This window comes from Macaca mulatta, chromosome 6 (genome assembly GCF_049350105.2).
Source record: "Macaca mulatta isolate MMU2019108-1 chromosome 6, T2T-MMU8v2.0, whole genome shotgun sequence".
NCBI classification, from domain to species: domain Eukaryota; kingdom Metazoa; phylum Chordata; class Mammalia; order Primates; family Cercopithecidae; genus Macaca; species Macaca mulatta.
The window spans coordinates 44,028,304-44,148,289 of record NC_133411.1 but is presented as its reverse complement, the minus strand read 5'-3'; the positions used below and the strand labels follow the sequence as shown (position 1 = coordinate 44,148,289).

At 42.3% G+C, this 119,986-nt stretch overlaps 3 long non-coding RNA genes and 2 pseudogenes across 4 annotated transcripts; 1 reads left to right on the top strand and 4 right to left on the bottom strand.

The window, feature by feature from the left end:
* Positions 1-33,486: 33,486 nt before the first annotated feature.
* LOC100429174 (PRELI domain containing protein 3B pseudogene) lies at positions 33,487-36,102 on the bottom strand (annotated as a pseudogene).
* A 5,224-nt stretch (positions 36,103-41,326) lies between these two features.
* Positions 41,327-52,346, bottom strand: LOC106998735 (uncharacterized). Its single transcript, XR_001445272.3, has 3 exons — positions 49,006-52,346; positions 47,757-47,820; positions 41,327-42,977 (listed from the first exon to the last, which is right to left on the bottom strand). It is a non-coding gene; the product is annotated as an uncharacterized LOC106998735 (long non-coding RNA).
* A 2,139-nt stretch (positions 52,347-54,485) lies between these two features.
* LOC144341398 (uncharacterized) lies at positions 54,486-62,147 on the top strand. Of its 2 annotated transcripts, none has more exons than XR_013418315.1 (3): positions 54,486-54,667; positions 61,732-61,926; positions 62,013-62,147. It is a non-coding gene; the product is annotated as an uncharacterized LOC144341398 (long non-coding RNA). The 2 variants fall into 2 exon arrangements; XR_013418314.1 differs by lacking the exon at positions 54,486-54,667 and adding an exon at positions 55,056-55,179.
* On the bottom strand, positions 59,967-78,557 carry LOC144341399 (uncharacterized). Its single transcript, XR_013418316.1, has 2 exons — positions 67,303-78,557; positions 59,967-63,125 (listed from the first exon to the last, which is right to left on the bottom strand). It is a non-coding gene; the product is annotated as an uncharacterized LOC144341399 (long non-coding RNA).
* A 20,690-nt stretch (positions 78,558-99,247) lies between these two features.
* Positions 99,248-101,450, bottom strand: LOC144341269 (PRELI domain containing protein 3B pseudogene; annotated as a pseudogene).
* Positions 101,451-119,986: the final 18,536 nt, after the last annotated feature.

The window sequence follows — 119,986 nt, the reverse complement described above, 5'->3', positions numbered from 1 at the left end:
CCTGCCCCTACTGCACCCAGGAGGAAAGTGCTGCTTCATGGCATCCATCTCACAACTGGTGACAGAGTATCTGGAACTTTGAAATCTACAGTGTTTGTGTTTTTATACTCTTCTGCTCTCTTGGGTGGTTCTAACCAGATAAGAAGAAACCGGATGATGACTTTAGTCTTAGGAGCAAATTTCCTTAGGAGATAGAATTAAAGATATTAACATAAAACCCTATCATCTGGGGTGAAATTATCTAGATTAGGACAGATTGGATTTGCAGATGAAAGGAAAAAGTACTACCATGTCTGTGGAGGAAAAGCTGTTTTTACGGTGCCTGGCTTTAGAAAGCTCATTATTGCCCCAAATCACATTGCTAGTCCTAGAGCAGAGACTAGAACCCTTTATACCAGAAGAGAAAAGCTTGGGGGTAATGTACAAAGCAGAGATGGGGTGTTATTGAGGAGCTGGGTAAGCATAGTTGCCCAATTGTTAATGTGGTCTTTCACTCTCCCAGTTTTGTCTTCTGCTGAATTGCTATGTTGAAAAGATTTTGGCCGGGTGCAGTGGCTCACAGTTGTAATCCCAACACTTTATGAGGTGAGGCAGGCGGATCACTTGAGCCCAGGAGTTTAAGACCATCCTGGGCAACATGGCAAAAACAAAACAAAACAAAAACAAAAAACTACAACAATTAACTGGGCAAGATGGTACACGCCGATAGTCCCAGCTACTTGAAAGACTGAGCCAGAGAGCCACCTGAGCTTGGGAAGTTGAGGCTGCAGTGAGCTGAGATTGAGCTTACTGTACTCCAGCTTGAGCATGGAGTGAGACCCTGTCTCTAAAAACAAAAAGGAAAAAGATTTAGGCTGGGCACGGTGACTCATGTCTGTAATCTCAGCACTTTGGGAGGCTGAGGAGGGCAGATCACCTGAGGTCAGGAGTTTGAGACCAGCCTGACCAACATGGAGAAACCCTGTCTTTACTAAAAATATAAAATTAGCCAGGCATGGTGGCACATGCCTGTAATCCCAGCTACTAGGGAGGCTGAGGCAGGAGAATTGCTTGAACCCAGGGGGCTGAGGTTACGGTGAGCCGAGATCGCCCCATTGCACTCCAACCTGGGCAACAAGATCAAAATGCCATCTAAAAAAAAAAAAGAAAGAAAGAAAGAAAAAAGATTTCAACACTTTTAATTGTGTGTAACAGCAAGAAGCCTCAGGCCCCAGTGGCTAAGTTATAGAGAGGTTACATGCCATTCTAGATGTGTGAACCTCTGTAAGTTATCTAACCCGGTAGCCTTTATTTTAACCACCTCCGAAATGGAAGCCAAATGTGCTCTCATTTTACAAAGTATCTATCAGGGATACTTTTGATGGAAAAAGTTAATGTGTGGACAGTATCTGGTTGAAAGTAATTAGTTCAGTTTTTAACAATATTATCATTATTGCTTTTATCGTAAACTGAAAGATAACCTTAATCGGAATGAATGTAAAATGAATCCTTCTTTGTTGTATTCTTTCTGTGGATTTTTTTTTTCCTTCTCATATCCTCTGTGAAACTGGAATTTATCTGAGCTAAACATGCTATTTGCAAAGCATCCACGGATACGATTATAGAATTACCTAATTAAACATTATTGCTTAGTATTGTAAAATCTGATTGATCCCAACATTTAGCAAGCATGCTTTGATACCCTACCATGTTCCTGGGGCTATAAAGGGAGCCACAAATACAAAGAGGAGGAACTGGCTGCAGTTTTCACAACTCTTACTGATGAGAGAGTAAAGAGTCTGTCAGGAGATCATTCAGAACACAGCTAACTCTGTGTTTATTCCAGGAGCTGATTTGAAGACCAGAAATAAAAGGTCTGAATTGATGATTCCCTTCAAAGCCATGCTTCTTTTTACTAGAAAAAAGGAAAATATACAACTATAGAACAGGAAATGAAAAAAATGAAACAGAATGAGAATGACAGAATAGATACAGAAGGCAGAAGATTGAAAGCTCTTGTTAGGTGAAAGGTTTATGGACTCTAGGTGTCTGGAAAATGGATCCTGAGAGCAGGAGCAACTCCTACCTGCCAGTATTACTTGAGAAGTACCAGTGGTGATCCCAGAAAAGCTAAAGCTAAGAAGCTTTAGGATTTCTTTCTTTTTCTTTTTCTTTTTCTTTTTTTTTTTTAGGAAGAGTCTCGCTCTGTCGCCCAGGCTAGAGTGCAGTGGCGCGGTCTCTGCTCACTGCAGACTCCGCCTCCAGAGTTCACGCCATTCTCCTGCCTCAGCCTCCCGAGTAGCTGGCACTACAGGCACCCACCACCGCACCTGGCTAATTTTTTGTATTTTTAGTAGAGACGAAGTTTCAATGTGTTAGCCAGGATGGTCTCGATCGCCTGACCTCGTGATCCGCCCACCCCAGCCTCCCAAAGTTCTGGGATTACAGGCGTGAGCCACCGCACCCGGCCGCTTTAGCATTTCTTTGCGCATGCAGCCTGGATGTGTCTCTCCAGGTCTGAACAGTGAACGGAATCTTGCATTGCAGAGAGTTGGCAGTGCCCTGCATGGGTATAACACACAGAGTAGTGACCATTCCCAAAGGAGACCTATGTCACACAGGGGGAGACCTGCTGTCCAGTCTCTTATGCCGACATGCTTCTTATTCCAAAGTGTGCAAAGGATTGTACTATTTCTTTTCAACTTCCCCAGACAAAAACTGTTAAGTCAGGTGAAGTTTCTTAGGGAATGTTGATTTACACAAACTGCAATTATAATATTATCTGAAAAAAAGAAAACTGCAAATGATCTGAGGGTAAATGCTGCAGCTGCAAGCCCCACTTGCAAGTGTTCTCGGGATAAATGAGAAATGGGTGAAATGATTGCCTATAGTATTTTGCTTTTACACTTTATTTATATTATGTTACATTCTGGAAGAATTAGCATGTCATAACTTAGAGAATAAATAACTCAGCTGATATAGGGGTCAAGTAATCTGATAAACTTAGGAAGAAAATCTAGAAATACTCCATTAAGCATGATCAGTTACAGCTTTCTTACAAATGCCTTCACTACATCTTTGGCCAGCCTCATAATTTATGAAGTCAATATCATATACGTGTGCACTGATCATTGGTAGTTTAACAATTCAATCAGAACGAAATCAAAACTTCCATCTTTATCTAATCATGTATCATGCTTGCCTAGAGGCCAGCAGGCCATCTTGTGCAGAAGACTACAAGATTTTAGTCTAGATACCTCCCACTTGGTTCACTGAAAGCCATTAATTGCTTCTCTTTGTCCATGGCTGTAACAAACTTTTATTTTTAATTTGGAGGCAAGGTCTCACTCTATAGCTCAGGCTAGAATGCAGTGGTATCATCACAGCTCACTTCAGCCTTGAACTCCTGGGCTCAAGCAATTCTGTTGCCTCAGCCTCCTGAGTGGCTGGGACTACAAGCAGACACCAATACATCCAGCTAATTAAAAACTTTTTTTTTTTTTAAAACTAGAGATGGTATTTTCCTATGTTGCCTGGGCTGGTTTTGAGCTTTTGTCCTCAAGTGATCCTCCTGCCGCAGCCTCCCAAAGTGCTGGAATTGCAGGCATGAGCCACTATGCCCGGTCCATAATAAAGTTGTTCTTGTCTTAAAATCTTTGTACTTTATATTCTCTTATCATGGTAACTCCACCTTTTTTTATTTTAAATTTTTGAGACAGAGTCTTGCTCTGTTGCCCAGCCTGGAGTACAGTGGTGTGATCTCAGCTCACTGCAAGCTCTGCCTCCTGGGTTCAAACGATTCTCCCGCCTCAGCCTACTGAGTAGCGTGAGATTACAGGTGTGGGCCACCATGCCCAGCTAATTTTTTTTGTATTTTGAGTAGAGATGGCGTTTCACCATGTTGGCCAGGATGGTCTTGAACTCTTTGCCTCAAGTGATCCGCCTGCCTTGGCCTCCCAAAGTGCTAGGAGTACAGGTGTGAGCCACTGCACCCGGCCTAGATTTGTTTGTTTGTTTTTTTTTTGGTGTTGTTCATTGCATTGCATATCGAAGTGGAATTATCTGTGATAATTCTATCCTTACTGTACTAGCCAATGTAGCATCCACCTAGTTACCTTTTCAGCTAAGTTGCATTAAGTTTCTTGATAACATTTATCATATAAAAACTGTTTTATTTATTTATTTGTTGTCATGCTATTTTTTTTTCAACCCATGAAGGTGTCAAACACTTTATGGCCAAGTCCATGTCTGCTTGTTGATTACTTATCTCTGGCACCTTGTTCACTATGTAGTACAATATAGACACCTGGTATTTGTTAATGAAGACATGATAAATGTATTAAAAGGTTGTGTGCGGTGGCTCATGCCTGTAATTCCAGCACTTTGGGAGGCTGCGGTAGGAGGTTTGCTTGAGGCCAAGAGTTTGAGATTAGCCTGGTCAGCATAGGGAGACTCTATCTCTACAAAATTTTAAAAATTAGCTGAGTGTGTCGTGCGTCCCTGTAGCCACAGCTACTTGGTAGCCTTAGGTGGGTGGAAGGATTGCTTGAGTCTAGAAGATTAAGGCTGAAGTGGGCAGTGATTGTGCCGCTGCACTGCAATGTAGGTGACAGATTGAGACCCTGTCTCAAAAAACAAACAAACAACAACAACAACAACAAACAAAGTGTAGTCTCAGAGCTCTATAACTGATTATAAACCACTCTACAAAAGGATCAAAGTAAAACAGTAATTGTAGATGACAAGGGTCTTACAACAGCCATGGTTTAAAACACAATTAACAAGGAAATGTGGTTGTATCTATGATACACAACATTTGAACATATTAATCATAATTAGTTCTGAAAACATATACTAAGACATATCAGAATCATAAGAATCTCATACAATTTTAAAACACTAATAACACTAATAACACATTTATGTGAATACCATGCAAAGATGGTTACATATCATTTTATATTTGATAATACTTCTTGTGTGATTATACCAATGAAGCCAAATATGTCTCTTTGGATTTCAGGGGACTCAATGTCAAAAAAATTAATGACATTAAAATGACTGAATTTAGAATTGGATTTTGTAAAGTTTGTCAGACATCAAAGACTTAAAACACTTGATATCACAAAACAGGATCACAGGTCATTGTAAAATAAGTCATTCATTTAATTAAGCACTAACTCAAAGTTTTCAAAAACTAAAAGGCAAAACGTTTTACTCTTTGAGACTTGCTTTCCCAAACAATAGGAGCTAATAAAGAGAGCATGAAGCCAATTAAATCTGTTTCTCAAATATTATAGACAAATCTAATACATTTTAATCATCTTGACCATAAGATATAACTTTTATAAACCTTTTCATAACCTTTCATAATTTTTAAATAAAAATGGGTTAATGATCCATGAAAACATTGTTAATCTGACACAGGGTCTCACATGCTGGTCTTGCATCAGTGTTCCTTTGATATTAACATTTACTTTATAGGCTGGCTGTGGTGGCTTGGGCCTGTAAACTCAGCACTTTGGGTGGTCTAGGCAGGCAGATGCTTGAGCTCAGGAGTTCGAGACCAGCCTGGGCAACACGGTGAAACACTGTGTCTACAAAAGATACAAAAATTAGCCATGTATAGTGGTGCACATCTATAATCCCAGCTACTTAAGAGGCTGAGGTGGCAGGATCGCTTGAGCCTGGGAGGTGGAGGTTGCAGTGAGCTAGGACTATGCCACTGTACTCCCGCCTGGGGGACAGAGCTAGACCTTATCTGGAAAAAAAAAACTGTTTAAATTAAATTATCTACAAATTATAGACAAACAGAAATAATTTTATCTGTTGAAATGGGTCCTTATGAGCTTACACACCCGCTTCTTCAATAATCCCTGGGATTGGAGGGTTTGAATAGTCTTAATTTCTGGTCCCACGTCTCATGACTGCAGCTTATTCTGATTTTCATCTTCTCCTAGATCTGAAGATGAGACTTCAATTGCTCTCAATTTAGCGGGAATCGGTGACCTTTTTAGACTCAGGAGTCAAAGCACTGAAAATTAGTAGCACAAGAACTTTAAAAGAAATACAGAAAGTTACATGGATATAATAACCTTAATTTTTTTAAATCTCAGTTTTCTTTTCTTTTTTTTTTTGAGACAGAGTCTCACACTGTCACCCAGGCTGGTATGCAGTGGCTCGATCTTGGCTTACAGCAACCTCCACCTCCTAGGGTCAAGTGATTCTCCTGCCTCAGCCTCCTAAGTAGCTAGGATGACAGGCACCCGCCACCACTTCCAGCTAAGTTTTTGTATTTTTAGTAGAGATGGGTTTCACTATGCTGACCAGGCTGGTTTTGAACTCCTGACCTTGTGATCTGCCCACCTCAGCCTCCTTAAATCTCAGTTTTTCTGAGCAAAAATAAAAACCTAGTAATGATGTAGGAATTAGTCTGATGAAATGTAAAATATGTTATTCTCAGGCTGGCTACCAAAAGGCAAAAAAGGATGTGCTTTTCCATATGGGGATTCCATTTAGATAACCTTCGAGTCAAAACTAATGAAAAGGGCACTTGAATTAATTAGACATAGGAAAAGTGTGTCCCAGGACATAAGTGAAGTTTTTTGGTTGCATAGAACAATTTAGATATTTTAAAAAGTCAAGAGCATAGAATGTTATATTAGAAGAAAACATTTCATTTTCATCCTAAATATGAAGTATTTTTTAGCATCAGACCACAAACAACAGTTAAAACCTAAGGAAAAAAGTTACAGGAGCTGAAAAAAAGTTGAAGGAGAGAGTTATCATCTCAGGCCTTAAAAAGGAGAGAGGCCTGGTGCAGTGGCTTAAGCCTGTAATCCCAGCACTGTGGGAGGCTGAGGTGGGCAGATCAAAGGTCAAGAGATCAAGACTACCCTGACCAACATGGTGAAACCCCATCTTTACTAAAAATACAAAAATTAGCTGGGTGTGGTGGCGTGCACCTGTAGTCCCAGCTACTTGGGAGGCTGAGGCAGGAGAATCGCTTGAACTTGGGAGGTGGAGTTTGCAGTGAGCCGAGATCTCTCCACTGCACTCTAGCCTGGTGACAGAGGGAGACTGCATCTTAAAAAAAAGAGAGAGATAGAGAAAATAATAATAAATAAATAAATAAATAAAGAGAGAGAAAGCTGAAAACATTGAAATGCAATAAAAGTTGAAAATTAGGGTAAATTATCTTACAATTTATTAAGAGTAAATAATATTTTACAAAAATGTTGTTCTAACCAAGTCTTTTGAGTATTGATGTATTTTTATATCAAAGCCCAGTCTCTAGAAAGACTATTATAATTTCCTTTTATTTATAGCCAACTTGATAACATAATTTTTTTTTTTTTTTTTGAGATGGAGTCTTGCCCTGTCACCCAGGCTGGAGTGCAATGGTGTGCTCTTGGCTCACTGCAAGCTTCGCCTCCCAGGTTCACACCATTCTCCTGCCTCAGCCTCCTGAGTAGCTGGGACTACAGGCATCTGCCACCACGCCTGGCTAATTTTTGTATTTTTAGTAGAGACGGGGTTTCACCGTGTTAGCCAGGATGGTCTCGATCTCCTGACCTCGTGATCCACCCGTCTTGGCCTCCCAAAGTGTTGGGATTACAGGCGTGAACCACTGTGCCCAGCCTAATTTTTGTATTTTTATTAGAGATGGGGTTTCACCCTATTGGCCAGGCTGGTCTTGAACTCCTGATCTCAAGTGATTCGCCCGCCTTAGCCTCCCAAAATTCTGAGATTACAGACTGCCACACCTGGCCTATCTCTCTCTTTTCTGTTTCCTTTTATCTTGTTTCACAAATAATCTGTGAATTAGACACAATTATTTTCCTTTTAATAAGAACACTTTTTTTTGGAAAAATGTTTTCCTAAAATTTTTAAAAAATTGGACATGACCTGGACATTTAATGAGTATAATTCAATATAACTTTAAGATTCTAAATTGTATGTTTACTTATAAGCACAAGAAAATTAGTAGCACAAGAACTTTAAAAGAAATACAGAAAGTTACATGGATATAATAACCTTAATTTTTTAAAATCTCAGTTTTCTTTTCTTTTCTTTTCTTTTTTTTTTTTTTTTGAGACAGGGTCTCACACTGTCACCCAGGCTGGTATGCAGTGGCTCGATCTTGGCTTACAGCAACCTTTGCCTCCCAGGATGGAAGGTTTATTTCATTACGTTTATTCCATTATGTTTACCTAATTAATTAATTTTTTCAATAGTTTACCTAGATTACTTATAAAATCTGTGATATTAGACAAAGCTAGTCATCATTTAAAATCATGACACCAGCTTTGCAAAATTTTAACAGTGAGAAAATACTGACAGTGACAGAGACCTGACCTAATCAACTCCATCTTGCCTTTAACCTCCAAACAGCCCTTGATCACTCCTTGGCATGGATCAACCTAACTTAGGGAGAAATTTAGTTTATAGTTTATAGTTTATATGATAATAGCCCTACCCAAAACTAAACCATCTTTATAAAACTGATGAAAGCCCACCAGTTTAGGAGGATGAGAGGGGCCTGATTTCTGCTAAGATGTAGGTATAGTTAAAGGATTACCAGCCTTTATTCCAAAGGTCACAAGATTTGCAACTTCCCTAATTACTAGAGCCTAAGTTTGGCTTTTTGAGATGACTTTTCAGACTTTGATGGCCCCAACAGCATCAGCCACTCCTCTGTGGCCCCCACTCAAGAAATGGACTGAGTGCAGGAGGACTGTTTTCCACACCCCTGTAATTGTTCCCCAGCTGAGCAGCAGCACCCTTCTCCCAAACTATCCTTGAAAAACCTTGGCTTCTGAATTTTCTGGGAGCCTGATTTGAGTAATAAAAAAATTCAGGTCTCCAATTTAGCCAGCTCTATATGTATTAAATTCTTTATTGCAATTTGCTGTCTTGACAAATCAACTCTATCTGGGCAACAGGGAAAATGAACATATGGGCCGGTTACAGTTACGTCCCTGTTGACCATTATTATAGACTGTGAATATCAGATGTTTACCTAAGTAAGAACCTTAAGGTTAAATAAATGTTTTTTTCTCTTCTGTCAGTAATCCAAGATTTAGCTGTTTTCTTTAAACCAATGATATTAAATGCCTTATTTACCAAAATTACATGAACAAAGATAATTCTGTTTGGGGTTGCATTTATAGATTTATAACTTTCAAGCCAAATTTTCACGCCTTATAATACCTAGCAGAGATAAATCAAAAACCGCTGACCAATAGATCTCAACAATAATGTGTTTTGACAATTCTGAAGACATTTCTAATTTTATTTTACTAATAATTTTAAATACTTTATTTGTTAAAGATTTACTTAAATCAGGTGAAGCTGAAAAATCATTTGGGCTTAAAGTTTCTATTTTTCTGATAAAGTATTTAATTGAAGCCGCCAACAAGGGCTGGAAAGCAGTCGCAAATCACAACCGTCCAATGAGTACCCTCCTAGTACTGGATAAAAAGGGAGAGGCTACCTCCCACAATCTTCTGAACCCAGAGCAGGTGGAGGCCAGGGCGCTGGTGTCACCTCTGCGGAATCCCAAGTCCACTTCGCACAGCCAGGAAAACTTTGCTCCATTGCTTAAACCTTAGAGCAGAACACAAAACGTTTGTGCTGATTAATGAGACAGAGCCTTCAGCACTCTCATCAGCTTGGGTATTTATGCTTTCCGGAGGCCGTGGGCGGAGGCAAGCCAGGTATTATGAAACTCAATAGTAATGAATGCATGAAAATTAGTAGACAAATGAAAAACGGTAACATTTTAGAGATTACATAGAACCAAAACAAACTGTAATTCCGACAGAAAACCATAGCGAGAAAAGAAACTGAAATAAAACGGACACTAAGCAAACCTTGCAGAGAACTAGCGTTACAGATCGCAGAGCTTCAAGGACTAAGAACCATCTGTTTCCAGGAAATGAGCATTACTGCCACCTGAAAACTGTCCGCTAGGGCTCTGAGCTACTTAGGACCTAAAGAGAAACTGGCGGCGCTGGGACTCAGCAAGCGCCGGCACCTAGCGGATAGCGCTGGTGTTGCCAAACAAATACCTGTTTTGGTGCCATAAACGGTGCTGCTAGAGACAAACCGTGCTCTTGGGAAAGACCGGTGCTTCCACGCCTAAACAGCCTGTTTGGAGGAATGAACCCACTCTTTTTAAATGTGTTATGTCAGAAAAAATGTGTTGAGACATTTTAATGTGTTTTAATCCTTTTAATGTGTTTAATCCGCTTAAAGTATTTTAACCCGTTTTAATGTGTTGTGGCAGAAAAAGCGCCAGCTAACGGTTCTATGAAATTACTAGGCGTACAGCGGCTCGGTGCAATCACAGTTCTGCACAGTAAAACGTGGTTTAGGAAGTTCTTAGCAGATACTAGCGGTGCGAGAACCAATAAAATGACAGCACCGAGAACATAAGGACCCCGCGAATGGGAAACGTCACATTGGGCGCTAAGAACCGTGCCTCAACGGAAAAAAAGCTAGTCGGCGCTACTGGCAAAAGCGCTGATGCAAAACCATCAGCTCTGCGTACCAAGCAGAGCCACCAGACACAACCGGGGACCTGACAGCAACGAGACTGAGACCGAGCTCGACTGCCTGGATCCTGAGAGAATGTAAGTAAAGAAGCAGGAAGCGGAGACGCTCAAAATTAGTATTAAAAAATACATAACATTTAAATAAAAATAAAATTAAAAAATAACGAAAGGCTAAAATGCAAGTAAACATGGAAAGCAAACACATAGGTAACATCGTTCCCAGAGCAAAAGACACAAAGAGAAAATTTAAAAATAAGCAAAAATTACAGAGAAGCAACCCTACAAAGAATAAATTACAAACCTTGCTAAAAGATGCAATTCTACCATTAGGCTATCTCTGTCAGATCTAAACCGGTACATGTTACACCTAAGTCTACATTTCCTACGAAAAACACAAAAACAAACAACAGCACCACCACCAACCACAAAAAACCCGTCAGGGCTAAACCTTTTTGATTTCGACTGAAAAATCCCTGTAGTTGATATATTCAGACTTGGTCCACAAGAAGAAAAAGTCGCGTTCGGCCAGACTTGTTATTGTAAACGGAGCTTGATAACCAGAAATCGCGTTTGCCGACATTTCCTGACTTCCATGGCAGTTTAAAAAACACACAAGCTTAGCTAAGGCAGGACTCGATACTGCGAAAACAAACTTAGTATAAGAGCTCCCAGACACTGGTAACCTGATCATCGGTAAACCCAAAAAAATCACATTCACTGGTACACAGATTTATGTTTCTTTTTTCTTTCTTCTTCTTTTTTTTTTTTTTTTGAGATGGAGTCTTGCTCTGTCACCCAGGCTGGAGTGCAGTAGCGCGATCTCGGCTCACTGCAAGCTCCGCCTCCAGGGTTTCCACCATTCTCCTGCCTCAGCCTCCCGAGTAGCTGGGACTACAGGCGCCCGCCACCACATCCGGCTAATTTTTTTGTATTTTTAGTAGAGACAGGGTTTCACCTTGTTAGCCAGGATGGTCTCGATCTCCTGACCTCGTGATCCGCCCGCCTCGGCCTCCCAAAGTGCTGGGATTACAGGCGTGAGCCACCGCGCCTGGCCGGTACTCCGAAGCCCTCAGATCGACGACCTGAGCGCTGTAGCCACCGAGAAAATGCAGGCACCGAGCCAGGAGCAGTGCCGCAACCAAGAGATCTCAGCTTGGCGACATGGCTGCGTCTGGAGCCTGCGAGGGACGCCAGCCTGTGGGGTTGTCAAGGAGAACATTCGTTACGTCTCAGCCAACGGCACTGTCACCAAGAAACCGTCGTCTCTGAGGAAAAAAGAGACGTTCGGCAGCCGAGAAAGTCTGTACAAGTGCTGTGACAGAAAGACTGCCGGCTCCACGCAGCTGGCAAAAGAGTCAACATGAACGCCGGGTGCTGCGACCATGACCCCGGCACTGGAGGACGTGGGATGGAGAATGGGACACACGGAGAGAGAAGGGAAACGTTTCATTCAGACCAACTAGCGTCGCCGCCACCAGAAAACTGACCGCTCAGTGCTGCCAATGAAGTGAGTATGAGAAACCGATGATTGGTGGGAGGAGCAGCGCTGGGCGCTGGACCCGCTAGTGTGAGAATCTGGCGGCGCTAGGACCTCTCAAGCGCGGGCACGAGGCGAAAGCCAGCGCTGTTGCCAAAGACAAATGCCCGTTCTTTTTGGCGCCATCAACGGTGCAGCCAGCGATCACTCCCAGGCTCTGAGAAACTGGAGATGTCAGCCACAAACCCTCCGTTCAGGGAAAGGTGGGGCGCCGTGACAGATCGACTGGCACTGGGTGGAACATTCTCTTGTGGCCTAGTGACTAGAACATAAAAACGAAAACGGAACACAAAACTACTGCTGGCATTACTCCTACTCTCTCCGCTCAAGTCAGTGGCTTCAGGCTTACGAAAACCTGTATTTTTCTTGGCTGTGCCATGATCCGTAATTACCGAGGGCCCCAGCGACCTACCCAGTGTGATTCGCAGAGGGAAATGAGCTGGAATAAAGACCGTGAATGGGGCGGATGTGGTTCGTCCTGGCAGAGAGTCAAGTTGTGCAGGTGGCAAACAGCTTTACACTGCAGAAAACTGCTCTTCCAATGGCCGTGGCTGGGTCCTTCCACACCATCCCTCTGCCCTAGACCTTTGTCCCCCTTCAGAGCCATCAGAGATTCTAGGAGAGCCGTCGACAATCGCATCTCTTCGAAACTTGGAAACTCCAGGTCCAAGATCTCCGTGGGGAATGAAAGGCGCAGTGTCGCCTGACCCAGGCATCAGGCTTGCCCCGCTCAAGTCCCTCCCCTACTGGATGGAACTCTGTGGCAATCGCTCCTTATTCTGATGGTTCACTCTGTCAGATATCCTTGATATTTGGGGATAGTAGTTCAAAAACAGCCAGGGAGAAAAATGGGCTGAAAGACTCCAGCGTTGGATGTAGAATTGACAGCGAGACATACACCTCCTCTCTAAGCCCAGAGAAAAGCTCAAGTTGTGGTTCTCTGTCTCTAGGAGCATGATCTTCGAAATGCATCATTGATTTCTTTCTGTCTTCTGGGAAATGCAATGCAGATGTACTTGTAAGTGCTCAAATCCTCCATCTCTTCATTTTCAATCAGATTGAGGCCTATTTTTTTTTTTTTATCTGAGAAGAAATATGGAACTGCCACTGCTCAGTAGGAAAATGTCCTTTTCCACAAGCATTTATATTTTAATAAAAATCTGCACTTTGTGAGTTGAGCCCTCTCAAAGAGACCTACAGACGCTGCCACGAGCATCTCCATCCACACTCATCATTGCCCATTTTCACCACTGCTGCTCCTGTGCAAACCAAACTATCCTTTCCCTGGGGGATCCTAGGTAGAGACCATGCCAGGACAAAGGAAGAGATATGCCCTGCCTGGTAAGAAAATCCATTTTGGCCTTGTAATTCTCACCCTCTCTCAAGATATTTGCCTCAATATCTCCTTACCCCATCTTCAGCTAGCCAAAACATTCCCTGGTGTTTGAGGCCCTTCCAATTCCCTCCTGGTTTTGTGAATGGGAGAATAAAGAAAAAACTGCACTGTTCCCACCTACATAGTTACAGCTACTTTATCAAATAGAATAGCAGTCTGGAGCCATTGCAAAGCAAAATACCTGCCATAACTCCTCTCTTCTCATTGATTCCAGCTTTTCATCTTAGCAAAAAAGTTGCAATCAGCACCCCCTAGATGGAAGGAATAACCTGTCTTAATGGGAGTCCATAGGAGGCTGCAGGCTGCTCCCCTACAGAGACTGACATCAAGGTAGTTGCAGAATTCAGATTCTAATTCCAGTGTGGTTGGAGGCGGGGTGGATTCCAGGGAGGTCAGGAAGAGGTGAAGTACAGAATTGAGCCCCTTCAGAGGAGGTCATAGGAACTTTGCAGTATGACAATGGCTAGATATTGGGTAGAATTGGAGCAGGCTGGCAATGGCAGTTTCGTGTGGGTGGTAGGACCTAGGATTCAAACTTGAGGGCAAATTGTGGAGCACATACGACAAATGATGTAGAGCCTTTCCTATTTCCCTTCCTGATGTGTCATCCAAAACAATAAAGAATTAAGAATTAAGAAAGACTGATATTTTTGTTCAATTTAATGAAGAAAAATCTCATCAAACTAAGAGAACTATAATGACAAATCTTGTTAGAATATCATTAACCATATGAAAGTGACACAAAACAGAAAAATGGTGGGGGGTGGGAGGGATGAAAGAAAGAAAAAGTCTCCAACACTCAGGTGGTGTGTACAGGTGAATCTTCTGGTCAGTTGGTATGTTGCAGAAAGCTGGGCAACTAATAAATTAGGAGGCAGGAATTCATATTAATACTTTCCTGATAGAGAAACTCTTGGTTTTAACAATCTACTTCTTTGTCAGGTATTGGTTCTTGATTTTAGACTCATGGAGCAGTCTAGACAGAAAGTGAAAGGTAAAAATGTCCCAGGGTAAGTAATCTAGAGAAGAAAGTGAAGAATTCTGCTTGGTGCCAATGGAGGGCTCCACCATGCCTCTGGTTCACCTAAAAAAATGAACCATTTGCCATTGGTCTCTGGGATTGAAGATTCACCCTCCCAATTTCCTGCCTGTCCTAAGCTTACCTGTAACTTACAGGGTTTTGTGGAGTTTTTTGTTTGTTTGTTTTGTGGAACACTCTACAAATGTTTGATAGATTTAAACCTCAGGATCCACTAGACCCTGCAGGGTACAGTGGAGCCGTGTGACTACCACTCCAATGCACCTCCACACATGTTCTTCCTCACAGTTCCTCCACAGAATTTCTTCTTCCTGGTTCCATTTGCTGCAGTAATTTGGGGCTGTATTCACTGACAAGTTCCAAGAGTTTACCCAATTTTGGTGACCGATAAACTCTTGACTAACAATTATGTGTGTGTGTCTATCTTTCCTGTAAGAGGAAATCAGTGGTGCTTCAGGATATTGTGAATTTGGGCTTCTGAAAGCAGAATTCTGATTTAACAGTATAATGGAATTCATGAATGTCATGGTGCTCATTTGAACCAACAAGCAGACTTGTGAGAGGAATCTGCTTTTCCTCAAATCTGAAGAACACCAGGAGAATCTTTCTGGATGGAGTTACCAGGAATCCTTTGCTGAGAAAAGTGAAAGGGAAGATGCAATTTCTCCTGGGAAGGGGGGATGCTGATGTAGAGGGTGATAAGTATATGCCATGAAGCATTCAGTCACCTGGTTAGATTTAGAGTTAGAGAGGAAGCAAGGATGCAAGGAAGCAAGAAACGATAAAGTTTATTCTAAGATAAAATTTGTGAATTTTGCGTGTGTGTGTGTGTGTGTATATATATGTAATGACAAACATACATATATGTTTGTCATTAACCAAGATCAGGAATCTTCAGGTTGAGTAAGACTGGATTTAGAATTGTCTGGGGGCTTTCAAAAGAGTCATTTAGTAAATAAGAAAGAATCCAGGTCTGCAGCATCAGAGTCTGAGCTGGGGGTATAGGTTTGTGTGAATTTGGGCATGGTGGCTCAGGTCTGTAATCCCAGCTCTTTGGGAGGCTGAAGTTGAGGATTGCTTGAGCTCAGGAGTCTGAGACCACTCTGGGAAACATGGGCAGACCCCATCTCTACAGTAAATAAAAAAATTAACCCAAGGTGGTGGCATGCACCTTGCTGCCAGCTACTGTGGAGGTTGAGGTGAGAGGATTGTTTAAGTCTAGGAGGTCGAGACTGCAGTGAGCCCTGTTTGTGGCACTGCACTCCTGCCTGGTCCACAGAGGGAGACTCTGTCTGAAGGTGGGGAAATAAAAGATTTGTGTAAATTTGGTGCTGCTTTGTATTTCAAAATAGGAAAGTAGATATATGAATATATGGCATAAAAGGTCCAGATACTGGACCCCAGTGAACTCAATTGTTTCCAAGGTCTGACTTTAACCTTGCTAGGCTGAAGAATCTGGAATGGCTCAGATGTTTCCAGTGCAACTATAACTTTTGCCTCCTTTCGAGTAAGACTACAGAGGACTTGAGTATACTCAGAGTGTATCTGAGAGGTATCTGCTTCCAGAATGAATTAGAATTCCTGGATTTGAGTTATAATCATATGGCTGTTAAGGGATTATTGAAGACATATGGTTCTTAAGTTCACAATATTGAATTCAGGTGAATATTATAAATATTTGTACGTTGGATTATATTATGGAAGCACTTGGTAAAAATTGCCATGCAGAGATAAATGTAGGAAGGGGATTGCAGAGTCTGATATCTAAAAAATAAGTGGAGCAGCATTTGGAAACCCCTGTTCATATTTCCGATCTCTTTTTTCTCATTAGAACCTAACCGCTATCCTGTAATCCCTATTTTTGAAAAAATGTATTTAAAAACTCAGCAAACATTAATGGAGATATTCCAAGAGCCAGGCTTCTGGTTCCAAGACCCCACTCAGAGGACTAAGCTCAAATCTAATAAGATGTGTAGGCTTGGGGCCAATGGGGTGAGGGGATATCCACAGGAGGGCCAATCAAACAAGGCCTCAGACTCATGAACCTCAAATGTAGATGTTAGATTTTTTTCCTCCAATTGAGATTGTAAGTACAGCCACAGAGCTTCATGGATGCGATGAAAATGGTCATGTCTCAACTTTTAACCTGTGCTCAATTAGAGGAACTCATTGCCTATGGCATAGTGTCATCCAATAAAATGGTTTTTTTGTTGTCTACTCTTGTAGTTAGTACAGTGATAGTACATTGGACTTTTGTGTTAAAAGAAGTCATTTGTTATCCCAGCACTTTGGGAGGCCGAGGTGGGCAGATTACCTGAGGTCAGGAGTCCAAGACCAGCCTTACCAACATGATGAAAACCCATCTCTACTAAATTAGCCAGGCACGGTGGTGCATACCTGTAATCTCAGCTACTGGGGAGGCTGAGGCAGGAGAATCGCTGGAATTGGGAGGCAGTGATTGCAGTGAGCCGAAATTGTGCCACTGCAGTCCAGCCTGGGCAACAAGAGCAAAACTGTGTCTCAAAAAAAAAAAAAAAAAAATAGACCGGGTGTGGTGGCTCACGCCTGTTATCTCAGCACTTTGGGAGGCCGAGGTGGGCAGATCACGAGGTCAGGAGATCCAGACCATCCTGGCTAACAGTGTGAAACTCCGTCTCTACTAAAAAGACAAAAAAATTAGCCGGGCGTGTTGGCAGGCGCCTGCAGTCCCAGCTACTCGGGAGGCTGAGGCAGGAGAAAAGTGTGAACCTGGGAGGTAGAGGTTGCAGTGAGCTGAGATCCCACCACTGAACTCCAGCCTGGGCAACAGAGGAAGGCTCCGTTCCAAAAAAAAAAAAAAAAAAAAAAAAAAAAAATTTGTTTTAAATGTAGCTTTTAAAACACATTTAATTTTTATTTTACTGTGTTTATTCTTCGTGGTCAGGCACATTTATGCCCTTTCGTTTCCTCCCTTGAGTTGTGGGCCTGGACTCCTAAAACCCCCATTTCTAAATTTGCCTTACAAACAGGGTCACAATGGTAGGCAGACTTGGTGGGACATGAGGCAATAAAAAGATGAACAGTCATTCTGGTTATGGTTTTACAGTGGGGTGGCAGCACATTAGCTTGGCTTTCACAGTGTGGGCTGCTTTTCCTAAGTGAACTCTGACAGGTAGAGTCCTCATATCCATGAATAATTCCAGAAAACAATATAAAGAGGAAACAAATTGATTTTCAGGCCAGGATATAAACATAACCATAGTGGATGAAGGCTCATTAATTTACTAAACTTCAATGTGGTTATTACTTCATTGCCATTGTAAATCAAAAATAAAATTTGAAGCCCCCCTGCCACCAAGAGGTTCTCAGCCAAGGGCATTCCAAAGTTATGCTGAAAAAGCAGTTTCAAGCCATGCTGTAAAGGGGGAGTCAGGCATGCCTCATTTTATTTTCCTCTCTTTTAAAATTAATGATAGAACAGACTCTTGAAGTCTGGGTAGAAACATTTACAATCTGTCTGTCTGAAGTCTTCCACCTGGAGGCTTCATCTGTGACACCTTTGTCTCTGGAACACCTTATGGCAACCCAGACGTTCCTTTCTAGAGATAATAGTTATTGCAACATATTATTTTTGAACCTCTCCAACTTGAAAGGTCATGCTTCCAGTTATGCTGCCTTTCTGGACTGAACCAATATACACCTTAAATGTATTGATCTCATGACTTCCTAAAATATTATAAACCAGGTTGTGCACTGACTACCTGAAGCACATGTTCTCAGGATCTCCTGAGGGCTGTTTTATGGGCTAATGGTCACTCACATTTGGTTCATAATAAACATCATCAACTATTTTACAGGATTTGACCCTGTGTCTGCTGGACCTTCCAGAGGAGCAGCACATGTGCTGATTTCTTTGGGTTTCAAATTGACAACAGTCAATGGAAAACTGGATTCCAAATTCTACCAGGGAATACTGTGCCAGATGCTTTCAGTGGGACCCGCGCTGTCTCTGGGATTTCAAGTGCTATTACAATGGTCTCCCCCAGGGCACATTAAATGACTGGTGAGATCCCTAACTGGCATGGCTCCAGAAGTGATGTGGAAGTTAGGAAACTCAGGTAGTCATTGATTTCCCAGCGCTATTGACGCTCTTCCTCTATCTCCTGGCTGAGAAAAGAAGACCAGGAAGAGCTGTGAGGGACTTCCAGGGTGGCGTGTGGCTGTCTCCAGCACTCATAGATAACCTGGATTCTATCTGTAATAGGCTATGCTGATGGATCAGCAGGTTAACCCAAGCTGAAAAGAGCAGTCAAGCACATTGTTTGGTGTGTGAGGCAGAAACCAGGACAGCTGCTAATCCACCAGAGGACAAAAATCAATCCCATTTCACCAATTTGTCTCCTCTGTGTGGGGAGCCTAGGACACTGAAGGTGGATGATGATCAACATCCACCTTCTGCTGCACAGGAAAGACAAGGGAAGACAGAGGAGGGAAACATCGAGCAGCCCCAGGGGTGTGTGTGTGTGTGTGTGTGTGTCTGTGTGTGTGTGTACCTCGACAGTGGATAGAGGAAGGGAGAGGAGGGTTGAGGTCTTCCCACTAGAGGAGTGAAATGAGCAGAACTGAGAAAAGAGGTCCCAGAAAAGAAAGAGGAACCTATAAGCCACCACAGAACTTTCTTTCCTCAGGGAATGGTCTCTTGCTCAATTAGGGGCTGGGTATCCTTGTGAAGTCACTGGAGGTTTTCAAGGGGTGGGTTTCCTGGCTTCAGTAGACTCAGGGTCTCTAGGGTCCAGTTAGGAGAGACGCCTGTGAGGGCTCCCGAATTGGAATAAGAGCCGGAAGAACTGACAGCGCTGGGGGCGCACTAAGCACACTCTACGCCTGAGAGTTGGGGGTGGGGAGGTTGGAGGAAAAAGGGGCTGCTTTTTCCTGCGTGCAGGCTTCAGATTCACAGGGGGTGTGAGGAGAGGGCGGCGGCGGAGGAGGCAGCGGCTATTTATGCTGGGAAGATGGCTCAAGTGAGAAGTGAGGCAGCTGTGGCCTCAGAGGGTCTGGCGGGTGGCTGCCGGGATCACCAGGGGCTGGACTTTGAGACGTCCAGGACGAAGTGTTGCCCTTTCAGTGCTGCCCTCCCTGTGTCTGCTGGACCTGTTGGAGCCGCAGCGCAGCGTATCTTTGACTTCAGGTAAAATAATTCAATACACTGAGGCCCAGGGGGAACAAAGCAAGTCTACTCCATATCTCTGAAGAGCTGGTGTTTTTCAGAGCCTAAACTCAATCAGAAGCCTGGTGGCAAAAGTAGCTCTCCAGTGCAGTCCATACAGGTTACTTCTTGCAACATAGAGGCGACTGAAGCATGGTAAGCAGATCTAGAAAGGCAACATCTCTAGCAGATCTAGAGATGCTAGCCAATGTTAGCTAGCAGTGTCTTTATGTTGATAAACCTATTCAGAATGTTAACTTTGTTTGTTGGTTTGTTTGTCCGTTTTTGTCTCCCAGGCTGGAGTACAGTGGTGCGATCTCGGCTCGCTGCAACCTCCAGTATTTCTCCCGCCTCAGTCTTTCAGGCAGCTGGAATTACAAGCTCCCCACCGCCACACCCAGAATCTTTTCAGAGACAGGGTTTCGCCATGTTGCCCGGGCTGCTTTCAAACTCCCTATTTCTTAGTCTGACCAAGTCAGAATTTAGCTATTTCTTAGCGTAGCAAGTTGAGATTTATTCCAGTTTCGATTTCTAATTGTAATAACAATGCTGGCTGGCTTTAACCGTGCCTACGTATTTGCAGTCGTTGCAAGTTCCTGTTTTGTAATAGGAACCCCCATTACAGCCGTGAGAGCGGTTTTTAAGTCCTGTACAAATCTGGGTACTGGAGAATGTAATTTAAAAAGTTTTTAGCAGTGCCTGAAATCTTTTAGTCATACCAAGTTTGATTTCATAGTAGAGATTCTCGCCCTGGCTATGCTTGTGATTTTTCACTCATGTAGAAGTTGAGGTGTTTAGTCTACAGTAACTTTTTGGTGTCGCAAATACCGGTTTAGCCGCGGCTGTTTCTTCTTAATCCGAGGAAATTTCGGATAGGCGCAAGAGGCACAGAGTTAGTGCTAATACAAATATAGCCGTAGGATAGCGTCGTTCAACACTGCACTTTCTTTGTAGGGTTATTTGTATGTTTTGTATACTCAAAACAATTTTTTTTTATGTGTCTTGTTCTGGGAGCGAGGCTACTGGTGTATTTTATTTTCATTTCTGTTTGCTTTAAAAATTTAATTATTTTATTTTTTATTTAAATGTTATGTATTTTATTTTTTCTTACCCACTGCCCTCCCCAGGAGAGTAAATGTGGCATAATTTCTTCTACTGATTTTGAGTATCATGTCTCAGCTTCCTACTAACTAGCCCTCTCCGGTGAGCCGGGGAGCAGAGCTGGTGGCTGGTCTCTAGGATTCTCTTCCGCGGCTCTTCTCTCAAGTCGAGCCAGCAGTTCCGCATCAGCACTTTCGCCAATAGCGGAGACTCGGTGTTTTCTGCGCTGCTGCACGATTGGAAGCGTTGAACAAAACAGAACGTTTCGGCCGGGCGCTGTGGCTCACGCTTGTAATACTAGCACTTTGGGAGGCCGAGGAGGGTGGATCACTCGAGATCAGGAATTCGAGACCAGCCCCGCCAACGGGTGAAACCCCGTCTGTACTAAAAATACAATAATTAGCTGGGCGTGGTGGCGGGTGCCTGTAATCCCAGTTACTCGGGAGGCTGAGGCAGTATTCTTGAACCCAGGTGGCGGAGGTTGTAACGAGCCGAGACTGCGCCACTGAACTCCAGCCTGGGCGACAAAGCGAGACTCCTTCTCAAAAACAAAACAAAAAAACCCAGAACGCTTCTCGTTCACAAGACTCAGAAGTGCTTTGTAGTAACGCTTCCTCTCTCCTAGCACGGCCAGTTTCCCCGAGCTGGCTGGCTCACGGTCTCAGCCGGTGATTGGCCAAGGAGGAGCTCTTTCAACACTTTCGCTGGAAGGGCTTGGGCTCGGTTTTTCTGCCACAGGTGTGTTTCACTGGGTAGGTGCTTTCTCGGTGGAAGCACCGTACAACCTTCCAACCCCCGATATTTCTCAGAGACTGCGATTTCTTAGTGGCAATACCTAACTGCGCCAAAAATAAAGTTTGCCGCTGGATACGCCGCTAGTTGTTCAGAGTCGGCATTTGCTATTGATGCAGGATTGCTGCTTCTAAGCTCAGCTATATCCCGGTCCTTGTCCCACAATCAGGAGGAAATGGGCACGCGGATATCGAAGAGAGAGTGGAGTAGAATTTATTAAGCGTAAACGAAAGGTCTCATCAAAAACAGGGGTCCTCAAATCAGGTTGCCGGTTGCTACTTTCACAGTTGAATACAAAGACTTTTATATGAAAGCTGATGGGGCTAGGTTCCTTGATTGTATAAGGCGAGAATTTCGGGTGGCCCTTGTCTGTTCCCCCAGTGCGCATGCGCGCTGTTAGTCCGCAGCAGGCAAATTTAGGCAAGTCCCCAGTGCAAGTTCCCTTATCTGCACAAAACACCAGTCGGAGGTTCTCTGGGGACCCTTCCCTTACAGTCTCCCTAAAGCTGGCTAATTCCTTTCACTATGTCCCAGTACCCCTGGTTCCTCGGACTGGCACTTTCTCAGTCATAGCGCCGCTCATTCGTCCAAGCAGGATTGATATCGGTGGCAGCACCGCTGGTGGGTCGAGCTTGTCGCTTCTCCTGAGCAGTTTCGTTAGTTTTTGGGTCCTAGCACCGCTAGTGGTACCATCGCGGCTCTTCATGGGTCATGGAGTTGCAGGACGTTTGCCAACTCCACCCCACGCTGCCTGCTTAGGTTCGACTACGGGGCAAAAAGAACAGACTCCTGCAAAGGAAGAACCCCGAGGGTTGGATATTTAGGAATGACGTCCTTTGCAGTGCCACGTTCGCAGATGCTGCACTTGGCTTTCTCCTCCCTCCTGGGGAAGAATTGATGTTTACTTCTGCCCACTCTCCGGGCTGCATTATCCAGAGATTTCAGGGACTAGGCTACCTGAGATTTTAGAGCTTCTACTGGATCATCCTTTTGGAAAAAATTATCAGTTACAATAACGTCTATCCGGTCCGGGTGCGGTGGCTCACACCTGTAATCCCAGCCCTTTGGGAGGCCGAGGAGGGTGGATCACGAGGTCAGGAGATCAAGACCATCCTGGCCAACATGATGAAACCTCGTATCCACTAAAAGTACAAAAATTAGCCGGGCGTGGTGGTGCGCGTCTGCAGTCCCAGCTACTCGGGAGGTTAAGGCAGGAGAATCGCTTGACGGGGAGGACTAGCTTGCAGTGAGCCGAGATCCTGCCACTGCACTCCAGCCTGGCAACAGAGCGAGACTCCGTGTCAACAACAACAACAACAACAACAATAATAATAACAATAATGTCTATCCATGTTCTTTAAAAAAGTTTGCCTTCACGATTCTTTGTCAATTTGGCTGGCTTTCTCAATAAAATAACAGAGAAACATCAAATACCTTTTGTTTCTTTTGTTTTGTTCGTTGTTCTTGTTTTAGGATTAAGACTAAGTCAGAGGTCTGTGGCTGGGTAAGGAGTGCGGGTAGGAAAGAAGCCAGTACTCCTCCCGCTTACATTCCTTGATTCCTCAACCCAAGCACATACTTGGTAGGACTGTCTTTGGCCAAAAGCTGTTATCTTTCCAAGTTCTTCCTGGGCTCTGACAAGTGCCTGGGAAGTGGTGTTGTAGTTCCCAACTCTACAAATTGTTGTTCTGGAGGGTGGGTTGGCAGAACCAAGTTGACTAGTTGAAATGTGAGTGGGGCAGCTTAGATAGGCAATGATTACCTAAAGGCTGTAAAGCCAAGCGACTAGACCTGTATACCTTGGTGGTGAAGACCTAGGAAACCAGGTCTCCATCACTTATACACTATAAAGTGTAACATTTAAGAAGTAAACTGAAATCTTATGCTTCATATTCCTTTTCAGAAAACTGAATGGCATATTACACTAATCATGGTGTCCACTTTTTTTTTCCTGAGTTATATACTATTAAAAGATCTTAGAACACTCTAGCACAATGTAAATGTTCATTATATATTAATTACAATTACTTTATGTAATTGTTCTTTTTCAGTGATTTTTTTATATACCTCAAATCACCAAACACAAGCCTGAATCCACTAAAATGTCCCTTTTAACACCCTCATTTTGAGACAGCTCATGGTTCTCCCTGATAAGTTCTTGGGTGAGGAGTAATAAACCCAGTTTCTTCAACTTCTAATTCAGTTTCTGATGGTCTTTGGCTAAAGCATATTCACACATATGAGGAATTGATGAAAATGACATCTAGCATGGACGTTAATGGTTCTTAAATACTTCAGGTTCATTTCTGATTGGCCTTTATTTCTAATAAAGGTATCCGAGGCTGGGCGCAGTGGCTCACGCCTGTAATCCCAGCACTTTGGGAGGCCGAGGTGGGTGGATCACTTGAGGTCAGGAGTTCAAGAGCAGCCTGGCCAACATGGTGAAACCTCGTCTTTACTAAAAATACAAAAAATTATCTGGGAGCGGTGGCGGGCGCCTGTAGTCCCAGCTACTCAGGAGGCGGACGCAGGAGAATGGCATGACACCGCGAGGGGGAGCTCGCCGTGAGCCGAGATCACGGCACTGCACTCCAGCCTGGGCGACAGAGTGAGACTCAGTCTCAAAAAAATAAATACATAAATAAAATAAAATAAATAAAAAATAAAAATTAGCCAGGTGTGGTGGCGTGTGCCTGTAATCCCAGCTACTCGGGAGGCTGAGTCAGGAGAATCACTTGAACCTGGGAGGTGGAGGTAGGTTGCCGTGAGCTGAGATTGCACCACTGCACTCCAGTCTGGGTGACAGAGTGAGGCCCTGTCTAAAAAGAAAAAAAAAAAAAAGTGTATCTGAGAAAGGCAAGAAAGAAGAAAGTTTAGAGGGTGCCAAGAATTTTTAAAAAATCTTTACTTCCCCCAAATTTGGAGAGTAATACTTCATCATTGGCAAGGGGAAGTAGTTTCAAATATGTCTGTAATTATTTGAAAGTGGAAGTATCAAATAGAGTCCCATAATAAGTTTCCTTATTAACAACTTGGAAGTTCCTAGAGTTTTGAAAGGTAATGTTTTGGATTTTTTTTTTTTATAGAGTATAAATTTTGTATCTATAGTCATTTGCAAGGAGATCCTGCCCTGAATCATGATAAGGCTATGTATTGTGATTATTGTTTTCTTATTGTTAGAAAGTCTTCACTCTTTAAGTTTTGTCTGTAACCATTCTTTCCATGTGGGAAAGCCTTTAAAGGATACAGTCCTCAAAGAAAAAAAAAAAACCCTCTGATTATGATTATGTATGATAAATTTAATTGATACTCCTATATTGTTCTTGAAAATATAGTACTTAATTCATAAAATGCTTGTCAAAACTAGAGTGTATTTTGCCCCACACCTTCAGTAACATTGCGTATAATAATTTAAAAGATCTTTGTAGTTGCTGAGGCAAAATTGTATAAATACTTGTGTAAAAATAGAGTGCATTTTGCGCACATCCCTAGTAATATTGGCTATAATTAAATGATCTTTGTAGTTTCTCAGGGAAAATATACATGTTGGTTTTAACTTTCACTCATTTGATTTTGGAAGCATCACATTTCTACAGGCATGAGCCACCTCACCAGGCCTTTTCTTCTTCATTTTTTTAGTAAAGAAAGATAAAAATAATGTCCATTCTTTGTAAGATACTGGAAAATAACTTGGTTTCCGAAGAGTTTCCATCCAGTCCCAAATTCGGAAAAATGAACCTGCACACTCCAGTGCAATGTCAAATCAAGACAAACAAGAGGCAAATGTTACTAACATTAGAAAACGTATAGTCTTCATTAAAAGCAAGAATGGGAATTCCTTGGGACCAGAAGTGCAAAGAATTCCTGGAAGTGGACTCTAGGTGTCTGCAGAATGAACCCTGAGAGAAGCAGCAGCAGCGCCAGTTGGTGAGTGCTTATTGGGGGAATTCTCCTGGTGACCCCAGGAAGCTGGTTTCAGCTTCTTGCAAACTCCAGTTCTTGCAAATCGTCATTCTACTTTGTCGCTATAAATTTGTCTACTCTACGTACCTCACACAAGTGAACCATGCAGAATTTGTCTTGTTTGACTGGTTTGTTTCACTTAACATGTTGTTTTCCAGGTAAATCCATATTGCAGCATGTATCAGAATTTTCTTTCTTTTTGAAGCTGAATAATGTTCCATTGCATGTACATACTCCATTTTGTTTATTTATTCATCCATTGATGGACACTTGGGTTGCCTTCATTTTTTTGGCTTTTGTGAATAGTGCTTCTATGAACACAGGTTTATAAATACCTTCAACTGCCTGCTTTCAAATGTTTGTGTATATCCCCCGCAAGAGAATTGCCGAATCTCATGCTAATTCTATTTTGAATTTTTGGAGGAAATGTTATGCTGTTTTCCATCATGGCTGCATCATTTTATATTCCTACCAGCAGTGTACAAAGGTTCCAAGTGCTCCACATTCTTCTGGTTTTTTTCAATAGTCATCCTAGTGGGTGTGAGGTAGTTACATTCACTTTTGCACTTGGAAAACTGGGGGCAAAAACCTAGGGCATGGCAAAGTATAATAAAATGTGCAAAAAATAAGAAAAAAATCATTTATGTGTTTATGTATTTATTTATTTTGAGATGGAGTTTCACTCTTGTTGCCCAGGATGGAGTGCAATGGCACGATCTTGGCTCACTGCAACCTCCAGCTCCCAGGTTCAAGCAATTCTCCTGCCTCAGCCTCCCAAGTAGCTGGGACTACAGGCACCCACCACCATGCCCGGCTAATTTTTTGTATTTTTAGTAGAGACGGGGTTTCACCATGTTAGCCAGGATGGTCTTAATCTCCTGACCTTGTGATCTGCCTGCCTCAGCCTCCCAAAGTGTTGGGATTACAGGCGTAAGCCACCACACTCGGCCAAAAGGAAACTCTTGTATATTGTTGGTGGGAATGTAAATTAGTCCAGCCATATGCAACAATATGGAAGTTCCTCAAAAGATTAAGCATAGAACTACCATATGATCCTGTAATTCTACTGCTGATTATATAGCCAAAGGGAGTAAAATCAGTATGTCAAAGAGCTATCTGCACTTCTGTGTTTATTGTAGCACTGTTCATAAGAGCCAAATCAACCTAGGTGTCCATCAAGGGATGAAGGGATAAAGAAAATGTGGTAGATGTCCATGAGGGAATACTATTCAACCATAAATAGAAGGCTATCCTGTTCTTTGCAACAACATGGATGAACCTGGAAGACATTATATTAAGTAAAATAAGCCAGGCATAGAGGGGCAAGTACTGCATGAGCTCACTTATGTATGGAATCTGAAGAAATCAAACACATGGAAGTAGAGATTAGAATGGTGGTTACCAGGTGCTGGGGTGTAGAAGGTATTGAGTAGATGTTGTTCAAAGGATACAAAATTCCAGTTAGAAAGGACGAATAAGTTCACGAAACCTATTGTATAATATGGTGATTATAATAATTAACAGTGTATTGTATACTTGAAAATTGCTAATAGATTTTAAATGTTCTTACGATATAAGTATGTGAGGTAAGGAATATATTAATTAACTTGAATTAATCATTCTACAATATATACATTGATTTAATCATTCTACAATGTATGCATTTGTCAAATAATAATGTTTTATTCCATAAATAATATAATTTTGTTTTTTCAGTTAAAATTTTAAATAAAAATATACATAAAAGAAAATATTCCAAAAAATATATCTGAGAATGAAGACGTTAAATGGGAATTAGTAATTGTGAGCCTGGCAGAAGACACTGCAGTGTTCAGACCAAGGATATCAGTATCCAAAAAAGAAGTGGATGGAGTCTCGGCTGCATGTGCTCATGTTGCACCATGGATGAGGGATGTAATGTCTTTTGCCATTTTGCATTTCCAAATATATTCTCAAATTTATTCCTAACAGTGTGTTTGCTACACAATGAAATAATAGAAATAAAATATAATACATTATTTGAAAAGATATCCAGGAAGCAGGAAGTACAGTCAGGGATCCCAGGAATGGGTATGGTGATGACTGTTGCACCAGGGCTTGGAGGGCAGGATCTTTCCTCTAGAAATTCTGTGTGTCAGGCATGCCTAGACAAAATACACTTATATTTGATGTTTTAGCATATCAAAGAGGTATTGCTTGGTTTAAAGATGAGGCTCAGTGAGTTTACACCACAGTCCAAGATCACAAAAGTAGTTCATGCTGGAGTTGGATTGAAGTTCCAGGTCATCAGGCATTCATATCAAGTAGGGAGATGAGTAAAGAAATAATTAGGTTGGGTTTTGAAAAAGAAGACTCCTACGCCTTACCTAAAATTGTACCTTAAATTTTTTTTGTTTTGTTTTGAAACGGAGTCTTGCTTTGTCTCCCAGTCTGGAGTGCAGTGGTACAATCTCCACTCACTGCAACCTCTGCCCGCCGGGTTCAAGCGATTCTTGTGCCTCAGCCTCCTGAGTAGCTGGGATTACATGCGCCTGCCACCATGGCTGGCTAACTTTTGTATTTTTAGTAGAGACAGAGTTTCACTGTGTTGGCCAGGCTGGTCTTGAACTCCTGACCTTAAGTGATCTGCCCCAGCTTGGCCTCCCAAAGTGCTAGAATTACAAGGATGAGCCACTGCTTCTGGCCTGTAATTTTTCTATTTTTTGTCTATATTACATTATCCAGATTAAAAGGAGGTTATAATTTTCACACCTAAAGGGCAAATATGTTGAGCTAATGTGATGTTTTTTATAGTATTTTTTGCAAGACCCTTATATGTTATGTGATTATATGCATTTTTTATTAGTTATTCTCCTTCCTCTGTTATTCCTACTTCCACTGCAATTCCTCTCATCAGTAACTACCAGTTTTAACATTATTCCTTTAAATTAATTTCCAAATGGAAATGACAGTCGTGAAACCATTCCTATAAACTTTATAAAGTCAATCAGGGAAAATGGAAGGAGAATAAAAAATATATCAAGCCTGAAGTACATTCAGCATTAATGATTAGGTCACCTTGCTCTCTGACCTTCTTGCTGAAAGTTCTTTGGTGCTTATTGCTCCAAATTATGAGAATAATTATGCAGACCCTGTTACAAGATTACAGTTTCCTTTAACTACTCTGTAGAGAACACCTTGAATGTTGTAAAATGCTAAGGTTTCCATTTGAGATATTCTTTTTTTTTTTTTTTTTTTTTTGAGACGGAGTCTCGCTGTGTCGCCCAGGCTGGGGTGCAGTGGCCTGATCTCGGCTCACTGCAAGCTCCGCCTCCCGGGTTCACGCCATTCTCCTGCCTCAGCCTCCGAGTAGCTGGGACTACAGGCGCCCGCCACCACGCCCGGCTAATTTTTTGTATTTTTAGTAGAGACGGGGTTTCACCATGTTAGCCAGGGATGGTCTCGATCTCCTGACCTCGTGATCCACCCGCCTCGCCTCCCAAAGTGCTGGGATTACAGGCTTGAGCCACCGCGCCCGGCGAGATATTCTTTTATGTACTGAAGACTGATAAAACTATTGATACCAGCTAACCTGAAAGACCCCATGAGGAGCTGACTCACTGAAGAATACAGTTTCTGTATTTTGACGATTTCATCCCCTTTACCCCAAACAATCAATGACCCCAATTTTTCAGTCTCTTGCTCTCCACAATCTCCTTAAAAACTCCAGACCTGGGCCGGGCTTGGTGGCTCACTCCTATAATCCCAGCACTTTGGGAGGCCGAGGCGGGTGGATCACGAGATCAGGAGTAGGAGACCAGCCTGACCAACATGGTGAAAACCCATCTCTACTAAAAATACAAAAATTAGCCGGGTGTGGTAGTGCACACCTGTAATCCCAGCCACTCAGGAGGCTGAAGCAGCAGAAGGCTGAGGCAGGAGAATCGCTTGAACCCGGGAGGCAGAGGTTGCAGTGAGCCGAGATCACACCACTGCACTCCAGCCTGGGTGATGCAGCAAGATTCTGTTAAAAACAAAACAAAACAAAACAAACAAAAACCTCCAGACCAGAACTTCTCAGGGAGGTGAATTTGAGGGTGCCTCCTATTTCCTCACTTGGCTGCCCTGCTAACATTAAATTCTTTCTCTGCTGCAAGCCCTGCTGTTTCAGTGTTTTGGTGTATATTTATGTTGTTGCACAGCAGGTATACAAAACTGTTGGTCCTGTAACAATCAGACACATCTTTTGTGTTGGTTTGTCTTTTTTTGTTTGTTTGTTTCAGAGGACCTAATTGGATTCTTTAGCAAGCTAAGTAATTTGAAGAGCGAGGCTAAGCCAATGTAGTACTAGAGGTACACTGGCCTTCTTGGGCTTAACATTTGTCTGGAATTATAATGTCCTGAATCTAAGAAACTAGTCATTGTAAGATGTGTCATTATTTCAATACTACTAAGAAAAATCTGCTAATTAAACTATGTCACAGCCCTGAAAGACCACCAGATTTAAAATATATACCTGTTTCAGAGATATGAAAATAGCAAAAGACTTATCTCAAAATGATTAAATTCAGGTATTCAGTTCTTTATTTTCAATTCTTGGTGTCATTTTATTTTGTTTACTTATAGTCAATAGCAAGGAGCTTAGAGTTGCAATTTTTAAAATATATTAACATGATTGCATTTGTCTTTTTACAGAGTAGTTCAAAACATTGAAAAAAATTGTTTATGTGGGGAAATTATTTCTCCTCTTCAATTTCTGTAAAGTAACTTCTCATAAGCAATTTTACATTCTTGTCCCACTTTTCAGTTGTCCCCCAAGATTGAGTAGTTCATATTGAATGGTGATTTGTGACAGGCCCTCTGCCAAGTGTACTTTTCTACTTTACTTTATTTACTTCTCATTTGGAAATCATGGCACAGAGAATTATCTAATTCAAACATTGTCTGATGCAGAGTTTGGGAGGGAACCCGGACATAAAAAGTTTAGTCCCTCCAATTCTGTTCCCTTTCTTTTAGCCAGCTTTGCTTGGAAAATACACTTTGTGGTAGTTTTGTAGTGTGCTTGCTTTTCCATTGTCTCTATTTTGTAGAGGCACAGCCTCACTCAGGGAGATTTTAGGTGGTACAGTTTTGTCTGCGGATGGATGGGGAAATGTAATTTTGCCATTCAGTGTTAAGAAATTTATTTTTGGTGTAAATTTAAGGTCTATCTTCCAATCTAATTTTTTATGGATATGATTTTTTGTATCCCTTCTCCCAGCTCTCTAAATCAACATAACCAATGTGAATTCTGAGTTCATTATTCAATTATTTTAAATTTAGATTTATTTATCGATATGTATCTACGTATGCTAATGGATATTTTAAAAATATTAACTTTATAAAATATAACCATGCCCTATGTAGTCTTATCAACCTTTTTTTTACTGAACGTTATATTGTTATGATGCAGCCAGACTTTTGAGTAATTTAATTTACTTATTTGAACTTTGTAAAATATTCCATTTTGAAAATATACCATAATAATTTTCATCCATTCTCCTAATAATGGAGTTTTGGATCCTCCCTTTCCATCAGGTTTTTGTCACTGTTAAAAGCAAAGATACCAACATTCTTTTACATATTTCCTGGTATGCATTTATGTGCAAGAACTTTTCTTGGGAGTGTACTCTGAAATGGAATTAGTAGGTTTTGAGATATGTGACTTGCAGCTTCATAAGACAACAGATTCTTTTTCAAAGTGATGGTGCCACACATGTTCCCACTTACAATACATAAGATACTCTAAACTTTCATATACTCTCTAACACTTGGTATTGTCAGGTATTTTAACATTTAATCACTGAAAGGGTGAAACTAGCAGTGGCCAACAATCGTTGAGTAGTCAGGCAACTTCACCCCATATGGATGTTGTTGACCACCACAGGATTCCCTCCACAGATGCCCCTTCCTGATTCCTCATTTTGATTTATCAGATTCTGTTCATGATTACAATTGTTATGAGATAATCCTGGCACTGTAACATCTTCCCAAACTGAGAAGCAGCTAAGGCCCATTTTTGTGCTCTCAGTGTTTATAATACTGCTAATTCAAGGCTATTGGAGAGCTTGTTTTTTGTATGCAGTTCAGTCAGTTCTATCTAAGAAGCAAACATTGGAAATGTATTTGAAACTTAAAAAATAACAGGTTTTAAAAAGTTTTAAAAATAAAACTGCTATGGAAACTGCTTTACCCGAATTTTTTGTCCACAGCATTAATTGGATTACCTATCAGGGCAGATAAAATTTAGCCATGAGGATAGGTCCCAATTTTGTCAGAAATAATTTGGATCCAGCTGTCTTCTGTAAAATAAAGAGTTTATGATGCCATGTCATGGCTAGAGTTTCACGGTAACATCTATTTCATCTTTGTGTGTATGGATACGTGTTTCTATGTATGTTACATGTATTATATGTTATATCTACAATGGAATCACATTGGTTTATAAGTAAATGAGTGCTCATAAACATAGTAAGAAAGCCCAAATGTTTTTCAAATTAATGTGAATTTAGTAATCTTTAATAACAAGTTTGCCTTAAAATTATTGACAAAATAAAAACAGAAAAGTCTTCAGAATTGTCAGCATACATTTTTGTCTGGGTTTACTAATTAGATGAGTTTTATATTTGCCTTTGTTAGATATTTTAAAGTGCAAGGATTTGACATGAATGTTATAAGAACATAAACGCAACCAAAAACAGAATACTCTTTCTTTGAATGACTTTTTTGATAAATAAGGCTAATTTAACATTGTTGGTTCCATAAGAACAGCTAATTTTTCTGAATTATCAGCAAAAATGCCTGTGTGTTTAAGATTTTTGCTTAGGCAAACACCTGATATTCACAGACTATGCAAATGGTTAACAACAACAACAACAAAAAACTTTGAGTGATGATTATCTTTGCCTAATGTCTCAGTTCTAACAACTAATATAGATAAACTGCTACAAATGAATAAATTGAGTAAATATAAATAAAATCAATGCTTGTAGGTGAACTTTTAATGTAACTTAAAGTCTTAAAATTATTTCAGATACCATTGAATGTCTGAGTCATTTCTGATTTAAAAAGAATTATGACATAGGGCATTAGTGGCACTTTTGAACCCATTAATGTGAAATAAAATCTATGCTATGAGTTAAGCATTAGTGAATCTCAATTAGTTGAATAAGAATAAGGTCCCAGTCTGGAAGGTAATCAAAGAATAAAAAGGAATAGACCCAATGGATGCCTGTATACTTGCCCCATATAGGCAGGCAATGAATGTGAAACAATACCACCTGCCAGAGGGGCACTCAAGTAACCCAAATAATCCAGGGTGTTAGAGTGAGACACTGTCTCAAAATTAATCACCTATTTTATTACAATAAATTAATAATAAATTTATAAATAAATAAATTAGTGTCAACATCTGGTTTATGGGTGTTAGATCAGAACCCATAAACTAGATGTTAACACTAATTTATTTATTAATTAATGCATTTGAGGGAACAGGAGAGTTTCAAAGTCCCAAATGAATGTATTCTCTATGTCACATTTTTATATCACAATCTTCTGAAATGCCTACAGAAAGAAATGAGTCTTGGTTGCTGTAGGTCCTGAGATGGGCAGAGATTATGAGAGCGAGCATCACATAGACTTGGTGCTATGGACTGAATTGTCTTCCCCAAAATTCATGATAATTTTTGTTTTGCTAATCCACAAGGTGATGGTATTTAGATGGGGCCTTTGGGAGACAACTGAGTTTAGATGCGGTTATGAGGGTTGGACTTTCATAATGGGATTAGTTTCCTTACGAGAAAAGGAAGAGATCATCTGTCTCTCTCATTCTCTACCCTTCTCCAACTCTCACTTTCTCCCCATTTCTGCCTCTCCTTCTTTCTCTGCGCCATGTGAGAACACAGCTACAACACGGCAATCGGCAGGACTGGAAGAGAGCCCTCACCAGGAGCCGAATCACTGGCGCTTTGATCTTGCGCTTCCAGATCCTGGGCGAGACTCACCGGGGCAGACTTCTCTAGCTGCCTGGAATTTTCTGATCTGGAATTAATGCCCTGGAACCCTGTGGCTGTCAACTCAGAAGGCTAAGAGTCTTCCTCTGGTCCTCTTTAATCTGCCTCCATTCCTTGTTATTTGTTTTGTTTTGATTTTCAAGTAATGAATTTATTTTTCCAGTTAACATAATCAACCAGCCCATGCCACAGCATATTAAATCACGAAGTACATATCCAAGGAACATAATGTCTTTATTGGGTTGCAAAACTTTAGCAAATCAATATAGTACTTTTTATTGCAAGAAAAGCATATTTTTATTAGAGACATATATTATTTTAGTGATAATTTTTGCTCCAAATATATTTAAGTACTAAACCAAAACACTGGTTTTTAATAATGGTTTATAGCAGAGCAAGTTATTTTATACGAATTAATGTCTTTGAAAACTACACAGTTTCTCCTTTTAAACTGAATTCTCTCATGCAAGCTGTTGAAGTTTATAGCAACAGGGCAATTGTGTGTATGTAAGAGATGGCTCTACTTTGTTCTGGCATGGGACCAAAGCCAGGTAGGGGTCCAATGTGTGAAAAGTTTTAGAATTCTATCTTGATTTGACGTCAATGCCACCTTCCAAGCACTTTAAAAAAAGGTTAAAATTTTGTTTATGTGCCATTAGTGAGTGTAAATTTTTTCAAACTTAGTGAAAAACAAAGACCAAAAACCAGAAATATCATTTGACCCAGAAATCCCATTGCTGGGTATTACCCAAAAGAATATAAATTGTTATATCATAAAGACACATGCATGTGTATGTTCATTGCAGCACTATTCACAATAGCAAAGACATGGAGTCATCCAAAATGCTCATCAATGGTAGACTGGATGAATAAAATGTAGTACATATACACCATGGAATACAATGCAGCCATGAAAAAAAACAAGATGATGTCTTTTTCAGGAACATAGACAGAGCTGGAGGCCATTATCCTTAGCAAACTAATGCAGGAACAGAAAAGCAAATCCCATATGTTCTCACTTATAAGCTGGAGCTGAATAATGAGAACACATGGACACAAAGAGGGGAATAACAGACACTGGAGCCTGTTGAAGGTGGATGGTGGAAGGAGGGAGAGGATTGGGAAAAATAACTAATGGGCAGGAAGCGTCATATCTGGATGATAAAGTAATGTGTACAACAAACCCCCATGACAAAAGTTGATCTGTTTAACAAAGCTGTACGTGCACCCTGAAGTTAAAATGAACGTTAAAAAAGATTGCTTTCAAAAAATCGTTAAATTTTCACATAAATACTGGAATCCTCAAAATCAGACAGTCATTTCAAACAACACGAATTTCAGATGATCCCTTTTATTTAGAGGTCATGCATCTCTTTGTTTTTATGTAATGTTACATCCTTATATCAGTCTACTTTTAAAAATTCTACTTAAAACGTATTTATATTTTTAAAATACATATATTGCCAGCTTGGAGAGACGTGGGGTACTTGACGTTGTCTTCACATGTTCATTATCAATTCTCTATAAATGCTGCTGCCCCCGCTGCCATCAAAGTTCTTATGCTTCCTCTTGGCGGAAGCTGTCAATTCTTCAGTCTTAACGTGTAATTTATGTATGACCCATTTCAGTGCTTCTTGGCCTTTTTTAGCATTTGAAGATATCGTTCTTGCCATCAGTTCTTCAAGGTAACTGCTGAGGCTCCCTCTCTTCAGTGATTATGGCTTCTTGAGTCAAAATAGTTTTTTTTTGGGTCCTGATGATGTGGTTTGGGTATAAATCTCTCATCTACTGAAATTGTATTTGTAAGTGAAATATTAGTAGATTTAAGTTCCATTGTTTTCTTTACAGGATTAACTACAGAATATTCTAGTACATATGTTTTGGGTTTTGCTGCACCAGTAAGAGGTTTGCAGTTCCCACTCTGTGCGGAGAAGTCTGTAGCTGTGCAGCTCTCCGGAGGGATCTATGCGCCTGTTCAACACGTCATCCCACACCATGCTCGGGTTCACAGGGCTTGGGTATTTATGCATTGCAGCTGTTGCAACAGTTTCCCACGGGTGCTGAAAAACGTGCTCTCAAGTCCAGATCTTGATGCTGCAGACAGTCCGAAAGATGTCTGGGCAGCGCAGGGGAAAATGAGGCAAAGAGGTTACATATGCCCCATGCCATAAAGAGCACCCCAGCCAGCCTCGCAGTATGCGGGTGCCATCGGCCTCACTCGAGGGACATCCCAAATCCCTCCTTCACCCCTTAAGACAACGTAACCTTTAAACCTTTTAAAGTGGGGATCCCCAACTCCCCAGGCAGAGAACCGGTGGCGGTCGGTGGCCTGCTAGGAACCCTGAGGCACAGCAGGACGTGACTGGCAGGCAAGCGAGTACTACCGCCCGAGCTCAGCTGGTCTGAAGTGACAGATTCTCATGAGCGCCCACCCTATTGTGAACTGCGCATGCGAGGAATCTACTTTGCGCGCTTCTCCTGAGAATCTGACGCCTGATGATCTGAGGTAGGGCAGCGTCATCGCCAAATCATCCATGTCTCCCCAACCCCCATCCATGGAAAAATTGCCTTCCACAAAACCAGTCTCTTGTGTCACAAAGGTTGGGGACCCCTGATGTAAAGAACACTGTTAATGTCTATTTCCTGCCTTCATCTGGAGGGCCACAGTCAGTTTTGAAGCAACTCCAGCAAGTGATCCACCCAGTTGTCCCCTCCCACTCTGTTAGTATCTAGAGCTCCTCAAAGACCCTCTGGAATTTAGACTAAAGCAAGACTGCGCCACTGCACAGAAGCCTGAGCGACCCAACTAGCAAGACACTATGTAAAAAAAAAAAAAAAAAAAAAAAAAAAAAAAAAAAAAAAGGCTCTGAGCTGGGTCCTTGCCCCCTTTCTGTCTGCTTCAGGCCCATCTATACCAATCTTGATTTACCAGCTTGAAATACATTTCACAGGTGGAGAATAGGGAAAGGCTTTATTCAACACATGTACAGTTTCAATGGAAGAACTATCACAATTGTGAGTACATCAGGAACGGTGAGTTCCTTAGCACACTGCATATTATTCATTCCATGAAGAGAGTTTCTCTAAATGAAAAATGTTTAGGACGTTCAGGAGGGGAAGAACAAATTAAGGAATGATCTCCACAGCAGAGACCTCAAGGCTCTTGTGCGTGCAGGGCACAGTTCCAGCGTAAAAGTCCGCAGGGACAGTATGAGGGTCCCCACTGGGGTGCCTCGGGCTCCTTCCAGCGCAGTGTTCGTTGAAGCAGGTCGTACCGCAGGCTTGCTGAAAGCCTGGGGTTCCTCTCCTTTCCGGGTTCCTTCCTGATGGAATCGTGGATTTTCAGCAGCTTCCGGGGGCGGCCTGGACTGCAGAGGTCGCCATGGGCTTGTGTCCTTCCACCTGCGCAGGCGCTGGCATCTCCAGGCTTCATCAGACCGCTTTGGACCTCGCCGTAGGTAGCATTTGCGTCTTCTTGAGGTGACTGAAGCCCGTCTTTGGTGTCAGCCATTGATTCCTCGACATGGGAGTCTCGAGGCCGTTTTTGGCCCCTCTCATCTCTGGGAAGGGCTCCGTGCCCGGTGGAGGCGCAGTGCAGCAGCCAGCCCACAGCAGAGCTCCGGTAGAGCTGATGGCATTGGCAGGAATGGCGACTCAGCACAGGGAAGTTATCCAGTGCCCAGGCCCAAGCTTGCTCTCGGTTCAGGTCCCGTGGCATGTGGGGCTCTGGACCTGCCTGCCTCCAAGAGAGCTCTTCCAAGGTTGATGGATGGAACTCCATAGCCTCAACCTTCCAAGGCTTGACCTGGCCTAGCTGGTCTAGGAATAGAGCAAATGACTCAGTCCATCACTGACTGTGGGTTTTTATAGCATTCTGTCTTGTACAGGAAGTTGGACATAATACAATCATGTGGGGATTAACACTTATTTGCCCTGCTTATTGCTTCAGACAGTGAAAGGATTATGGTGAAAATGTTATCAATTCGGAAGGCCCTATTGAAAGCCCTTGGGTTTTTATTGGATCAGGCGGTAATAGGGTGGGGCAGGGGGTGAGAGAATGGATCCAGTTATTGGCAGTTTTTTTAAAATTTCGGTAAGAAATTGGCATTTTTCAATATTTTGCAATTAGGTGAGATGTTAGGTGTACACTTCTTATAGATATGCTTTATCAAATTAAGGGAACTCTCTTTTTCAATTTGCTATGATGATTTTTATATTAATAATAAAACTGAGTTGAATTTTCAAAAAGTTTTTTTTGTATCTTCAGAGATTATCATGTATTTTTTCTACTGCTAATGTGGACAATAACAGATTGATTTTCAAATAACAGACCCAAGTCGAGTTCCTGATAAGCTCCATTAGATTATGATGCATTTTTTAAAGTATATTACTTGATTCAGAATGCTAACATATTATGATTTTGCCCTGTAATTTTGAGAAATATTCCCTGATGAAAAAACTGAGGAGGGGCACTAGAGTGATGAATGAAATGTGCATATAAATACTTAAATTTGCTAATATTTAAAAAGGCCTTTCTGTGTATGTTGTTGTCCCACTCAGCCAAAGACTTTTCAAATACAGGAAACGTGTTTCATTTGCAGCATGTCAGCAGTCAAGATTGGCCTCAGTCAGTTCTATTTTTGAAAAGACTCTGAAACAAATTTTAGTACAGAGTAAATTTTTGAGTATTCCAACAGCAGGGGAAAAGCACTGAGGTATATGAGGTGAGCAGAGAGACATATTTTATTTGTTTGGCTTTCCCCTCAAAATATTGCTGAAATAAACACTCGTGTGAGATTGCTTTATTAACGAGTGGTCCTTACATAGTGGGAGTGAGAAGAAAGAGGAGAGGGGCAGGGACGAGTATATTCAATGCTATGCTTCCTAGTTGCCCAATCTTGTATCAAGCATGACCAGAGGTGACTTTACTATCAAACCAATAAAGTTTAACTTTAAGGCAAACTTCCAAAGAGTTTGTAAAACATTTGTCCTAAAACATTTTTGTAATTCTCTCATAAAGAAAATCCCCTACTTCCTGTATGAACACTGATTCCACAAATTTGAACCCACTCTGAACACCACTGATTTGTCTATCTTACGAACCATCTTCTGAGAGGCCATATGAATAACTGCTTCTCAGCACAGTCCACTTAGGAGGAATAAAAGGATGGAATATATCCACTGTTGAAGAGATAACACAATTCTCACAACAAAAGACCCCAGTGTACCAAATAGAAGAGAGAGGGAATACTAGTATTGAGTTGGCATTAACATGCATATAAGGTAGCCTGAGAACCACAAAGTTAGGCCTCATCTCATACATTTTCAGCAGAGCAGGGGGAAGCAGGATTAATTCCTTTCTTTCTTCAAATAGAGAACACCTTACAATAGTATCTTGCTATCTGCTGAGAGACCTTCAGCTCATTCTAGGGGTACTTTTAAGAAATGTCTACATAGTATTTGTCCCATGCCTTGGATAAATTGCTACGTTGTACAAACTTGAGATTCAGCTTTACCTTTAGAAGGACTAATCTAAATTCCAACAGCTCAGCTATGGATTAAGACTCACCATATTAGATGTGATGTTACTGTTGCATTTTTACATGGTGTGTAGGAAAAGAAACAAAACACTCTCAAATAGTATAAGCATAAAAAGATTTATTATGGGATAAAAGTCACTTAAAATCTGGTAGAAAAGTGTAGACACAGATTTTAGGCTGAATGTCAGGGAATGATTTTCTGAACCACATTACAAACTGGTTCTCTAAAAGACGTTGCTGTCAGACATTAGTAAACACTGTAATTAAACAATTCAATCAAAGCTAAATCAAAACTTCCATCTTTATCTAATTATGTATCAAGTTTGCCTGGAAGCCAGTAGGCCAGCTTGTGCAGAAGACTACAAGATTCTTTTAGTCTAGATACCTCCCACTTAGGTCAGTGATAGCTATTATTTGCTTTCTCTGTGCCCATGGCTGTAATAATTTTTTTTTTTTTTTGAGACGGAGTCTTGCCCCGTCACCCAGGCTGGAGTGCAATAACGTGATCTTGGCTCACTGCAATCTCTGCCTTCTGGTTTCAAGTGATTCTCCTGCCTCAGCCTCCTGAGTAGCTGGGATCACAGGTGCCTGCCACCACACCTGGCTAATTTTTTGTATTTTTGGTAGCGACTGGGTTTCACCATGTTGGCCAGGCTGATCTCAAACTCCAGACCTTGTGATCTGCCCGCCTCAGCCTCCCAAAGTGCTGGGAATACAGGTGTGAGCCACCACGCCCAGCCAACTTTTTTTTTTTTTTTTTTTTCCCTTAAATTTTAGAGACTGGGTCTCACTCTGTAGCTCAGGCTAGAATTCAGTGGTACCATAATAGCTCACTTCAACCTCCAACTCCTGGGCTCAAGCAATCCTTTTGCCTCAGCCTCCTGAGTGGCTGGCACTACAGGCGGACACCACGACATCCAGCTAATTAAAAATATTTTTTATATGTATAGAGATGGGGTTTCACCATGTTTCTTGGGCTGGTTTTGGGATTCTAGCCTCAAGTGATCCTCCTGCCTCAGTCTCCCATAGTGCTGGGATAACTGGTGTGAACCACTATACCCAGCCCATAATAAAATTGTTCTAGTCTTAGAATCTTTGTACTTTATATTCTCTCATGAGGGTAACTCCACCTTTAGATTTTTTCCTTCTTTTTGAGACAGGATCTTGCTCTGTTGCCCAGGCTGGAGTGCAGTGGTGTGATCTTGGCTCACTGCAACCTCCACTTCCCATATTCAAACAATTCTCCCACCTCAGCCTATTGAGTAGCTGGCATTATAGTTGCAGGCCACCATGCCCAGCTAATTTATTTGTACTTTTAGTAGAGATGAGTTTCCATCATGTTTGCCAGGCTGGTCTCAAACTCCTGGCCTCAAGTGATCTGCCCATCTTGGCCTCCCAAAATGCTAGGATTACAGGTGTGAGCACTGCACCTGGCCCAGATTTTTTTTTTCTTTGCTTTGTTCATTGCATTATTCATATCAAAGTGTGGAGGTATCTCTGATAATTCTGTTTTTACTACACTAGCTAATATGGCATCCTTTTAGTTACTTTTCCATCTAACTTGCGTTAGGTTTCTTGATAGTATTTATCACATAAACACTGTCTTATTTATTTGTTGTCATGCTTACTGCTTTGTTTTTTTTCAGCCCCTGATTGTGTCAAACACTTTATGGGCAAGTCCATTTCTGCTTGTTGATCACTTATCTCTGGAACTTGGTCACTTTGTAGCACAATATAGACACTTAGTATTTGTTAATGAAGAGACAATGTATTAAAAGACTGGGTGTGGTGGCTCATGCCTGTAATCCCAGCAGTTTGAGAGGCTGAGGGGGCAGGATTGCTTGACCCAGGAGTTTGAAACCAGCCTGGGTAACATAGGGAGACTCCATCTCTACAAAAATTTTAAAAATTAGCTGGGTGTGTGGTGTGCGCCTGTAGTCTCAGCTACTTGGGAGACTGAGGTGGGAGGATTGTTTGAGCCTAGGAGACTGAGGCCGAAGTGAGCAGTGATGCCACTGCATTGCAGACTGGGTGATAGAGCGAGACCCAGTCTCATAAAAAAACAGCAAAAGAAAAAGAAAAAGTAGTCCTCAGAGCTCTATAACTGATTATAAACCACCCTAAAAAAGGATCAAAGTAAAACAATGATTGTGGATGACAAAAGTATTAGAACAACCATGGTTAAAGACACATTTGACAAGGAAATTTGGTTACATCTATGGTACATAACAATTTAATATAATAATCATAATTAGTTCTCATAACATATTCTAAGACATATCAGAATCACAGGAATCTCATACAATTTTGGGACACATACTAATAACACATTTATATAAATAAAAGTCAAATAAGGTTACACATAATTTCATATTTGATAATGATAATTTTATTATACCAAGTAAGCCAAATATGTCTCCTTGGATTTCAGGGGATGTAATGTCAGAAAAATTAGTGAGACCAAAACCCTAAATTTAGATTTAGATTTTGGAAAGTTTGTGAAACATCAAAGCTTGAAAACACAATATCACAAAATAGCATCACAGGTCATTGTAAAATAAGCCATTCATTTAGTCAAAGTGGTAGCTCAAATATTTTAAAAACAAAAAGGCAAAAACTTTTACTCTTTGAGACTTACTTTCCCAAACAATAAAACCTAATAAAGACAGGATGAAGTCAATTACATTTTACAGACAAATATACTAAATTTTTATCATCTTGACCATAAGATATAATTTTTGTAAACCTTCTCATAATCTTTCATAATTTTTAAGTAAGGAATGTGTTGATGCTCCAAGAAAACATTGTTAATCTGACCCACATGCTTGTCTTGAATCAGTGTTCCTTTGATATTAATGTTTAATTTATAGACTGGGCACGGTGGCTCAAGCCTGTAAACTCAGCACTTTGGAAGGCCTAGACAGGAGGATATCTTGAGCTGAGGCGTTCAAGACCAGCTTGGGCAACATGGTGAAATCTTGTCTCTATAAAAATACAAAAATTAGCCAGGCAGGGTGGTGCACCCCCATAGACCCTGCTGCTTGGGAGGCTGAGGTGCCCGTCTTGCGGGGCAGAGGTTGCAGGTAGCCAGGATAATGCCACTGTACTCCAGCCTGGATGACATAGCTGGACTGTCTCAAAACAACAACAAACACAACTGTTTATTTATAGAGAAAAACTCTGAACTAATTTTATCTCTTAAAATGGATCCTTACAAGCTCACACACCCACTTCTTCTGCAATAGTCTCTGGGAATACAGGGGTTGAATAGTTTTAATTTCTGGACCCATGTCTCATGACTGCAGCTTATTCTGATTTTCTTCTTCTCCTAGGTCTGAAGATGAGGCTTCAACTGCTGTCAATGTTTAAGATTTAGCCAGAGTTGGTGACTTTTTTAGATCCAGGAGTCAAAGCCCTTTAACTTAGTAGCACAAGGATTTTAAAAGAAATACAGAAAGTTACATGGATATAATAACTTTAATTTTTACAAATCTTCCCAAAGAAGAAGTGTGGTGTGGAGGTTGGGGAGAAGAGGGTGAGGGAGGAAGCAGGTCACAATTGAACTCTTGACTGTTCTAGGATAGCTGGCATGAGTATGGGGGCCATACAAGAAATAGAAGGTGAGAGGACAGGGCCCAGAATATACTGAGCGCAGGCCTTGCAGTGTCTGGGTCCTCCAGGCCTCTTCTGCAGAACCCCAGGCCTCTGGCACATGGGGAAGAAAGGGCTGCGCTATCGTTTGTGTCCAGGAAAACCAGGAACTCTTGGACTCAGGAGCCACCAGCTTTTGCAATTTTATATTCTTCTGGTCCTGGGTGTTCCACGTAGCTTAGGAACCTGGCTAGTGACATTAACCCTAGAAGCAAATTGCATATGAAAATGGAATTAATGACATTAATATCAAATTCTATCATCTCGTGTGAAAGCTATACAGAGTCAAATAGTTTGGCTCAGGGCATGAAAAGAAAAATTAGTACTGGGCTTATGAAGAGAAAGCTGTACTGGGGGACCCTGGTTTATAGAAAGTTTATCATTTCCCCAAATCACATTGCTAGTCCTGAGCAGAGATTGGAATTCTGTTCTGCCAGGAGAAAAATGCTTAGGGGCGACTATCTATTAATGAACATTTGGGATGTTAGTGAAGAGCATGCAAGAGCGGGTGCCCAGTTCTCTCTCTCTGTAAAATACACTTAAAATTTACCATCTTAACCATTAAGCATACAGTTCATAATGCTTTGCAACCATTGTCATCATCCATCTCCACAACTCTTTGTATCTTCTAAAAGTGAAACTCTGTATTCTTTAAAGAATAACTCCCCACTTTCCTCTCCCTCATCCCTGGAAATCACCATTCTACATTATGTCTATGATATTCACTACCCCAAGTACACCATGTAGGTGGAATCATACAGTATTTTCTTTTTGTGACTGGGCTTATTTCATAATGTCCCTTAGGTTCACCTGTGATGTAGCATGTTAGCATTTCCTTCTTTTTAAAGGCTGACTGTCTATATGTACCACGTCTTGCTTATCCTTTCATATGTGAATGGACACTTGAGTTGCTTCCTCATCTTTGCTATTATGCATAATGCTGCTATGAACTTGGGTGTACACATACCTTCCTGAGACTATGCTTTTAATTCTTTTGAGTATATGTCCAAAAGTGAAATTGCTGGGTCATATAGTAATTCTATTTTTAATTTGTTGAGGAACTTTCTGTTTTCTACATTGGCTGTACCAATTTACATGCCTACAACAGTGCATGCATAGGGGTTCCAAACTCCTTATATCCTTGCCAAATCTTGTTATCTTTTTTTTTTTAATGGTAGCCATCCTAGTGGATGTGCAGTGGTACCTGTATCTCATTGTAGTTTTGATTTGCATTTCCCTAAGAATTAGTGATGCTGAACATTTTTTTTCTATGTGCTTATTGGCCATTTGTATGTTTTCTTTGGAGAAATGTCTGTTTAAGTCCTCTGCCCATTTTTGAAATGGGTTGTTTTTTGATCATGAGTTTTAGAAAGTGTTAATTTATTCTGGATGTCAATACTTCATCAGACATATGTTTAAAAATGTTTTTCCCCATTGTGGAATTGTATTCAAACTCTATCAGGGGTTATTGGCAAGCAGTCTATTATCAGTGCATTCAGGGCTATTCATTCTCTATCTATTCCCTCATCACACCCCATTGATCAGTTACTATTTCAGAAACCAGAAAGTTAAAGGCAAGGGAAAAAGTACACAAGGGAATTTCTGGCAATTTTTCATGTTTAATGATTTTTCTCTTTCCCCCCCCACTTTCTTTTTTCTTTTTTTTTTTTCTAACATTAGGGTCTTAGGCCTGCCAAAAGAACATTTCCCTCTCTCTCTCTCATTCTCTCTCTCTCTCTCTTTTTTTTTTTTTGATGGAGTCTTGCTCTGTCAGCAGGCTGGAGTGCAGTGGCACCATCTCAGCTCACTGCAACCTCCACCTCCCTGGTTCAAGTGATTCTCCTGCCTTAGCCTCTGGAGTAGCTGGGATTACAGGTGCACGCCACTAGGCCAAGCTAATTTTTGCATTTCAAGATGGTCTCGATCTCTTCACCTCGTGATCCACCCACCTTGGCCTCCCAAAGTGCTGGAATTATAGGCATGAGCCACCGTGCCTGGCCGAACATTTCTCTCTTAAATGTATTTTTCTGACACCCTTCTTCCTGTCTGTTGTCCTATCTCCCAGACCTTAGAATGAGATCTTAGGTAAGGAGGTCTTACTAATTAACTGCACCGTTATTGCTTATTTTTTTTTCTTTTGAAAACTAGGTCAGACAAAATTCGAGCTATTTAGAGAGAAGTACCACAGTTTCTCTCACCCCTACTTCACAAGTTGGTAACAACTATGAGCCCACAAGTTGGTGACAACTATGAGAACAACGATCAAACCAGAAAATCAATGTATTTAAATAAAAACACATCAGTGCCTACAGCATGCAACAAAATAATTAGTCCCTCAGGTAGTCCCTGTTTCATAAGCAAACACGAACTGGAGGTATCAGAATTGAGGATGAAATCCTGTGACTAAACATGTGAACACTAGCAATGCTCTTACAATCTACTATGAAATGACGGATGATTATTTTCTGGATATGATGTAGCCTCAGAACAGCGAGAGAGGCACAGAGAATGTTGGTGACAGGAAAAGATGGAAAGGGTGAGGTGGATATCTTAGTTAATAAAGAGGTGAGGTGAAAGGGGTTTAGAAAGTAGCTTCCGGAGAAGGAAGTCTGAGCTTTCACGCACTATGGAACTAATACTAGGTAAAACATAGCCCCCAGAATTCCTGGAAAGGAATAATTAGAATAAAATCCTACTTAATATTTATTATTTTACATGGTGCTAGACTATGCTTAAGGAAGGATACCCATTAACCTCACTGATATAATGAGTACTGCAATTATATCTGGTTTTACTAATAATGGAAATGAAACACAAGGATTAAACTAACTTCTGAAAGTCAAAGAGATGAGAAATTTGAACCACAGCAGGATCATGCCAGAATCCTAACATTTAAACCACTAGCCTACAACACAGGCCAGGTGTTTGATTTACCATGTCTGATTTCACCTTTGTCCCAGAACTCAATCCCACTCCCATTCCAAGACTAGGATCCCCAGACCACAGAGGTATCTGCGACTTCCTTGGACTTCCAGGACACACTGGATAGGAGGCTTAACCTTGTGTGTGGTTTTTTTTGGAGTCGGGGTGGGGGCATTGGGAAAGGGAGGAGGGTTTCAGTAAACACGGGTGGTGATGACAGAACAATCTGAAGATGCTAGGAGAGACCCTAAGCACATTCTAATAGAAAATGTCTTAGGCCTGCCAAAAGAACATTTTTCTCCTACATATATTTTTCTGACATCTTTCTTCCTGTCTGTTGTCCTATCTCCCAACCTTAGAATGAGATCTTAGGGAAGGAGGTCTTGCTAATTAACTGCCCTTTTATTGCTCATCTTTTTGCTTTTGAAAAGTAGGTCAGACAGGGCCGGGGGCCTTGGCTAACGCCTGTAATCCTAGCACTTTGGAAGGCTGAGGTGGGTGGCTCACCTGAGGTCAGGAGTTCGAGACCAGCCTGACCAACATGGATAAATCCCGTGTCTACTAAAAATACAAAATTAGCCAGGCATGGTGGTGCATGCCTGTAATCCCAGCTACTCGGGAGGCTGAGGCAGGAGGATCTCTTGAACTGGGGAGGTGGAGGTTGCAGTGAGCTGAGTTTGCGCCACTGCACTCCAGCCTGGGCAACAAAGAAACACCATTAAAAAAAAGAAAAAAAGAAAGAAAGAAAGAGAGAAAGAAAAAGAAAACCAGGTCAGATAAAATTTGAGCTCTTTAGAGAGAAACACCACAGTTTCCCTCACCCCTAGTACACAAATTGTGACAACTATGAGCCCACCCTGATTAAAGGAAAAGGTATAATTTGACAAACCTGGAGAAACATAGATAGCACTGGTTACTGCATAGAATCAGTAAATATGCTGACTCTAACTTGAAGCACTGTTTTGCACTATAAGTAGAACTAACTCTCTAGAGGTTCAGTTTCTCCAGAGGATGATATGGTACTCTCAGCAATGATAACTTTACTTCTAGGAACGTATGCTGCAGTGCAGTCCTTATGCATTAGTGGTTATGGATTATATGATACAATATAGTCTATAAACTGGATGCTGCTTTTAAAAGAAGACAGTATTTTCCAATAAAGAAGGGGAAATGTCCAAAAACAGTAATAACTGACAAGTTATTTCTCCCTCTATACAATTTCTTTGAAGGAAAGTAATATTCATGTTTGCATTTGCATAAAAACCAAAATATACTCCAAAATATATAAATAGTAGTAACTTATCATTTGGTAGGTTGGGAAAAGGAAGGTATAAGTTCTGATTTCACTTTATGCCTTACTGTCTCATTTCATTTTTAAAGTAATATGTATTATTTTGGTAGTAAAAATGTTTAGGAATAATTTAAAAGTAATAAAAGAATTTTAATGCTAGTCACTTTAAAAAATTACACTAGGTATTGTTTATGGAAAAAATACTAGATGATAGCTACTCTACGAAGAGTTTTATTTATACTATCCCATTTGGTTAGGTGCCATTATTTTGTCCATACCATAGGTAAGGACGTGTAGTTTACATAATTTAAGTAATTAGTCAGCATGAAGGGAGGCTCAGCAAGTCTTTATCTGGGTAATCTGGTTTCCCACTGGGAAACCCCACACCTCTGTGTTATCACCACCTAGCACTGTGCACTGTTTCTCTCTATACTTATTCCATTTCTATCAAACACCATCTAGGTATTAATAAGACTAATTTGTTTGCAAAATAAATTTTGTCTCTTTAAACTTGGCCTAATTATTTACACAAGTGCAGCAGGAATACTGATTTACCACATAGGCTCTCTTTAAGTTGGCTTACCTGGACATTTTCATAAGGAATCTCAAATTAGACTTTTAAAAGTGTCCAGATGCTAGGAAACCAAACCAGGATCTTGCTATCATACTTTGCCTGCAATACCTAGAAATTTGATGAATTCTCCTTTTCTTAAGGTCCTCCAGATATCCTGATGTTCCTGGTCCTGTCAGGAAGTGACATTTCTTACTCACCTGAGAGGAAAGGAACCCTTTAAGCCAGGACAGTTTTTCATGTCTGAGTGTGCTGTTTCTGTTCCTAAAAACCATAAAAGAAATAAAACAGTGATATTACATTCAACAGGGTAACTCTAAATCCTTGTTCTACCAGTGGAAATATAATATCTCTAGGGATTAAGCCTGATCTCCAGAATTTTCCCAAGACTATAGGAAAATAACATCCAGATATTTTAAAAAAGCACCTGCAAGATGAGCTGAGGGTCTCTCAGTATACAGGAAACTGTCACAAGGTGTGCCTTTTTTCTTTTGAAGCAGCAAAAGAAGTTCTCATAATTCCCAAGGCTTTGCGTAAAACATAAGAGATATGGCCCAGCTTTGTAGCTGTTGTCATGCTACCTTACATGCATGTAAATCTGTTAAGGCTAACTCAATATTAGTGTTCTCTCTCTATTGGGTACTCAGGGGCCTTTTTGTTGTCAGGATTGTTTTATTTCTTCCACAGTGGATATATTATTCTCCTTTCTTTCCTTCTAAATGGATTATTCTTAGAAGCAGTCATAGATAGGGCTTCCCAGAAGTTGGTTCCATGTGATCAAGCAAACAGTTGTGTTCAGGGTGGGTTCAGTTCCTAGAACCTAATGTTCATACAAGTAGTAGAGGATTCACTTTTTAAAAAAGATGGTTGGGTGCAGTGGCTCACGCCTGTAATCCCAGCACTTTGGGAGTCCAAGGCAGGTGGATCACTTGAGGTCAGGAGTTCAAAACCAGCCTGACCAACATGGCAAAACTCTGTCTCTACTAAAAATACAAAAATTAGCCGGGCGTGGTGGTGGGCACCTGTAATCCCAGCTACTGGGAGGCCGAGGGACAAGAATCACTCGAATCTGGGAGGTGGAGGTTTCAGTGAGTCAGAATCACGCCACTGCACTCCAGCCTGGGCAACAGAGTGAGACTCCAACTCAAAAAAAAAAAGAATAAAAAATTCTAGTACAAAATTACAGACCTGTTCGAAGGACTCCTAAAAGCTAAACTTTCTTACCTGCATGGTAAATTTGCCTGTGGCCTTGCATGATATCCCATATGGGCCAGTGAGGTATCAGAGCATTGAATTGCCCCTTATTCCTTTCTGTTCCACTTCCTCTCCTAACTTCCACTTTCTCAAAAAAAAAATTTTTTTTTAAAATGAAAAAGTCTCATATAAGTTTTCACTTTAGCTAATGCTGCCTGGGGAAGCCAGACCAAAAAAATATGCTGCTCTGCTTACCTTATATGCTTTGACTTTTTCCTCTGCCGTTTGAATCCCCAATAATTCAATCTGTATTGAAAAGATAATGAGGATGCCTACAAACGTGGAATAATTCAGATTAATATTGACCTTTGAATAGCCTGAATGAGACCTCTTGCCAGATATTTAAAAGTCCGCCTGAGTGGGGCAGAAAAATACATTAAAAGGCCTTTTTAAGTATCAAGCAGGTATGAATATTTATAAGCCCATTTTGTTTATTACTCTTGTCAGTTTCCCATTTTTGGTCAGCCAATGTCTCTCATGATCACAGATGTTAAAAATTATTAGTGTATTAGCATACTGAATCCAGCAATATATATATTTTAAAACCACATCATGATATAGTAGGATTTACTCCAGGAACTCACATTTGAAAATCAGTCAATATTATTCACCGCATTAACTGTAAAAATAAATAAAACTGCATGATAGTATCAGTAGATGTAGAAAACCTTTTTAAAAGTTAACCTCTCTTCATTATTAAAACAAAAAATATCTTAACAAATAGAAAATAGAAAAAGTGGATTCCCTTATTTATTTAATAGTATATCTATAAGAGATATACACTTAATATTCCACTTTGAAAGAAATAAAAATGTCTTACCCCAAAATATATTTCTTTGACATATTTTAAGATGGCTGTCAGAGGCAGCAAAAGAAGTAGCCTTGCAATGCCATTGTGTGTGGGAAAAATTTGCATCTGTAGAAAATCTGCCTTGATATATACAGGCCTTCTCTTTTCCAGATGTAGGAAGGATTAATGAGAGCCTGACACATTTAAAGGTCTTAAGGAAACAATTCTCTGAGGGATGCTATCTGTGAGATTTCATGTACATAACAAGACTACCATTGCTAGCAGACCTCATCTTCTCTCCGTCCTATAACCAGTTCTGCCATGATCCACTTCTTTCTGTAACCTCAAGCTGGTATATAAGCTCCTGCACCTCACTGGGGGGTTGGGCAATCATACATTTTGTATGTGTTTTCCCCTGTTAATCTTCTGTTTTTGTGAGTTGATTTTACAACAAACTTTCAGAGTGCTAAGAGAAAGATTTCCCTTGGCCCCTAGAAATTTGATGTTGTAATCAGGAACCCAAAGTTTGGCTCTTTTGGAAGTCCACAGTTAAGGAAAACCAGGAGCTGATCAGCCAGCCTAAGGATAAGAATTTCTTATCAGTCAGATTCCAGGCCCCTCTCTGTGGAATGTGGTCAAGTAGACAGTAAATATCACTCTTTGTTCATTTTTCCTGTCCAAAATCTTGACTGATGGGAGAAAAGGATTTGTGTGACCAGTGCTGGTGTATTGACTCTGGTGTACTTTCTGGTACTTTGTGGTATGAATCATATTGTTTCATCCATTTCCTCCTAGAGTAGTCTTTTCTTTGTCTTTCTCTTTCTGTGTTGTTCTGTCATAAAGAGGTGTACAGGTTGAGGTTTTTCTCTTACCTCGTTTTGTTTTGTTTTGTTTGAAATGGAGTATCGCTCTGTTGCCCAGCCTGGTGTGCAGTGGTACGATCTTGGCTCACTGTAACATCTACCTCCTGGGTTTAAGCAACTCTCCCACCTCAGCCTCTCAAGTAGCTGAGATTACAGCTGCGTGCCACCATGCTTGGCTCATTTTTGTATTTTTAGTGGAAACGGGGTTTCACCATGTTGGTCAGGCTGGTCTCGAACTCCTGACCTCAAGTGATCTGCCCACCTTGGCCTCTCAATGTGCTGGGATTACAGGCGTGAGTGTTTTGTCTTGTTTTTTAAGAGACAGCGTCTTACTCTGTCACCCAGGCTGGAATGCAGTGGTGCAATCATAGCTCACTGTAACTTCAAACTCCTGGGCTCAAGTCATCCTCTTGCCTTAGCCTCCCCAGTAGCTAAGACTACAGGCACATGCCACCATGTCCAGCTAATCTTTTAAAAATATTTCTGTAGAGATGGGTCTCTCTACCTGCCCAGGCTGCTCATGAACTCCTGGCCTCTCAAAGCACTAAGATTACAGGTGTGAGCCACCATGCTCGGCCTCAAATAATCAATATGCCAGAGGTATATTGATATATTGGCATATTGGGGTGGTGTATTCTGGTCTCTTACAGTCGTATTTTGAGGGAGTGTGTCCAGAATAATCAACTCAAAATTTAGGTTGGTATCTTGAACTGGAGTATTAGGGAGAAGAGACACAGTAAAATCTCACACACACACACACCCCTATATTAGAAGACGGGCCTTAAATTCACACTAAAAGTTGATTTCACACTGAATGGTAAAATTACATTTATCTATTCAGCCACAGGCAGAGCTATACAAACTCAAACTTCCCTAAGTGAGGCTGTGCATCTATAAAATGGAACTGAGAAGCAAGCCCAGTACAAAGCATGCGCTTACCGCAGTTTTCAGTTGAGAATGAAATCAGATAAAGCACAAAATACAGTTGGCACAGTGTCTCACAAATAATGATTTTTGTGCCATGAACCACTCAATATGTGAGGAGAAGTAAAAGATGAGGCAAGAAGCTGAAAGTATTTATGATAAATTGCACCTTATAAAAAACCAGAGGAGTGAGGAACATTATTTTGCCACTTGCCCAACCATTTCAATGTATTGAACTACATTGTGAAAAAACAAATATGATCATATAGAACCCAGTAGTTCAAGACCAGACTGGCCAAAATGGCAAAACCCCCTCTCTACTAAAAATACAAAAAAATTGCTGGCCGTTGTGGCTGGTGCCTGTAATCCCAGCTACTTGGGAGGCTGAGGCATCAGAATAGTTTGAACCCAGGAGGCAGAGGTTGCAGTGAGCTGAGATGGTACCACTGCACTCCAGCCTGGGCAACAGAGCCAGACCCTGTCTCTAAATAAATAAATATTAAAAAATCACAACTCCAATCTCCATGCAATTTCTAAGAGGTAAAGGCACTTAAGTTTTAAAATAAAGGAGTGGATACCTGAATTTAATCAATTCTAGGGTTAATATTTTTCTCACTTTAGTGTCTCTGAAACAGGTATGTATTTTTACAGGGGTGGCCTGCTACCATTATGATACTTTAATTTGCAGCATTTTCCCCTGTTAATGGTGTAGGTAATAATGTCTCCGGTGACCCCTTCTTAAAGAGTTCCTAATCCTGGCTTTATTTTTATTTCATTTTATTTTTTGAGACAAAGTCTCACTCTGTCACCCAGGCTGGAGTGCAGTGGTGCCGTCAAGGATCATCTTTCACTGCAGCCTGGACCTCCTGGGCTCAAGAGATCCTCCCACCACAGCCTCCCGGGTAGCTGGGGCTACAGGAACCCGCGACCACATCTGGTTAATTTTTAAAAATTTTTTGTAGTGGCAGGGTCTTGCTATGTGCTTCGGGTGGTCCTGAACCCCTGGGTTAAAGTGATCCTCCCGCCTGGGCCTCCCAAAGTGCTGGGATTACTGGAGTGAACTATGGCTCCCGCTCAGATTTTCCACTAAAATGCTCTGCTGGCGGGAAATGAGGAGTGCGACGCAGTGGGTGGGGCTTTTCTTTTACAAAGGCTCTGCCTGGGCTGTTACTTCTGGTGAAGTGCTTGTAACTTTTTAGGTGGAAACGATGCCATTTTTCCTTTATTCTCCCGTCCCTAAGACTAGGAGGCAATTGGAGGATCCTCAAATACCAGGGAGAAACCAGCTAGCAGAAGTAGTATAGTGGGAGGGGAAGACCAAGGCAAATGCCTTAGGAGTGGATGAGAATTGCGACTTCAAATTGGGTCTCCTGACCTGTAAAGGCCCTTTTCTATGCTCCTCTGGACCTGTCCTCTGCCCAGGTTCATCTAGAAAAGGATGGAATTGGTTGCATGGTATCTTCTGGGTGAGGTTGGGAGATGATGCGGGAACGCTCCCGGTAGGGTCTGTAGGTCTCTCGTGAGGATTTCATGGGATGTGTAGATTTTTGGGGAAATGTGAAAGCTTAGAGGAAAGGGACGTTTTTCTTCCGGGCAGAGGCAGTTCCATATTTCCCATGGGAAAGGAATTTTTAGCTGCACTCTGACTGAAAAGTGGGAAACAGAGAATTCAAGCGCTTGAATATTCGCCTGCTTTGCATTTTCCGAAAGAGAGAGAAAACATCAGTGATCCATTCCACAGATCAAGGATATAGGAAAGTGGACAGCAGTTTGAGATGTTCATTGGCCTTGGAGAGGGAGCGGACCTCTGCCATCAATGCCACTTCCTGCGCTGGAGTCTTGCAGTCCATTTTTCTCTCCTACTCTCTTCCATCGACAATCCCCAAATATCAAGGATATCTGACAGTTAATCATCAGAATAAACGAGTGGTTCCCACAGAATTACATCCCGCAGGAGAGGTACGGGACCGAGAGAGTCGGGGGTCAGGCCTGAAGGCGCGGTCAAAAAACGCTAGGCCGAGTTTCCAGTTTGGAAGGGAAGCAGTTGTCCGCCCCTCCTGTAGGATCCTGAGAGCTCTGGACTGGGAGGAGACTCTGGGACCGAGGGGTGGCCTGGGAAATTCCCGCCGCCACGGAGGTTGAAAGGGCTGTTTCCTGCGCAGGAAGCTGTTGGCGATCAGAATGGATTTTACTTTGTTCCTGGAACCAGCCCCATCCGCTTGGTTCTGGGCCCCTAAACCGCCTCCTCTTCTCAGGCACTACGCACTGAGTTGAATGCAGGAACAATACAGACTTCCCACCCAGAACGGAGACTCACGCCTGTGATTCTAGCACTTTGGGAGGCCCTGGCGGGCGGATTGCTTGAGCTCAGGAGTTCGAGAACCGACTAGGCAACAAAACGAGACCCTGTCTCTACGAAAACTACAAAAAATTAGTCGGGTGTGGTGTCGCGCACCTGTGGTCCCAGCTGCTCCACCGGCTGAGGCGGGAGGATAGCTGGAGCCCAAGAAGGCCAGGCCGCACTGAGTCGTGATCACGCCACTGCAGCAGCCTGGGCAACAGAGCACGAGAAAGTAAAGAAAAGGAAAGGAAAGGAAAGAAAAGAAAAGAAAGAAGAAAAAAAGGAAAGAGAAAGAAATGAAAGAAGAAAGAAAGAAAGAGAGAGAGAAAGAAAAATACAAGCCCGAGAAAACAGCCTTGGGAATCTAGAGTGGGTAGAGGCCGCAGGACTTTGGTAGCACGGAAAGCACAGTGGGTCCATCGCTGCACCGCTCCTTTCCCGGTGCCAGCGGTTTCTTTCTTTCGTTCTTTCTTTTTTTTTTTTTTTTGAGACGGAGCTCACTCTGTCTCCCAGGCTTGAGTGCAGTGGCGCGATCTTGGCTCACTGCAACCTCTGCCTCCTGGATTCAATCCTCCTGGATTCTTCTGCCTCAGCCTCTGGAGTAGCTGGGATTACAGGTGCCTGCCATCACGCCCGGCTAATCTTTTGTATTTCAGTGAGATAGGGTTTCACCTTGTTGGCCAGGCTAGTCTCCCGACCTCAAGTGATGCCTCCCACCTCGGCCTCCCAAACTGCAATGATTACAGGCGTTAGCCGCCGCGGTCGGCCGTGGCGCCAGCGGTTTCTCACTGCCATTGCTACTCCTTTGTCGGCGACAGCGGACGCTCTCCAGCTGCGTCAACATTCTTTGCACCAAAAGTTGTTTTTTGCAACAGCACAGGCATTTGCTGCGGGCAAGTGCTTGCAGGATCCCAGCGCCGCTGGTCCTCTCCCCAACAAGTACGTGAGTGTCCCCCGCCCCACAATCTAATCGGTGTATGGAGCCAGAGGTTTCCCTGCGGCACTCTTTCGCCGGTAGCGTCCAGCGAAGCCGGGGAATCCGCTGGCAGCAAGGTTGGTTTCACTGAGTCCGGAGTTTCTCGGCACCTGCACTGCTCTGCGCTCTGTGCTGGCCCAGGCAGGTCTCAGCACCACTATGTGCGGGGTAAAGGCATTTGTCTGTTGTGGATAGGAGAGCTGTTATGAGAGGACTAAAAGTTTCTAGTAGAGCCCAACTGGCGGTTTCTTGATCGTATAACCACTAGTTCCGCGGAGCTGGATGTACTTCAGTGGCAGTGTATGTTTCTCTGTGGCATCCCCACAGCTTCCGTCCAAACTGCGGTGTTTCGCTGGCACCACTGCCACGTAGGTCAAGTTCTTCAGTGGCTGCGCGGTTCCCTGCACCGAAGTCACCTGCTTCTGATCCGCGCTTTCTCCCGGATGGCCGACCAGTTTTCTGCTGATTGTGCTAGGTATAGTTTCCTGGTCTCCGTGCGCCGCTTTCTCCATCCAAGACCCTCTAGTGCCGGTATCACGGTCGCAGCACCTGGGGTTTCCATTGGCTCTTTTGCCAGTGGCGCGGAGTCGGCGATTTTTGTCTCAGCACTTGTCGTACGGAGTTTCTCGGTGGCCGAACCTCTCTTCTCAGAATCGATGGTTTCTTGGTGACAGCGCGAATCTTGTCCTTGACAACCCCGCCGGCTGGCGTCACTCTCAGGCTCCCGGCACCGCCATTTCGCCAGCCGAGGTCTCTTGGTCGCAGCACAGCTCGTTGGTCTGCGCCTCCATTTTCTCAATGGCCGCAGCACCCAGGTTGCTGATCTGAGGGATTCAGAGTCGCAGCTGCCCCAGTTGCACCGAGCCTGGCGTTACCGGGCGGAGGCGGCGCTGGGCTGGCGGAGCCCACCCCTCCTCGGAGCCGGTGGCAGGGGAGCTGCCGGGGCGCCGTCTCTTCCCAGGGCCGCCGCACGGACTCCGGCTCAGTCTCCAGAACCCAGTCCGGTGGCTGCGCCGCTCGGGTTTCTGTGACAGGACCCCACGGTTTCCGGAGTCGTTGGCTTCTAGGTCCTAGCAAGTTTCGATTTCGCGGTGCCTGCGATTTCTATCCCTTGTTCAAGTCGTGCAATAGTCACAATGTGATTTCTCAGCCCAAGCAAATTCCGACTTAGGACAAACACCAGTCTGGCCCTGGCTGCGATTTCTAGGTAGTAGGAAGTTACTGTTTGGTGGTAACGAGGCTGAGTCACCCTATGACTCATATCTCAGCAACTCCGGGTTTCCTGTAGCCTCGGAATTCGAATCCTAACAACCCCGGGTTAGCCCCGCCTCAAGTTTCTTAGTCATTGCAAGTTCTGGTTTCCTACTAGTAAGCTCTGCTTTAGTTGCGTAGGAGACATTTAACTCCTGTAGAAATCTGGGTACCAGCGAATGCGATTTATTATTTTATTTTATTTTATTTTAATTTTATTTTTTTCTGGCTTAGCGATGACCTGTTTAGCAGGGCCTGGGAGCTCTTATACTAAGTTTGGTTTCACAATAGAAGGCCCCGGCTTAGCTAAGCTTGTGTTTTTTAAACTCCTCTGGAAGTCAGGAAATGCAGGCAAACGCGATTTTTCAGTTTTGCCAAGCCCCATTTGACAATAGCGAGTCCCGCCGAACGCTACTTTTTTTTTTCTACGATTTTATAGTCTAAGCTAAACAGTTTTAACCGTGACTGTTATTTCTTTATTTAATTTTATAGGAAATTTAGACTTAGTTGTAACATGTACCGATTTAGATAGGATAGAGATATCCTAATCGTAGGATTGCATTACAAACATTTGTAATTTCTTCTTTGTAGGAATGGTTCTCAGTAATTTTCGCTTATTTTTAAATTGTCTTTCTGTGTCTTGCTCTGAGAACGATGTTACTGATGTGCTTGCCTTTCATTTCTATTTGCATTTTAGGCTTCTATTATTTTTACATTGTATTTCTATTTAAATGTTATGTATTTTTTTCCTACTAATTTTAAATGTCTCAGCTTCGTGCTCCTTGACTTGCGTGCTCAGGACGCGGGGAGCCGATCTCGGTCTCAGCCTTGCTGCTGCCAGGTCCCAGGTTCTGTCTGGCGACTCCGCTTCTTATGCGGAGCTGTGGGTTTTGCGTCAGCACTTTTTTGCCAGTAGCGCCCACTGGGCGTTTTCTCAGTTGGTGCACCAGTCTTAGCGCCCAACAGGACGTTTCACGTTCGCGGGGCCGTAATTCTCTGTACTGTCTCTTTCTGGGTCCTAGCAACGCTAATATCTCGTAGGAACTTCCTGAACCCCTTTTTACGGTGCAGACCGGTGACTGCACCCAGCCGCTGTGCTCTCTAGTAATTCCACAATACCGTTAGTCGGGGCTTTTTCTCTCACAACACGTTAAAACGGATGAAAACACATTAAACGACTTAAAACACAATAAGATGCCACAACACATTTTTCTGTTACAACACATTTAAACACTGTCAGTTCATTTCTCCAGAGAGGACTCCTATCTAAGAGCCCGCAGTTTCTTTCTAGCAGCACCATTTATGGCACCTAAATGGACATTTGTTTGGCAACACCACGGCAATCCGCTGGGTGCCTGCTCTTGCTGAGTCCCAGAGCCGCCAGATTCTTGTTAGCGAGGTCCTTAGTAGTGCTGAGCCCTAGCGGACAGTTTCCTGGTGGCAGCAATGCTCATTTCCCGGACACAGACGGTTCTTGGCCCCTGAAGCGCTCTTTAATCCCTGCATTCTGTAGGGCTACTTCTCTATACGGTTTGCTTAGTGTCTGTTTCATTTCGGTTTCTTTTCTCGGTATGTTTTTCCTTCGGAATTACGGTTTGTTTTGGTTCTATGTACTTTTTAAAATTTTATCGTTTTTCATTTGTTTACTAATTTTCGTGCATTTATTACTATTGAGTTTCATATTTGGCTTGCCTCTGCCCACGAGCTCCGGAGACATAAATACCCAGGCTGATGGTAGTGCTGAAGTGTAATACAGTAAGGTTAAACTTCCTGCAATTGATAACTGTACTGTGCTACTGTGTAAGCTTATGTAAGACAATATCCCTGTTCTTAAGAAATGCACACTAAATATTAAAGTTCACAGGCCATAATTTGCATAATCTTTTTACAATTAAAAAAAAATTTGTTCTGTTCCCCAGGAGAGTGCAGTGGTGTGATCTTGGCTCACTGCAACCTCCGCCTCCTGAGTTCAAGCAATTCTTCCACCTCAGCCTCCCAAGTAGCTGGGATTACAGGTGCATACCACCAAACCCGGCTAATTTTTGTAGTTTAGTAGAGATGGAGTTTTACTATGTTGATTATGCTGGTTTTGAACTCCTGACTTCTGGTGATCCACTAGCCTAGGCCTCCTAAAGTGCTGGGATTACAGGTGTGAGCCATTGTGGTGTCCCCAAATTCTTTAAAGAGAGGAGGAGAGGGAATATGGATAAAAGGTATGCTGCGGCCAGCCGGGTGTGGCGACTTAAGCCTGTAATCCCAGCACTTTGGGAGGCCGAGGAGGGAGGATTGCCTGAAGTTGGGAGTTCGAGACCAGTCTGGCCAGCATGGTGAAACCCCGTCTCTACTAAAAATACAAAAACTAGCCAGGCGTGGTGGCTTATGCATGTAATCACAACTACTCAGGAACCTGAGGCAAGAGAATCACTTGAACCCGGGAGGTGGAGGTTGCAGTGAGCCAAGATTGCATCATTGCACTCCAGTGAGATTCTGTCTAAAAAAAAAAAAAAAAGAAAGTATGCTGGATTTCTGTGGTTCCTTCTTGCATTTTTTCTTATAAATTTTAAAGTTAAAAATGTAACATAAGGACTGTATATTCATTATCTTCAATTTTCACATCCCAGTGAATCCTGTATAATGAATCTTTCATTCCACAATTTCATTTTCCTATTACCACAAATGTCAACCTCTCTTTAGCATTTTATATAGCAAATGTATTTCTTCAACTTCCATGACATGTCATTATCCTTTTCTTTTGCTTCAGCAAACACTCAGTCTGTTTGCTCTGGCACGTCATCTTTCTTTGTCCAAACTCTGAAATGCCCCAGGGTGAAATATTTTGCTTTGCTAAATATTTTGGAGTAATATTATACTTGCCAGTGGAACCTGTATTATCAACGTTGGTGCATAAAATGAATGCACAAAAAGGGGTAGTTGAGAAGAGTTTTAATAAAGTAACTGACTTCTTACAATGAGCATTTGTGGACAGGTTAAAGGAAACAAACAAAAGGTAGGGAGCACTCCAGACCTTGCACCAGAAGAAAGCGTTACCATTCTTAACTAAGTAGGAGCAATAGAATGAGTGGTGTTAGAGAAAGCAAGCAAGTTCTGGAAGGGCCACTCCACATTTTTTTTTGGCCTTTTTTTCCCTCTGTCACCCAGGCTGGAGTGCAGTGGTACAACTATTGCTTATTGCAGCCTCTGCCATCCCAGCTCATGCAATCTTCCTTCCTCAGCCTCCCAAGTGGCTGTGGCTACAGGTACATGTCACCACATCTGGCTTATTTATTTATTTTTATTTATTTTTTATGAGATGGAGTTTTGCTCTTGTCGCCCAGGCTGGAGTGCAATGGCACAATCTTGGCTCACTGCAACCTCTGCCTCCTGGGTTCAAGTGATTCTTCTGCTTCAGTCTCCCGAGTAGCTGGGATTACAGGTGCCTAGCACCACGCCCGGCTACTTTTTGTATTTTTTAGTAGAGATGGGGTTTCATCACGTTGGCCAGGCTGGTCTCGAACTCCTGACCTCAGGTGATCCACCCGTCTCGGCCTTTCAAAGTGTTGGGATTACAGGTGTGAGCCACAGTGCCCAGCCTAATTTTTTTATTCTTCGTGGAGACAGGATCTATTACCGAAGTTGGTTTTGGTGCCTCAACTCAATCAGAAGCTTGGGGGCAAAAGTAGCTCTCCAGTGAGGTCCATAACAGTTACTTCTTAGGCCGGGCGCGGTGGCTCACGCCTGTAATCCCAGCACTTTGGGAGGCCGAGGCGGGCGGATCACAAGGTCAGGAGATCGAGACCACGGTGAAACCCCGTCTCTACTAAAAATACAAAAAAAAATTAGCCGGGCGCGGTGGCGGGCGCCTGTAGTCCCAGCTACTCAGGAGGCTGAGGCAGGAGAATGGCGTAAACCCAGGAGGCGGAGCTTGCAGTGAGCCGAGATCGCGCCACTGCACTCCAGCCTGGGCAACAGAGCGAGACTCCGTCTCAAAAAAAACAAAACAAAACAAAACAAAACAGTTACTTCTTGCAGCATAGAGCTGGTTGAAGACTGGGAAGCAGCTCTAGAGAGGCAAACTGATGTTAGCTAGCAGTGTCTTTATATTGATCAATGTATTCACGAAAATAACTTTTTTTTTTTTTTTTTGGAGAAGAGTCCTTGCTCTGTCACCCAGGTTGGTATGCAGTGGCCTGATCTCGGCTCACTGCAACCTCCACCTCCCGGGTTCAAGTGATTCTTGTGATTCAGCCTCCTGAGTAGCTGGGATTAGAGGTGTGCACCACCACGCCTGGCTAATTTTTTGTATTTTTAGTAGAGATAGGGTTTTGCTATGTTGGCCAGGCTAGTCTTGAATTCCGGGCCTCAAGTGATTCACTCACCTTGGCCACCCAAAGTGCTGGGATTACAGGAGTAAGCCACCCCACCTGGCCCACAATGGTAACTTTTAAAAATGATTTTTAAAAAACTCTATACTCAAATTCAACAAATTAGATAAAATGGATCAATCATGCAAGATCCACAGTCATCATTAATAATATTGATTTTATGGTTAAAAAATCTTCCAAAAAACAAACCTAGAGTTTCTTACAATTTCAGTGACTAATTTTTACCAAATATTTAAAGATTAAACAAGTTGAATTCTACATGATTCATTCTAGTAAATAAAAGAATATGGAATACTTCCCAATTTATTTTATGAGATCCACACTTTCCTGGCACACACAGCACACTAAGAGAAAACTACCGACCAATATTGCACCTAAGCATAGATGCAGAAATCCTCACCAAAATATAACAAATAGCAGTCAGAAATACATGTTAAAGAACAATACCATGCCTTGGGTCCGGCACGCTGGCTCACGCCTGTAATCCCAGCACTTTGGGAGGATGAGGCGGGCAGATCATGAGGTCAGGAGATCGAGACCATCCTGGCTAACACAGTGAAACCTGGTCTCCACTAAAAAAAAAAAAAAAAAAAAAAAAATACAAAAAATTAGCCAGGCATGGTGGCGGGCATCTGTAGTCCCAGCTACTTGGGAGGCTGAGGCAGGAGAATGGCGTGAACCCAGAAGGCGGAGCTTGCAGTGAGCCGAGACTGTGCCACTGCACTCCAGCCTGGGTGACAGAGCGAGACTCCATCTCAAAAAAAAGAAAAAAAAGAACAATACTTGCCCAAGTAAGATTATTCCAAATGGTGGGCTGGTTTAATGCTCCAAAGTCAAACAATATAATTCACCTTGTTGATAGCCTAGATGAGAAACACTGTATAATCCTATCAAATGATGCAAAAAAGCACTTAAAATCTACACCATTTATGATTTAAAATTTAAAAACCAACTCTCAACATAGTGGGAATAGAGGGAATTTCCTCAACCAAAAAAAAAAAAAAAAAAAATCTACAGAAACCTATAGCAAACATTGTATGTAATAATGACAGACTCATTCCCATGGAATCAGGAACAAGGCACAAATATCCACTCTCACCATTTCTATTCAGCAATGTACTGGAATTGTTTGCCAGTGCAATAAGGTGAGAAAATGTGTTAAAAAGCATAAAAATTGGAAGTGAAACAATGAAACTATCCATACTTGCAGAATTTGAGTCTATGTAGAAAATCTTAAGGAGTCTAAAAGAAAAGTTCCAGCACTCATGAGTTTAGCAAGTTCTCAAGATATAACAGTGTAAACCTTCAGAGGGAAAAAGTTCTAGGGCCTTGGAACAAGAGAATTTCCTGCACTAATTTCTCAGGCCTGCTGCTTTTTAACCCATTTCCTGTAGGCCCAGCCTGTGAGTCACCTACCATGCACAACCCCTGGCTGATCCTTCCTTCCAGTCTCTGGATAAGACACACTACCTCTGCCCTGCAATCAGCAAACCTAGGCGACCCAGAGTCCCATGCCAGTCCTGGCACCAGCAACCAGCCACCCCGCCCCTATGCCCCATCCTTACCAAACACCATCAGCAGGAACCCAGGTAACAGGAATTTCACAATTGTGTACTATTTATTTTATTTTATTTTATTTATATTTTTGAGACAGAGTTTTGCTTTTGTTGCCCAGGCTGGAGTGCAATGACACCATCTCGGCTCACTACAACCTCTGCCTCCAGGTTCAAGCGATTCTGCTGCCTCAGCCTACCCAGTAGCCGGGATTACAGGCATGCGTCACCACGCCCGGTTTATTTTGTATTTTTAGCAGAGACGGGGTTTCACCATGTTGGTCAGGCTGTTCTCAGACTTCTGACCTCAAGTGATCCACCAGACTGGGCCTCCCAAATTGCTGGGATTACAGGCGTGAGCCAACGCGCTCGGCCACATTTGTGTACAATTTTATTGAGAAGGGGAAAGAAAAAGGCACAAACTGATCTGAAGGCAAAACTTCTTCCATCGTTTGAGAGAACTCAGGTGTTACTGTAACATCTTCTGTTACAAGACGATCGTCAATGGAAGGATCTCAGCAAAAATCTCAGGGCTCAGGACTCCGAAGGCGGCGGTGGACACATTCTTAGGGCGTTTGCCCTCAAGTGCACGCAATCTGCAGCCAGCAGTCTTGGAACTTCGGTTGGTGGCTTCGGTTAACAGTAGTAGGCTGACACTCTGAAAGGTCTCCTCGGACGGACGTCTCCGGCTCCAGTCGTCTATCCACCAAGCAAGGGGCGAGTTGAGAGGGGTGCTGCGGGGACAGGCGTCCGTTAGGACCCTCTGCAGCCTTCCGCTCTCCAGAGGGCGCCCGCGGCTCCTCCTAGTTGCAGGCGACTGATTCAGAGCGGGCGACTTTGTGCCCCTCCTCAAAGTGCTCTGCGGTTTGGGAAAGAGACCTTTTCGCCGGCAGTTTCAGCAAAGAAGCACTCAGGGAGCGGAAAGTAGGTCGCAGTGGAACCTAGGAGGCCGTCCCAAGAGAGCTCGCAGTGGTAAGGACAGGAAGGGAGCATCCAGGACACCGAATTTACTGAGCTCAGGACTGGAGGCATCTGACCCCGCCGCCTCCTTTGTGGAATCCCAGGCCTGCCAAACTCTGAGGGGAGACAGCAACTCCATCGCCTCAACTCCATCGCGTCCTTCTTTCACCAGTTGACACCGGGCATCTGGAAGTCAACATCTTTTGCGTTTTTATACTCTTTTGGTCTCATGAGCGTCCAAATTAGATTGCAGGGAGGTGGGTGGGAACCTTAATCTTAGGAGCAAATTACATCAAAAGATGGAATTAATGAGATTTACATAAGGTCCTATCATCTGAGATGAAGTTATCTAGATAAAAACTTTAAGAATTGAAAAGAAAAAGTACTAATTTCTTGTGCAAGGAAAGCTGTTTTGGGGGACCCTGGTTAGAAAGTTCATTATTGCCTCCAAATGCATTGCTAGTACTGGAGCAGACTGGATCCCTTTCTGCCCCAGAGCAATGCTTGTCAGATGCATAAAGATCCGCATGTGACTGAGGAGGAGGCCAGGGTAGTTGCCCATTTTTTAAATCAAAAGATCATTTTTGTGGTATTTCATTATATTATTCTGTGATATGTTGACCCTTTTTACATTTTAATTTTAGATTCAGGGGGACATGTGTAGGTTTGCAACAAAAATTTATTGTGTGATGCTGAGGCTTCTATTGACCCCATCACCCAGAGAGAGAGCATAGTCCCCAGTAGGAAGTTTTTCAGCCTCTGCCTCCTTATGTCCCTCCTTCCCTCCTTTTGGAGTCCCCAGTTGTCTATTGTTCTCATCTTTATGTCCCTGTACACTAGGTTTAGCTTGCACTTATAAGTGAGAGGAACATGCAATATTTGCTTCTGCATTAATTTGCTGAGGATAATTGTATCCTTACAGAATAGTTTGAAGTTGAAGTTGGGTAGTGTGATGCCTCGGCTTTGTTTTTTTTTTTTTTGACCAGGTTTTTCTCTGTAGATCAGGTGGGAATGCAGTGGCATGCACTTGACAGCCTCAACCTGCAGGCTCCCCTCTCAGCCTCCAGAGTAGCTCCAAAGTAGCTGGGAAAACGAGTGTGTGCCCCCATGCCTGGCTAATTTCTTTTTGTAGTTTTTCTAAAGATGGGGTTTCTCCATGTTGGCCAGGCTGGTCATTGGCCAGTTTTTTTTTTCTTTTTTTTTTTTGAGATGGAATCTCGCTCTGTCGCCCAGGCTGAAGTTCAGTGGCATGATCTCCGCTCACTGCAACCTAGACCTCCCAGGTTCAAGTGATTCTCCTGCCTCAGCCTCCTGAGTAGCTGGGATTACAGGCACGTGCCACCACACATGGCTAATTTTTTTGTATTTTTTTAGTAGAGACAGAGTTTCTTTGTGTTAGCCAGGATGGTCTTAGTCTCCTGACCTCATTATCTGCCTGCCTTGGCCTCCAAAAGTGCTGGGATTACAGGTGTGAGCCATCGTGCCTGGACCCAATTTTTAATGTGGTCTTTCACTCTCCCAGTTTTGTCATCTACTGTTGAATTGCTAAATTTAAAGTATTGCAGAATTTGGGTGTATGTGTGCAGTAACATACAAGGGAGCAGACAAAGCACACAATGGCCTGGGCTCAGGGTTGGTAGCCTCTGGAGTCCTAGCACCTGGTCTGTTGAATTCCAGGCCTGATGCACCCCAGCAGGTAAGTGCTGCTTCATTGCATCCATCTTACAACCAGTGACAGAATATCTGGAACTCAGAAATCACCAGTATTTGTGTTTTTATACTCTCTGCTCCTTTGGGTGGCTCTAGCCAGATAACAAGAAACTGGGTATGACTTTAGTCTTAGGAGCAAATTTCTTCAGAAAATGGAGTTAATGATATTAACATAAAATCCTGTCATCTCGGATGAAATTTTCTAGATTAGTGACAGATTGGTTTAGCAGATGAAAGGAAAAAGTGGCCGTGCGGATGCCTATAATCCCAGCACTTTGGGAGGTGGAAGCAAGTGGATCACCTGAGGTTAGGAGTTTGAGACCAGCCTGGCCAACAAAGTGAAACCTCATCTCTACTAAAAATACAAAATTAGCCGGGTGTGGTGGCTAAACCTGGTCAAACAAACAAACAAACAAACAAAAAACAAAGCCAGGCATCACATTACCCAATTTCAACTTCAATGCCTGTAATACCAGCTACTCGGGAGCCTGAGGCAGGAGAATTGCTTGAACCTGGGAGGCACAGGTTGCCGTGAGCCGAGGTCGCACCATTGCACTCCAGCCTGGGCAACAAGAGGGAAACTCTGTCTCAAAAATAAAGGAAAAAGTACAACTATGTCTGTGGAGGAAAAGCTGTTTTTATGGTGCCTGGCTTTCTTATGGAAAGTTCATTATTGCCAACATCACATTGCTTGTCTTAAAAGAGCAGAGACTTAAACCTCGTCTACCAGCAGAGAAAAGCTTGGGGGGAATGTGCAAGGGATGATTTGGGATGTTATTGAGGAGCAGGGTAAGGATAGTTGCCCAATTGTTAGTGTGGTCTTTCACTCTCCCAGTTCTACTTAATGGCTATATTAAGAAGATTTCAGTCAGGTGCAGTGGCTCACACCTGTAATCTCAACACTTTGTGAGCCAACACAGGCAGATCGCTTGGGAGACCAGCCTGGACAACATGGTGAAAGCCTGTCTCTACAAAAAATGCAAAAATTAGCCAGGTGTGGTGGCCTGTGCCTGTAGTCCCAGCTATTCAAAAGACTGAGGCAGGAGAATTACCTGAGCCTGGAAAGTTGAGGCTGCAATGAGCCGAGATTGAGCCACTGTACTCCAGCCTGAGCAATGGAGTGAGACCCTGTCTCAAAAAAAAAAAAAACAAAAAAGATTTCAGCACTTCTATGTACAATAGCAAGAAGCTAAAGACTCAGGCCCCAGTGGCTAAGTTACAGAGGGGTTATATGCCTTTCTAGATCAGTGACCCTCAGCACGTTATCTAACCCTGTAGCCTTTATTAACCACCTCTGCAATGGAAGCCAAATGTGCTCTCATTTTACAAAGTAAATACCAGGAATACTTTTCATAACAAAAGTTAACATTTATACAGTATCTGGTTGAAAGCAATTTGCTCAGTTTTTAACAATATTATCATTGTGGATATTATGGAATGAAAGATAACCTTAATCAGAACAAACGTAAAATGGATCATTCTTTGTTATATTCTTTCTGTGGATTATTTTTTTCCTTCTCATATCTATTGTGAAATCGGAATTTCTTTGAGTCAAACATGCTATTTACAAAGCATCAATGGATATGATTATAGAATTATTTAATCAAATATTGTTGTTTACTATTATAAAATCTGATTGATCCCAACATTTAGCAAGCATGTTTTGATACCCTACCATGTTCCAGGTGCTGTAAAGGGAGCCACAAATACAAAGATGACAGACTAGCTGCAGCTTTCACAACTCTAACTGATGAGTGAGTAAAAATGCTGTCAAGAGACCATTCAGAACACAGCTAACTCAGTGTTTATTGCAGGAGCTGATTTGAAGACCAGAAAGACAAGGTCTGAATGTGAATGTGATGCTTCCCTTCAAAGCCATGTTTCTTTTTACTTGAAGTGAGGAAAATATACAAAACTATAGAAAACTAAAGGAAAAAATAATGAAATGGAGTAAGAATGACAGAATAGATAGAGAAGGCAGAAGATTGAAAGATCCTGTTAGGTGAAAAGTTTATGGACTCTAGGTGTCTGGAGAATGGATCCTGAGAGCAGGAGCAACCCCTACCTGCCAGTAATTACTGGAAAAGCACCAGTGGTGATCCCAGAAAACTAGCTTTATCATTTCTTCAAGCATATAGCTGGGACATATCTCTCTAGGAGTGAACAGTGAGTGGAAACTTGCATTGTAGAGAGTTGGCAGTGCTCTGGATGAGTATAACACACATAGGAGTGACAATTCCCAAGAGGGATCCATGTTACCCAGTCAAAGACCTGCTGTCCAGCCTTTAATGCAGACACACCTCTCCCTCCAAACTGTGCAAAAGAATGTATAGTTCTTTTCAACTACCCTAGACAAAAACTTCTAAGGCTGGTGATGCTTTATTAAGGAATCTTGATTTACACATACTGGAATTATACTATTATACTGAAATCTAAGTTCTAGTGGCCTTCAGTAACTGTGAAAGAGACCTTGAATTTACTAACACATTTCCCATATGGCCTGAGAATACTTGCTGGCAGTGCTTGTGGCTTTACTTTTTACTCTGAGGTAAGTCAGAAGTTATAGTCTTAATGTTACCCTGAAACACTTTTCAGAGAATTACATCAAAATAGGACTGACGCAGTTGGGACAGCTTGGTTGAACAGAAAGCCAAAAACAGATACCAAAAAAGAAATCCGCCTAGGCACAGTGGCACACACCTATAATCCCAGCACTTTGGGAGGCTGAGGCAGATGGATTACCTGAGCTCAGGAGTTTGAGACCAACCTAGCCAATGTGGTGAAACTCCATCTCGAATAAAAATGCCAAAATTAGCTGGGCGTGGTGGTGTGCACCTGTAATCCCAGTTTCTAGGAGGCTGAGGCAGGAGAATTGCTTGAACTCAGGAGTCGGAGGTTGCAGTGAGCCAAGATGGCACCATTGCACTCCAGCATGGGTGACAAGAGCGAAAATCCCCTAAAAAAAAAAAAGGAAAGAAAAAGAAAAAGAAGGAATCCATGAATAGTCTCAGGGTAAATGCTGTACCTGAATGTGCCACCTGCCAGTATTCTCAGGGCAAAGGATAAATGGGTTAAATAATTGCCTACAGTATTTTGCTTTTACACTTTATTTTCTGTTATATCCTGGAAGATTAGTGTGTCATAACCTGGAAGATAAAGAGGTCAGCTTATATAGGGGTCAACTAATCTGATATGCGTAAGGAGAAAATGTAGAACACATCATCAAGCATAATCAGTTACAGTTTCCTTAAAAATGCCTTGGCTATATCTTTGGCCAACCTCCTAAGTTATAGAGTCAATATCACATATGTGGGCACTGTGTCATCAGTAATTAAACAATTCAATCAAAACTAAATCAAAACTTCTATCTTTATCTAATCAGGTATTATGTTTGCCTAGAGGCCAGCAGGCCATCTTGGCCAGAAGACTAGAAGATTGTTTTAGTCTAGATACCTCCCACTTGGGTCACTGAAAGTGACTTTTTTTTTTTTTTTTTTTTTTTTAAGTCTCTGTTCATGGCTGTAATACTTTTTTTTTTGTATTTCGAAGCAAGGTCTCACTCTATAGCTTAGACTACAATGCAGTGGTACCATCATAGCTCACTTCAGCCTCGAACTCCTGGGGTTCAGGGAATCCTCTTGCTTCAGCCTCCTGAGTGGCTAGGACTACAGGCAGAAACCACCACACTCAGCTAATTAAAAGCTTTTTTTTTTGTTTTTGGTGTCTCACAGAGATGGTGTTTCACTATCTTGCCTGGGCTGGTTTTGGGATTCTCGCCTCAAGTGATCCTCCTGACTTAGCCTTCCAAAGTGCTGGGATTACAGATGTCAGCCACCATGTCCAGCCCGTAATAAAGCTGTTCTAGTCTTAGAATATTGTCTCATGATGGTAACTCCACCTTCAATTTTTTTTTTTTTTTGAAACAGGGTCTTGCTGTGTTTCCCAAGCCTGAGTGCAGTGGCGCAATCTCAGCTCACTGAAACCTCTGCCTCCTAGGTTTAATTGATTCTCTCACCTTAGCCTCCCAAGTAGCTGGGATTACAGGGGTGTGCCATCACTTAGGACTAAGTTTTTTTGTATTTTTAGTAGAGACGGGATTTCACCATGTTGGTTATTGCAGGATCTGGCCAGCAGCCCACAATGCAACGGGGCTCTTTCTTTGTTCCCAGGTGGATCGGCAGATGGAGAAATAATAGAAACACACAAAATAGTGAAAGCTGGGTCCAGGGGGGTCACCACCTTCTGGCCCTGTGATGCTGCCAATGCACTGGGTATACCAGCATTTGTTATTAAGTTTAGTGAGGGTGGGGGTAGGTTATGAGGGATTTAGGGTCATTTGATTATGAGGTGAGATGGTCACATGGGGATGGAGTAATTATTTAACATAACATCTGTATGCAGAAGTACAGTATACAGAGATAAGAATTTACAATATAGTGTGTGCATCAGCAATTTCTAATAGAGCCTTAAAACAGAAACACAGTCTTTCCATAACCTATGATTAGCAAGATATTAATCAGCAGTAACAGTTGCAGCAAAAGCTGGTTACAAACAATCAATAGAAACAGGATGTGAAGCTAGACAACCTGTTAGACCAGAAATTCTCAGAAGGGCCTATGCTTTAACCCTAAAGAGGCCTAGAAGAGCCGTGGCAAGATGAGGGCGTTTATAGCCCCGTCTTATCCATATGAACAGGCGCCCCTCATGCGTCCCTTTATAGGCTCTCCACAAGGGTCGCATTCCATTCCCAGAGTTATGCACATCTGCTTTTCTAGGATAGGAATCTTGGTGATGTGAAACCTCCGTGACTGCATAGGCTCTCTGCAGGGGGTAGCATATCACGTGCTGTTGGCTCATTCTGGCAGTCCAACCTGGCATTGTCTTTACACAATCCTGCATGCAATTTTGTATTTATAATAATCAGGAGCACTTCATCTTTTATTCCGTAGCGATAGTTTCAGGGGGGTCTCCCTACAGTTGGCAAGGCTGGCCTCAAGTGATCCTACCGCATCTGCCTCCTAACGTGTTAAGATGACAGGTGTGAGTCACTGTGTCTGGCTCAGATTTTTTTTTTCTTTGTTCATTGCATTATTCATGTCAAAGTGGAAGTATCTCTGATAATTCTATCCTTACTACGCTACCTAATATAGCATCCTCCTAGTTATCTTTCCAACTAACTTGCATTAAGTCTCTTAATAGCGTTTATCATATAAACACTGTTTATTTATTTATTTGTTGTCATGTTTACTGTTTTTTCAACCCATGAAGTTGTCAGACACTTTATGGTCAAGTCCATGTCTGCTTGTTGATCACTTATCTCTGGCACCTTGATCACTGCGCAGCACAATATAGATGCTTAGTATTTGTTAATGAAGAGACAATAAATGTATTAAAAGGTTGGGTGTGGTGGCTGATGCCTGTAATCCCAGCACTTTGGGAAGCTGAAGTGGGAGGACTGCTTGAGCCCAGGAGTTTGAGACCAGCCTGGGTAAGATAGGGGGACTCCATCTCTACAAAAAATTTAAAGATTAGCTGAGTGTTTGGTGTGTGCCTGTAGTCTCAGCTACTTCGGAGGCTTAGGTGGGAGAATTGTTTGGACCTAGGAGATTGAGGGTTTAAACCACCCTAAAAAATGATCAAAGTAAAACAACGGTTGTGGATGACAAAAGTATTAGAACAGCCATGGTTAAAGACAACATTGACAAGGAAATTTGATTATACCTATGACATACAACAATTTAATATAATAATCATAATTAGTTCCGATAACATATACTAAAACATTTCAGAATCACAGGAATCTCATATAATTTGGGAACACATATTAATAATGCATTTATATAAATACAATCCATGGAAGGTTTAACATCATTTCATATTTGATAACGTTTCTTGTGTGATTTTATTATACCAAGTAAGCCAAATATGTCTCTTTGGGTTTTAGGGGATATAATGTCAAAAAAATTAATGAGGTCAAAAAGGCTCAAATTAGAATTGGATTTTGGAAAGTTTGTCAAATATCAAAGACTTAAAATACTTGGTATCACAAAATGGGATCACAGGTCATTGTAAAATAAGTCACTCATTTATTCAAAGTGGTAACTAAAGGATTTCAAAAACAAAAAGGCAAAAAACTTTTACTCTTTGAGACTTACTTTCCCAAACAACAAGACCTAATGAAGACAGCATGAAGCCAATTAAATCTGTTTCTCAAGTCTTACAAATTGTTGTATTTTAATCATCTTGACCACAAGATATAATTTTTATAAACCTTTTCATAACCTTTCATAATGTTTAAAAAAATAATAGGTTAACACTCCAAGAAAACACTTTTAATCTGACACAGGGGCCCACATGCTGAGCTTGCATCAGTGTTCCTTTGATATTTATTTATAGGCTGGCCACAGTGGCTCACGCCTGTAATCTCAGCACTTTGAGAGGCCTAGGTGGGTGGCTTCCTTGAGTTCAGGAGTTTGAGACTAGCCTTGGCAATGTGGTGAAACCCTGTCTCTACAAAAAATACAAAAATTAGCCAGGCGTGGTGGTACACACCTGTTGTCCCAGCTACTCAGGAGGTTGAGGTGGCAGGATCGCTTGAGCCTGGGAAGTGCGGGTTGCAGTGAGCCAGGATCACCCCACTGCACTCCAGCCTGGGTGACACATCTAGTCCCTGTCTAAAAAAACCACAAAAGCAACCAAACAAAAACACACCAACTATTTAATTTACAGAGAAACTCTGAACTAATTTTGTCTCTTAAAATGGGTCCTTACAAGCTCACACACCCACTTCTTCTGCAATAGTCCCTGGGACTAGAGGGTTTAAATAGTTTTAATTTCTGGACCCATATCTCATGACTGCAGCTTATTCTGATTTTCATCTTCTCCTAGATCTGAAGATGAGGCTTCAATTGCTCTCCATTGAGCATGAGTTGGGTGACCTTTTTAGATCCAGGAGATAAAGCACTTTAACCTAGTAGCACAAGGTTTAAAAAGAAATACAGGAAGTTACACGGATATAATAACCTTAATTTTTGTTAAATATGAGTTTTTCAAAGCAGATAAAAACACAGTAATGATGGCATAGGAATTATTTTGATACAATGTAAAATATGTTTTTTCTCAGGCCAGTTATGAAAAGACAACAAAGTTTGTGTGATTGCTTTTCCTTAAGGAGAGTCCATTTAGATAACCTGCAAGTCAAAACTAATGAAAAGGGTACTTGAATTAATTAGACATGGGAAGAGTGTGTCCTGGTTCATAAGTGAAGTTTTTTGGTTTAATAGAACAATTTGGATATATTTTAAAAAGTCAAGAGCACAGAATGTTATATTGGAAGAAAACATTTCTTTTAGACCCTAAAGGTAAAATATTTTTAGCATCAGACAAGAAACAGCAGTTACTACCTAAGAAATAGAGTAATAGGAGCTGACACAGAAGTTGAAGGAGAGAGTTATTATCTCAGGTCTTAAAGGAGCGAGAAAGCTGAAAACAATAAGATGCAATAAATGTTGAACATTGGGGTTAAAAATTAAAATATCTTATAATTTAGTAAGAGTAAATCAATACTTTTCAAAAATGTTGTTCTAACCGTCTTTTATGTATTAGTGTATTTTTAATATCAGAGCCCAATCTCTAGAAAGACTACTATAGCCAACTTAGTTAACATAGTTTTAAAAAATAACTTCTCTTTACAAACCTGATTACAACTTAAACCATTTATGGTATGCTGGCACTTCCTGTTTTATCCTAAACATCCCTTTTTCTCAAATAATCAGTCATTTTGCTTTAGGACAAAAATTTGCCATATAGGATTCTTTCTCATATAAAATTATTTTTCTTTCAGCCTTTCTTACCAAAAATATCTTTTTATATCTATAACTTTTTTTACATTTCTCTTTTTTTACTGTTTTTTTACCTTGTTTCATAAATAACCTTTGAATTAGACAAAATTATTTTCCTTTTAATAATAACACTGTTTTTGAAAAAATGCTTTCCTACAATTTTTTTAAGTTGAAAATGACTCAGACATTTAATAACTATCTATTATTTAATTTAAATTTATATATATATATATAGATAGATAGATACAGAGTCTCGGTCTTTTGCCCAAGCTGGAGGGCAGTGGCCCTTCCTAGGCCCACTGCAACATCCACCTTCTGAGTTCAAGAGATTCTCCTGCCTCAGCCTCCTGAGTAGCTAGGATTGCAGGCATGCTCAACCCCACCGAGCTACTTTTTGTATTTTTAGTGGAGATGGGGTTTCACCACATTGGCCAGGCTGGTCTCCAAATCCTGACATCAAGTGATCCACCCACCTTGGCCTCCCAAAATGTTGAGATTATAGGCCTGAGCCACTGCGCCCAGCCCTAACTTGAATATTCTAAATTATATAAGGTTACTTATAAGCATTTATTCCATTACATTTACCTAATTAATTTAATTTTAAAAATAGTTTACCTACATTACTTATAAAAACTGTGATATTACACAAAGCTAGCCATCATTTAAAGCCATGAAACCACCTTTGCAAAATTATAACAGTGAGAAAATTATGACAGTTAATGAGATCTGACCTAATCAACTCCATTTTCCTTTAACCTCCAAACTGCCCTTGATCACTCCTGGGCGTAAGCCAACCTAACTCCGGGAGAAATTTAGTTTATAGTTTATATGATAATATCCCTTCCCCAAACCAAACCATCTTTACAAAACTAATGAAAGCCCCCGCAGCTTAGGAGGATGAGAGGGGCCTGAATTCTGCTAAGATGTAGGCATAGTTAAATGATTACCAGTCATTATTCCAGAGGTCACAAGATTTGCAACTTCCCTCATTGCTAGAACCTAAGATTGGCCATTTGAGATGACTTTTCAGACTTTTGCATTTCTGATGATCAGATGTCCCCAAGAGCATCAGCCACTCCTCTGTGACAACCTCTCAAGAAAGAAATGGACTGAGTGCAAATGCAAGTGCTTTCTACACCCCTGTGATTGCCCTCTAACCAAGCAGCAGCACCCACTTTCTAGCTGCCTTCTGCCACCAAACTATCCTTGAAAATCTCTAGCCTCTGAATTTTCTGGGAGGCTGATTTGAGTAATAATAAAGTTCAGACCACCAATTTAGGTGACTCTACATGTATCAAACTCTTTATTGCAATTCTCCTGTCTTGAAAAATCAGCTTTATCTGGCCAGTAGGCAAACCAAAACATGGGGCAGTTTCAGATATGTTCCTGTTGACCATTATTATAGCCTGTGAATATCAGGTGTTTACCTAAGTAAGAACCTTAAGATTAAATAAATGGGTTTTTCTTTTCTGCCAGTAACCCAGGATTTAGCTGTTTTCATTAAACCAATGATATTAAATGCCTTATTTACCAAAATTACACGCACAAAGATAATTTTGTTTTGGGCTGCATTTATAGCTTAATAACCTTGATGCCAAATTTTCACGCCTTATATTACCTAGCGGAAATAAATATAAAACCACTGACCAACAAATCTAAACAATAATGTATGTTGACAATTCTGAAGATATTTCTAATTTTATTTTACCAATAACTTTAAAGCCAGTTTGTTTGTTAAAGATTTACTTGAATCACATCATCCTGAAAAAGCATTTGAACTTAAAGTTTTAATTTTTCTGATAAAGTATTTAATCGAAGCCACCAACAAGGGCTGGAAAGCAGTTCCAAATCACAGTTGTCCAATAAGTACTCTCCCAGTACTGGATACAAAGGCTGAGGCCAAGGCTCACAATCTTGTGATTGTGAGGCGGAGGCGGAGCCCTACCTCTGCGAATCCCAAGCCTGCTTCACCAGGCCTAGAAAACCCGTTGCTCCATCGCTAAGCCTCAGGTCAGGAGGACACAAGCGTTTGTTCTGATCAGGGAAGCTAAACCTTAAGCACTACCCTCATCCTGGGTATTTGTGCTCTCCGGAGCTCACGGGAGGCAAGCCAGATATTATGAAATTCAATAGCAACAAATGCATGAAAATTAGTACACAAATGAAAAACGATAAAATTTTACAAAGTGCATAGAACCAAAACAAACTAATTTCGACAGAAAAACATAGCGAGAAAATAAACCGAAATGAAACGGACACCAAGCAAAGTGTACAGAGAAGTAGCCCTACAGAATGCAGGGATTAAAGAGTGCTTCAGGGTCCACGAACCATCTTTATCCGGGAAATGAGCATTCCTGCCACCAGGAAACTGTCCGCTAGGGCTCTGCCCTACTAACGACCTCGCTAACCAGAAACTGGCGGCGCTGGGACTCAGCAAGCGCCAGAACCCAGCAGATAGCTCTGGTGCTGCCAAACAAATACCCGTTTTGGCGCGATAAATAGTGCTACTAGAGAGAAACTGCGGGCTCTTAAAGAGGAGCGGTGCTTCCACGCCTAAACATCCTGTCAGGAGGAATAAACCGAGTCTGTTTAAATGTATTGTGACATTTTAATGTGTTTCAATCTGTTTAATGTGTTTAATCTGTTTAATGTGTTTTAACCTGATGTAATGTGTTGTTGTGACAGAAAAGCGCCGGCTAACGGTATTACGGCAGTACTGGCGCACACGGCGGCTGTGTGCAATCACCGTTCTGCACCATAAAACCTGGTTCAGGAAGTTCCTACGAGATACTAGCCGTGCCAAGACCGAGGAAGTGACAGCACACAGAACTTAACGGGCCCCAGGAACAGGAAACATTACACGTTGGGCGCTAAGAGCGGTGCAGCAACTGAGAAAACGCCGAGTGGGCGCTACCGGCAAAAGCAAAGCCGCCAGCTCCGCGTTAGAAGCCGAGCCACCAGACAGAACCCCGGACCTGACAGCAGCGAGGCTGAGACCGAGCTCAGCTCCCTGGCTCCTGAGAGAATGAAAGTCAAGGAGCAGGAAGCTGAGACACTCAAAATGAGTAGAAAACAAAACAAAACAAAAACACAATATAACATTTAATAAAAATACAATTTAAAAATGATAAAAGTATAAAATGCAAGTAAAAATAAAAGCGAACACACTGAGTAACTACTGGTAACATTGTTCTCAAAGCAAAAGACACAAAAAGAGAATTTTAAAATAAGCAAAAATTAGAACCAACTCTACAAAGAGAAATAACAAACATCGCTAAACCACGCAAACCTCCAATTAGGATATCTATCAGAGCTAAACCGGTTCATGTTACACCTAAGTTCAAATTTCCTACGACAACCGCTCCCCCTCACCACCACACACAAACAACAACAACAACAAAACACACACAAACTCCAAACCCAGTCAAGGTTAAACCTGTTTATGACTGACAAATCGTAGTCGTTGGTGTATCCCGACTTGGTCCACAAGAGAAAAAAGTCTCGTTCAGCGGAACTTGGTATTGTCAAACGGATCTTGGTAAATCAGAAATCGCGTTTGCCGGCATTTCCTGACTTCCATGGGAGTTTAAGAAACACAAGCATAGCTAAGGTGGACTCGATATTGCGAAATCAAAGTTGGTGTAAGAGCTCCCAGGCACTGCTAAACTGGTCATCGCCAAATCAGAAAAAAAAAAAAAAAAAAAAAAAAAAAAAAATAGCATTCGCTGGTACCCAAATTTCTACAGGAGTTAAACATCTCCTGCACAGCTAAAACAGCGCTTCTAGTAGGAAACCAAAACTTGCCAGGACTGATAAACTTGAGGCAGGTCTAACTCCAGGTTTGTTACAATTAGAAGTCCGAGGCAGCAGGAAACCTGGAGTTGCTGAAAAATAAGTCACAGGGTAACTCCGCCTTTCTAAGGCGAAACAGTGACTTCCTAAGACCTAGGAATCGCAGCCAGGGATAGATCAGTGTTTGTCCTAAGTCGGGACTTGATTGGGCTGAGAAATCACATTCTGGCTATTCCCCAACTTGAACAGCGGGTAGAAATCGCAGGCACCTCAAAATCGAAACTTGCTAGGACCAAGCCAACGACGCCCAAAACCGCGGAGTCCTGCTACAGAGGCGCGAGCAGCGCCGCCACAGGACTGGGTTCTGGAGGCCGAACTGGAGCCCTTGCGGCGGCGCTGGCGGCGCTGGGAAGAGACGGCGCACAGGCAGCTCCCCTGTCACCTGCTCCGAGGAGAGGAGGGCTCCCCCCACCCAGCCCCGCTGCCACCCGCCACCCAGGAACGCCAGGCTCGGCGCAACTGGGGAAGCTGCAACTCCGAATCTCTGAGACCGGCGACCTGAGCGCTGCGGCCACCAAGAAAATGGAGGCACTGAGCAAGCGACCTGTGCCGCGACCAAGAGATCTCGGTTCTGCGAAATGGCGGTGCCAGGAGCCTGCGAGTGACGCCAGCCGGTGGGGTTGTCAAGGACAGTATTCGTTATGGCTCAACCAACGGCGCTGTCACCAAGAAACCGTTAACTCAGAAAAAAGAGAGGTTCGGCCACCGAGAAACGCCGTGCGATAAATGCTGTCACAGAAAAACCGTCGACTCCGAGCCGTTGGCGAAAGAGCCAATGGGAACGCCGGGTGCTGCGACCGTGACATCGGACTAGAGGGCCTCGGATGGAGAATAGGACGCACAGAGCGAGCAGCAAAACGTTTTGTTCGGCTCAACTAGCGCCGCGGCAAGCGGAAACCTGTCGGACCAGTGCTGTCAATGAATTGCGTGTGAGAAACCGGCGATCGGCGGGAGGAGCGGCGCTGGGCGCTGGACCTGCGCGTGTGTGAATCTGACGGCGCTAGGACCCGGCAGGCGCGGGATGGAGGCGAACCCCAGCTTCAGAGCCGAAGACTAATGAGCGTTCTTTTGGGCTCCATCAGCTGTGCAGCCGGCGATCACTCCCAGGCTGTGAGAAACTAGTGGAGATGTCAGCCACAAACCCTCCGTTCAGGGAAAGGAGAGGCGCTGCGACGCATCGATTGGCCGCTGGGTGCAACTTTTTCTTACGGCCTAGTGACTACAAAATAAAAACAAAACGAAATAAAAAACTGCTGCTGGCATTACTCCCACTCTCCCTCCTCAAGTCAGTGCCTTCAGGTTTAAGAAAACCTGTATTTTTCTCGGCTGAGCCATGATCCCTAACTATCGAGGGCCTCAGTGAAGACCCAGCGCCATTCTCAGCGGGGAAAGGAGCCGGAATGGACCGGAATGCGGATGATTTGGCTCCATCAAAGCAAAAGCCGTGAGATGCGCGAACAGCTTTACACTGCAGGAAGCTGCTCTTCCAATGGTCTTGGCTGGGTCCTTCCACACCACATCTCTGTCCCAGGCCTTTGTCCCCGTTCAGAGCCCTCAGGGATTCTAGGGGAGCGGTCGACAACCGCATCTCTTCTGAGCTTGGAAGCTCTAGGTCCAAGGTATCCGTGAAGAATGAAAGGCACATTGCCACTCGACCCTGGCCTCAGGACTGCCCAGCCGGTCCATTCCCCCCGCTGCGGGATGGAACTCTGTGGGAATCACTCCTTATTCTGATGCTTCACTCTGTCAAATACCCTTAATATTTGTGGATAGTAGTTTAAAAACAGCCAGGGAGAAAAACGGGCTGCAAATCTCCGGCACTGGACATGGAATGGACAGCAAGACATCCACCTACTCTCTAAGCCCGGGGAAAAGCTCAAATTGTGGTTCTCCGTCTCTAACTACGTGATCTTTGAAATGCATCATTGATTTATTTTCTGTCTTCTGGGAAATGCAATGAAGGTGAACTTATAAGTGCTTGAATCCTGTCTCTCCTCACTTTTCAATCAGACTGAGGCTTACTTTCTTTCTAATACGAAATATGGGACTGCCACTGTCCAGCAAGAAAATGTCCTTTCCCACAAACATTCGTATTTCAAAAAAAAAAAAAAAAAAAAAAAATCTGCACTTTGTGAGTTGAGCCCCCTCAAGGAGACCTAGAGACCCTACCACGAGCATCTTCGTCCACACTCACTTCCCATTTTCACCACTGCTGTTCCTGTGCAAACCAGTATTGTCCTTTTCTGGGGTATCTTAGGCAGAGGCCATGCCAGGACAAAGGCAGAGAATGCCCTGCCAGGTAAGGAAATCCGTTTTGGCCTTGCAATTCTCACCCTGTCTCAAGGCATTTGCCTCAACCTTTCCGTCCCACCTGACCCTATCTTCTGCTAGCCAAAACCTTCCCTGCTATTTGAGGCCCATTCAATTGCCTCCTGGTCCTGTGGATGGGAGAATAAAGGAAAAACTACACTGCTCCTACCCAAAAAGTTACAGCCACTTTATCAAATAGAAGAGCAGTCTGGAGTCATTGCAAAGCAAAATACCTGCCACCACTCCTCTCTTCCCATTTCTAACCCAGCTTCCCATCTTAGCAAAAAAGCTGGGATTAGCAACCCGCAGACAGAAGGGGTAATTTGTTTTGATGGGAGTCCATAGGAAGTTGTAAGCTGCTCCCCTACAGAGACTGACATCAAAGTAGTTCCAGAATTCAGATTCTAATTTCAGTGTGGTTGGAGGTAGGGTGGATTCCAGGGAGGTCAGAAAGAGGTAAAGTACAGAATTGTGCTCCTTGGGAGGAGGTCATAGGAACTTTGTAGTATGACAATGGCTAGAGACTGGGTAGAATTGGAGCAAGCTGGCAATGGCAGTTTTGTGTGTGTGTTAGGCCGAGGATTCAAACTTGAGGACGAATTGTGGAGCACATATGACAAATGAATGTAGAGCCTTTCTATTTCCTGTTTCCTGGTGTGTCATCCAAAACAATAAATAATAAAGAATTAAGAAAGATTGATATTTTTGTTCTATTTCATTAAGAAAAATCTCATCAAATCAAGATAACTATAATGATAAATCTTGTTAGAACATTGTTAAAGTAATGCAAGTGACACAAAACAGAAAAACAAGGAGGTAGGAGGTGGGAGGGCTTGAAGTAGGGAAAAGCCTCCAATACTCAGGCAATGTGCACAGGTGAATCTTCTGGCCAGTTGCTATGTTGCCAGAAGCTGTGCAACTAATGAATTAGGTGGCAGGAATCCATATTAATACTTTCCAGATACAGAGAAACTCTTGGTTTTAATAATCTGCTTCTTTTTCAGGTATTGATTCTTGATTTTAGGCTCAGAGAAAAATTTAACACTTATAACCAGTAAGTCTCGTAGAGTAGGTAAAAGCAAAGACCACAGAGGGGCTAGACAGAAAGTAAAAGGCAAAAATGCCCCAGGGTAAGTCACCTAGAATTAGAAAGTGAAGAATTATGCTTGGTGCCAAAGCGGGACTCCACTAGGTCACTAGGTTCACCTACAAAAAAATGAACCATTTGCTATTGGTCTCTGGGATTGAAAATTCCTCCTTTCCCCTTCCTGTCTAGCCCCTGCTTTATATTCACTGTGTAGCTGAAAGTTTTCTTGTTTGTTTCTGTTTTTTTTTTTTTTTGTAAAATATTGTACACAAATGTTTGATAGATTTTAAAACCCAGGATACACTAGACCCTGCAGGGTACTGAGGAGCTGTGTGACTACCACTCCAATGCACCTCCACACGTTCTCTTTCCTATTACTTTGCAGACTTTCTTCTTCCTGGTTCCATTTGCTTCTAGTAATTTAGAGCTGTATTCACTGACGGGTTCCAAGAGCTCCTGATAAACTCTTGAATAATGATTAGTGTGTGTGTCTTTCCTGTGGGAGGAAATCAGTGGTGATTTGGGACATTATGAACTTAGGATTCTGAAAGCAGAATTCTGATTTAACAGTGTAACAGAATTCATGAATGTCATGTGCTAATTTGGACCAATAAGCAGCCTTGTGAGAGGAAGATGCTTTTCCTTAAAATCTGGGGAACACCGGGAGAATCTTTCTGGATGGACTTACCTAGAAACCTCTGCTGAGGAAAGTGAAAGGGAAGATGCAATTCTCCTGGGAAGAGGGGGCATGCTGATGTAGAAGGTGACAAGTCATATGACGTGAAGTATGCACTCACCTGGATAGATTTAGGCTTCGGGTTATGCTTAAGAAAGAAGGGAGGAAAAAAGGAAGAAGACAAAGAAAGGAAGCAAGGAAAGATAAAATTTATTCTAACATAAAATTTCTGCATTGTATTAAACTATTTTTTTCTGGTTGTCATTAACCAAGATAAGGAATCCTCAAGTTGAGTAAGACTGGATTTAGAATTGTCTGGGGGCTTCCAAAAGAGGCATTCGGAAATAAGAAGGAATACAGGCCTGTGGCATCAGAGTCTGAGCTGGAGGTATAGTTTTGTGTGAATTTCGATGGGCATGGTGGCCCAGCCTATAATCCCAGCAAGTTGTGAGGCTGAGGTGGATAATTTCTTGAGCTCAGGTGTTTGAGACCATCCTGGGGAACATGGGGAGACTGTCTCTATGAAACATAACAAATATTAACCCAAGGTGGTGGCATGCACCTTGGTGCCAGCTACTGAGGAGGCTGAGGTGAGAGGGCTGTTTAAGTCCAGGAGGTCAAGACTATAGTGAGCCGTGTTTGTGGCACTGCACTCAGGCCTGGGCCACAGAGTGAGACTCTGTTTGAAGTGGGGGAAAGAAAAGATTTGTGTGAATTTGATGCTGCTTTGTATTTCAAAATAGGGAAGTGGATATGTGAATATATGGCATAAAAATGTCGAGATGCTGAACCCCAGTGAACTCAGTTGTTTTGAAGGTCTGACTTTAACCTTTGTAAGTTGGACAATCTGGCATGACTCAAATGTTTCTTTCTAGTGCAGCTAGAACTTTGTCACCTTTAGAGTGAGCCTAAGGAGGACTTGAATATACTTAGAGTGCATCTGAGAGGTATCTGCTTCCAGAATGAATTAGAATACCTGGATTTGAACCATAATCAGATAGCTGTTAAGGGGTTACTTAAAGAGATATGATTCTTAAGTTTACAGTATTGAATTCAGCTGCATATTATAAATATTTGTAAGTTGGATTATATTATGGAAGTACTTGGTAAAAATGGCCATGCAGAGAAATAGGTAGGAATGAGACTGCATAGTCTGATTTTTAAAAAATAAGTGGAACAACACTGGAAACCCAGGTTCATATTTCAGATCTCTATTCTCTCATTAGAACCTAATTGCTATCCTTTGATCCCTATTTTTGAAAAAATGTATTTAAAAATCTGAAAAATCTTTGATGAAGATATCCCAATAGCCAGCCTCATGGTTCCAAGACCCCAATCAGAGGACAGAGGACTAAGTTTAAATCTAATAAGATGTATAGGCTTGGAGCCAATGCAGTGAGGGGATATCCATAGAAGGTGCAATTGGCCAAGGCCTCAGACTCATGAAGAACCTCGAATGTAGATGTTAGATTTTTCCTCCAATTGAGATTGTACCTACAGACACAGAGCTTCATGGATGGGAACAAAAATGGTCATGTCTCAATTTTAAAACTGTGATCAATTAGAGGACCTCATTGCCTATCGCACCGTGTCATCTAATAAAATGTGTTGTCTAATCTTGTAGTTAGTACAGTGTTTCTGTGTTGAAAGAAGACATTTGTTAAATGTAGCTTTAAAAACACACCTCGTTTTTGTTTTACTATGTTTATTCTTTGTGCTCAGGCACATTTAGGCCTTTCTGTCTTCTCTGTTGAGTTGTGGGCCTGGACTCCTAAAACATCCATTTCTAAATTTGCCTTGCCAACAGTGTCGCAGTTAGTCTTTGACAATGGTAGGCTGACTTGGTGGGACATGAGACAGTAAAAAGATGAACAGTTATTCTGGTTATGGCCTGGCAGTAAAGTGGCAGCGCATTAGTTTGGCTCTCATGGTGTTGGTTGCTTTGATTTCTGTTCCTATCTGAACTCTGACAGGTAGAGTCCTTTTTTTTTCCTTTCATTTGTTTGAGACTGAGTTTCGCTTTTGTCAGTCAGGCTGGAGTGCAGTGGCACGATATCAGCTCACTGCAGCCTCCACCTCCTGGGTTCACACAATTCTCCTGCCTCAGCCTCCTGACTAGCTGGGATTATAGGCATGCACCACCATGCCCAGCTAATTTTGTATTTTTAGTAGAAACGGGGTTTCTCCACGTTGGTAAGGCTGGTCTGGAGCTCCCGACCTCAGGTGATCTACTTGCCTCAGCCTCCCAAAGTGCTGGGATTACAGGCGTGAGCCACTGGGCCCGGCCAGTAGAGTCCTTGTATCCAGGAATAGTTACGAAAACAATTTAAAAATGGGGACTGGGATTGGTTTTCAGACCAGGACATAAATATAACCACAATGGATGAGGGCTCAATCATTTGCTAAACTTGTATATGGTTATTACTTCATTGTTACTGTAAAGCAAAAATAAAATTTGAAGACCCCACACTTACATCTGAATGGACCCCTTCTCTCAGCCAAGGGGATTTCAAAGTTAGCCTGAAAAAGTAGTTCCCGTCCCGCCCCCCGCCACTGCATGGTGGCTCATGCCTGTAATCCAAGCACTTTGGGAGTCTGAGGCGGGTGGATCACCTGAGCTGAGGAGTTCAAGACCAGCCTCACCAACATGGTAAAACCCCATCCCTATTAAAAATACAAAAATTAGCTGGGTGTGGTAGTGAGCGCCTGTAATCCCAGCTACTAGGGAGGCTGAGGCAGGAGAATCGCTTGAACCCAGGAGCAGAGGTTGCAGTGAGCCAAAATCGTGTCAATCCACTCCAGCCTGGGTGACAGAGCAAGAGTTGGTCTCAGGCCCAGCACGGTGGCTTATGCCTGTAATCCCAGTACTTTGGAAGGCCGAGGCAGGAGGATCACGAGGTCTGGAGATTGAGACCATCCTGGCAAACACGGTGAAACCCCATCTCTACTAAAAATGCAAAAATATTAGCCAGGCATGGTGGCAGGTGCCTGTAGTCCCAGCTACTCAGGAGGCTGAGGCAGGAGAATGGCATGAACCCAGGAGGCAGAGCTTGCAGCTTGCAGTGAACTGAGACTGTGCCACCACGCTCTAGCCTGTGCAACAGAGCAAGACTCCGAAAAAAATAAAATAAAATAAAAGAGTTCGTCTCAAAAAAAAAAAAAAAAAAAAAAAAAGAGTTTCAAGCCATGATGGAAAGGGAGATCCAGACATGCCCCATAATATTCTCTTCTCTTTTGGAATTAATGATAGAACTGACTATTTCAGTCTGGTGAGAAACGTTTACTATCTAGCTCTCTGAAGACTGCTACCTGGAGGGCCTCATCTGCATGGGAAAACCTTGGTCTCCACAACACCTTATGGTAACCCAGACACTCCTTTCTAGTGATGAAAATTGTTTAACTAGATTGCCAATAAGAAAATCTTTGAATCTGCCTTGGACTTGGAAGATCTTGCTTCCAGTTATCCTGTGTTTCTGGACTGAACCAATGTACATCTTTCAGGCATCGATCTCACGTCTTCCTAAAATATGTATAAACCAAGTTGTGCCCTGACCACCTAAAGCAGACGTTTTCAGGATCTCCTGAGGGCTCTTTTATGGGCCATTGGACACTCATATTTGGCTCCGAATAAATGTCTTTTACTATTTTACAGATTTTGACCCTGTGTCTGCTAGAACTTTAGAAAGCACAGCACCTGTGCTGATGCCTTTGCATTTCAAAGTTGGCAACAGTTAATGGGAAACTGGATTCCAAATTATGCCAGGGAATACTGGGCCAGGGGCTTTCAGCAGGACCATTACCATTTCTGGAACTTCAAGGGCTATTACAATGGTCTCGTCTAGGACACATTGGATGACTCATGAGATGCCTAACTGACATGGCTTGGGCAGTGATGCGGAAGTGAGGAAACTCAGGCAGTCACTGATTTCTTAACTACACGGATGTTCTTCCTCTATCTCCTCACTGAGAAAAGAAGACCAGGAAGAGCAGTGAGGGACTTCCAGGGTAGCATATGACTGTCTCCAGAAAACAGGTAGATAATCTGGGTCCTATCTGTGATAGGCCATGCTGATGGATCAACAGGTTACCCAAGCTGTAAAAAGCATTCAAGCACTTCCCTTGGAGTGTGAGGCAGAAATCAGGACAGCTACTGGTCCACCAGAGGACAAAAATCAATCCCATTTTACTACTTTGGCTCTTCAGTGTGGTGAGCATAGGGCAGTGAAGGTGGATGAGCAACAACATCCACCTTCAGCTACACATGGAGACAACAGAAGACCCCAGGCAGGACAGAGGAGGGCAACGGCAACATGGCGACAGCCTCAGGTGGATGTGTCCCTGTGTGTGTGTATGTGTGTGTGTACTGTGAGAGTGGGCAGGGGGCGGGAGGGGAGGGTTGAAATCTTCCTGTAGCAGGACAAGCCGCAGACAAAACCTCTCAGACACCAAGTTGTAGAAAGAAGGGCTTTATTCAGCTGGGAGCATCGGCAAGCTACTGCCTTAAAATCCGAGCTCCTCAAGTGCACAATTTCTGTCCCTTTTAAGAGCTCACAACACTAAAGATTTCACATGAAAGGGTTGTGATTGATTTGACCAAGCAGGGGGTACATGACAGGGGCTGCATGCACCGATGGTCACAGAGAAACAGAACAGGGCGGGGAGTTTCACATTGTTCTTCTACACAGTGTCTGGAATCTATGAATAACATTGGTTTCTAAGTTATGAGTTGATTTTTAAGTACTGGGTTTAGGCCAGGCAGACCCAGGCCTGGTTTCGGGCCTGGCGTTGGGCTGCATGTCTTTGGTTTTACTTCCTTGTTTTTTCTTAAAACAGGTACTGAGTATAAAACAATACAAAACACGTGAGAGGGTCTTTTTCTTTCCTCATTCCCAGTAGAGAAGAGAAAAGCATAGAACTGGGTAAAGAGGTCCCAGAAAAGAAAGAGGAGCCTACAAGCCACCACAGAAGTTTCTTGCCCCAATGAATGGTCTTTTGCCCCACCAGGGGCTGTGTATGTTGTGAAGTCCATGGAGGTATCCAGGGTGTGGGCTCCCTGACTCCAGTAGACTCAAGGTCCCTTTGAACTAGGGGAGGAAAGGCACCTGTAAGGTCTCCCCAGTTGGAATAAGGGTCGGAATAAAGCACATCCTGACAGGGCTGGGGGGCACTAAGTACACTCTATGGCTGGGAGTGGGAAGGGGGAGGTGGGGACAAAGGGCTGTTTTCTCTGTGTGCAGGCTTCAGATGCACAGGGGGTGTGAGGAGAGTCTGAGAAGGAGGGGGAGAAGGAAGAGAAGGTGGACGAGGAGAAGGATGGTAAGTTTTCTGGGATGGACCTGGTGCTCCAGGTAAACAGGAAGCCTAGGCTGTGCAGTGTGTTTGTAGGAAGGTGCACGAAGGGGCAAGTCTGTTCCTTGGCTCCTTCCTTGCTCCCTGGCCAGAAAGCCTGAGAGTGTTCGCGTTGGCGTGGTTTGGGACAGCACAGGGACCCCTAGTCAGACCAGCCCTTGCATTGGTCCATCCATCCCCAAAAGCTAGGCCAGAAACACACGCGATGCAGACTTTTGCCTTGGCGTTGGATTTTTTCCCGAAAACAGACTAAAGAGGACAATGTATCCGAAGCGCTGCTCAGCCACAGCCTCTTGAGTGGCATGGGAACAGAACAGAGGCATTACGGAAACCCAGTTCTTGGGCAGAGGATCAGGAACTCAAGGGCCTCGTTGGACATCTCCTGGCTTCTGAGCGCCCAGGGCGGCCGTCCCAGGCAGGCTACGGTCTTCTTGGCGGACAGGCGGCCTATGCTGCACAAAGAGGCCTCCAGACCGAGCCCGGTGGCCGCCAAGGCTCAGTAGCAGGGCGACGACGCTCCGAGAGGTCCCCATCTTCAGACCTCTCTGCTCCCGCGGCCAGTTTTCGAAGCGGGCAGATCCTGGCGCTTGTGGCGGCCGCGGAGCCAGTGACCCGGCTCTTCCAACGAGGCTGCGGCCGCCACTCCTGCCTGCGCCTGAGGTTACTCCTGGGTGGTGGACGTGGACTCTTGGTCCGAAGGCTGTGCACGCCGCACCCGGGCACTTCAAAGAACGCTCCTGTCCCGTGGGGAAACTCTAGTACCGCTGATCCTGGTTCTGAGCTGTGGCCCTGCGGGTGTTGGAAGGTAACCCGCCGCCCCGCGAATTCCATCTTCTGGGTCTCCGGGTGGTTCCCACTGGAGCTCTCGCGCTGTCTCTCTGGAGCCAAAAGCCCCCCTCACACGGCTTTGCCAGTGCATCGCTTCTTTCAGCGGAAGTTTACAGCGACAAGGGGATTCAGAAGATCAAGCTTGCGGGGCCCGCCGCCTTTTATGCTCCTCCTGCTTAGGAGTCGGTCCAGCCCGGAGAGATCCAGGAGAACTGGGTGGTCAGCTAACTGAGAGCTAACGGCATCAGAAGAGGAACCGCCCAAGTCGCCTTCAGTGTCCACGTAGTCCCCTCCTGGAGCAAGTTGTCGGAAGTGAGTCTAGTGAAGACAGATGAAATTAGCAGTGGAAAATGCAAGAGACCTCCGGACGCTTAAGGAGGGAAGCTCTTTTGGGAGACGGGGAAGTGTAGCTATCCGATTTCTGACCCCAAGCGTTCTGGTAGTAGTACAGGAGAGACCGAGACCCAGGGCTGTGGGAAAGACGTATGTCTGTATCTTTGAGCTAGAGTGTGTGGGATGGATACTGGCTGAAGGCAGGGTGTGGGTGTGGTGTTTGCGATGAAGGGTGATGGGAGGGAAACTCAAAGGATTATTCGGGAGGGAGGTTGGTGGTGGTTAGAGAAAATGGCCCAGTTCTAAAGATTAATTCCCAAAGTGTTGGGATTACAGGCATGAGCCAGGTCAGGAGACTGAGATCAGCCTGACTAACATGTTGAAACCCCGTCTCTACTAAAAATACAAAAAGTAGCCAGGTGTGGTGGCACGTGCCTGTAGTCTCAGCTACTCGGGAGGATAAGGCAGTAGAATTGCTTGAACCCGGGAGGCAGAGGTTGCAGTGAGGCAATATCATGCCACTGCACTCCAGCCTGGGCGACAGAGCAAGACTTCATCCCAAAAATAAATAAATGTATAAACTGAATGGTTGTATCTACCATATCCTGGGGTTCAAAAAGAGCAGCGATGTAAGACCAATGCCCAGTAATTTGTGAAAGATCAGAAAATTGTAAGTGTGAAGTAGGTTAACTGTGCACTGCTTGCCAACTTCTCTGAATCAACTGAGACATAAGATATTCATATGCAAGTTATATGAAGCAAATTTGTACTTACAGACAGGCAGCAAGGGATAGCAAGACTAGGGTTCATTGTGTGTTGGTCCCTTGTAACTCAGAAAGCTTCTTCCTAGGGTAGATGGAGTCTTAACTGCACATGCTTTTCTTGCATCACAGCTGAGGGACCCCAATAAGCAGCTCACCTTGGGTTTTCTACCCCAAGTTCACTTGACACGCTGAGCTAAAGGGTTGAAGGACATCTTGTGCTTGGTGGAGACAGGAATAGAGCCCAGGCTGTTCCAGCTGCTTTCTCCTTATTTTAGGATGTTGCACTCCCAGCACATTCTACAGATATTCTTGAGGACTACAAGCAAGAAAGTAGGGGAACTGGGTTGTTCCAAAGCCACCTAGTGAACTTTTCTGCAATCAGTTCAGTTATTGTATTGAAAAGACATTTCTTAAAAGAAGACATACAGATAGCCAACATATATAAAAAATGTTCTTTATTACTAATCATCAGGGAAATGGAAATTAAAACCTCAATGAAAATCTTTGGATCCTCCCTCCCCACCAGATTTTTCTTACTGTGAACAGCACAGACATTAATATCCTTTTACATATTTCCTAGTGTATATGTATGTGCAAGACTTTTTCTTGGGAGTGTACTCTGAAATTGAATTGGTAGGTTTTGAGATATGTGACTTGCAGCTTCATAAGACAACAGATTGTTTTTCAAAGTGATAGTACCAATACGTGTTGCCACTTACATTATATAAGATACTCTGAAGTTTCATATACTCACTCTCTAACATTTGGTATTGTCAGATGATTTAACATTTAATCATTGAAAGGGTGAAAATAGCAGCGGCCCACAATTGTTGAACAGTCAGGCAATTTCACCCTATATGGACATTGTTGATTGCCACATGATTCCCTCCACAGATGCCCCTTCCTGATTTATCATTTTGGTGCCTCAGATTCTGTTCATTGCTGAGACCAGATCGGTTGGGCAGACTCTAACCCAGCAGCGCTAGAGGAATTAAAGACACACACACAGCAATACAGAGGTGTGAAGTGGGAAATCAGGGGTCTCACAGCCTTCAGAGCTGAGAGCCCCAAACAGAGATTTACTCATGTTTTTATTAACAGCAAGCCAGTCATTAGCATTGTTTCTATAGGTATTAAATTAACTAAAAGTATCCCTTATGGGAAATGAAGGGATAGGTCGAATTAAAGGAATAGGTTGGGCCAGTTAACTGCAGCAGGAGCATGTCCTTAAGGCACAGATCGCTCATGCTACTGTTTGTGGCTTAAGAATGCCTTTAACTGTAATCCCAGCACTTTGGGAGGCCAAGATGGGTGGATCATGAGACCAGGAGATCCAGACCATCCTGGCTAACATGGTGAAACCCCGTCTCTACTAAAAAATACAAAAAACTAGCCGGGCGAGGTGGCGGGCGCCTGTAGTCCCAGCTACTCGGGAGGCTGAGGCAGGAGAATGGTGTGAACCCGGGAGGTGGAGCTTGCAGTGACCTGAGATCCGGCCACTGCACTCCAGCCTGGGTGACAGAGCAAGACTCCGTCTCAAAAAAAAAAAAAAAAAAAAAAAAAAAAAAAAAAAAAAAAAGAATGCCTTTAGGTGGTTTTCTGCCCTGGGCAGGCCAGGAGTTCGTTGTCCCCATTCCGGTAAACCCACAACCTCCAAGCGTGGGTGTTACGGCCATCATGAACATGTCACAGTGCTGCAGAGATTTTGTTTATGGCCAGTTTTGGGGCCAGTTTATGGCCAGATTTTGGAGAGTTTGTTCCCAACATGTCCCCCTTCTTTGATTTGCAAAGCGGTAAAAGCAAAGGCCGCTTTGTCACGGTGAGCTACTTCTCACAGGAGTCAGGATTAGCATCTGCAGACTATACAAAGACAAACAACACAGATTAAAAGCACAATCATTGAAATCACAGAGCTTCCAAGTGTTTTTGTCCATTTTAATGGGTTAGTAGCTTCTAATTTGTCTGCAGCTCCTTCAGGCACTCCAGTTCCTGGCATTAAGGTCAGATGTGCCTGGGATGCTTGAAATATTTGTTCTTTAATTTTGCAATATCCAAAGACAAGTTTGTGGAGTGTCCTTCTAGATGCTTTTTTATTCATTCCCAAATTTTGATCTTATTAAGAACTATTAATAATTTCCACAAATCCTTGTGTTTAGCTCCTACAGCGGGCCATATCATTTGAGGTTGAGGTGCCACTATACTGCCATGGTTCCAGATAACAGGAACTCTTGCTGTACTTCTTATCATTTCTACCATCTGACCATTTTGTTCAGATCATCTGAATGTAGTGTGGCCATGGCATGCATACTGAGAGGTACAATTCAAGCTAAACTTGGCCTTAAGGGACCAATTAATAATGATTCCATAGGAATCCTTGTGCAGCACCTCTGCCAGTTCTGCAATGCAATCTTCCTAAACAGGTATGTTCATTATTTCTAACTGGGTCCAATCCTGTTTACAAATAGGTTTTTGAGGGTGGTATGCCTCAATTATAGGAGCAGATTTATTATGGTAAATACTGAGATCAGAAAGCATGTGTAACTATGTCATAGAGTGATTACATCTAGGCATTATTGCCAGCCAAGATTGATAAATATGCCCAATAAGTGTAATTGTTCTCTGTGTCAGCCCTTGTTGAAGGAATACTCATGGCAATGGTGATCACTGCCATCATAGCTACCATTAAATTACTCATTGTGACTGGTTGTCCCGCTTTCCTCAGGTTTTCTTCCACCATCTGTGACAGCTTCTTGATCTGTCCCCAGGTGGGTGGCTGTGTTCAACGGGTGTTGCTTGTTACAGTTGGGGTCCTCCTCAGCATCAGCCTTGACATAGCTGCAACCAGGGGGTCCTTGGGATCCTCCCGGAATCTCTTCCTTGGCATCTGGCTCATGATAAGGTTTCAGGTGTCTTGATGTATCCAAATTGGCTGTTGATTTTGACCTGGAGAAACACAAGCAGAACCTCTACTCCAAGTTATTATTTTACCTATTTCCTAACTTTTTGTTATTGGATCTGTCCACCAAATCAGTTATTCTGCTTCTATCTTTGCAGCTGGTTTCTGTAGATGCTGTTCAGCTGCTGATAACATCTGGCCTTTGGGCAGGCTCAAAAAATTTAAAGTTAATAATGCTAGAGTCAGTTGCATCTGCGGTGTTCCATATTCTCTGTCTCCCTTCTGCTTTTGCAACTGTTGTTTTAGGGAGAGATTCATTCTTTCTACTAAGGCTTGTCTTTGAGAATTGTATGGGATACCAGTAATATGTTTAATTTTCCACATAGAGAAAAATGTAGCTAGAGCTTGGCTGGTTTAGCCTGGGGCATTATCTGTTTTAATAGAATTTGGAATGCCCATCACCACAAAACACTGCAAAAGGTGACATTTAACACAGGCAGAAGACTCTCCTGATTGGCATGTAGCCCAAAGTGAGAAAAGGTATCTACACATACATGTAGATAAGCTAGTCTCCCAAACAAGGGAATATGTGTGACATCCATTTGCCAAAGAGAATTAGGTTCCAATCCTCGAGGATTAACTCCTCCTGTAAAAGACGAGGAATGTACCATTTGGCAAGTTGAGCATTGCTGGATAATAGCTTTAGCTTCTTTCCAGGTAATGCTGTATCTGCATTTGAGACCAGAGGCATTAACATGGGTTAAATTGTGAAAGTGTCTAGCATTAGATATTGCATTAGCAACTAGGCCATCAGCCATTTGATTCCCTTCAGTCAAAGGTCCTAGAAGAGGTGTATGAGCCGTAATGTGAGTGGTGTAAAAAGGGTGCATTCTACTTCTAGCTGCTGTTTGCAAGTGGTTAAATAAAGTCATCAGTTGTTCATCTGTATGAAATCGTAACTGAGCATTTTCAATTAACTGTGTGGAATGACCCATGTATGAAGAATCAGAAATCACATTAATAGGCATATCAAAAGCAGTCAATATCTCAATTACAGCTACAAGCTCCACTTTTTGAGCTGAAGTATAGGGCGTCTGGAAAACTTTACTTTTCAAGCCAGAATAAGAAGCTTTACCATTACGAGACCCATCTGTAAAAACATTCTCAGTACCTTCAATTGGTTTAAATTTAGTTATTTTAGGGAGAATCTAATTAATTAATTTCAAAAACTGAAATAGTTTTGATTTAGGAAAATGATTGTTGAGAATACCCACAAAGCCAACTAAATGGGTTTGCCAAGCAAGACTATCTATAAAAGCTTGCTGTGTTTGTGCCTTTGTGAGAGGGACAATAATTTTTCCAGGATCATATCCATGTAATTTAACAATCTGAGTTCTCCCAATCCCTATCATAGTAGTGATTTGATCTAGATAAGGAGTTAGAGTCTGTGTAGTATGTGGAAGAAAAAGCCACTCTACTAAGTCGCGTTCTTGGACAATAACACCAGTAGGTAAATGCTGAGTTGAAAAAATTAGCAAATCTAGAGTCTTCTCTGGATCTATTCTATTTATTTGAGCTTTATGGACTTGCTTCTCAATTAGTTGTAACTCTGCCTCAGCCTCCTTTGTTAATTGCGAAGGGCTAGTGAGAGTAGGATTTCCTCTAAGGATAGAAAACAGATTACTCATGGCACAGGTAGGAGTGCTTAGAGCAGGTCGTATCCAATTAATATCCCTAAGTAATTTTTGCAAGTCATTTAATGTTTTCAATTGATCCCTATGTATGGCTACTTTCTGTGGCACAATGGTAGTGTCATTTACTAAGGTCCCGCAGTAGGAGTAAGAAGTAGTAGTCTGAATTTTGTCAGGAGCTATAATTAAACCAGAGCGAGAAATCAAATTTTGCAAGTGATCATAACATTGGAGTAATATTTATCGAGAGGGGGCAGCACAAAGTATATCATCCATATAGTGAATAATGTAACACTGTGAAAATTTTTTACCAGTAGGTTAAATTGCTTGCCCTACATTATCGTCTGGCAAATTGTTGGACTGTTTAACATGCCTTGTGGCAACACTTTCCAGTGAAAACGCTTAGCAGGCTGCAGGTTGTTTACTACGGGAATTGTAAATGTAAACCGTTCATAGTCTTGCTCAGCTAAAGGGATAGTAAAGAAACAGTCTTTTAAATCTATGACTATTAAAGGCCAACTTTTTGGAATTATAGCAGGAGAAGGCAATCGTGGCTGTAATGCTCCCATAGGTTGTAATAACTGACTTAAGTCAGTTAACATTCTCCATTTACCTGATTTTTTCTTAATTACGAAAACTGGAGAATTCCAAGGGGAAAATGTTGGAGCTATGTGCCCATTTTCTAATTGTTCAGTAACTAATTTCTCTAAAGCCTCCAGTTTCTCTTTACTTAGTGGTCATTGTTGTATCCTAATTGGCTTATCTGTTAACCATTTTAAAGGTATAGGTTCTGGAGACTTAACAATGGCTGCCATAAACAATTATATCCTAATCTTTGGTGGGAACTTTGTCTTTCCACTTGAAGTGGTTTTTTCAAACCTTGAAAATTTTTTTCTAGTACCATACCAGGGACATACCCCATTTCATGCATTGTATGTTGACTTTGAGGGCTATATAATTGTTCTAGAATTAGAATTTGTGCTCCCCATCATTGTAATAAATCTCTCCCCCATAAATTTATAGGTACAGAAGTTATAATTGGTTGAATAGTCTCAGGTTGTCCATCAAGCCCTTCACAATGCAAAATATAACTACTTTGATATACTTCAGGGACTTTACCAACTCCAACTATGTTAAATTGAGCTGGTTGAATTGGCCACATGGATGGCCAGTGCTGTAGAGAAATGATTGAAATGTCCGCTCCTGTATCTACTAAACCTTTAAATTTCTTTCCCTGAATAGTTATTTCACAGGTAGGACGTTTATCAGTAATTTGATTTGCCCAATAAGCTGCTTTGCCTTTTTATTTGTGCTTCCAAATCCTCTTGTTCATTTAATTTCATTTTTCCCCATTCCCACATACGGCACTATCAGGAGCTGTGCTATGCGCTCTCTTGGCTCTGCTTTCCAGGGAACAGAAGTAGATATAGCAATTTGAATTTCCCCATTGTAATCTGAATCAATGATTTCTGTATGTATTTGTACCCCTTTTAAACTTAAACTAGACTTTCCTAAAAGTAATCCTATTGTCCCCATGGGCAAGGGTCTACAGACTCCTATTGGGACCTTTTGTGGGGGTTCCCCAGGCAGAAGGCTCACAGCTTTTGTGCAGCACAAATCTACTGCAGCACTACGGCTGTGGCGGGGGACAGACATTGTACAGGGGTGAGGGAATGGCCTGAGCTGGAAATGCCCTGGTTTAGAATGGGGCCCGGGATGGGCCCCTCATGGTGTTTCCCGAAATTAGATTCCCTTCTTTATCAAACTTAGAGTGACACTGATTAGCCCAATGTTTCCCTTTTTTATATTTTGGACATATTTCAGGCTCAACAGCTTTCCTTTTTCCCCGTTTGGTGGCCTGACTTGCTGATTTTTTGTACATTCTTTTTTTTAATATGACCATGCTTCCCACAGTTAAAACAAGCTCCAGGAAGTGGAGTATTTCCTTTATCCACTCTCAGTCCTGCCATTGCCTGTGCCAACAAAGTAGGTTTATGCAGATTACCTCCAATACCATCACAGGCCTTGATATAATCAACTAAATGTGCTTTCCCTCTGATAGGTCACAGAGCAGCCTGGCAATTGGGATTAGCATTGTCAAAAGCTAATAACTGCAGCACTATATCCTGAGCAGCCGAATCTGCAATCACCTTTTTAAGAGACTCCTGTAACCGAGCTATAAAATCCAGTATGGTTCTTTTTGTCCCTGTTTTATAGCACTAAAGGAAGGGTATTGTTCTCCACATGAAGTGATTTTTTCCCGAGCTCTAATGCACACTCCTCTAAGCTGTTCTATGGCATCATCCTGCATGACCACTTGTGTATCTGATTTAGATACTAACCCCCAAAAGTTGGTCTGCAGTTATATTAATTTGAGGTTAGGTCTGGGCATTATGAGCAGCTGAATGGAAGCTTCATCTGCCCACCAAGTTTTAAATTGTAAGAACTGAGCAGGAGTTAGACAAGCTTGAGTAAGAGTGTCCCAGTCAGTAGGAATCATCCGACTGGAAACAGCAACGTTCTTTAACAGTCCCATTCCAAAAGGAGAACCTGGTCCATACTGATTTATAGTTTGTTTAAATTATTTGAGTAATTTAAAAGGAAAAGGCTCAAATGTAGCTATAATATTTCCCTGTTGATCTGGGGGGTGTATTCTAACAGGGAACTGCCAAGACTCTAAATCACCCTCTCATCTAGCTTGCTGAATTCCTGCCTGAATAGAACTAAGAGTGGTAGCTGGAGGCGCTGCTCGAACAGTCACTGGGGCTTTTCACCTAGTGTCTTCCAGAAAAGAAAGATCTGTAGGGTCAGGCCACTCTTTTTCTTCAAAATAATAATGAGGGGGTGCAGAAGGGTAGGGATGAACCTCTCCCTCCTTTGCCGCTTTAGCTTTAGCTGGCAAATAAACCTGATCTGTAACCTCTTTTGTTACTTCATTATACTCTCCTTCCTCCTCATTATCAGTGTGAAAAAGTTCCAAGGTGGAACGAACCACAGCCCACACTTGTCCCATTGTTACCCTGACGCTTCCAAGCTCCCCTTCTTACTCACCATGGGGATTGCTTTAAGAGTACTCGGGTGCCCTCCAGCTAGTTCCACGTTCTCCAACCGTTGCTCTGGCGACCCTTCGACCTGGATTCGAGCCCCCATGAATGGGCACCACTTGTCGAGACCAGCTCGGTCAGGGAGACCCTAACCCAGTGGCACTAGAGGAATTAAAGACACTCAGCAATATAGAGGTGTGAAGTGGGAAATCAGGGGTCTCACAGCCTTCAGAGCTGAGAGCTCCGAACAGAGATTTACCCACGTTTTTATTAACAGCAAGCCAGTCATTAGCATTGTTTCTATAGATATTAAATTAACTAAAAGTATCCCTTATGGGAAATTAAGGGATGGGCCAAATTAAAGGAATAGGTTGGGCTAGTTAACTGCAGCAGGAGCACGTCCTTAAGGAACAGATCATTCATGCTATTGTTTGTAGCTTAAGAATGCCTTTAAGTGGTTTTCCGCCCTGGGTGGGCCAGGTGTTCCTTGCCCTCATTTTGGTAAACCCACAACCTTCCAGTGTGGGTGTTATGGCCATTATGAACATGTCACAGTGCTGTAGAGATTTTGTTTATGGCCAGTTTTGGGGCCAGTTTATGGCCAGATTTTGGAGGGCTTGTTCCCAACAATTCATAATTACCATTGTTATGAGATAATCCTGGCACTTTAACATTCTCCCAAACTGAGAAGGAGCTAAGGCCCATTTTTGTGTATGCAACACTTATGATAATGCAAATTGAAAGCTATTGGAAAGTTTTTCTTTTTTCTGAGATGGAGTCTTGGTCTGTCGCCCAGGCTGGAGTGCAGTGGCACAATCTAGGCTCACTGCAAGCTCCACCTCCCAGATTCAAGCCATTCTCCTGCCTCAGCCTCCCGAGTAGCTGGGACTACAGGTGCCTGCCACCACACCCGGCTAATTTTTTGTATTTTTTTAGTGGAGACGGGGTTTCACCATGTTAGTTAGGATGATCTCAATCTCCTGACTTTGTGATCCCACTGCCTTGGCCTCCTGAAGTGTTGGGATTACAGGTGTGAGCCACCGTGCCCGGCCTAGAAAGTTTGTTTTTTGTATGCAGTTCAGCCAGTTCTAGCTAAGAAGTAACATTGGAAAGTAATTTGAAACTGAAGGAAAAAATGGTTAAACAAAGTTTTAGTTATAAAACTACTATGGGGCCGGGCGCCGTAGCTCACGCCTGTAATCCCAGCACTTTGGGAGGCCGAGGCGGGTGGATCACAAGGTCAGGGGATCGAGACCATGGTGAAACCCCGTCTCTACTAAAAATACAAAAAATTAGCCAGGCACGGTGGCGGGCGCCTGTAGTTTCAGCTACTCAGGAGGCTGAAGCAGGAGAATGGCGTGAACCCGGGAGGCGGAGCTTGCAGTGAGCTGAGATTGGGCCACTGTACTCCAGCCTGGGCGACAGAGCGAGACTCTGTCTCAAAAAAAAAAAAAAATAAAAATAAATAAATAAATAAATAAATAAATAAATAAATAAAACTACTATGGAAACTGCAGTAGCCAAAGGTTTGGTCCACAGCATTAATTGGATTACCTATCAGGTCAGATAAAGTTTAGCCATGTGGACAGGTCCCAGTTTTGTCCTGTCCTGAAATAATTTGTATCCAGCTGTCTTTTGTAAAATAATGAGTTTATGATGCCATGTCATGGCTAGAGTTTCACGGTAACATCGATTTGATCTTTGTGTGTATGGATACGTGTTTCTATGTGTTTCTGTGCATGTTACATGTATTATGTTATATGTTATCTCTACAATGGCACCATATTGGCTTATAAGTAAATGAGTGCTCCTAAATTTAGTAAGAAAGTCCAAATGCTTTTCAAATTTGTGTGAATTTAGTAATCTTTAATAATAAGTTTGCTTTAAAATTATTCACAAAATAAAAATAGAAATGTCTTTGGAATGTAAGCATACATTTTTGTCTGGGTTTACTAATTAGATGAGTTTTACATTTGCCTTTGCTAAATATTTTAACATGCTAGAATTTTACATGAAGGTTATAAGATCATAAACTCAACCAAAAACAGAATAATCTTTCTTTGAATGACTTTTTTGATAAATAAGACTAATTTAATATCGTCGGTTCTATAAGAACAATTAATTTTTCTGAATTATCAGAAAAAAATGCCCATGTGTTTAAGATTTTTGTGTAGTCGAACACCTGATATTCACAGGCTATGCAAATGGTTAACAAAAAATAACTTGGAGCGATAATTAGTGTTGTCTAATGTCTTAGTTCTAAAAACAAATCTAGATAAACTGTTACAGATTAATAAATTGATAAATATAAATGGAATCAATGCTTGTAGGTGAACTTTTAATTTCACTTAAACTATCAAAATTATTTCAGATACCATTGAATGTCTGGTTCATTTCCAATTAAAAAAAAATTGTGACATTGGGTATTGGTCACACTTTTGAATCCATTAATGTGAAATAAAATCTGTGCTATGAGTTAAGCATTAGTGGACCTCAATGAGCTGAATAAGAATAAGGTCCGAGTCTGGAAAGTAATCAAGCTACAAAAAGAGGATTGGCCCAATGGATGCCTGTATACTTGCCCCCATACAGGCAAGCAATGAATGTGAAACAATACCGCCTGCCAGAGGGGCACTGAAGTAACCCAAATAACCCAGGGTGCTGGAGTGAGATGCTGTCTCAGAATTAATTAATTAATTAATTAATCAATGCATTGTATTCTCTGCTGCACCTTTTTAAAATTTTAAAAAATCTCTGTCTTCTGAAATGCCTGAAGAAAGAAATGAGTCTCAGTTGATGCAGGCCCTGAGATGGGCAGAGATTATGAGAGCATCACATAGACTTGGTGCTCTGGACTGAACTGTGTCCCCCAAAATTCATGATGATTTTGATTCCACAAGGTGATGGTATTTAGACATGGAGCCTTTGGGAGACAAGTACATTAAGATGAAGTTATGAGTTTGGGGCTTTCATAATGGGATTGATGGCCTTCCGAGTAAAGGAAGAGATACCATGTACTTCTTGTTCTCTCTCCTTCTCCCTCTCTCCCTTTCTCCCCTTTCTCTCTCTTTATCTCCCTCTGTGCCATGTAAGAACAGAGCTACAACGTGGCCATTGGCATGATAGAAAGAGAGTCCTCACCAAGAGCTGAATCACTGGTGCTTTGATCTTGGACTTCCAGATCGTGGGCAAGACTCACCAGGGGAGACTTCTGTAGCTGCCTGGAATTGTCTGATCTGGAGTTAATGCCCTGGAACCCGGTGGTTGCCAACTCAGAAGGCACAAGGCTATGAATCTTCCTCTGATCCTCTTTAATCTGCCTCCACTTTTTGTTTTGTTTGGATTTTCAAGTAACAAATTTATTTTTCCGGTTAACATAACCAGTCCATGGTACAGCATATCAAAACACAAATTGCAAATCCAAGGACCTTTTGCAACCTTTATGAGGTTGCAAAACTTTGGCAAATCAATATAGTACATTTTATTACAATAAAAGCATATTTTTTTTGGAGTCATATATTATTTTAGTGATAATTTTCACTCCAAATATACTTAATTAGTAAACCAACACACTGGTTGGTTGGTTTGTTTTGTTTTGTTTTTGAGACGGAGTCTTGCACTGTAGACCAGGCTGAAGTGAAATGGTATGATCTTGGCTCACTGTAACCTCCGCCTCCTAGGTTCAAATGATTCTCCTGCCCCAGCCTCTCAAGTAACTGGGATTACAGGTGCCCTCCACTACACCCGGCTAATTTTTTTTTGTATTTTTAGTAGAGACGGGATTTCACTACATTGGCCAGGCTGGTCTCAAACTCCTGACCTCGTGATCTGCCCACTTTGGCCTCCCAAAGCACTGGGATTACAGGCATGAGCCACCACACCCGGCAAACACTGGTTTTTAATGGTTGTTTAAAATAACTTGCAGAGCAAGTTATTATTATTAACCAAATTAATATGTTTGAAAGCTATACAAGTTCTCCTTTTAAATTGAATTTCCTCATGCAAGTTGTTGAAGTTTACAGCAGCAGGGAAATTGTTTGTATATAAGAGATGGCTCTGCTTTGTTCCGGGGTTGGATGAAAGCCAGGTGGGGTTCCAAAGTGTGAAAAACTTTAAAATTCTACCTTAAGTTGATTCAATGTAAATGCAAACTTCCAAGTACTTTTCAAAAAAATGTTAAAATTTTGCTTATACACTATTGGTGAGAGTGTAAATTAGTTCAACCATTGTGGAAAACAGCATGGCAATTCCTCAAAGACCAAATAACAGAAATACCATTTGACCCAGCAATCCCATTACTGGGTATGTACCAAAGGAATATAAATTGTTCTGCCATAAAGACCATACATGCATGTGTACTATTCACAATAGCAAAGACATGGAATCAACCTAAATGTTCTTTAATGGTAGACTGGATAAAGAAAATGTGGCACATAAACACCATGGTATACCAAGCAGCCATAAAAAAGAAAAAGATCATGTCTTTTGCAGGAACATAGATGGAGCTGGGGGCCATTTTTTCTTAGCAAACTAATGCAGGAATAGAAAAGCAAATACTACATGTTCTCACTTATAAGCTGGAGCTGAATGGTGAGAACACATGGACGCAAAGAGGGGAACAACAGACACTGGAGTCTATTGAAGGTGGATGATGGGAGGAGGGAGAGTATCAGGAAAAATAATTATGGGCACCAGGCTTCATACCTGGGTGATAAAATAATGTGTACAACAAACTCCTATGACACAAATTTACCGAAATCACAAACCTGCATATGTACCCTGAATTTAAAATAAACCTTAAGAAGAAGAATTTCTTTCAAAAAATTTGTTAAATGTTTCATAAATACTGGAATCTCCACTATTAGACAGTCATTTCAAACAACACTAATTTCAGATGATCCCTTTTATTTAGACACCATGCATTTCTTTGTTTTGATCTAAAGTCACTGTCTTATATCAGCCTACTTTTAAAAAATTCTACTTAAAATATGTTTATAGTTTTAAAATAAATATATTGCCAGCTTGGAGAGATGTGGGGTACTTGTCTATATGCATTCATTATCAATTCACTACAAAGGCTGTGGCAGCCACCACCAGAGTTCTTATGCCTCCTTTTGTGGAAGCCATCAATTCATTATTTAACATGTATTTTATGTATGACCCATTCCAGGGCTTCCCGGCCTTTGTTAGCATTTGAAAATATCGTTCTTGCCATCAGTTCTTCAAGGTAACTGTTGAGGCTGCCTCCTTTCAGTGATTATGGCTTCCTGAGTCAAAATAATTTTTTTCTGTGTCCTGAGGATGTGGTTTGTATATAAGTCTCTCATCTACTGAAACCATGTTTTAAGTGAAATATTAGTAGATTTAAGTTCCATTGCTTTTTCTATAGGATTAACTACAGAATATTCTAGCACATATGTTTTGTTTCTTGCTGTACCAATAAGAGACTTGTAGTTCCCACTCTGTGCAGAGAAGTCTGTGGCTGTGCAACTCTTCATTGGGATCTATAGGTCTGTCCAACACATCAACCCACACCATGCTCTGGTTCATAGGGCTTTTGCGTATTTGTGCATTGCAACTGTTGTAACGATTTCCCACAGGTGGTCAAAGATTGCTCTGAAGTCCAGATCTTGATGGTGCAGGCAGTCCAGGAGATGTCTGGACAGTGCAGGGGAAAATGAGGCAAAGAGGCTACACTTGCCCCACTGTACCCCCAGCACCCCAACCAGCTTCGCAGTAGGCAGGTGCCATCGGCCTCATGTGAAGGACATTCCAACCCTCTCTCCCACCCTTATTACAATGTAAACTTTAAATTATTTAAAGGAGGGGTCCCCAACTCCTCAGACAGCGCACCTGTACTGGACCCTGGCCTGTTAGTGAGGCAGGAAAATAGGGTCTGGGAGCCGGGAACATAAAGTGCATTCACACTTCAGCTACAACAGGAAATATCCTCTCCATAGGGCATACACTGAGCAAATGACTTTGTAACTTTACTTCATCCTCTTCATTTACATAGGGCATACCCCAAATAGAGGGTATTTAAACTCACAAAAAACTCTGTAACAGGGCCTTCGAGCCTCTATGCTCAGGCCCAATCACACTGTGGAGTGTACATTTGTTTTCAATAAATCCCTTCATTCCCTCCTTGCTTTGCTTGTGCATTTTGTCTAATTCTTTGTTCAAGACGCCAAGAACCTGGATACCCTCCACCGTTAGCATTAGGAGCCCTGTGGCACAACAGGAGGGGAGCGGCAGGCAGACCAGCGTTACCACCTGAGCTCAACTTCTTGTTAGATCGGCAGAGACATTAGATTCTCATAGGTGCACGAAGCCTATTGTAAACTGCACATGCAAGGGATCTACCTTGTGTGCTCCTCCTGAGAATCTGACGCCTGATTATCTGAGGTAGGGCAGCTTCATCCCCAAACTATCCCTGTCTACCAACCCCCATCCATGGAAAAATTGTCTTCTACAAAACCAGTCCCTTGTGCCAAAAAGGTTGGGGACTGCTGATTTAAAGAACACTGTTAATGTCTGTTCCCTACCTTCGTCCGGAGGGCCACGGTACTTCTTGAAGCAACTCCAGCAAGTGACCCAGCTGTCCCCTCCCACGCTGCTAGTATCCACAGCTCCTCAAAGGCCCCCTGGAATTTAAACTAAAGCATGATCGCGCCACTGCACGGCAGCCTGGGGCTACTCAGGAAGACTAGCGAGACCCCAGCTCAAAAAAAAAAAAAAAAAAAAAAAAAAAAAAAAAAAAAAGAAAGTTCTGAGCTGGGTCCCTGCCCCCTTTCTGTCTGCTTCAGGCCCATCTATACCAATCTTGATTTACCAGCTCAAAATCAATTCCACGGGTGGAGAACAGGGAAAGGATTTAATTAATGTGTACAGTTTCAATGGAAGAACTATCATAATTGTGAGTACATCAGGAACGGTGAGTTCCTTAACACATTACATATTATTCATTCCATGAAGAGAGTTTCTCTAAATGAAAAATGTTTAGGACGTTCAGGAGGGGAAGAACAAATTAAGGAATGATCTCCAGAGCAGAGGCCTCAAGGCTCTTGTGCGTGCAGGGCACAGTTCCAGCGTAAAAGTCCGCAGGGACAGTATGAGGGTCCCCACTGAGGTGCCTCGGGCTCCTTCCAGGGCAGTGTTCGTTGAAGCAGGTCGTACCACAGGCTTGCTGAAAGCCTGGGGTTCCTCTCCTTTCCGGGTTCCTTCCTGATGGAATCGTGGATTTTCAGCAGCTTCCGGGGGCGGCCTGGACTGCAGAGGTCGCCATGGGCTTGTGTCCTTCCACCTGCGCAGGCGCTGGCATCTCCAGGCTTCATCAGACCGCTTTGGACCTCGCCGTAGGTAGCATTTGCGTCTTCTTGAGGTGACTGAAGCCCGTCTTTGGTTTCAGCCATTGATTCCTCGACATGGGAGTCTCGAGGCCGTTTTTGGCCCCTCTCATCTCTGGGAAGGGCTCCGTGCCCGGTGGAGGCGCAGTGCAGCAGCCAGCCCGCAGCAGAGCTCCGGTAGAGCTGATGGCATTGGCAGGAATGGCGACTCAGCACAGGGAAGTTATCCAGTGCCCAGGCCCAAGCTTGCTCTCGGTTCAGGTCCCGTGGCATGTGGGGCTCTTCCAAGGTTGGTGGATGGAACTCCATAGCCTCAGCCTCGAAAGGCTTGACTAGGCCCAGCCGTAGCTAGTCTAGGAAAAGAGCAAATGGCTCAGTCCATCACCGACTGTGGGCTTTTATAGCATTCTGTCTTGTATAGGAAGTCGTATACCAAAATTCAATCTTGTGGGGATTAACACTTTTTTACCATGCTAATTGCTTCAGACTGTGATAAGATTATGGTAAAAATTTTATTATTCTGGGAAGTCCTTGGGTTTTTATTGGATCAGGCAGTAATAGGGTGGGGCAGGGGAGTGAGAGAATGGGTCCAGTTATTGGCAGTTTCTTTCTTTTTTTTTTTTTTTTTGAGATGGAGTCTCGCTCTGTCGCCCAGGCTGGAGTGCAGTGGCCGGATCTCAGCTCACTGCAAACTTCGCCTCCCAGGTTCACGTCATTCTCCTGCCTCAGCCTCCCAAGTAGCTGGAATTACAGGCGCCCGCCACCTCACCCGGCTAGTTTTTTTGTATTTTTTAGTAGAGACGAGGTTTCACCGTGTTAGCCAGGATGGTCTCGATCTCCTGACCTGGTGATCCACCCGTCTCGGCCTCCCAAAGTGCTGGGATTACAGGCTTGAGCCACCGCGCCCAGCCTGGCAGTTTCTTATATCAGTAAGAAATTGGCAGTTTTCAATATTTCAATATTTCACAATTCAGTGAGATGTGAGGTGTGCATCTCTAATAGGTTAGTTTCATCAAATTAAGGGAATTCACTGTTTCTAATTTGCTAACATGACTTTTATATTAATAATGAAGCAGGGTTGATTTAAAAAAAAATTTTTTGTATCTACTGAGATAATCATTTATTTTTTCTGATGTTAATGTGGAGATTACAGATTGATTTTCAAATTCCAAACCAATGTTGAACTACCAATAAACTCAATTAGATTATGATGCATTTATTAAAAGTATATTACTGTATTCAGAATTCTAACATATTGTTTATAATTTTGCCCTGTGATTGGGAAATATATTGGCTGATGGAAAAATTGAGGAGGGGGCACTAGCATAATGCATAAAATGGGCATAAAAAACTTAACTTGTTGATATTTAAAAAGGTACTCTGAAATAAATGTTAATACAGAGTGAATTTTTGAGGATTCCAACAGCAGGAGAGAAACAGTGAGGTACGTGAGGTGAGCAGAGAGGCATATTTTAAAGGCCTGTCTTCCCCCAAGAAACATCACTAAAATAAACACTTGTGTGAGATTGCTTTATTCAAGAGTGCTGTCGTTAGAAAGTGGGAGTGAGAAGAAAGAGGAGAGGGGCAGGGATGAGCATATTTAATGCTGTGCTTCCTAGTTGTCCAAGCTTGGTATTAAGCATGACCAGAGGTGACTTTATTATTAAACCAATAAAGTTTAACTGGAAGTTAAACTTCCAAAGAGTTTGTAAAACATTTATCCTAAAACATTTTTTTAATTCTCTCAAAGAGAATCCCCTACTAGCTGTATGAACATTGACTCCACAAATTTGAAGCTACTCTGAACAACAATGGTTGCTTGATCTGATGAAACCATCTTCTGAGAGGCCTTATGAATAACTGCTTCTCGGCACAGTCCACTTAGGAGGAAGAAAAGAATGGAATATATCCACTCTTGGTGAAATAACACAATTCTCACAACAAAAGACTGCTGTGTACCAAACAGAAGAGAGAGGGCACACTAGTATTGAGTTGGCATTCGCATATTTACATGCCTGTAAGGTAGCCTGACAACTACAAAGTTAGGCCACATTGCTTACATTTTCAGCAGGGCAAGGGGAAGGATGATGAATTCCTCTCTCTTTTCAAAGAAAGAGAGAACACCTTACAATAATATCTTGCTATCTTCTGAGAGACCCTCAGCTCATTCAGGAGGTACTTTTAAGAAACATCTACACATTTGTCCCATCATCTTGGATAAATTACTACAGTGTATAAACTTGAGATTTGGCTTTATCTTTAGAGGGACTAATCTAAATTCCAATAGTTCAACTATGGATTCAGACTAACCATATTAAATGTGATGTTACTGTTGTATTTCTTTTATGGTTTTTAGGAAAAGAAACAAAACCCTCTCAAATAGTATAAGCATAAAAAGATTTATTATGGTATAAAGGTCATTAAAATCTAGGACAAGCACAGTTGCTCATGCCTGTAATCCCAGCAGTTTGGGAGGCCGAGGCGGGTGGAAAATGAGGTCTGGATCTCAAGACCAGCCTGACCAACATGGTGAAACTGCATCTCTACTAAAAATACAAAAGTAGCTTGACGTGGTGGCATGTGCCTGTCATCCCAGCTACTCAGGAAGCTGAGGCAGGAGAATCACTTGAACCCGGGAGGCGGAGGTTGCAGTGAGCTGATATTGCGCCACCACACTCCAGCCTGGGCAACAAGTGCGAGACTCCATCTCAAAAAAAAAAAAAAAAAAAAAAAATCTGATAGAGGCCAGCTGTGGTGGCTCATGCCTGTAATTTGAGCACTTTGGGAGGCCGAGGCAGGCGGATTGCTTGAGGTCATGAGTTTGTGACCAGCCTGGCCAACATAGTGAAACCCCGTCTCCACTTTCTTATAATTTTTAAAGAAAAAATTAGCTGGGCGTGATGGCAGGCACCTGTAATTCCAGCTACTTGAGAGGCTGAGGCAGGAGAAAAGCTTGAACTTGGGAAGCAGAGGTTAAAGTGAGCCGAGATTGCGCCACTGCACTCCAGCCTGGGTGATACAGCAAGACTCTGTCTCAAAAAAAAAAAAAAAAAAAAAAAAAAAGAAAAAAAAAAAAAAGAAAAAAAAATCTGACAGAAAAGTGTAGACACAAATTTTAGACTGAATGTCAGGGAATGATTTTTCTGAACCACATTGCAAATTGGCTCCCTAAAAGAAGATACCGTCAGAAATCAGTAAACACTGAATCAGACAGCTGCTGAACCACCACAGGCCTCTCCCTTCAGAAACACGCAGCAAATATTAAATGGTTGGGTCAATCCTAGTATCCGTAGAGAATAAATGTGTACAGTAATTCTCATGGACTATTTTTGGAGGACAAATGTTTCATTCATTTAAAGAACAATCTGGCAATACTCCATAAAATTAGGTTATGCATTTTGGATGCATAATTTTGCTGAAGACTGATTGCTACAAAGCACACAATAGAAATAAAATAAAATAGCTAGAAGTAAAATACTTAATTAATAAGAAGAATCTCAGTAGAATAGGAAAAGAGATAAAGAGGAATAACTGACAGAATGCTCCTAATTACATAAAACAGGATCAAGGCCTGCACAAAACACTGTTGAAAATGTTACATCAATTCAACTTATTTTCTCCTTAGGTATAAAAATCATAGCACCTTTAAGGTCTCCCTTTCATGGAGTTAGATGAGTTTAGACAAAAAAAGAAAATGTATGGATTTAAGAAAGTCCTGGGATGCCGCTTTTCACAACCTAGACTAATTAGCCTAGACTAATATTTTATTCATTACTGTATGTGATTGGCATGCTGCAGGACCTGGATTCTGAATCCAGATTCTAGCAGAATTAGCTTTCTGATCTTGGACTATGATCTAACCTCATTGAGTCTCCTATCTACAACTGCTCAATGCCTCTAAAATAGGCCAGAAGAATGAGACATAGTAGGTGTAATTGTCTAGGATGCTCAGCAATAAGGACACACTTTCTATAGTCAATGGACAGTCAGTAACGATCCAGTTACTGCTCTCTTTCCTTGGCTGATTCAATCACAGCAACCCAGCAGTCTTTTCAGAGTATCTTCCAGCATGATACAATTTTCACCATAATTCAATCAGGTTCTGAACCAATTTGCAAGGCAAATTAGTGTTAATCCCCTGCTTATTGGAATAGCTGGTTTCTGGTTTATATACAAGACAAAACATATGATAAAAATACACTCAGTACTAGCCAGTGTTATTTACCTCTTTTCCTAGCTCAACTATATGGTTGGCCTTATCACAAGACTGAACCCATGGAGTTCTGTTCATCAACCTTGGAAGAGCAGTCCTGGAGGTAGGCAGGTCCAGAGTGCATGTCATATGCCACCAGGTCGGGATTGAGAGCAAACCTGGGCCTGGGCACTAGATCGCTTGCTGTGTTGACCCAACACTCCTTCCAATGCCCTTAGCTCTGTGAGGATGTAAAATCAGGTATGTGTGGGCTGCTGTGCTGGGTTTCCAGCAGGCACGGAGCTGTTCCCAGACTCAAGAGGGGTCCAATGGCCATCAAAACCTACATGTCCAGGAGTCAGTGACTGAAACCACAAAGGAGCTCCAGTCACCTTAAGGAAAGATGGATTCTGCCGATGACAGGGTTCAATGGTCCCAAACCAGCCAGGAGATGCCAGTGCTTGCAGAGCTCAACAGATGCATACTCAGGATGCCTCCATAAATTGCTCACAATCAAGGCCTGAAATACAGAGCAACCCAGGAAGGGGAGAGGGGAACAAACCTTTTGTTGCTTATGGCTCACAGTGAGATAGGAGTTTGGCAGGACTAGTTTTGCAAGACAAACAGGAGGCTAGGTCCCCAAGACACAGGTCACAATACCCCCTTGATAAGACATGATTCCTTAAAAAAAAAAACAAAAAACAGCTGGGTATGGTGACTCACGCCTGTAATTCTAGCACTTTGGGAGGCCAAGGCGGGTGGATCACCTGAGGTCAGGATCGGGAGTTCGAGGCCAGCCTGACCAACATGGAGAAACCCTGTCTCTACTAAAAATACAAAAATTAGCCGGACGTGATGGTGCATGCCTGTAATCCCAACTACTCGGGAGGCTGAGGCAGGAGAATAGCTTGAACCCGGGAGGCGGAGGTTGCTGTGAACCAGGATGGTGCCATTGCACTCCAGGCTGCTGGGTAACAAGAGCAAAACTCTGTCTCCAAAAAAAAAAAAAAAAAAAAAAAAAAAAAACCACAAAAGCCCAAACCAGCTAGAAGGAAGATGGCTACAAAAGCAACCTCTGGTTACCCTCATTGCTCATTATATGCTAATTATCATGCATTGGGGATTCTAAAAAACACTAACTCTGGAGCAATGACAGTTATGTTTACAAATGCCATTGCAATGCCCAAGAGTTACTCTCTATATTCTGTAAGGGGGAGAAACTCCTGGTTCCACAAGCTCCCGCCCCTTTCCCAGACAAATGAAGAAATAATCGACCCCTTGTTTAGCATATAATCCAGAAATAGCCATAAAATAGCCAGCTAGCCACTCTGTCCCCTGGTGCTACCCTCACTATGAGGTAGCCTCCTTTTTGTTCCTTAGTTTCCTTAATAACTTGCTTTCACATTACTCTGTTGGCTTGCTCTTGAATTCGTTCTGGCTTAAAGTCAAGTATTTACTTGGTCTCCCAGGCTAAACTCCAATTATAGGGGTATCCTTGCATCAACAGCACCACTGCCTTCAGCCAATGCCCTGGAAGGAGCTCCTCACACTGTCATTATGTTATTGTAAACTTCCTTGGGACTGTCCATCTAGGAGCAAGAAGTTGCTCTGATGGAGATCATTCCTTACATAGTTCTTCCTCTCCAAAGTGCCTTAAAGTTTTCTCAATTATAAAACTTTGATTTATATGTAATCAAGAATATGCTAAGGAGCTTTACTTTTAGATCAACTCCGAATTCATAGTTCTTTGTACATGACAATTAAAGCCTGTTCCTTATTCTCCACCTATGTGGAGTCAGGACGGCTCTCTGCAGTCCAGACCGCCCCCGGAAGCTGCTGAAAACCGACGATTCCATCAAGAAGGAACCCGGAAAGGAGAAGAACCCCTGCCTTTCTGCAGGCTTGCAGTACGACCTGCTTCAACTGCTGTCCTGGAAGGAGCCCGAGGCACCCCAGTGGGGACCCTCATGTGGTATCTGGGGGCTTTTGCGCCAGAACTGTGCGCCGCACGCATAACAGCCTTGAAGTCTTTGCTGTGGAGATCATTCCATAATTTGTTCTTCCTCTCCTGAATGTCCTAAACATTTTCATTTAGAAAAACTCTCTTCATGCAGTGAATAATATGTAAAGTGCTAAGGAACTTTTCTTTTAGATCTACTCAAAATTGTGATGGTTCTTCCATTGAAACTGTACACATTGATTAAAGCCTTTCCCTTATTCTCCAACTGTGGAATGAAAACTAGTAAATCAAGATTGGTAAAGATGGGACTGAAGCAGACAGAAAAGGGTGCAGGGACCCAGCTCAGAGCTTTTTCTTTTTCTTTTGATTATTATTATTTGAGATGGGGGTCTCTCTGGGTCGCCTAGGCCGGTGTGCAGTGGCGTGATCAGGCTTTAGTCTAAATTCCGGTGGCCTTTGAGGAGCTGTGGATACTAACAGGGTAGGAGGGGACTGCTGGGTGGATCATATGCTGGAGTTGCTTCGAAACTGACTGTGGCCCTCCAGATAATGGCAGAAAACAGGCATTAGCAGTGTTCTTTAAATCAGGGGTCCCCAATCCCCCCCACCATGGACCGGTTCGGAACCCGGCCCCAAAGCAGGAGGTGAGCATCCGGCAAGCGAGCCTTACTGGTTGAGCTCCGCCTAGCGTCAGATGAGAGGCATTAAATTCTCCCAGGAGTGCGAACCCTATTGTGAACTACGCATGCGCTGGACTAGGACTGGCTTTCGCTCTCCTCATGAGAATCTATTGCGTGAGTGATTATTTGAATTCTAACACCTTCATCCCGAAACCATCCCCGCACCCCTCTCCATCCGCAGAAAAAATGTATTCCGCTAAACTGGTCCCTGGTGCCAAAAAGGTTGCGGATCTATGCTTTAAATGGTTTAAAGGTTACATTGTAACAGAGCGGAGGATCGCCTCAATTGGAGCCGGTGGCACCTGCGCACAGCGAAGCTGGTTGAAGAGCCCCCGATGGGGTGGGACTGGTGTTGCCTCCTCACCTCATTTTTCCCTGCGCTTCACAGACATCTAACTGACTGCCTGCACCATCAAGATCTGGACTGCAGAGCACATCTTTCACCACCCATGGGAAACTGTTACAACAGCTGCAATGCACAAAAATACCCACGCCCTGCGAACCTGAGCATGGTGTGGACAGATGTATAGATCCCTCTGGCAAGTTGCGCAGCCACAGACTTCTCTGTACAGAATGGGAACTGCAAGTCCCTTACTGTTGCAGCAAGAGCTAAAATACAGTCTTCAGGACCAGAAAATAAAAACTATTTTGACTCAAGAAACCATAATCATTGTGAAAAGAATCAGCCTCAGCAGTTACCTTGAAGACATGAAGACAAGTGCAATATCTTCAAATGCTAATAAAGGCTGGGAAGCACTGGAATGGGTAATACTTAAACTACATGCTAAAACTGACAAATTGCTGGCTTCAAAAAGAGGAAGCATAAGAACTCTGATAGCAGCAGCATCATTTGCAGAAAAATGATAATGAATGTTGGTAGGCAACATCAAGTACCCCAGGTCTCTCCAACCTGGCAATCTGTTATTCTAAAACCATATCTTAGGTAGAATTTTTAAAAAATAGACTGATATAAGACTTTGTGACATGGGATAAAAACAAAGAGGTTCAGGGTGTCTAAATAAAAGGGATCGTCTAAAATAAGTGTTGTTTGAAATGATTGTCTAATTTTGAGAGTTCCAGTATTTATGTGAAAATTTAAAAACTTTTCAGAAAGTACTTGGCAGTTTGCACTGACATTGAATCATTTTAAGGTAGAATTTTTAAAGCTTTTCACACCTACCTGACTTTGGTGGAACTCCAGAACAAAGCAGAGCCACCTCTTATATACACACAGTTGCCCTGCTGCCATAAATTGCAACAGCCTGCATAAGGAAATTCACTTTAAAAGGAGAAATTGCTCAGTTTTAAGTGATATTAATGTGTATAAAATAATTTGTTCTGCTATAAACCACCATTAAAAACCAATGTTTTGGTTTAGTACTTGAATATTTTTGTAGTAAAAATTATCACTAAAGTAGTATATGACTCCAACAAGCATATGCTTTTATTATAATAAAAGTACTATATTGATTTGTCAAAGCTTTATAACGTAGTAAAGGTATTGCCTTCCTTGGATTTGTACTTTATGCTTTAATATGCTGTACCATGAGCTGGCTACATCAATTGGAAAAATAAATTCATTACTTGAAAAACAAAACAGAAAATGAAGAGTGGAGATAGATTAAAGGGGACTGAAAGAAGATCCCTAGCCTTGTGCCTTCTGAGTTAACAACCACAGGGTTCCAGAGCATCAACTCCAGATCAGACAATTCCAGGCAGCTACAGAAGTCTGCCCTGGTGAGTCTTGCCCAGGATCTGGAAGTCCAAGATGAAAGCGCCAGTGATTCAGCTCCTGGTGAGGGCTCTCTTCCTTTCATGCCAATGGCCATGTTGTAGCTGTGTTCTCACATGGCACAGAAGGAGAGAGAGAAGTGGGTAGAGGGACAAGAGAAGAAAGGGAGAGAAGAAGAGGGACCTGGTATCTCTTCCTCTCCTCATCAAGGGCACGAATCCCATTAGGAAACCCCACCCTCATGACCTCATCTAAACTCAATTGTCTCCCGAAGGCCCCATCTCCAAATATCATCACCTTGGAGATTAGTTAATCAAAATTAACATGAATTTTGGGGGAACACAATTCAGTGCAGAACACCTAGTATATGGGAGACTCTCATAATCTCTGCCCATCTCAGGGCCTGCAGCAACTAAGACTCATTCCTTGCAGGCATCCCAGGAGAAAGATTTACGTGTCTTCACAACTTTAGTGTAAAGATTTGGTGTAAAGATTACCAGCCTTTACACCAACATCCTTGGGCAGAGATGAAAAACATGCAGTAGAGAATACACTTGGGACTTTTCCACTTTCCTGTCCCCTCAAATGTTAGAAATCAAAACCCATAAACTGGATGATGGCATTAATTTAGTCTATCTGTGATTATATCAATCTTTTCACATAGTGACAGTTCTAAGTATCAGTATAGAGAAGCTTAGATGTTACATCTTATTGGGACGTGGAACTAGAGCTGTGTTTGCTTTGCACTCATTATTAGACTAATTAAATGTCAGTTATCCGTGTCATAAAAAATTAGTAAATGGTGAAAGATGAGTTAGAGTGTTTTTGTGGTTTGGATGTGGAGCTTCCCATCTGCTCATCCTCACTTTCTGTTCTGAAGTCTCAAAATCTACTTTTTAAAAAAATAAAACCACACTCCCAATCCTCTGATAACCCATTATTCCATTAACCAATTAACTGTTAACCATAAATGGATTAGGACGTCAAATGGTCAGAGCCCTGAAGACCCAATTACTTCTTAAAGGCCCCACCTCTCAATATTATTACACTGAGGATTAAGTTTCAACATGAGTTTCAGAAAGGACAAACATTCAAACCACAACATCCCTGAATGCCAATTAATTGTAAAGAGAAATTAATTGTTATTTTAGATGACATGATGGTGATTTAAATTTAAAACCTTTTAAAGGTCCAGGGGTTAAAGGGACTATGAATGCAGCACTGGCTTTGGCTCCGTCAGGGCTGCCTCTCTGTGCAACACCCAGATTAGATTACCCGCTAAGGTTTCCTCTGGGCTGGCCAATCTGAAAGCAATATGGAATTGTGTAATCCAAGGGCTCCTGAACACAAGGGAAAAGGTGTTTCATCCAGACTCACAGCAGGAAACACCAGCTTTTGTATTTTTATACTTTTCTGGCCAAGTGCGTGGTCCTAATCAGATCACAGGAAGCATAGTGGTGATATTAATTCTAGAAGCAAATTGTAACAGACGATGGAATTAGTGGTATTAACATAAAACCCTAACATCTTAGATGAAACTCAATCTGTGATAGGGTGGTTTAAGTGATAAAAAGAAAAGGTACTCCTTAACCTGTGGAGAGAAAGCTCTTTTGAGGAACCCTGGCTAATAGTTTATCATTGCCCCAATCCACATTGCTAGTCCTGGAGCAGAGACTGCAATCTTGTTCTCCAGGCAGAGAAAAGCTTGAGGGAGAGGTGTGTCCTCAAAGACAACTTGCGATGTTAGTGAGAAGCAGGGTAGTGGTAGTCACTCAATTCTTTCCTTCTTGTCTTTTATTTTCTATTTATTTTTATTGCGATAAAATACACATAACAAAATTTGCCATCTACCATGTATTCTGAGTCTATCTAGAAGTAAAGTTCCTTAGCATATTTTTTTCCCTGACATTCAGTCTAAAATCTATGTCTACACATTTTTATCATATTTTAAGTGAATTTTATCCCATAATAAATAGTTTTCTGCTTATACTATATGAGAGTATTTTCTTTTCCTAAAATCCATAAAAGAAATTGACCAGTAATATCACATTTAATATGGTGAGTCTTAATCTGTAGTTGAACCATTTGAATTTAGATTTGTCCATCTCAAGATAAACTTGAATCTCAAGTTTTTGCAATATATCAATATATCCATGGTCACAGGACAAATAATAATATGTAAATGTTTCTTAAAAGTACTTCCAGAATGAGCTGAGGGTCTCTTAGTAGATGAGAAGATATTATTGTAAGGTGTTCTCTCTTTCTTTGAAGAGAGAAAGGAATTCATCCTGCTTCCCCCTGCTCTGCTGAAAATGTATGAGATGTGGCCTGACTTTGTAGTTGTCATGCTAACTTACATGCATGAAAACCTGTGAATGCCAACTCAGTTCTAGTGTTCCCTGCCTCTTCTATTTGGTACACTGGGGTCTTCTGTTGTGAGAATTGTGTTATCTCTACAACAGTGGATATATTCTGTCCTTTTCTTCCTCCCAAGTGGACTGTGCTGAGAAGCAGTTATTCATAAGGCCTCTCAGAAGATGGTTTCATGAGATCAAACAACCATTAGTGTTCAGAGCGGTTTCCAGTTTGTGGAGTCAGTGTTCATACAAGTAGTAGGGGATTCTGTTTAAGATAATTATAAAAATGTTTTAAGACAAATGTTTTACAAACTCTTTGGAAGTTTGCCTTACAGTTAAACTTTATTGGTTTAATAATGAAGTCACCTCTGGTCATGCTTGATATCAAGCTTGGACAACTAGGAAGCACAGCACTGAATATGCTCATCTCTGTCCCTCTCCTCTTTCTTCTCATTGCTACTTCCGAAGGACAGCACTCTTGATCAAAGCAATCTCATATGAGCGTTTATTTCAATAATGTTTTTTTTTGGGGGAAGCCAGGCCATTAAAATATACCTTTCTGCTCAACTTATGTACTTCACTGTTTTTCGTCTGCTGTTGGAATCCTCAAAAATTCACTCTGTATTAAAATTTGTTTCAGAGTGCCTTCAAAAATAGAATGAATCAGGCGAATCTTGACTCTCGATATGCTGCAAATGAGACATAGTCCCTATATTTGAAAAGTCTTTGACTGAGTGGGAAAAGTATATAGATAGAAAGTCCTTTTTAAATATCAACAAGTTTAAGTATTTACATGACCATTTAATGCTTCATTCTAGTGCCCCCTCTTCAATTTTTTGATCATCCAATATCTTTCCCAAATCACAGGGCAAAATCATAAACTATATGTTAACATTCTGATTCCAGTAATATACTTTTAAAAAATGCATCATAATCTAATGGAGTTTATCAGGAACTCAACTTTGGTTTGGCATTTGAAAATCAATATTATTCTCCGCATTAACAGCAGAAAAAAAATATACAATAATCTCAGTAGATACAAAAAATCTTTAAAAAAATTCAACCCTGCTTCATTAATATAAAAGTCATCTTAGCAAGTTAGAAACTGCAAATTCCCTTAATTTGATAAAGCATATCTATATGAGATGTACATCTAACATCTCATCAAATTGTGAAATACTGAAATATTCAAAACTGCCAATTTCTTTTTGAAATAAGAAAACTGCCAATAACTGGACCCATTCTCTCACATCTTGCCCCACCCTATTACAGCCTGATTCAATAGAAACCCAAGGAGTTTCAATAGTGCCTTCTGGAATGATAAACTTTTTATTACAACCCTATCACCGTCTAAAGCAATTAGCAGGGTAGATAAGTGTTAATCCCCACATGACTGGATTCTGGTATCTGACTTCCTGTACAAGACAGAATGCTATAAAAACCCACAGTCAGGGATGAACTGAGCCATTTGCTCCTTTCCTATACTAGCTACTAGGCTGGACCTGGTCAAGCTTTGGGAGGCTGAGGCTATGGAGTTCTATCCATCAACCTTGGAAGAGCTGTCTTGGAGGCAGGCAGGTCCAGAGGCCCACATGCCACGGGACTTGAACAGAGAGCCAGCTTGGGCCTGGGCATTGGATAACTTCCCTGTGCTGAACCGCCACTCCTGCCAATGCCATCAGCTCTGCGGGAGCTCTGCTGCGCGCTGGCTGCTCCACTGAGCCTCAACCGGGCACGGAGCCCTTCCCGGAGATGAGAGGGGCCAAAAACGGCCTCGAGACTCCCATGTTGAGGAGTCAATGGCTGAAACCACAGACGGGCTCCAGTACACTCAAGAAAACGCAGATGCTACCGATGGTGAGGTCTAAAGCGGCCTGATCCAGCCTGGAGATGCCAGTGCCTGCGGAGGTGGAAGTAAGCAGAGGTGGAAGTACACACGCCCAGCGCGCCCTCTGCAGTCCAGGCCGCACCCGGAAGCTGCTGAAAACCCAGGGTTCCATCAGGAAGGATCCCTGAAAGAAGAGGAACCCCAGCCTTTCTGCAGGCCTGCGGCACGCTCCGCTTAACTGCTGCCTGGGAAGGAGCCCGAGGCACTCCAGTGGGGGCCCTCATGGCGTCCCTGTGGACTTTTACACTGGAACTGTGCTTTGCACGCATAAGAGCCTTGAGGCCTCTGCTGTGGAGATCATTCTTTAATTTGTTCTTCCTTTCCTGAACGTCCTAAACATTTTTCATTTAGAAAAACTCTCTTCATGGAATGAATAATATGCAATGTGCTAAGGAACTCTTCTTTTAGATCTACTTAAAATTGTGATGATTCTTTTATTGAAATTGTACACATTGTTCAAAGCCTTTTCCTTATTTTCCACCTGTGAAATCAAGACTAGTAAATCAAGATTGGTATAGATGGGCCCCAAACTGACAGAAAGCCGGCAGGGATCCAACTCAGAGCTTTTTTTCCCTTCTTCTTTTTCCTTTTTTTTTTTGTTTTTTGAGATGGGGTCTCACTTTTTTGCCCAGGCTGGCATGCAATGGTATGATCATGCTTTAGTCTAAATTCCAGGGGGCCTTTGAGGAGCTGTGGATACTAACAAAGTGGGAGGGGACAGCTGGGTGGATCACTTGCTGGAGTTTCCAAGCTGACTGTGACCTCCTAGATGAAGGCAGGAAACAGACATTAATAATGTTCTTTAAGTCGTGCTCCCCAACCTTTTTGGCATCAGGGACTGGTTGCATGGAAGGCAATTTTTCCATGGATGGGTGGTCAGGGTTGAGGGGATATTTTATGATGAAACTGCTCCAGCTCAGATCTTTAGGCATTAGATTCTCATGAGGAGCACACAAGGTGGATCCCTTGCAGGTCCAGTTCACATTAAGATTGGTGCTCCTATGAGAATCTAATGCCACAGTTGATCTGACAGGGGGCAGAGCTCAGGCAGTAATGCTTTCTTGCCTGCTGCTCACCTCCTCCTGTGTGGCCTGGCTCCTATTAGTACACAGGTTGGTACTAGTCTGTTTCTGGGGGATTGGGACACTTGCTTTAAATCGTTTACAGGTTACATCGTATAATAATAAGGGGTGAAGGAGGAGGTTGGGATGTCCTTCACGTGGGGTTGATGGTGCACAGTGAAGCTGGCTGGGGTGCTGGGAATCAGGTGGGGCAGGTGTAGCCTCTTTGTCTCATTTACCCTGTGCTGTCCTGACATCTCTCAGGCTGCCTGCTCCATCATAATCTGGACTTCAGAGCATGACTTTGCCCACTCGTAGGAAACTGTCACAACAATTGAAATGCACAAATGTCCAAACCCTATGAACTTGAGCATGGCTTGGGTTGGTGTATTGGACAGACATAGATCCCTCTGGAGAGTTGCACAGCCACAGACTTCTCCACCAAGAGTAGGAACTGCCTTCCATTGTGAAGTCTCTTATTGGTACAGTAAGAACTAAAACGTGCTAGAACATTCTGTAGTTAATCCTATAGAGAAAACAATGGAACTTAAATCTACTAATATTTCATTTACAAATATGGTTTTAGTAGATGAGAGATATACACAAACCACATCATCAGGACCCAGAAAAAAATTATTTTGACTCAGGAAGCCATAATCACTGACAGGAAGCAACCTCAGCAGCTACCTTGAAAAAAACGATGGCAAGAACAATATCTTCAAATGCTGGAATGGGTCTTACATAAATTACATGTTAAGATTGAAGAATTGACAGCTTCCAAAAGAGGAAGCATAAGAATTCTGATGGTGGCTGCAGAGTTTGTAGATAATTGATAATGAATGTGTGTAGACAATATCAAGTACCTCAGGTCTTTCCAAGTCAAATTTATTTAAAAATATAACTATATTTTAAATATAATTATTAAAAAACAGGCAGATATAAGACTGTAATTTCACATAAAGAGAAATAGTTGCAAGACATCTAAATAAAAGGGATCATCTGAAATTAGTGTTGTTTGAAATGACTAATTTTGAGCATTCTGGTATTTATATGAAAATTTAACAATTTCTTTGAAAGAAATTCTTTGAAATAATTTTCAATTTCTTTGAAAGAAACTAGATGTTGGCATTAAGTCAGGGTACATGTGTGGATTGTTATTTAGGTGAACATGTGTCATGGGGGTTTGTTGTATTGCAGTATTTCATCACTGTATTAGTCCATTTTCATACTGCTAGGAGAAATACTGGGTCGTTTATAAAGAAAAAAGAGACTTAATGGACTCACAGTTCTCTGTGGCTGGAGGGGCCTCACAATCATGGCAGAAGGGAAAGGAGGAGCAAAGGCACATCTTACATAGCAACATGCAAGAGAGCATGTGCAGGGGAACTGCCCTTTATAAGACCATCAGATCTCATGAGACTTATTCACTATCATGAGAACAGCATGGGAAAAAATGTCCCCATGATTCAATTACTTCCCACTTGGTCCCTCCCACTACACTATTGGGGGAAACACCACCCCCGATATTCAACGTGGGTTCTTTTCTATTTCCCTAAGCATCCATTCGTCTGAGAAATAAAGGGAAAGAGCACAAGAGAGAGAAATTTTAAAGCTGGGTGTCCGCGGGGAGACATCACATGTCAGCAGGTTCTGTGATGCTCCGTAAGTCATAAAACCAGCAAGTTTTTATTAGTGATTTTCAAAAGGGAAGAGAGTGCATGAATAGGGTGTCGATCACAGAGATCACATGCTTCACAAGGTAATAAAATATCACAAAGCAAATTGAGGCAGGGTGAGATCACAGGACCACAAGATGGGGTGAAATTAAAATTGCTAATGAAGTTTTGGGCATGCATTGTCATTGATAACATCTTATCAGGAGACAGGGTTTGAGAGCAGACAACCTGTCTGACCAAAATTTATTAGGTGGGAATTTCCTCATCCTAATAGGCCTGGGAGTGCTACAGGGGACTGGGGCTTATTTCATCCCTTTGGCTTCAACCGTAAAAGACAGCCAACCCCAAGGGGGCCGTTTAGAGGTCTACCCTCAGGGGTGCATTCTCTTTCTCAGGGATGTTCCTTGCTGAGAAAAATAATTCAGCGATATTTCTCCTATTTGCTTTTGAAAGAGGAGAAATATGGCTCTGTTCTGCCTGGCTCACCAGCAGTCAGAGTTTAAGGTTATCTCTCTGGTTCCCTGAACATTGCTGTTATCCTGTTCTTTTTTCAAGGTGCCCAGATTTCATATTGTACAAACACACGTGCTCTGCAAACAATTTGTGCAGTTAACACAATCATCACAGGGTCCTGAGGTGACATACATCCTCCTCAGTTTACAGAGATGATGGGATTAAGAGATTAAAGTAAAGACAGGCATAGGAAATCACAAGGGTATTTATTGGGGAAGTGATAAGTGTCCATGAAATCTTTGCAATTTATGTTCAGAGATTGCAGTAAAGATAGGTATAAGAAATTATAAAAATATTAATTTGGGGAACGAATAAATGTCCATGAAATCTTCACAATGTATGTTCTTCTGCCATGGCTTTAGCTGGTCCCTCCATTCAGGGTCCCTGATTTCCCGCAACACTACACAAGGGGATTATGGGAGCTACAATTCAAGATGAAATTTGGGTGGGGATACAGCCAAACCATATCAATCACTCAAGTATGGAACCTAATACCCATTAGTTATTTTTCCTGCCTCTCTCTCCGTTTAGGATCCACACTCCGATAGGCCCCAGTGTCTATGTTTCCCCTCTATATGTTCTTGTATTCTTATCATCCAGCTCCCACTTATAAGTGGGAACAAAATTAACTTTTTTTTTTTTTTATTGTGAACTTCCTTGAAACTGTGCTGTGATGGAGATCATTCTTTATTTAGTGTTTCCTCTCTAAAGTGCCTTAAAGATTTCACAATTATAAAAACTATCTTTATGCAATCAAGAATATGCTAAGGAGTTTTACTTTTAGGTTAACTCAGAATTCATAGTTCTTTACACATGACAACTAAAGCCTAGTCCTTATTCTCAACTTGTGGAATTGATTTAGGTTGGGTGGAGTCAAGATTAGAAGCATATATAGGTGGGTAGTGGCATGAAAAGGTCTGTGATACAAGTCAGAGTTGGAGGTTGAACTCCAGGGTGACTTTGTATAGCTGTGGATACCAACAGAGAGGGAAGAGGCAGTGGACACTGTGCTGGAGTTCTCTTGAAACTGACCACGCCCTCCCTGGTGACAGAAGAGAACAGTCATCAATAAAAGCTCCTTGAATGGAGTGCAGTTTACATTAACAGGGTAAAGGTGGAAATTAAACTTAGGGGGACATGAGGAAGACCCCCAGCCCTGTGCCTTTTGAATTGATAACCATGAGGTTCCAGGGTACCAGCTTCAGGTCAGAAAATTCCAGAAAGCCATAGAATCTTGCCAGTGTGGAGTTTGCCCACCTCAAGGATTCACATGAATTGTACTTTAAGATCCATCAAAACTGAAGGCTCATGGGTGTGGTCACTTGGCCCAGGGAGGCTATGCTCTCATAG